The sequence below is a fragment of the Procambarus clarkii genome, chromosome 33, assembly GCF_040958095.1.
Source record: "Procambarus clarkii isolate CNS0578487 chromosome 33, FALCON_Pclarkii_2.0, whole genome shotgun sequence".
NCBI lineage: Eukaryota > Metazoa > Arthropoda > Malacostraca > Decapoda > Cambaridae > Procambarus > Procambarus clarkii.
In genome coordinates, this window is record NC_091182.1 from 33,565,320 (window position 1) to 33,709,498 (window position 144,179).

At 42.9% G+C, this 144,179-nt stretch overlaps 2 protein-coding genes across 5 annotated transcripts in view; both read right to left on the reverse strand.

The window, feature by feature from the left end:
* Positions 1–4,377: 4,377 nt before the first annotated feature.
* Positions 4,378–104,914, reverse strand: LOC123765283 (delta(24)-sterol reductase). Of its 4 annotated transcripts, none has more exons than XM_045753824.2 (11): positions 104,612–104,914; positions 72,607–72,819; positions 66,370–66,465; positions 53,951–54,163; positions 42,851–43,021; positions 40,695–40,886; positions 39,051–39,317; positions 33,075–33,199; positions 25,229–25,375; positions 16,174–16,324; positions 4,378–11,934 (listed from the first exon to the last, which is right to left on the reverse strand). In XM_045753824.2, the coding sequence occupies exons 2-11, from the start codon at positions 72,799–72,801 to the stop codon at positions 11,878–11,880; spliced, it is 1,614 nt and encodes a 537-aa protein (XP_045609780.1). In that variant the 5' UTR covers positions 72,802–72,819; positions 104,612–104,914; the 3' UTR covers positions 4,378–11,877. The 4 variants fall into 4 exon arrangements, with proteins under 4 accessions (XP_045609780.1, XP_069191630.1, XP_045609781.1 ...); XM_069335529.1 differs by lacking the exon at positions 104,612–104,914 and adding an exon at positions 77,793–77,888; XM_045753825.2 differs by lacking the exon at positions 104,612–104,914 and adding an exon at positions 77,814–77,832.
* An 11,322-nt stretch (positions 104,915–116,236) lies between these two features.
* The window catches only part of LOC123765282 (leucine-rich repeat and immunoglobulin-like domain-containing nogo receptor-interacting protein 1), a 107,845-nt gene continuing 79,902 nt past the window's right edge, over positions 116,237–144,179 (reverse strand). Inside the window, exons 3-8 of the mRNA XM_045753822.2 lie at positions 139,905–140,002; positions 139,140–139,269; positions 134,184–134,278; positions 127,911–128,025; positions 117,529–117,664; positions 116,237–117,307 (exon numbers count right to left, since the gene is read on the reverse strand). Of these exons, the coding sequence (XP_045609778.1) occupies positions 117,021–117,307; positions 117,529–117,664; positions 127,911–128,025; positions 134,184–134,278; positions 139,140–139,269; positions 139,905–140,002 (861 nt within the window). The 3' untranslated portion in view covers positions 116,237–117,020. The remainder of the gene's footprint in view (positions 117,308–117,528; positions 117,665–127,910; positions 128,026–134,183; positions 134,279–139,139; positions 139,270–139,904; positions 140,003–144,179) is intronic.

Sequence of the window (144,179 nt, forward strand, 5' to 3'; positions counted from 1 at the left end):
GATTTTGCTAGTGGGGGCTAATTGATCATACTACCACTTTATGTTCTCACCTGATTTTTAGTCAGAGTTGATTTGTTTTTGTATTGAGGCTGGTGATCTCTCTCCTGATTCCATGTATGACTAACCATCCTGAGAGATGGGAATATTAGATGAACTTATAGCTAGTTTTTTATCTTCACTGTGTAATCTTTCACACAGAATAAGGTAGCAGCTCATTGCTGTGTATATCTAAAAGCTTGTAAAAAAAAAAAAGAATGGACTCAAAGTTTACTATTACTGTTCTTATGTTATTACAGTATACTGTACTTATTATTTATGCTTCAAAGTTGTTCTGTCTCACATTTATTTAGGCCTCAAACTTATTTATGCCTTAATTTTATTTGTGACTTGCTTTTACGTAGACACATTTGTCATTACAAATGTTAATACAATTTCATTTAATGTCATTTACAAGGTCATTTAATGCAAGGCCTCACATGTGGGGCATAACAAACCACATCACAACTACCAAATTGATAACACTACCTTACAGCATAGATGAAGAAAAGGACCTTGGAATCAGAATCCATCATTCATAGAAAGTTGCACAATAAGTGGGAGCAGTAGTAAAAAAATGTGAACCAAACCTTGGGAATAGTCGAGCGTACTTTTACCTTCAAGGAAAAGAAAATAGTCGTTCAATTGTATAAGTCTCTGGTGCGCCCGTACCTGGATTATTGCATCCAGGCATGGAGACCTGATCTTCAGAAGGACATAGCTGCTCTGGAGAAGGTGCAACAAAAATCATACCAGAGCATAGTCATCTCACGTACCAGGAACGGTTGAGGGCCACTGAGCTAACACCACAGCACACCAGACATGACAGGGCAAATTTCATAAAAACCTTCAAAATACAGTACTAAACAATTTGGATAGCGTCGATCCCGACACTTTCTTCAAAAGGTCAGATGTAACACAAACGAGGAGCAATGGGTTCAAGCTAATCAAGTAATGTAAGATAGAAAAACAGGAGATGCTATCCCACAATGTAGGATAGAAAACAGGAGATGCTTTTGTTGTAAACCCATGGAACCACCTTTCCGCCGACGCCATAAATGCTAAAACTCTGCTGGGTTTTAAAATACAGGTACAGTTAGAAAAGATCATCAGTGCATAAGGGGACAAGATCATCAGTGCACAAGCTGCCAGCTTCCTGTCCTCGATGCGGACAGGAACCTGAGGGGCAACTAGTATTAGTGGCCCTCAGGTAAATTCAGGTAAAATTACATTTCACTGCATTGTACTTATTATTCAAGGCATTTACACATTACTATGCGAATTACTCCAATGCATCTACTTGCTACTCTGGTATGTATCGTTACTTATTAGTACCACAATGAAATTCTTTGTACCTTTTCTTTCGTTGACACATTTGCCACTGCTTTTACGTTACTGTGTCATGACATCACTCATACCTAATTATATTAATTTATTAGTTATTCTTCAGTCATCACCAGCACAGGCCCTTCAGGAATATACACTCAGCCTTCCTGTTTCTACCCACCTTTATATACCAACTGTGGTAATGTTAATTCCCCATTATTACTCTACTCAGTTGCTGAATGCCTCTTTAATACACCAAATTTATTATGCCATTCTAATCTATTATGTCAACTCATTGAATTGACTGTCTCAATGAATTTATTATGCCATGAAATTTACTTGTCAAAGAATTTATCACATCCATGAATTTACTCCCATTGCATTTATTATGTCGGTGCCAACCTTGGTTCCCTGCAGTATTACCGTCAACCATGGCCTGGACCAGCTCTTTATTTCTCCAGCTACACTAGTGCCACTTATAAAGAACTCTACCTCCTGTTCACTGTATTAAGGCAGTCTTTAACTTTGCCTGAGGCCTTACTTGTGCAAGTCTTTATTATTGACAAGTCCCAATCCCAAACTCTTTACATTGCCAGCCTTTCTTTGCAAGCCAGAATGAACATGACCCTCAGTTTCACCATGCAGTCAGGTCAAACCTTATTAACAACTTCACACTTTTTAGTCTTCCTTTATTATCACAAGGCTTTCTTGCAGACGGAAGGCCTTACTCCTCGACAAGACTTCCTTTATGACTTTCAGTGAAACACGGTACTTCTCACCTGGCCTACACTCAAGTTATTGTTGTTTTTTTCCAGGCCCAGAAGTGCGAGCCTGTTACAGACCATGCCTGCAGAGGGCTCCTATGGGCTGGGTCTGTAACAATGCCCCAAATTTATTCTGCATTCGCATTCCAAAATTGCCCAAGCCTACTACCCTTCAACACCTTTGCATGCTAATTAATACCGAGTCACACTTATCTACCAGCACCGCTTAAGCTGGTCTCCTCTATAGGCAGCACTTTAGCAATGGTAACTTCCCCACATGCCAAACTTACTTAATAATTAACCCAGTTTGTATTACTGCCAGCCTATCTTAACAACAGCTACCCTTCCCCCTCATCAAATGTGCAAAAATGATTCCTTTGTCTTAACCTCCAGCATTTACAGCTCCCTCCTGCCAACACACATTACAAAGGACTGCACTTCATTAAATAACCATGTGGACACTGCTGCTAAGGAGGCAATCCACACTTATCCTATTTCTCAAAATGCATTCCTTATTCCGATTTTTACCTAGCCATTCATTCCTCAATCCACAATCATTGGCAGTGTGGTTGGTCTGATGTTACAGGTAAAAAAAAAAAAAAATTGCACTCTTACGGGTAGCTTGCCTTCCTCCTGCTACTACCGTAGTCGGCAGTGGAAAATGCCTCTGGCTAAGTTATGTACTGTGATGTTCATGCTTAACTCATGGGCACACAATGGAATACTGCCCAGCTCTGTCTAAAAAAAATATTGCCCCACTTAGTCATGTACCTACTTGTAGAATGTCACGATTTTTGGGACATTCTACAAGGAGGTGCTTTCCTAATGTCCTGTAACGTATGATTTGGTACATATTTGGTTGATTAGACACAGAGTCTAGTGGTTTCTTATATTTATTTAGTATAGTCTTGGTTACAGCAGTCGGTTTGTTGGCAATGTAGTGAAATGTTGTAGTAGTTGAGACATAGCCTGGAGCAGCCGAGTGTTGCCCGGGATAGAGAGCAGCTCGGATGCGGAGCAAGTGTGTAGAGCGTGGCGGTCTGAATGCGGGCAGGGTCGAGGAGCTGAGTGCGGGAAGAGAGCGTGGAAGCTTGATGGGGCTGGAGTCTGGCTGTCTACTCTGTGTTGAAGTTGAAGCATTTTGTGAGGGTAGGAACTGGACACGTCAAGTGTTACATTGTTGTCAGTGAATATTGAAGATGTGTGGTATCTCTCAAGCGTCTGTACTGAACCACTCTTGGAGTGATGATGATTGATGAAGATTAAGCCACCTAAGAGATGGCACTGGCATGAATAGCCAGTGCCATCCAACAAATGATTAATGATCACCAAACAAATGATCACTAACAGAATTATTAGTGTGTCCAGAATCTTGATGATTGATGGACTGATAAAGATTAAGCCACCCAAGAGGTGGCACGGGAGCCGGTCGGCCGAGCGGACAGCACGCTGGACTTGTGATCCTGTGGTCCTGGGTTCGATCCCAGGCGCCGGCGAGAAACATTGGGCAGAGTTTCTTTCACCCTATGCCCCTGTTACCTAGCAGTAAATAGGTACCTGGGTGTTAGTCAGCTGTCACGGGCTGCTTCCTGGGGGTGGAGGCCTGGTCGAGGACCGGGCCGCGGGGACACTAAAAGCCCTGAAATCATCTCAAGATAACCTCAAGATAACGGGTATCAAGAGCTGATACTGGAGATCTGTGGAGGCGTGACTGCACCCTGCGTGACGGGAGATGTCTCCCGGACCAAGTGGTGACCAGATGGTGTTCTTGATGATTCGCTGTCGACTGGTTATATTACCAGTCCACACCTCACCTGACCATCCTCTAGCAGGTTTGGGAAGAGGTATTAATTGTAATTAATAGAACCATCTCATTATCTGCACATAAGCTAATGAAAATATGGAGCAAGTTTATTACTGACCTCAAGGGACTTGCTACAGTCCCTTGAAGTCATTTGTCCATTGGTAGAATCTTTGGTGAATCTGATATCTTTGGTATCGCTTGCCTTGTGTTCCTTTGTTCTCATATTGGCATCTTAAGTGATATTTGGTGCCTTTTGAATATCTAGTGACATTGAAGTTGCTACTAGACTCCTGGTTTGGTGCCTTCTTTTATTTATTTATATACAAGACAGTACATCGGGTTGTGAAAGTACATACACTAGTGGTCAAGTGCTACCTTCTTGCAAAGCCACTCTCACGCAGCATTTCTTCTGGCAAAACTAAAAGAACTAATAAAATTAGTAATATATTAACTTACAATATTTTATTTAACAATAAACTGTCGTAACATTATACTGTATTTAATATTTTATTGAAACACCAAAATATAAAAATTCTGTAAATAATTAACTTAAAATAGTTACTGTATTTCAAATTGGTTTATCAAGGATATTGAAGCAAGTATTAAATTATGTTTAACAGAATATTAAGTTACATTTGATCGGTAACCCTGCACTGCACATACAATGATATCTCGGTTGAGGGGTACCTGCCAAACACATGACGAAATTACGACATTGCTACAATGTTTGAAGAAGTTTTAACACTTTCTAACAATTGTGACAACCAATATAGCAAATTGTAACAATGTTCTAATATGTCATAAAAATGGTATATCAAGATGTAACAACTTTATACAAGTTGTAACAAGGGAATCATAGGGACCGTTATGTTGCGTGTTTGCAGGGTGCATGCACCAACTGAAAACTCGTTTGTTAGTATATCACAAGATTCAAAACTTTTATGTGGTAACCTGGGTAGCAAATGACCACCTGAGGGCCCTCAGCGAAGATCTGCCATCTTGAAAAAAAAAATTCCAGCAAGCCGCATGGGTGAAGGTAGGTTCTGTTTGAAGTGAACAACCATGGCTGATGAATGTCCCCGTGGCGTAGTGGTAAAACAGTCGCTTAGAGCTTCGCAAACGCTTTGGCTGGGGTTCGTATCCTGGCCGGGGGGCCAGGATACGAATGGTGGAACGTAATGTAATGGTGGAAACATAAGATTTCCAACTCTCACGCTTAGCTGTACGGATGGTCCTACGGGCCACCGCACTAGTTTTCCGAAACAAAATAAAAGAATCAGCCGTCTGCCAGCGTCGGTGTTTCTTCCAGGCTGCACGCTTACAGCAGACAGCTCAAGTACAGACCGCATTCCACCAGGGAACGCACTTCCGTGTCCCCTGGGAGGTAGAGCGAGGAATAGAGGGGAGGGCAGCATCGAAGATGGTGTCATGAAAAAGGAGGAGGGCATGAGGAAGAGGCAGAGAGGAGAGGTCAGAAAGAGTAGCGGAGGGTGAATAGGTTCCAGTCAGCTTTGGCAAACTGCCATCTAGGGAAGGAGAGGGGAGGGTGAAAAAGAGAAAAAGAAAACAAGGATAGGGAAATGGTCACTGTTATGGAGGTAATCAAGAACCCGCCACGTGAGATTGAAGTACTGTAAAGAGATGACGAGCAGAGAGAGAGATCAAGACAGGGAAGGGTGCAAGTTCGAGAGTCCATATGGGTGGGCTCACCAGAATTCAGAAGAGACAGGGAAGAAGAAAGGACGAACGGTTCAAGAAGGCGGCCTCGGGTGTTTGTCAGAGGGTATGTCAACAGTTGAAATCACCCAACAGGAGCACCGGCTCAGGCAAGGAGTCCAGGAGGTGCTTAACCCTTAAAGTGCGCATCACGTCATATGACGTGCTGGACGTTGTTCCAGTCAACTGCGCATCACGTCATATGATGTGTTGGAGTACTACGCAAGATTTAAACAGCCCACGGATACACGGGGTTCACCACACCTTCATCAGGGCTCTTGTAAACAGACGCCATTTTTAAAAAAAATCGTGGGCCAAACTCCCGGGTGTTATTGACCTCAGTATTGAGTGAGCAACCAAGCCTGACGCACGCAGCATGAGCTAACAGCACTGCTGTTCAGCTTGTGACCACAGCATCGCCTAAAAATGCCAAATTATACTTGTTCATGCTATTATGTAGCGATGATATTATTACAGAAGACCCCTGACTGTGATAAAACTGACCAGGGTTCTAATAATAGCAGGATTGTGGTGATATTTAGCGCTGTGTGCCATGGAAGGAGGAGTAATGCTCTGGGAGGGAGGGTGGTGGCGATGTCTTTTGACTGTGTGTGGCCACCTTTTATTGACTGCACTCAGCATACCAGCTTAGTGGTTCGCTATGGTGAACATAAATGTAGATACTTATATATAACGTGTGTATAGAGGGTATAAACAGCAGGAGAAGGTTTGGAGCCGCCAATTTGGTGAGGGCGGTGGTGTCGTCTGCACGACGCGACCGTGCAGACGACGGTGTTGTTTACTGGTTATCACGATGGTTTTTGGGCACCATACCAGTTTATTTGTACAAGTATGGTGAATAAAACAGGTAGATATTTATATATAATGTGTGTATATAGCGTAATAACACCACACAGTATTGTTGGAGGAGAAATATTAGTGCGTCTGGCCTTGAGGGCGGCCGCCGATCAGCTGACTGTGTGAGTAGCCACATCTTTGTGCCTTTACTCACCATACAAGCTTAGATGTACAGTTATGGTGAAGAAAACATGTAGATACTTACATATATATAATGTCTGTATATAGTGAATTATAGCAAAAACATTATTGTGGGAGGAGAATGTGGGTGAGTCAGATGACTGGAGGGAGGGCGGAAGTGGCTGGCTGGTAAACGGAGGTCACTCCTCGTTACTTTTTGACTCATAATAGCTACTTAGTGGTTCGTTATAGTGAACAAAACATGCAGATACTTATATATAACCTGTGCTTATAATGTAATAACCGACAAAGTATTTGTTCACTGATTGATGAACATAATTGAATCAACAATATGCACACCATATTTTTGAGTACAACAATGATTCACTCATTTTATTATATAAATATATCAAACTACACACTATTGAATAATATTACAGCAAAAAAAGTATGAAAAATCAGACATTGAAATAATTCGGTAATTATCTCTATGTGGCAACTCCGGCCTGACAGCTTTCGAGCAACAGACCGCCTGGGACGCACGCTGAGTCAGCGCCTATAATTTGCCAGACTTCCCCCGCCCTATAGCGGGCAATATATGCCACTTACGATTTTTTTATTATTTTTCCCGTGATCAGTGAACACAAATTAACAGGTTAGAAAGAAAAAATAATTTTTTTTTTTCAAAATGACATGCGCCTGTGGGGATGACAGGATATTAAACCCCGAGCATGTTAAGGGTTAAGATTAGGAAGGGAAAGCAGGACATTTGGGGGGAGATAAGTGGAACAGACTGTATACCATTTACTCACAAAAACACGGGCAGCAGAACAATGGATAGGCGATGAAAACAGTACAAATCAAGAGAGCAGTAGAGTTACGGGTCCCAGCAAGAGCTGAGGGGAGAGAAAGAAAGGAATAACCACGAAAGCAACCAGGACGAGCATCAAGCATCGGCTCCTGGAGACAAACACATCTAGCCATACTTAAAATCCATGAATATTCCATTGAAGAACAGACATTATCAAAAAGAGAAAGGACAGCAAAAGAGAACAATGAAGAAACAAAGGTAAAGAAGAACACAGTATATTAAAGAAGATCAGGATCAGTGTCAGCAAAATCAGGGTTAGAGGGCTAGAGTAAACTTAGTAAGGATGGAGGGAAGGGAGCGGGAGGACAGACCATAGGCAGACGGATGGGGTCTGGAGGAGGGGGTGTCAACTGAGAGGGGTTATCAAGGGACAGCAGGAGGAGAGGGGGGAGGGCAGAAACTGGGAGCGCACCTCAGCAAGGGCAGCAACCGAGAGGGAATCGGGGGCGTAAGAAACCTCCATAGCTGGGACAGGGGGCCCGACCACCGAAATGGGAGGGAACGTAGCGATAGAGTCAGAGTTCGGGGGGCGAGGAAGAAAGCGATGCCTTCTTACCCTCTGGGGAGGAGGAAGGAAAGGAGCCAGGCTTACGTTTCTGGCTCAAAGAGACAGGTGTTCAAGCAACAATGTACTGGGCAACAGACTCAATGGTCTTGGCAGGAGAAGAACGGGAGTGAACAACATGAAGATTGCTGGGAGGATGATGGACATCAGCCTGGACAGACAGGTGGCATGGAGGGCCAAGAGATTGTTGGGAGGGCTGGGAAGAAGGATCAGGGGGAGAAGGAAAAGAAGACGCAGGAGACATGGCGGACAGGGTAGGAAGGGGGGAAACTCCAGAAGAAGAATCAGGAGGAAGACCTTCCGGGACAGAAAATAAAGGAACAGTGGAAGGTGGTGGTGGGCGTGTCTGGGTCCAAGGCCTGGAAACGGTTGCGGGACTGAGGAAGGAGGGAAGGACGAGGAGAGGTAGAACGCAACATGCGAGCATAAGATATGCCAGTGAAAGGGTGGAGACGGCGGACTTGGCATCTCGCTTCAGGAAAAGTCAAACGATCCCGGTGTTTCAAATTGAGGACTGCTTCCTCAAGCTTGTAATGGATACACGTGCAGGAGAAGGTAGGGTGAGCCTCACCGCAATTGAGGCAGTGAGCCTGGGAAGATGAGCAATCTGTCTTAGAGTGGCTATCGTCCCCACACATGGGGGCACAGAGAAACAAGACTTGTGCATTTGAGGGCACTGTGCCCGAACTTCCAGCACTTACTACAAATCTAGGAGAGGGGATGTACTCCTGAACGGATCACCTGGCACCAGCAAGAATGATAAGAGGACGGAAGGGACCTACTATCGAAGGGGATTTTCACAACTCGAAGGGGCTGACAGCGGTGACCACGAGGAGGTCGAGTGAACATGTCTACCTGGAGGACAGGATGGCCTTGGGCTTCAAAGTTATGTTTAATATCCTCATGGCGGTCTTTTACGACCCTAACACCAGTTGCAACATGGTGTGGGAGGAGAACAGTGCCAACACTGGCATTTAACCGAGCGCTTTTGGAGACCTGAACAGGGGTCTCCCCAATGTAGGACAATGCGGCTAAGTGGGTAGCTGCATTCGGTGAAGGAGCAGTGACGACACGTGTACCTAAATGGGTGGGGTTAAAAGTAACACAGGCATCCACTGAATCAACAAGGTGTTTATGGAGTGAGAAATCATCAGGAGGTGTAGAATCCAGAGGGAGGAGATCAAAGTATTTAGCCCATGAAGCAGGACCAAACAAGGCTTGATACGTATTAGTATACCACCAAGCCCCCTCACAACGACAATGGGCTAGAAAGGGAGGGGGGCTACTTTCTTTAATCACATTAATACAACTTGGAGTTTAGCCTGCATCGAAGAGACATTGTCAGTTAAGCAGTGTCCAATAACAGTATCTACAGTGCCGATGTCAGTATACACCCTAATCAAGACTCCAAATCCTGCTTTTCCATCCCTAGCTACTGACCCATCATAATATATACAGTATGTAGTTTGTTTTTTGTAGGTAATTTTCTAATTATACAATCATATGTTGCCCTCAGTTCTCCTATATCATACATGCTTTATTTCTTTTGTAGGGGAATAATTACTACACCTACGTTACATTCCTCCCATGGTGGTATGAATTGTCTCTTAGGCAAAGCAATACATTCTGCAATAACTTCTTTCTTTAAAATATTAGAACATAAGGTACTTTTATATGCTCTCTTATTACACTTTAACATACACTGTTCATTACTTCCCACCTTTTGAACTGAGAGGATTAATTCATAAGCTCCCCCGCCTCTCATTAATTAATGTCAAAGGCTACATTTATTTCTGAAATTCTATCCCCAATATTCTGCAGATTCAATTCCATCCCTATTATTTCAATCATAGCATTTCTTGGGCATCCTAAAATTATTCTCTTGGCTTAATTTTGTACCTTCTCTAACTTGTTTAGTCTACCTTTACCAAAACAAGAAATGACAGGTGCAGCATAACATAATGCAGCATATAAATGGATATAAATTCACTTGAATGTGTCCAGCGTAGGATGACTAAGTTAATTCCCCAAATTAGAAATCTTTCATATGAAGAAAGATTAACAAAGCTTAAATTGCATTCACTGGAAAGGCGAAGAGTTAGGGGTGACATGATAGAGGTTTACAAGTGGATGAATGGACATAACAAAGGGGGATATTAATAGGGTATTAAAAGTATCAACACAAGACAGAACACGAAACAATGGGTATAAATTGGATAAGTTTAGATTTAGGAAAGACTTGGGTAAATACTGGTTCGGTAACAGGGTTGTTGATTTGTGGAACCAATTGCCGCGTAACGTGGTGGAGGTGGGGTCCCTCGATTGTTTCAAGCGTGGGTTGGACATGTATATGAGTGGGATTGGGTGGTTATAAATAGGAGCTGCCTCGTATGGGCCAATAGGTCTTCTGCAATTACCTTTGTTCTTATGTTCTTAAAATCAATCAAGGATCTCACAGTACTCAAGTATGTACATCATTCGTAACACAGGGACTCCCACTCCCTTTCCACGGCATGCCAAGACCTTCAGAGGTAGTAATCTCTTCCAACATTGACCCACAAGTCGGTTTATCTCAGCTTCCAAACTCTTAGGGGTATATCCAGCATATGTGCCTAAATATTTATATATTTTAACTATATTTTTACTATATATTTTCAATATAATAAGCCTCTGACTTCTACATTGAAACTTAGTTTTGTCTTCATTAACCACCAATCCCATGTGGTGACACATTTTTCCAAAATTATCCAACATTGCACAGAGCAGTCGCCAACTGGAGTTTCCTCCAGACCTGATGTGTGGCGAGAGTTGATGCAAACATATTATTACATAATTATTTCAATGTCTTTGAATGATTTTTTTATCTAGTTTTTTGCAATATTATTATTCAATAGTGTGAATTTGAAGAACTTACATAATCAAATGTATGAAACATTGCTATGCTACAAAATATGGTGCTCATATATAGCGACATGTATATTATATTCTTTGAACAATAAAACAGTTTTGCTGTTATTACACTATACACACACACACACATATATATATATTATATATAATTTATATATTTTTCCTAGAAATATGTAACAATAAAAATATATTTATATTTTTCCTAAAAAATATATATTTTTCCCTCTGGTCAAGGACCAGAGGCCTGGACCTCGACCAGGCCTCCTTTTTGTTACACCCCAGGAAGCAGCCCGTAGCAGCTGTCTAACTACCAGGTACCTCTTTACTGCTAGGTAACAGGGGCATCAGAGTGAAAGAAACATTTTGCCCATTTGTATCCGCCTCCACTGGGAATCGAACCCAGAACCTCAGGACTACAAATCCGAAGTGCTGTCCACTCAGCTGTCAGGACAGCATTTATGACACTATCATTGCCAAATAATTGCAGTTACTTATTTTATTCATTTTTAAGTGGTGCTGTGGCCCCGACCTGCACAGCGGTGCTGTAAGCTCTTGCTGCATTTGCCAGCCTTGGCTGCTCTGGCATAACTGAGGCTCTCAAAGCCAGGAGGGATGCAGATGACATTTTTTCAAGATGGCATCTGTTTACTGGAGTTCTCAGGAACAGGATGTAAGCCATATGTACCCAGGGGGAGTTTTGAATCTTACAATATACTAACATGATATGCTGGCTGCTGCACACCCTCTCTCCATGATACCATGATGTGAGCGGTACAGCAGTTAAAGTACAGGCTGAGTACATACTAAAATACATGAAATGCACTTTTCATAACTTCTATTCAAAATGAAGGAACTAAGCAGTGAGCAATAAAAGGGCTTCAGCAGTATGAGACATGATGAAGAATACCTAGAAAGGATTCATATATTGCTTCCCAATTTCCACAACATTTATCTCTGGCTTAATCTGCAATGGAAAAAAAAAAATACATTTAATTGGGTACATTAATGTCACATGCAAGACTACATCAGAAAAACAGCATTGAATGTAATGAAATACTGATTACTAGATGAGCCCGAGTGGCTCCCTGAAGTTATCTCACTGATGTTGTTCCCAACTACTAGATGCATCAGCCATAGAGTTCTATTGGCCTACTGGGGACCAGAGCCCTAACCTGGTTCCCTCACAGAAGTGTAGAGAGCAGGTGATACTCAGACCACTGCTGGGTTCAAAAAGACTGAAACCTCAAACCCTGCCAAATAAACTCCTCCAAACTGGTAAACAAATAATCAAATCTCTTGAAATAAGCATGCACTCATTCACTCCACTCCTTTCACTGATTTGGGGGAGAGGGGCAGAGCTACGATGCACACATGATATACCCCAACCGACGACCTGGAAGGGTTGGGGGACAATCAGGGAGCCACTGGGGCTCACCCAGAAATTGGCATTTCATTACATTCAACACTGGTTTTCTGGGGGTGTGCCCTTTATGTTTCCTTCAGGTAAAATACCCATGGAGAAGAATAGGACCTCACTAGGGAAGAGGAGGAACTGCAGGTAGTCGAGATCTTATGACACTGCAGAACCTGAAAGAAACGAGCCTTGGAACAGGGAACCGAGAAAACAGGATCAACCCCACAAAGCATCCACTGAAGCAGAACAAGTGGCACAAAGGTGGTGGCAGAGCACCTCCACTGGGCACAGTACATGATGCACCCCTGGCCTAACCAATCTAGCATTCACCGCCAAATGACCTCTCAGGAAGCCCACCAATACATTCTTTGCCAGAAGAGGAGGCTGCAAATGAAAAAAAATGTCCATTAGGGCCATAAGAGGACAGTAACCCCACCTCCAGAGAAGAGTATGAAGCTATCCTGATGGAAAATGCCAACAAAAAGTATCTTGCCTTAGAAAAAAGTATCTTGGAAGAAAGGGGACACTGTAAACAGAAAAAGAATCTTGGAACAAAGGGAACACTGTAAACTGAGAAGAAAAAACAAGAACATGGTCCAAGGTCCAAGTGGGGTTAAGTGGTTCATGAACAACGCGGAGGTGAAATAATGCATGAGAAAGCTACTAAAACATCGCTGACGATATTTTGACACCAAAGACACGTAGAAGCAACTCCACCAGTGCTCCACAATAAGAGGCAAATTTTCTGCCATGAGATCCCAGTCAAGAAACAACCAGGACAGGGACAAGTGAACTACATGCTCAGAGAATGAAGATCAACAATGAAGATCAACAATGAAGGGAAAGGAACTTGTGACAAGAGCACCAAGAAACCTCAAAATGCTGCTTAAAAGGTAACCACAGGTGGGACACCATCAACTCAACCACCTGCTTGTCATAGAGATGGCAATAAAGATGCATAAAAATACCAGACGAAGAGCTGAGAAGGTTGAACCAGAAAGGTATGCTCTTGGTTCTGAAAGAGGTGAATCCATGGGAAAACATCCAGGATCGGATACTGAGCAAACAGCACCTGAAACTAAGGCTGAGCCAGCCACCAAGAAACCAAAAGGGCCACCTTCCCCAGTTAGACTCCAATCTGGCCAGGACCCAGGGTAGCAACTGGACTAGGGAACAAAAAAGGTACAGAAACCCCCACTATGACCTGGTAAGGGGTTTGGTTAGAGAATGGGGGCCATGAGGACCTTGACTCCGGGAATCAATGCAAGGTAATGACCAGTCCAGATGAAAAGCATCCACTGTGATGGCTTTGCAATTGGGGAATGGAGCCATGTAAAGAATAAGGTGTAGATTCCAAGCTGATGCAAAGAGATCCACATCAAGTCACCTGAATGTCACGCAAAGCCAGAGGAAGAAGGTGGTGTCGAAGGTCAACCCCATAGAAATGGGATGGAACTGAGACAGACCGTATGCATGAGTGTTGGACACCCCCTGAATGTGAATTTTGTGGAGAACCAAACCCCTAGAAACTAGCAGACAAGCAACTTGTAGTGTCAAGCTCCATAAGGCAATGGACTGAAAGGAGCCCCCCACGGTTCATGCAATGTATTCATACAGGCACCGTTGGAATGGAGTTCAAGCCCGGAGGAATCCGAATCCTCCACGAGGCATGCCAAACGGCCGCTAACTCCAGCACCGTACTGTGAGCCCGATGAAAAGGTAGTGACCAACAATCATGAGCAGCCTGGTGAGCACTGGTCACGAAGCCTCAACCCAGAGCCAAAGAGTCGATAAAGATATTGAGCGAGGGAAGAAGGTGCCAAGGAACAGAACCCTGAAGTCCGAAAAGGAAGACGGAGACACAGCAAAAGGCAATTGGGGTCTGAACCCCAATGGTTGCAGCAGGGGCAAAAGTGGTGGAACTGGAGAAACTAGAACAACCCCCAAAGCCAAACCCTACCCACTGGAAAAACCATGCAGGCTAAGTTTAGGCTCCCTCACAGATGTTTGAGCAACTACTGAGTCACCTGGGAGCTGCCTCAGCACAAGCAGGTGGTGGTGCTGCAGCCAAAGCAAAGTCGCGGGAGAAAGGGAGAGTCATGTTGACCGAAGGTCCCCCACGAGGCCTAGCCATGTCCGAATCTGGAATGGAACCAACTGGGACTTCCACAACAACATCAACGATTGACAACAAAGAAGAAAGAGCAGCAGCAGCAGCCACAGGAACAGCAGCAGCAGCATGCAACAGCAGCATGAAGCAGCAGCATGCAGCAGTCTTTATTAGTCTCCGTGGTGTAGTGGTAGACACTCACATGGCGTTCCGTGAGCGCTTTGTCATGGGTTCGTATCCTGGCTGGGGAGGATTTACTGGGTGCAAATCCTTAACTGTAGCCTCTGTTTAACTCAACAGTAAAATGTGTACTTGGTTGTAAAAACGATTCTACGTGGGGGTCGCATTCCAGGGACTTGCCCGAAATGCTACGCGTACTAGTGGCTGTACAAGAATGTAACAACTCTTGTATATATGTCAAAAAAAAAAAAAAAAAAAAAAAAAAAAAAAAAAAAAAAAAAAAAAACAGTAGCTCCAAACACACTAAAGGCCAGGCCCACACTACACCAGAACAATGCACTATACACAGCTACACAAGCAAAGTCCAAAAAATGCCAGCACTTAGCTGAGAAGCCCTAGGACCTGCCACAGGTTACTGACTGATGACTAGGAAGCCCTTCAGTAGACATTTTTTTCATTGTGCAACAGCATTGTAGGATTGCCACAGCCAGTAGGGCCATATTGGGCATAAGCCCCAGCCCACCCTTCCTCTAAATGAGTGGGAAGGGTAGGGTGAACAAGCTCACTCCTTTCGAGAGATTTGATCATTTGTTTACATGGTTCGGGGGGGGGGGGGGGGGGGGGGGGGGAATAATACCTGGCTGATACCTGGTTGATGGGGTTCTGGGAGTTCTTCTACTCCCCAAGCCCGGCCCGAGGCCAGGCTTGACTTGTGAGAGTTGCTTGGAGTGGCCACCAGGCAGTTGCTTGGAGTGGCCTGCAGGCCCACATACCCACCACAGCCCAGTTGGTCCGGGACATCTTTTAGAAAACAGTCTAGTTTTCTCTTGAAGATGTCCACGGTTGTTCCGGCAATATTTCTTATAGTCACTGGGAGGACGTTGAACAGCCGCGGACCTCTGATGTTTATACAGTGTTCTCTAATTGTGTCTATGACACCTCTGCTCTTCACTGGTTCTATTCTGCATTTTCTTCCATATCGTTCACTCCAGTACGTTGTTATTTTACTGTGTAGATTAGGGACCTGGCCTTCCAGTATTTTCCATGTGTATATTATTTGTGGTGGGGTGGGGGGGGGGGGAGTTTGTTTTGGAAGGTTTTGAGCCTTTGGTCTTTTTGAACTCAGCAGTGGTTCATACTGGTCCAATGACTTTCTGGCTGCCTTCCCTGGAGAAGTTGCTGTCACCTGCTCCCTGTACCTCTGAGGGGGGGCCATGTTCTGGTCCTGGTCCCCTGTAGGCCAAACAGAACTTCATAGCTGATGCGATATAATAGTTGGAAGCCATCTCAGCGAAATAGATTCAGGAAGCCATTGCAGGGAGATAGCTTCAGGAAGCCACGAGGGGTTCTCCCCAGAAATTATTTAATAAAGTTATTATAGAAAAATGCTTATTATATTTTGTGATGGCATACGTTTTATTTTTGAGTTAGTACTTGTATTTACATGAAACAGTAATTAGTTTTTTTAATAAATTAATATTTAGTTTAAATGTGCTCACCTTATCATGGAGATGAGGAAAGGCACCTTCAGCGTTGTATTTACGACGCACTTCCTGATATGCTGTTAGGTCAAACATCTTTTCAAACTCCTCCCGAGTCATGAAAGTGTCAGCATAGAGAAAAGGATAGCCTCCCACCTCTGCTGTGAACCTAGAAGGCAACTACATACTTAAGAATTCATGTATGTATATACACATACACAAATAAACTTATCAGCCCCAGAGGACAGATTTTCATAGAATGCATAGCATTACTGTACTTTAGTTACTGAATAATGTGCTTGGGGAAAAACAATTATGACAGTAAAAGAGACTCTCGAGTTCATATGACAAACTAATATATAATGTACTGTATCTGGTCTCACAAAACTATAAACAAATTATCAAATGTAATGAAATGCCAATTTCTGGGTGAACCCTGGTGGTTCCTTGAAGCTATTATCACTGATAGTGTACCAACTACTAGGTCACATCAGCTCCCTCCTCCCTGGAGGAGTTTGTTTACATAATTGGGGGAGTTTTTTGGCAGTTCCTGAGGCTATGGTCTCAGTTGAAGCCAACAGTGGTTTGCTTTGATTTGTTGACTTTCTGGTTGTTTCCTCAGTGGTAGCATAAGTAAACAAATGCCACCACATCCTGCACCTTTGTGAGGGGGCCAGGTTCTGGTGCTGGCCTGGCCATTGGAACTCTGGCGGTGATGCAACCTAATAGATGGTTCACTATAAGTAATAGTAGCTTCAAGGAGTCACCAGGGCTCACCCAGAAACTGTTTTATTATGTTCAATGCTGGTTTTTTCAATTATATTATGCAACAATGTTAATTGGATAAATTTCTATAAAAACTTGAGAGGTTATCTTGAGATGCTTTCGGGGCTTAGCGTCCCCACGGCCCGGTCCTCAACCAGGCCTCCTTTTTGTTATACATCCCCAGAAAGCAGCTCGTAGCAGCTGTCTAACTCCCAGGTATCTATTTACTGCATAGTAACAGGAGCATCAGGGTGAAAGAAACTCTGCCCATTTGTCTCCGCCTCCACCGGGGATTGAACCCAGAACCTCAGGACTACGAATCCTGAGAGCTGTCCTTTCAGCGGTCAGGCCCCTCATCGATTCATCCAAATATATTCTTGTCACTAATATGCACACAATATTATATTGTTTGTACAATAAAACATACAGTTTCCCTATTATCACACTGCATAACATCAATTCACTCAAATATATTCATGTCACTAATATGTACACAATATTATATTGTTTGGACAATAAAACATATAGTTTCCCTATTACCACACTGTATACACCTCTAATATATAACAATACTGTAGTAGGAAGGAAGGGTCGAGTGTGGGAATGGGGGAACGGATGTAGCAGGGAGGACTAAGTGTAGGGATGAGGGGGGGGGGGGAGGCTGGGGAAACCTATAGGCCAACAAGCCCATCTGTTGTTAGTCCTTGTCTGATATCTGATTCCCTCTCATTCACTGCTGCCCCACCAACCCCTCTGGTATCTCTGCCACCTGCTTGCTCACTGCTGCCTGCCCTCTGCCGCTGTCATTCGTTCACTGCCAGCTGCCTGCCTGCCTTCCATTCTGCTGCCTATCTGCTCTGCTACTCATTTTTTGGGGGGGAAGGGGGGGGGGATATTCCTGTGCAGGCCTTGTCCACTCACTCTGCTGCCTGACTGTCCTGCCATCCACCCACCTGATCTGCTGCTTACCCATTCTGCCACCTGCAAACCCATTATGCCCACCTTGCCACCCACCACCTTACACTACCATGTGCCCTGCCACCCACCACCTTACTCTACCATGTGCCCTGCCACCAGCCACCCGGTCGTTCTGCTGCTTGCATGACCAAATGCCTATCTGCCTACCCTGCTACCCATCTTACTCTACTGCCCACCTGCCCACTGCTAACTACCCCACCCAATCTGCCACTTGCTTGCCCAACCACCCACTTTGATGCCTGTCCTGCCAATCATCCATCCACCAGCCCTGCCACCCATCTGCCTGCCTGCCCAGCCTGCCCCCCAACCACCCTGCCACTCATCTGCCCATGCAATTTTTGAGAAGTACATGTCACATAACAGGTTCCTGCTACTTTTAGGTGCCCACACTGAGATTATTGGTAATGTGGCTTGAAACAACAGACTGTGGAAAGCTAGGAAAGTGTTTAGTGAAGCAAGAGGACATTTAAAAGACTTGTTGTACCAGGCCAGAATATGGTGATTTATGAATCTCTAGTTTTTCAACGGATGTCTTGTGTTTAAGCAGTATATCCCATTGAAAAGGCAAAGATTTGGACTGAAATTCTTTGTGATATGTGATTGTGAAACTGGAATAGTGATACATATGATATTATATTCCAGTATGAACATAGACATACACGGTCAAGAGCCTCACGTTTTCTATCAGTGTGGTAAAGACACTGATGGAACCTCTGCTGAACAAGGGAAATATTCCGTACACTGACAATTATTACACTAGCCCCTTGCTAACTATGTTCCTACTTGAACATAAGACTGGAGTCTGTGGCACAGTAAGGACACACAGGAGAGAAATTCCTGTGTTTTGTACAGGTACAGTATTTCAGCGATTGTCAGCTGAGAAAAGGCAACAAGAATTTATCACTGTGTTGAAAAGACAGATGCTTAGTGAATAAGTTGCAATGTAAACTTTGCAACACATGGGATACTGTATATGCCAAATTGTGTCATGAACTACAATATAAATATGAGATTGGTAGATACATGTATGTAACGATGCTTGGTGCTGTCGAGTGTGTCCGGAAAACTGTGATGTGGACTAAGAAATAGTTTTTTCATCTTGTGGATGTAACATAGCTGAATTGCTTCAACATTTATTTGGTGAAATGAGGCAGGAAGCTACCACTCTGTACATTTATTCTTGCTCTCTTATCACATTTACTTGTGAAGTTAGGCTAGGAGGGTAGTGCTGTGATGAGAGTTTGTGTGCCAACAATGCCTCATGCTACTCCTCACAGACTACTGCAAAGACTATCTTGTACTACACAAGCTTGGTTACATGCCAAGTACTGGAACACATGATAAAGGTAAACATGTTTGCTTTGTTTGCAAGCTCACAATGAAAGGACAGCAAGCAAAAATTTGTGAATACCTTATTCATATAGATTTTTAGTTCCTTGTATAAGCTACACATTAAGAATACAAGATAAACAGTACCTTGTATTCTTACCTGTGTAAGAATACAATGTGTGATAGTGTAAATTTTGTAAATAAAATAAAAAATTTAACGAGTAATATTGTGACAAAAAACATTTTTGATGAACAATATTGGTCTTCGAATGTATGATAGAACTGATGAGTTTGCTAAGACTTTTGCTCGTAAAGAGGGAATTGATTACCAACTTGGACTGCCTTTGAGCAGCCTGAGGGCAGTAATATTCCGGGAACATCACCTAAATTTTGGAGACTTGAGGCAAAGTGAAATTCACACCAGTTACTCCATCTATCATCATTCTATTATGCAGGAAGTACTGCACATCTATGGGTCATCCAATAAGGTTAGCAGACTTCTAGATGTTACCACTGCTAGGCTTAGGCTCAGCTACAAGTACCTCTGGGAATTTGTAACATCTGCTGATGTGGATTTGACTAAATGTAAACTCCGTCAGCAGAACTATTCGCATACTTTGCGTCATTATACAATGTAATGTGAAAAAATCGTGGAATTTAGAGATAACACCATCAGTAGTGTCCAAGAAATGTGTAAGTACTTCATTCATAATGATGTGCTGCCCAAAATCTTAGCGAAGTATCCAAAATTTGCTTACTTTAAGTAATGCATGCACATGACTGTAAAGCTGCCGCCCAGTTGGGTGGGTGTGCAGCAAGACTAGTAACTGTGTGACTCACCACAGATGTAAAGTGCCTTGTATAGTGACTGTTGTGAGTCTCTTGTTGAATCACTTATGACACAAAGATTATTGATGTGTGTATTTGTGTGGGTGATTAAATATGTATGTGTATGTATATATGTATACATATGTATATGTACATGTATGCATGAGTATGTGTACATATATATATATAACATTAATAATTGTGTAACTAGCGTCAAAAGATTGTTATTTGCCTAGCTAAACGAACTAGAGGGTTCAGTTCCTGAACCGATTATGTGCCTCTGTAATCCTTTACACCACCACCCACAGGATGGGTATGGGGTGCATAATAAAGAAAGAAATTGAATTGAATTGATGAACACATTAGTGACAAGTGTACAATTATTAGTTTAAATAATACACACGCTGTACTGTATAAACACCGTAAATGACATCCATGTGTATAAGAAAAAAGAAAATAAGAAAACATTATAGAGTGATAAATTATCACAAATAAAATTTTGTGGCAACTCGCATCTTGAATTGGCCATGCGACCAGCTTCTGGAGCATACAATCATTTGTGACATAATGCACCAACTTCTTTACTTCACTGTAGTGAAAGTATTGTATGTTTTTTTTATATACTGTATAAACATGATCAGGGAAGGGATTTTAACAATATACGAAGAAAAATTTAGTTTGGAAATAATGTTTTGTGTTCACCATGGGATTATCACATTAAACCAATGCACATTACAGAGATTAAGGGAACCCAACGACCCCTATCAAGCTCCCTCCTCCAAGCCCTGGAAGCCAAACATGCAGGCTCTGTTGCAGAACCAGAGTCCATGCCTACCACCTGAGATAGAAAAGCAGCTTCCAAAGGAGAGGTCTCAAAAGAAGTGGTCAGCTGGAAGTAAGAAACCCCAACACCTCAGTGGGACTAGATGGTTCAACTTCTTTCATGCCCAAAGTGGAAGGAGTTGCCCACAGAGAAGGCGAGCCATACCTTGAGCTAAACTGTCCTGACTCCAAAACTCTCCGATGTTTCAGAGCCAGAAGCAGGAGAGGGGGAAAAATCTACGATCCAGATCCACCAACCTACCTTTTGAAGATTCTGGGGATTAATGTCTCCTCAGCCCAGTCTGTGACCAGGCCTCCTGGTCACAGACTGAGTCTGATCCATTGGGTTGTTTGATGCAGCTGCTTGCAGCCAGACATAGGAGTCACAGCCTGGTTGATCAGGTATCCTTTGAATATACTTGTCAAGTTCTCTTTTGAACACTGTGAGAGGTCAGCCAGTTATGCCCTGTATGTGTAGGGAAAGTGTTGAAAAGTCTTGGTCATTTGATGTTGATCAAGTTCCCTCTCGGCATGCCAGTTACACCTCTGCTCTTTAGTGGGGCTATTTGCACATCCTGCCATGCTTTCTGGTCTAATAGTTTACATGTTTTATTAAGTGGATTCTAGAGGTAAAGAATCTTTGCACGTTCTCCAGGTCAGCAATTTCTCCAGCTTTGAATGGGGCTGTTAGTGTGCATTAATATTCCACTCTAGAAAGCACTAATGTCTTAACCTTCGTGGTGCACAGCTATTAATAGCTAACAACACTGATGTGTGTAAGAAAAATATATCCAAGAAATATTTTTTCCTTCTAATATTGTTAAAATGCATTACCTGATGGAAAAAAAAGAATCGTGACATATTTTGACCATGATAGGGCGAGAATTCTGGCATGATACTCATCCCTGCGCGATCTACTACAACCCAGCCATGTGACGGGAGTTGCCAAAAAGATATTACATAATTATTTCAATGCCTCTGATTATTTTTTTTCCAGTAACATTATTAAATAGTGTGTAATTTGAGGAATTTATATAGTTAAATGTGTGGAACATTGCTATATTCAAAAATATGCTAATCTCATATCTAGTGACAAGTACAGTATACTGTATCATATTCTTTGATCAAATATTGTTTTTGCTCTTGTTACACTATATACACACATTATATATAACTATCTACAATTTTTGTTCACAATAATGAACCACTAAGCTGGTATAGTGTGTCCAAACAGCCTGGCAGCAACCACACACCAGTCAGCTGATGATGCTATCTCACTCAGCAAGGTACCTCCTCTCAACACATTTTGCTGTTATTATGCTATATACACATATTATATATAATTATCTACATTTCTTTGCATCATATCGAACCACAAAGCTGGTATGGTGTGTCCAAAGAGCATAACGACCACCAACACACCAGTCAGCTGACAACGTTACCTCACTCAGCAAGATTTCTCCTTCCAACAAGCACATTGCTAATTTCCCCACAATGCTATTATCAGAATCATGGTCACTAAATCCTGTAAATTAATAATTTTCCACAAGTTTAGCTTGTAAAGGAACATGAGAAGTCATTTCAATACGCTTGGATGGACCAAACAATGGCAGAGTGCTGTGGCTGCCTGCCTAGTGCTGTGAACATCATGAACAGCATTGTGTTCATTAATATCTGAACATTGTGCACAGTCTTTATTATAGTCAGGCTCTTCGATAATACTATCATCGCTAAATAATAGCAGTCACATATATATTTTGTAATTTTTAGGGATGCTGTGGTCAATAAGCTGAACAGCAGTGCTGTTAGTTCATGCTGCATGTGTCAGCCTTGGTTGCTCTCTCAGTATCGAGACCTTTACAGCCGGGAATGGTGCCTTTTACTGGAGCCCTGAGGAAGCTGATGTGAACCCTGTGTAGCTGCGGGACTTTTAAACGAGACAGAGCAAATTGGCTCTGATGATGGAAAAGCACAAAAATTGGCTATGAGGCATCCAAACACCCAGGAAACTCACACAGAGGGTCAAAACGGTGAAACCCAATCACCAAAAAGAGAGGAGGGCTTGGCCACAACAAGCCAAAGATGAGGGAGGAGTGTCACTGGTAAGCAAAGATGCAGCAGATGAAGCCCTATCACCACTTTGGAAAATTTTGAATTATGAGGTATTAACTATTTACTATAAAATGTGTACGTGACTTCCAGTTTTGTCTAAATTCAAATGAGGCATTGTGACAAAGTAGTGGTCATGTAGCAACAGGCTAGAACATGAAAAATAATCAAAATCTCCCATCATAATCACTGAATTAATTATACCATAAAGGCTCACACAAAATTAATAACAGTTACATTGTAGTGTAAATTACACCTTACATTGGGGAAATGCAAAGCATCACTAATGAGTTATCATCAAAAGAATGCACCAGAGCAAAAAGGTTATGTACCCCATCTATTTTGTGGGATATGTAAACAGAACTAAATATCACTCAGGATGTCAATTCAAGAACAAAGGGACATAAGGAAAGTGACATCAAAGATATCAGATTCACCAAAGATTTTATTAAGGGAACAAGTGACTGGCAAGACACTAGGAAATGAAAACAAATAATCATCCTAAAGATTGAGACATTGTACAAGGAGATGCAGGAACAAGTGGGGCAATGTAATTCAAACTGTATTGTGGGGTTTTTAAGCTCAAGCAGGGGTACCTTCCTTGTACCCTAAAGAGGGAGCAAGTATGAACACAGGCCCCTGTGCTCAGACAAGAGCCCAAAGAAAGGCCAACGCTTAGCTGAAGATTGAGCCCAAAGCGCAGTGTATACCGGGAGCATCTGGTGTCTAAATGAGCTCCGGATGGTTGGTAACCCCCTCAGGTGGCCTGGGCTGCCATCTGGTGGCAAGTGAGCTACAGCTAATAAGTGTATTTATATTTACTATTTGTGCCTGCAGCATTAAGCTGCAACTCTTAAACCCTGCCTTTCTAACCATTTTTCTAATGTACTGACTCCCAACTTACTTTTCCCCTATCATATCTACTACATATTTCTGCTCCCCTTCCCCTTACACATCCCCATGTTGCAGCTGTCTAAATCCCTGGTACCTACTTACTGCTAGGTGAACAAAGGTACCAGGTGAAAGAAACTCTCCCTATTTGTTTCTCCCTTGACTGAGAATCAAATCCAAGCTGTCAACTCGGCTGCAAGGACTGTGCATGTTTATGTCAGGAATGCAAATGTTGTCCCTGCAGTTGCTTGTTTTGTAACATCTACCTTTTTCATCATTTTTATTTTGGTTTGATGTGGTGGCCTTGTATCCCCAACTTCCCTTGGCTTTACTGAGGGGGTCCAAATTCTGGTACTAGCTTCCAGTAAGTACTTATGAACCTTAGAGCCTGGTGTAGTAACCTGGGTTGGAGCTTACCAGGTTGGTACCTCAGGAAGCCACAGAGGTGGCCTTCCCTGAAAAGCTTCATGAAACAAAAATAAAGCCACAATGCCCCCTCACTATTTACTGAATGTTCCATGCCATGCCTTGGCATCTAGCATGCTGATGATGCTCCTCTACCCCAAGTCCTGCTCCTCTGTCATCCTCTTCCTTGGTTATGCTCTTTTTCAGTAAAGTCATTCTTCTCTCAGTCACTGCTATGAATAAGTGTTAGCGAGCTACTAAATAATTTTATAATTTTTTAGTAGCTCTTTTATAATTTTCTGGTAAATTTTTCTCAGTTTTTGCATCTCACTCTGATTCATACATTTTCCTTGGGTCTTTGACAGAACTAGATTCTGGTTCTGGTTTCCTGGAGGTCAGCATGAGTCTCAGAGCCCTGGCATGATCACAGGGCTTTACAGTACCAGCATTTAAGCACTGGGATGATACTGAAGCATACCAGAAAAGGGCATTTTATTAAAATCAATGCTAGATTTTGTAACATCATTATCCTCCTTTCCATATATCGTTTGCATATTTTCTCTAAGCCTCTCCATCCCTTGAAAGTGGGAACAGGCATATAAAACAGAGATGCAACTATATGGTAATAAAGATTCAAGATAAAATGTAAGGTCAGGAAAATCACTTACCACTGACCCGACAATAGGAAAACTATGCTGAAAGTTATAAGATTACTAAACAACAATCGGTGATAACAGATCACCAAACTGTATGAATCCTGATTAACTTTTTTTTCTAAATAACTATTGCAACTAATAACACACAGAACACAACCAGTAATTAGATAACATTTAGTATCATTATTCCATAAAACCTGTAATGTCTCTTATATGTAATTTTGCAGTAATTTATTTTCTAATTATAGTACTGTACTGTATTTGTTAATGTCCTTTCATAAATACCTTACCTTTCCATCTGTCTCATCGCATGGACAGCATCAAAACGTTTTTTGTCTTTGACCAGTTTTGGCACACCATACACTCCAAGATCATTGAACATCCCATAGTTGGCTCCTGGAACCATCTGGTCTTTACGAGGTGGACGAAGCTGACCTCTGAAAATATAAAAATAAATATTAATGAATTAGCTATCTACAGCATTCTTATCCTTTCCTCCACTCAAAACAGAATTTCTGTGAGGAGCTCCTTGGTGGCTCCTTGCTGAGATTCCTCACCACTACCATGTCACATAAGTTACAGGAGTACTGTTTGGCCTATCAGAGCAGTCCGTCCTCCTAAGGTTTCCCAATGTCAAGAAAGCGGTCAATTTAAAGTGTCCTCTCCTAACCTACCAGAGGACCCAAAACAGAAAACGGGACAGTATGTCACTTTCGCCAGCCGCTTCCATTTTCTAGTACTGTACAACAATTTTTGTACTTATGTAATGCATACGAGAGAAATGCAGTGTTCTTTGTAGAAGGACAGGTTGACCAGAGACCAGAACCTGGACACGGGCACAGGAAGCAGGGATAGTTATCACTACCCTCACCGGCAAAGTACCCAGAAAGATGGCAAAGCTTTATAGACAAATGCAAAGTTCATAGGAAATGAAGTATTAAGAGATAAACAACTCCACAAATGATTCGGTCGAAACAGTTTGTTTCCCTTAAAACTTGCTTGAGTCCAGTAGTACCAATGGGTGCCACTAAGTTGCCCAAAGTCCCCACCAACAGCAGGCTATTGATGGGAATGCTAGCGATCCAACCAATAGTTCTTAGTTCTTAGGCTGGATGTCAAAAAACATTAAAACCGCCAACTGGGGGGGGGGGGGGGAAGTTCCTGGAGATCCTCCGGGACTCAGCCAGAAAATGGCGTTTCATTACATTCAACGCTGGTTTTCTGAGAGGAGCCCCTCCAGCTCCCCAGAGCTACTTCATCAAAGACAAAAATGAGAGGGACTTACCTGGGAGGCAGTCAGTGCTCGCATCTCAACTCGAAGTCGAGACAACTGGCTGCAACTGCCGAGCCAAAGCGACACAGGCCCGACTAGGCCCAGGAACATTTACGAGGAAGCATGCAGCCAGGACCCTGTTCAACCGCGAAAAACCCCATGCCTGAATGTCAACCCAAGACATGTTACCAAAGACGGCAGCAAGTGCAGCAAACTTACAAATGTCATGGGCACGGGATAGACCACAGGCTGGCTGGACCGAATAACCCTGCGGACAACCTGAGAGACCCGAACCTGGGAACAGAGAAGAGAAACCGGATCAATCCAAAGCGAATCCCCGGCCACTGAGGCCGTGGCGCGCAAATAATGCCAGAGCCCCGCAAACGGACACAACACATGATGAACCCCCGGTTTGACCAACCAAGCGTCAACAACCCAAGGGCCCCTCCGGAAAGCAGCAGTCTCATTCTTCAAGAAATGAGCCAGAAAAGAAGGAGATGGCTGCAAATGAACAAACTTATCACCACGACTAGAAGAGCAAAAACCCCTGCGCTGGAGGAGAGCATGAAGCTCTCTGACCCGATCCCCAGAGGTCAATGCCAACAAGAAAAGGCCTTAGAAAAACAATCCTGAACCGAAGGAGCCACAAAAAAACGAGAAGACAAATACGAGAGCACCCTGTCCAAGGACCAGGAAGACTCAGGAGGCACATGAGCAGGCCGGAGGTGAAACAACGGCGAAACAGAGCTTGCAAAATGGTGCAGAAGTAACATTTATTCCGAAAGCAAGCTGAAGCAGCTCTGCCAGCGCCGCACAATACAAGGCGACAATATTTGGAATCAGACGACGGTCCTGAAACAGTCACTAGAGAAAGGACAAAACAACCGCAACCAAAAGCGAAGTACAATAACGGAGAGACAAAAAGAACCAGAAGGACTGCCAGGAAACTTCATACTACTGCCAAGACGAAGCCCGAAGTTGGGACACCATACCATCAAAGGAGCACCCTAATCACCATAGAGATGGTGATAGACTCGAGTCAAAAACTCCAGACGCGAAGACTCGAGGAGAAGACCGAACCCAGTCTCTTAATGGACTGGGCCGATCTGCTGAAAGAGGCGGAGCCGCGGGAAAACCTCCGGGTTTGGACACCGAGCAAGCAGCACCTGAAACTAAGGCTGGGTCGGCCACCCAAGAGACAAGAAGGACTACTCTTCCCTGGCAAGTCTACAAGCGAGCCGGGACCTGGAGCAACAGCTGAACTGGGGGGGAAAAAGCTACTGGAACCCTCACCTTGACCAGTCATGCCGAAAGGCATTGACCCTGACGGCCTCACAGCTGGGGAAGGGCGCCACATATACCGGAAGACGCCTCGACTACGCCGACGCAAAGAGGTCCACCTCTGGGTGCCTGGACGTCTGGCAGAGCCAAAGGAACGAGTCCACATTGACTGTTCATTCCATGGACAGGGGAATGAACTGGGACAGACCGTCTGCCAGGACGTTGGACACTCCCCGGACGTGAACGGCCAGGAGAGCCAAAAGCCCTAGAACTCAGCAGCCGAGTCACCCGAAGTGATCAGCACCAAAGCTCCAAGGACTGCATCAACCCCCCCCCTGTTCAGGCAATGAACCACCAGAGAGCAGTCCGAATGGGGCCTGATCGTCGATCCGTGGGCGACCCGAACCCTCAGAAGCACAAACCACACCGCTGCGAACTCCCACACCTTGCTGTGGGCCCAATGAAAGGACGGACCCCACCACCCCTGGCTGACCTGGTGAGCACTGGTCACAAAGCCCCAGTCAAGAGATAACGCATCTGTGAATACATCGACTGAGGACTCGGGTAGGCGCCAAAGCACTGAACCCTGAAAAACCTGAAGAGGAAGCCGGCAACGCAGCAGCTGGCACAAGGCCCGCGGGGGTCGAGCCCAGTGATCGCGAGAGAGGCGGAAGGGAAAACCTCTGAAGGAACCAGAACAGCCGACAAAGCCTAATCTGACCCATTGGGTAGACCATCATTACAAAGATCAGGCTCCCGCACAAACACTCGAGTAATCGCCGGGTGCCCTGGGATCCTCCCAGAAACTGGCACATGCAGGACGGCAGCCACAGGAGAAACTCCTGAGGGAGAGACATGGAAGCGTTCTGAGAGTCCCTGCTAAAACTGAACCTCCGGGACGTATCCACTCACAGGGGCAAAGCAGAGGGTACCACTGAACACAGGAGGTCAACACTAACTAAACAGGGGCAAGGGACACAAAAGCAGACGCCCCCTACAAGGCCAAAACAAAAAGTAAAAGAAAAACCCCGCAAGAGGATGACGTACCCAGGAGGAACAGAGGCGGCCATTGTAATAGGTGAAAACTAGCTGTGCAGTACCCCATGCCCCACCAGTGCAAAAACTACCACTTACCCCAAGGTAAACAAGGGAGGAAAACCCTCGGGGCAGTCACTCACCAAGCACCAAAAGACCACAGAAGTAGGCTCCAAGGCAACCTGTGGAAGATAACCCCAAGGGCGGTACTTACAGGGAGCTCAGGGAAGGTAACCCTAAGCACATGCAGCCCGAGTACCTGTGAATAATACTCCCAGCACACACGCCACCATAAGAGCAGTATTGAACACCAGACACAGCACAACAAGAGAATCCGGAGCTGGAGCTACCTGACCGTGCCACAAGCACATCAGCCTAAGAACTAGTGGTTGGATCTCCGGCACGGTGTGTCTGGGGCACCCCTTCCCCCTCCCGGGGAGGGGGGAGCTGCGTAGATAAGCAGCGCGGCTTGTGTGATGTCATGTTTGATTGTTCATTTTCATTTGGGGAGTTCTGTCCACTCGTTTGCCTATTTTCTTCATTTTAACCAGATTAGTGGTTTGTTTTGGGGCGCTTACCTTTCTGGGTGCCTGTCCAGGTCGATGGCAGATATAGAATGCTCCAAATCACATGTGCATTTCTATAGGCCATTGCTCCTCGTGCCTCTCTGAGTGGGCCAGGTTCTGGCTCGTGGTTCCTGGTAGGCCTAGAACTCTATCCACAAAGTCTAGGGATATACATATCAACCTGGATAGCTCCGGGAGGCCAGAGGGGCTCCCCCCAGAAATAAGTTGCAAAGTGGCCTCAAACAGAAAACACACCACACAAACCCTGTATATTGTATGTCTGGTAAATTAAGGAAATGGCCAGAGAGGGAGGGTATGTATTGAAAGAGAGATCTACACCACCCCCAAAAATTGGAGCAGAACCCAAACAAAGAGACAGTGATGGCACATGATGCAGGCCTCTGGGTGACAGAATACCTACCTTATAGGTGGAATGGCAGATGGTGGAAGGATGACAAATGGCACATTAGAAGATCGAGGAATATCCTGTAATAACAGGATATTCCTCAATTAAATCACAGTAACATAATATATCAATGAGACAATCTTTGGAGGAGAATGGTGGGATCATACAGGAATCCCAGGTAACCCCTGATGTATGTCATATCCATGGACCAAGACATGCTAAAGGTTACACAATCTGGGGTCTGCCTGGATCAATTAGTAATCTGAAGGCACCGATCTGGTAGCCAATCCAAGTTTTACACGTAACCGGTACATCTGGCAACTCACTTCCAGTAAGAGCAGGTTGGGTAAGCAGCCTATCCCGAGCCACATCTAAACAGCTAGGTGCATACCGGATCATGAAAGAAAAGACCAAGCAGGAACAGTGGGTACAGGGGCTGTTGCCCATGGACAGAACAGTGAACACTGAACATAGTGTAGGAGCAAATGCAGCTATATAAGTGGCACCCAATAAAACAAGCACACAAACCCCCAGTGCAACCGCCCCCCCCCCCCCCCTCAAAGAAGAAGGGCCATGACTGTCCCAACCTAAGAACCTGACAGGAGAGTCAAACCCCCATGCACTATTCAAGGTGAGAAGAATAGCCTCTTACAGATGACCACCAAAACCCACCAGAGAAGACAATCCTGCCAGGGCAGAGGCAATGCCACCAAGCATCAAGAGAAGACAAACTTTACACTTATGCAAGACAAGGTGAACAGTTTTTCAGAGCTCACACAAAAAGTGAGGCAAAGAAATGCATGCACAAGAAACAATCACTTAAGGAAGGATTGAGTATACAAACAAATGGGTCCAGCAAAACAGTCCAAACAATGGCCATAAATTACTCTTAAAGCTGGGACCTAAAGGATGCTACAGTACAGTGGTACCTCGGAATGCGATTGTCCCTGTATGCGAGGTTTTCGGAAGGCGAGCAGTATTTACTCCAAAAATTTGTCTCGGAAGGCGATGGTTACTTCGGGAGGCGAGTTTGAACGCGAGTTTGAACGCGAGTTTGTTGATACGCGTACAGGCCGACCTAGCGCTGGTGGTTCGGCGATCGTCGCCCCTCTGCTCCGCTGTCCCTCAGTTTACCATTGTCTCGCGCTCAGTGACTACCCCCACATCAATTCTTCTCGCGGATTTTTAGTGTTTTGTTGGATTTTTGGTGATTTGTCTATACAATTTGTTATTATATATCTCACCATGAGTCCCAAGAAAGCCAGTGGTAAGGATAAAGGCCAGAAAGCTCATGTGAGGATGACAATAGAGGAGAAACAAGAGATCATTCGGAAGCATGAGAACGGTACACGTGTTGTTGAACTTTGTAGGCAGTACAACAAAGCCACATCAACAATATGCACTATACTTAAGAAGAAAAATAAGATTATGAGTGCTAATGTGGCAAAAGGAGTAAAAACATTAACGGCACAAAGACCACAAATACTTGAAGAAGTGGAAAAGTTGTTATTAATTTGGATACACGACAAGGAGTTGAGGGGTGATAGTGTTTCGGAGGCCATTATTTGTGAGAAAGCCAGGGTGTTGCACGAAGACCTTCTAAAGAAGACCCCTGCAACGAGTGATGCAGATAAGAAAGAGTTTAAGGCAAGCAGGGGCTGGTTTGAAAAATTTAGAAAGAGAAGTGGTATCCATAGTGTTACAAGGCATGGGGAGGCAGCCAGCTCAGACAAACCAGCCGCTGGACGATTTATTGACGAATTTAAAGAGTTTGCACAGGCTGAGGGATACCTACCGCAACAAGTGTTTAATTGTGACGAAACAGGACTGTTTTGGAAAAGAATGCCTAAGAGGACATACATTACCAAGGAGGAAAAATCCTTGCCTGGACACGGGATAGCCTATGAAAGCCTATGAAAGATAGGTTTACGCTTGTGCTGTGTTCAAATGCGAGTGGCGATTTGAAAATTAAACCCTTGCTAGTGTATCATTCTGAAAATCCAAGGGTTTTCAAACAGTATAATGTGCAGAAAACCCGTTTGTGTGTGATGTGGAAGTCTAATAAAAAAGCATGGGTCACTAGGCTTATTTTTTCGGAGTGGGTGAATGAAGTGCTGTGCCCTGCCATAGAAAAATATCTGCAGGAGAAACAATTGCCACTCAAAGCCGTGCTTCTCCTTGACAATGCTCCTGCTCATCCTCCAGGCTTGGAAGATGATTTGATGCCTCAATACAATAAATTCCTCACAGTTAAATTCCTTCCTCCTAACACCACTCCTCTAATTCAGCCTATGGACCAGAAAATCATAGCGAATTTTAAGAAACTGTATGAAAGGGCACTTTTCCGGAAATGTTTTGAAGTGACTGAAGCCACAAACCTCACCCTCAAAGAGTTCTGGAGAGAGCATTTTAACATTTGTAGTGCTTTAAAACTCGTTGACAAAGCCTGGCAAGAAGTGACTCAAAGAACCCTGATCTCTGGCTGGAGAAAATTGTGGCCTGAAGGTGTGAGAGAACTAGACTTTGAGGGGTTTGAGCCTATAAATGATGCGCCTATTGTTGAGGAAATTGTTAGTCTAGGCCAGCAAATGGGCTTGGAATTGGATGGTGATGATGTGGAGGAGTTGGTGGAAGAACACAACGAAGAACTGACCACCGAAGAACTCCTAGCCCTTCAACAGGAACAGCAAGCCAACACAGCAGCGAATGATTCTGCAGTGGAGGAGGAGGTGGCAGCAGCACCAACAGCACCAGCGAGTGTCCCTTCTGCAGTAATTAAGAAGGTGTGTCAGATGTGGGAAGAGATTCAAACAACTATTGAACAGACTCACCCAGAGAAAGCTGTAGTAGGCCGTTGTCTTAATCTTTTCAATGACAATGTGATGCCTTACTACAGAGAGAGCTTGCGAAGAAGGGAAAAGCAAGCTTCCATGGACAGATTTGTGGTGAGGAAATCGAGCAGTGAGCCTCAACCAGGACCTAGTGGCACTCAGGTTCAACGTCCCAGGGAGAGCACACCAGAAAGGTCCTCACTGCCTGATGTAATTATGGAAGGGGACTCCCCTTCCAAACAGTAACTCCTCTCCTCCTCCCCCCTCCTCACCATCTTCCATACGCCTACAGCACTCGACAGCAAGGTAAGTAATAACTGGAACATAGTTTTGTAGGTTTATTTAGATGAATTAGGTAAATTAGGTATAAAAATTTAGTTTGAGGTGGGGTTTTTGGGGTAGTCAGGAACGGATTAATTCATTTCCCTTTATTTCTTATGGGGAAATTAACTTCGGAATGCGAGTTTTCGGAAGGCGAGGCGTCTCCAGGAACGGATTAAACTCGCATTCTGAGGTATGCCTGTAGTTGCAACTGTGCCTCAATAGAGGGGGCCAGGTTTTGGCCTCAGGTCCCTGGCAGGCTTACAATGACTTGCAAGGGCCAAGTATGATTTGAACTGGGTGCAGCTATCCAGGTTGCTAGCAAAAGGAAGCCAGCTTGGGAGCCCTCCCAGAAATAACATTTTATACACATTATCTCTTATTAACCTAGTATGAACTACAGATAATGACTTCACATGTTACCTGTGGGGCCCATGGTCGTACAAACGGCAGGGATATATAAGTATAGGATAGAGGTCGAAAAGTTCCTCACACTTATCAATTTGATCTTCTAACTGTTTCATGGGAAGCACAATATCTTGGAACACCTGAAAATATAAGGAAAAATAAATGGCAAATTATTTATTTTACAGTATGATGTCTGGCAAATCATTTATTTTACAGTATGATGTCTTACCTCTTTCTTGAAATTTTTTCATTCCCATTTTAAGAGTTGCCTCATGCAGCATCTTCATAAATATGGTAACCATTTTCATGCATTAAGAATTTACTAAATTCTAGTAAATGTTTGTCTACCCAAGAAATTTCAATTATTTCCAGTTCACATTGAGAAATTGTAGGAAACTGCCACAAGGTGTTGCAGTGTGAAAAGACCAAGTTTGAATAAGTTACTATTTTATATTACTCTTAAGTGAAAATGTTACTGTTTTATATTACTCTTCAGTGCCTGGGGCCAGTTAAGCCAGCAGAATCCCTGTCTAGAAGCGGGCAAACTGACTGCCAGCAGGAAGCTGTGAACCCTCGGGGGCAACAGAGTGGGACCACCAACACCACCTAGGCTAGCCTAATAAGAGGCTAGGCAGACCATCTCTATCACCAAATGGCAAAAAACCAGCGTTGAATGTAATGAAACGCCATTTTCTGAGTGGGTCACGGAGGCTCTCTGGAGCTATCCATGGCTGATGTGGATACCCTAATTATTTTGCATCAGTCGATGTGGGTAGAGTTCTAGGCCTACTGGGGACCACGAGCCAGAACCTGGCCCCCCCTTCACAGAGACACGAGGAGCAATGGACCATAGAATCACGTGAAATATATGATAAAGGCACAAAAAAATTTATACCAAAACAGAGATGCAGAACTAGGAAACAGGATTGGTTCAATAGAAATTGCGAGAGGGCTAGAGACCGAAAGACACAAAAATGGAATCAATACAGGAAGAGGCCGAACCCCCAAACATACCAGCGATACAAAGATGCGAGAAACAACTACACGGCAGTGAGGAGAGAGGCAGAAAGAAATTTTGAAAAAGGGATTGCGGATAAATGTAAAACAGAACCAGGTCTATTCTATAAATTCATAAACAACAAATTGCAGGTAAAGGATAATATTCAGAGGTTGAAAATGGGAAATAGATTCACGGAAGATGAAAAGGAAATGTGTGAAACACTAAACGAAAAGTTCCAAAGTGTGTTTGTACAAAATGAAATCTTTAGGGAACCAGATACAATAAGAATTCCAGAGAACAACATAGAACACATAGAGGTGTCTAGAGACGAAGTGGAAAAAATGCTCAAGGAGCTCGGTAAGAACAAAGCAGCTGGCCCAGATGGCGTTTCACCATGGGTTCTGAGAGAATGTGCATCTGAGCTCAGCATTCCACTTCACCTGATCTTTCAGGCATCCCTGTGTACAGGAATCGTAGCAGACGGGTGGAAACAGGCTAACATAGTTCCAATCTACAAAAGTGGCAGCAGGGAAGACCCCCTCAATTATAGACCTGTATCATTGACAAGTGTAATAGTGAAAGTATTGGAAAAACTAATCAAAACTAAATGGGTAGAACACCTAGAGAGAAATGATATAATATCAGACAGACAGTATGGTTTTCGATCTGGAAGATCCTGTGTATCGAATTTACTCAGTTTCTATGATCGAGCCACAGAGATATTACAGGAAAGAGATGGTTGGGTTGACTGCATCTATCTGGACCTAAAAAAGGCTTTCGACAGAGTTCCACATAAGAGGTTGTTCTGGAAACTGGAAAATATTGGAGGGATGACAGGTAAGCTTCTATCATGGATGAAAAATTTTCTGACTGATAGAAAAATGAGGGCAGTAATCAGAGGCAATGTATCAGAATGGAGAAATGTCACAAGTGGAGTACCGCAGGGTTCAGTTCTTGCACCAGTGATGTTTATTGTCTACATAAATGATCTACCAGTTGGTATACAGAATTATATGAACATGTTTGCTGATGATGCTAAGATAATAGGAAGGATAAGAAATTTAGATGACTGTCATGCCCTTCAAAAAGACCTGGACAAAATAAGTATATGGAGCACCACTTGGCAAATGGAATTTAATGTTAATAAATGTCATGTTATGGAATGTGGAATAGGAGAACATAGACCCCACACAACCTATATATTATGTGAGAAATCTTTAAAGAATTCTGATAAAGAAAGAGATCTAGGAGTGGTTCTAGATAGAAAACTATCACCTGAGGACCACATAAAGAATATTGTGCAAGGAGCCTATGCTATGCTTTCTAACTTCAGAATTGCATTTAAATACATGGATGGTATACTAAAGAAATTGTTCACGACTTTTGTTAGGCCAAAGCTAGAATATGCAGCTGTTGTGTGGTGCCCATATCTTAAGAAGCACATCAACAAACTGGAAAAGGTGCAAAGACATGCTACTAAGTGGCTCCCAGAACTGAAGGGCAAGAGCTACGAGGAGAGGTTAGAAGCATTAAATATGCCAAAACTAGAAGACAGAAGAAAAAGAGGTGATATGATCACTACATACAAAATAGTAACAGGAATTGACAAAATCGACAGGAAGACTTCCTGAGACCTGGAACTTCAAGAACAAGAGGTCATAGATTTAAACTAGCTAAACACAGATGCCGAAGAAATATAAGAAAATTCACCTTCGCAAATAGAGTGGTAGACGGTTGGAACAAGTTAAGTGAGAAGGTGGTGGAGGCCAAGACCGTCAGTAATTTCAAAGCGTTATATGACAAAGAGTGCTGGGAAGACGGGACACCACGAGCGTAGCTCTCATCCTGTAACTACACTTAGGTAATTACACTTAGGTAATTACGTGATTTGGAGCATTCTATATCTGCCATCGACAGGGACAGGTACCCAGAAAGGTAAGCTCTACAAAACAAACCCCTATTCTGGTTAACAATGAAAATCGTCAAACGAGTGGACAGGACTCCCCAAAAGAAAAACGAGCACACAAGCAAGACTTCACACGAGCTGTACTGCATGTCTGCGCAGCTCCCCCCTCCCTGGGAGGGGGAAGGGGGAGGCCCAGACCCTCGCGCCAGTGATCGGAAAAATGAGGGGGCACGGACGGAACCAAGGCCGAAGCGACCAACACCCCCCCCTCCCCCGCTTCAAGTCCTTATAGGCAAAGCGGGGCAGCCTCGGGGTGTCCGGGGAAGTGACAACCCGAGCGTGTTGCAATAACCTAAACCTATCCTGCAATGCGCGTGCTGCCTGCACCCGAAGAAAATTATCATCAGTCTGGATGAATCGAGTCACAAACAAGCAACAAAGTTCGCATGACTCAGGGTTGAATGTGTCACCGACCCAACAGGCAGCATGACGGAGGCAAAAACAATGAGTATTGTCCTGAGACAAGGGGACAGAGCAACCCTCAAACTCGCACAAAGCGAGAGGGGACGCAGGGGTCTCGTCCATCGGACCCAAGAGCCCCCGCAGGGTTTTCCAAGGCCCCTAGACTGGGTCTCCTAAGGGTTATCCCAGGCAGGGTACTGCTAACCGGCTCCCCAAACTACCAAGCAAACTGCTAAAAGCTGAACCCACGGGACATGTCCACTCACGAGGGTGAAACAGGGGGGTTCCACCACACAAAACAACCCTAATATAAGGAGGGTGGGAGAACACAAGGCAGACCCCCCCCCCCCCACCAGGCAAAAAGAAAAGAAAAACCTCGCAAGAGGACAACGTACCCAGAGCATCACCCTGAGACAAGGGAACAGAGCAACCCTCAAACTGGCACAAGGTGAGAGGGGACCCAGGGGTCGCATCCATTGGGCCCCTTGCGCCCCTTGCGCCCCCGCGGGGTTTCCCTGGGCCCTTACACTATTATTGCTAAGGGTAAGCCCATGCGGGGTACTGCTAACCAGCACCCAAATCTACCAAACAACCTTCTAAAACTGAACCCCCCGTCCCCCCCAGGACGTGTCCACTCACGGGGGCCAAGCAGGGGGTACCACCGAACACAGGAGGTCAAGACCCTAATATAACTGGGGGTAGGGGAACAAGTGCAGACCCACCACCAGGAAGAAACAAAAATAAAAATAAAAACCCTGCAAAAGGACAACGTACCCAGGAGGAACAGAGCTGGTCGCTGCTATAGGTGAAAACTAGCTACGTAGTACCCCATGTCCCACCAGTGCAATAACTACCACTTACCCCAAGGCAAACAAGGGAGGAAACCGCCACAAACTCGAGGAAAAAGAGAGGATTGCCTGCTAGTCAGGATGGTTCTGGAACCTTGTAATGCACCCAGTAGGGGAAAGAAGACCCAAACTCAAAGGAGGGTGGGTCCATTGGAAAAGCATAAACTGGGTCACACAGGAGGTATGTCAAAAGTGCCTGACGAGCCTCCAAAGGGGGAAGTCAAAGGGAAGGAAATCTCCGGAAGGATGCCCCAGAGAACCCAAAGTTACCCGAAAGCGATCCCAGGGGAAAGCCGCACTTAAATCCAGCTCATAGAGAAAGGGAGGATACAAAAACATCATTCTCTACAACATTACACCATCTGTGGAAGACACTGGAAACCACGAAGTGTCAAAGGGAAGCCATGGCCCCAATTCTGACTCCCCCACACCTGGGAAATTGCAGCAGAGGGTCCCACCATCCTATCAATCAATCAGGAGTGACAGAAGAGGAGTGAACAAAGTCCAACAAGTAAGGAAGAGGTGGTGCAGGTAGAGCCAAGGCTGAATTGACCAACACCTCCAAAACCAGATCCCTAAAAACTAAACAGGGCAGAGCCTGGGCATCTAAACAGCCACACAACCTAGACTACTGCAGCAGAGAACCTCAGACAAAGAGTGGTCACTGCCTGATAAGCCCAAGCATCATCAAATTCAAATTCAAAATTCAAATTTTGACGACATTCATTCAAAAATTCAAAATTAAAAAAAACGACCCCATCAGGAGAACTAGAAAGAAGAGTAACATGACGGGAGCACTCCCCACATGACTCTGGGTTGAAGGTCTTACTGACCCAACAGGCAGCATGGCAGAGGCAGAAAGAATGAACATTACCAATTGGCACTGACAATGTGCATGCTTCAAACTTGCATATAGCGAGAGTAGGCTTGGGGGGGGGGGGGAGGGTTCTCTGACCACCTAACCTGCAGGGGAAGTCCAGGACCTGAAGGTTACAATCCAAACAGGACACCCAGGTACTGAGATACTATGCCAGTACTCTTAAACATTTTATGTAAATTAACCCAACCTAGCCCAGATGACTGGGAAAACCTACCTTGGTGCACTGAAGTGTAACCCGCATGTAACCCAATGTGCCTCACCAGCCAAGATGTTCCAACTGAGGCAAAAAAGGAAGTGAAAAACCCCAGACTCACCTCAAGCTGAAGGCTACCAAAAGTGAGGTGGACCTCAAAAGAAACACCACTCGAACACTCCAGGGAAGAAAATCGTGGCAGTACAAGGAAAGCACTAGGGAGTGCGCAGGGAAGGTAACCCTGAATACATGCAGCTCCAAGTGCACTAAACTCCTGGCCCATGCACACAAAACTGTATGAAACAGCCACTAAGGTAAAATAAACCCAAGAAAAACACTAGGATCAGAGCAACAGCGGCAGACCTGGTACACATCGGGGGAGAACTGATGGTGGTGTGGCATGCGAGCTGTGGCCTGCCCCCCCCCTTCTCCTCCTCCTCCTCCCTAAACAAGGGGAGGGTGGGGCGAATGATCAGGAACTAGTTTTGTAACATTTCCATCATTTGTTTACATAGTTTGGGGAGTTCTATGGCCATTTTTGAGCTTGCAGGTCTTGGAAGCAGCCAGCTGTAGTTTGTTTTGACTCACTGACTTTCTGGGTACCTTCCTTGGTGGTGTCATAAATGAATAAAAGATGGTAGCTTCAGGGAGGCAAAAAGGGCTCCCTACCAGAAAATTTGGTTTTGAAAACACACGACCTACCTGCTTTGTAAAGGTCATGGCCCTCACTCCAGGTGTAGTGGTGAATTTAAGGAAGGCAATTTTGGGAGGCAATAACCAGCCAAATAAGAACCTGAAGACAGGATTATTGCCAAAGGGAATCATTGTTTCTATAACCCAAAATATTGATCTGTTGTGTCGAAGGAGGTAGTCCTCCAAAGGTATGTATTCATAGCCTCTTCCCTTCTTCAGGAACCCTTCTACATGCTTATAAAACCAGGGTTTGTACCATCTTGTCAATCGATTTATCTGGAAAATAACATTACAATATTGTATAAGCAACTAAGAATAGGTTTTGTGTAAAATATTTCAATAAGTGTCATTCAATATGGGCCATATTTTTATGCTCATTTGTTTTAGATTTCCTTATTTATATCAGTTAACTGTAATTGTAAATATGAAATTACATATTTCTTAATAAATATGAAATTACATATTTCTTAACATTATAATGTACGGATTTGGTATTACTGTGCAATAGAACATGGTAAGAATTTGTAATTAAACAGACTGTTCATCATAATATGAAAGATCATTTCTGGATATAATATAATACTTCATTTTGTCAGGGATATGCAGTGTGCGTTATTAATTAAGTGTAATTATCTATGTGTAGTTACAGGATGAGAGCTATGCTCGTGGTGTCCCGTCTTCCTAGCACTCTTTGTCATAGCCACAACTGATGGTTGTGGCCTCCAAAATTTTTTCAGTTAACTTGTTCCAACCATTTACCACCCTCTGTTTGTGAAAGTGAGTTTTCTTGGATTTCTTTGGCAGCTTGGTTTAGTTAGCTTAAATCTATGACCTCTTGTTCTTGCACCTTACTCCTAGTTCATACTGCACAAAAGTGTACAGGAACAACCACAAAGGCACAAACACCACTTAGGTGAATACAAGACACTAGAACCAGAGCAACAGAGAGGATAACCAGGCACCAGAACATCAGCAATAAAACTGAGGGTAGAGCAGCCGACTGACCTTACGGGCTCACCATAGCCCGTGCTACATGAATACTCCGTTCTGAATAGCTAAATTTTTAACAACAACAACAGCCGACTGACCCAGTCTGCCTCCTTCCTTCACCCATCCCCTTCCCCAACGAATGTGGAGGAGGGGCAAACGAGCTCATGCTAGTTTTATAATTTTCGATCATTTGCTTATATTGCTGGGGAAGTTCTTTTGGCAGTTCTTGTGGCTGTAGTCTGATTTATAATCAACAGTAATCTGTTTTGTTTCACTGACTATCTGGGTGCCTTCCTTGGTGGTAGCAGTCATGAATAAATTCATAGAAGTTTCATTGTAAGTGCCATTGCTCCCTGCACCTTTCTAGAGAGGACCAAGTTTTGGTTTGAACACATTTTAACAATATTAAAAGGAAAAATAATTGGGAAATTTTTTTTCCTGGCACTAGAGGGATGTCAGCTATAAATAGTGGCACAGTGTTGCGGTTAATTTCAGATTTAGTGAATATCAGTATCAGTATCAATTTAGAGAGTATCAGTGAATATCAATATCAGATATGTGTGATGGGTTACTTCACAATATACAGTAATTACATAATTACACACAGATATTAAATCTTATTCCTAGATAGCTTATCAGTTACTTTAGCAAAAGTATATTTACCTTATGTTGCTCATTATGAGGTACGTCAGCAAATTTCCCAACCATGACAACGGCTTCTTCTTTATTGTAGACTGTAGCCTCCAGATAATCTGGCGTCAAACGGTTTTTATCCAATGCTCCAGACAAATCTCGAATCATATCACAATATTTCTCTTGACCTTTAACTGGTATATATTCCAACTTAAGATGAGGCTGAAATTTTTTTGTATCAAACAAAAGTTATCTAAATCATGCATTGAATTTAACACAATTTCCTTCTCTAGTGGGCCCTCAGCAGGTTTTTTTATAATTTAGCAATAATGTAATTTAGATTCCTTTTCCTAAATAAATTATTATTATTATTATTAAAATGTATGTTTTTTTGTGCTTTTTACAATCTTTGTGATTTGAAATGAAAATTGCTGAGTTTGACAACATTTTGACATGGTTTCTCATTATTAAAAAGTTCAGCTAATGTTAATAATTTGTTAACAACAGCAGCATGAAATTTTCACATGAAACAAGTGTGCAATGCAGAGGTTAAGCTAAAGGAACTATTGAAGGAACCTATCAGAAAACATGTCACAGCATATTCAATATAGCTATAGTAAATATACAGTAGACAACAGAAATGTTGATACTGTAAATACAAATATTTAAGAAATAACAAATTTCATTTTTGGTGGGAGCCCCTAGTGGCTCCCTGAAGCTACCATCCTACCATCTCCGATGTAGGTGCCATCAGTCGAAGAGTTTTCTGTCCTACCGGAGACCCTGCCCCAGAACCTGGTCCTCTAACAGAGGTGCAGGGAGCTGTGACATTTATATACTGTATTAGGTTATTAATTTATGCCACAATGAAGGAAAGCACCTAAAAAGACAAAGAGACAAAACAAACCACAGCTGGCTGTCTTTGATACCTATCTACTCGAAAACACCCATAGAACTCCCTAAACTATGTAAACAAATGATAAATGTCATGAAACTAGCACTGGCTGCTTCGCCCCACCTCTCCCCTTGTTTCAGTGGAGGAGGGGGCAGGCCACCGCAAAAAGGCCACTCCACTGTCAGTTCTCCTCTCGTGTGTACCAGACCGGGTTTGCCACTGCTGCTCTGGTCCCAGTGTTTTTCTTAGGGTACTTTTGCCTTGGTGGCTATTCCGTACACATTTGTGTGTGTGTACGGAATTCAGCCATGATGAGCCATCAAGAGTTTGGTACACTTGGAGCTGCATGTGTTCAAGGTTTCCATCTCTGGATTCTCCCTAGTGCTTCCCTTGCACTGTCAGGGTTTCCTTCCCTGCAGTATTTGGGTGACGCTCCTTTAGAGGTCTATCTCACTTGTGGTGCCCTTTGCCTCGGGGTGAGTCTGGGGTTTTTAGCTTCTATCGCCCACAAGCGAGGAATGCCTCTACAGGAGCATCACCTATAGACATGTAGGGAAAACCCTAACATTCTAGGGAAGATAGCCCTGGCAGTGTAAGGGCAGCATTAGGACGCACACAGGGAAGATAACCCTGAGCACATGCAGCTCGAAGCACTCGTAACTCCTGGTCCACAGTACACAAAATGCTTAAGAAACAGTCATTAAGACAAAACACCACAAGAAAACATACTTGGGGTCAGAGCGACAGAGAGGGCTCCTGGCACACACTACAATTAGAGGAGAATTGAAGGTGGAGCAGCTAGCTGACTCCTGACTGCCTCCCTTCTTCCCCCAAATGAGGGGGGTGAGGTGGAGCAAATGAGCTGGCACTAGTTTCACAAACTTTTGGTTGTTTATTTACATTTTTAGAGGAGTTCGATAGCCATTTCTTGAGGTTGCAGTCTCGTTCGAAGCCAACAGTGGTTTGTTTTGCTTCTGTGACATTTTGGGAGCCCTAGTTATTGGAAGCATTAATGAATAACTTAATATATATATGCAACTGCTACCTGTACCTGTGAGGCTCAGGCTCATGGACTCCTATACTGTAGATCATAAAGTTCTGCATCTGATGGAACCTAGTAGTATGGTACACCATCAGATAGTAGCTTCAGGAAGCCACAAGGGGCTCCCCCACCAGAGAAAATAATGACGGGTGTCCTTTCTAGCAAAAAATAAATAGTCTAATACAAAATAGTTTTACCTGTTTACCAAATATTCTAGATAATTACTAGAGCATCATGAACCACATTCACCTTTATCTTAATAATTTGTAACTCGAGTGCCACCAAGAACCCAAGTGTGCCATGTGACCAAGGCAGCGTGTGATAAAGGTCACTATATTCATTGTGTCGGGTCACTCTCACTAGTGAGCCATCTGCCAGCACCATCTCATATGCTACTATGGTCTCCTGATAAAGTCCCACCTGTACAAAAATAAATAAAACTTATCATCTTGCATATGCATACACATTATCATCTTGAATGTGCATGCACATTATTATCTTGAATATGCATGCCCATTGTTACTAACTTTGTTCCTCAGTGGCTTTACTTTAGAAGCCTTGGCTTTGTTTAACAAGGAATATATTACATTTCTATGTATAAAGAAAGCGAGAAAATTTTGAGATTCTCTCTAAATTTTACTGCAACTGAAATCTTAAAAAATAACAGAAGGCTAACTCTTAAGAATTTGCAGTATAATTATTCCTACTAGTGTAGCTAAAGACTGTGTGAATATGTTCTGCAATTTCTCTATGGAATTAATAGTAGTTGCCAGAAACACTTTGTACCAGAATGAATACTGTACATACACGTTTACTTTTCCACTTACATTTCAAATTTGTAATAATCTGTAGCCAGCACTTTAATTTTTGTTTTAATATTTATATATGTCTAAACAATTAATTAAGGTAAACCACATTGATAATGCATCGGAACCACAGTAGGTGAAAAGGAAGATTAAGATAATGGTAAAGGATAGACTTTGTTAACAAATATAGGGTAAAGAACACAGGAGAAGTACTGCAGGTACTAAACCAAATAAGTGAGACATTACTGAGAAACTAGAAATATATACATGGATACCCCAACTTATGAACATTAGACTTATGCCATCTGATCTTACAAATGGTCTCAAAACCACAATTTAAAGTCCACTCATGACAGTGTTTATAATGCACTATTGGTTGTTTATCTAGGAAACAAGCATTAATAATGGCTGTTAATGAAGTGTGTCAGATGTGCACCAGTTCCCATACACCATCAGCAGAGGGAGATATTAGAGGGCCAGGAACCCTCAGTGGTAGGAGAGAAACAAAGACAGTATGAAAATGACATCGTGGGTAAAGCAAACACCCAACCAAAACTGCTCCACAGCCACATCAGGAGGAAGACAGCAGTGAAGGAACAAGTAATGAAACAGAGAAAAGGGGAGAACAGATACACAAAGAATGACAAGGTATGCGAAGAACTCGACAAAAGATTCCAGGAGGTCTTCACAAGAGAGCAAGGAGAAGTTCCTGTACTGAGAGCAGAGACAGTAAACCAAGCACCCATGGAGGAAGTGGAGCCTACCAGAGATTAGATCAAAAGGAATCTGTTGGAGCTGAATGTGACAAAGGCTGCTAGACCTGACAGAATCTCACCATGGATACTAAAAGAGGGTGCAGAAGCACTGTGCATGCCACTCTCTATAGTATATAACAGGTCACTGGAAACAAGAGACCTACTGGAAAGCTGGAAGACAGCTAATGTAGTCCCAATATACAAAAAGGGTGACAGGCAAGAGGCACTGAACTACAGGCCAATTTCCCTAACTTGTGTAACATGCAAGATGACGGAGAAGATTGTGAGGAAAAGGCTCGTAGAACATCTGGAGAGAAGGAGTTTTGCAACACATTACCAGCATTGGTTCAGGAAAGATAAATCGTGCCTCACAGGTTTAATAGAATTCTATGACCAGGCGACAAAAATTAGGCAAGAAAGAGAAGGATGGGTAGACTGCATTTTCTTAGACTGTCTGAAAGTCTTTAACACAATACCGCATAAGAGGCTGATAGAAAAGTTGAAGAAACAGGCAGGAATAACAGGTAAGGTGCTTCAGTGGATAAGGGAGTAACTAAGTAACAGAAAACAGTGAGTTACCATGCGGGGGAAGACCTCAGAGTGACGAGATGTCACCAGCAGAGTCCCACAGGGCTCTGTATTTAGACCCATCCTGTTTCTGATACATGTAAATGATCTTCCAGAAGATATAGATTCATTCCTCTCAATGTTTGTTCGTGATGCAAAAATTATGAGAAAAATCAAGGCAGAAGAAGATAGACAGAGACTACAAGATGACCTGGACAAACTGGAGGAATGGTCTAGAAAATGGCTACTAAAGTTTAACTTAAGTGTAAAGTAATGAAATTAGGTGATGGAAGCAGGAGTCCAAACATAAGGTACCATCTGGGAGGTGAAATCCTGCAAGAATCAAGTAAAAAGATCTGGGGGTTGATATTATACCAAAGATGTCCTCAAAAGCCCATATCAAAAGGATATCAAAAGTGGCTTATGCTAGATTGGCCAACGTAAGAACTGTCTTAAAACACTTGTATTAGGAATCATTCAGAACATTGTATGCCATGTATGTCAGACCAATACTTTTTTTTTTTTTTTTTTTGAGATATATACAAGAGTTGTTACATTCTTGTACAGCCACTAGTACGCGTAGCGTTTCGGGTACTGGAGTATGCAGCTCCAGCCTGGAGTACATACCTAGTTAAACACAAGACAAAGTTAGAAAAGATTCATAGGTATGCCCCCACACTAGTCCTGGAGCTGAAAGGTATGAGTTACAAGAAAAGACTTTGAAATTAAACCTCATGACCCTGGAAGACACAAGAGTTTGGGGAGACATAATCACCACCTATAAAATACTCAAGAGGAACTGATAGGATGGACAAAGAAAAACTATTAGCATGGGTGGAACACAAACAAGGGGACACAGGTGGAAACTTTTCCACCTTTGTCCATTTTTGTTTAAATCGTGAGCATTGGTCCTAGGTGTGAAAGCCTCAGTACTGAGTGAGCAATGAAGGCAGGAACATGCAGTACAAGCAAACAGCACCGCTGTTCAGCTTGTGACCACAGCATCACTTAAAAATTACAAAATATGTATGAAACTGCTATTATTTTGCAATGATAGTATCATTGAAGAGCCAGACTGTGATAATGACTGTGTACAATGTAAGGAGGCCGGCCTCAGGTGAAAGGGGGCTGTGACGATCTTTGTCTGGAACCCGTACGTGCGGGACCGGGACGTCCACCTTCCGAGGGTCATGTGACCTAGGCTCTCCAGGAAGCTGGGGTCGTTCATACCCTTGATGGGGTGGTTCTTCTCCGGCCCCGACCACAGCGGTCTCCGGGGTTGGAGGTCCTTGTGCCCTTCTTCACCAACTTTGAGGTCATCCCCGGAACTCACAGTTCCTGCGACGGCGCTGGAACCAATCGCATTGGCGTATGCCTTTCCATTGGAGACTTTCAGCACCGTGGAGAGGGGGGAACCTGCTGCCTCGGTAACAGCTCCTTCCCCGAATCAACCTACCCTGGCTTTGCGCCCTGGTGAGGCCACTCCAGACCAGGCCGACATCAGAGCGCAACACCAGTCTCCTGAGACTGATGGATGCCTACTACTACTATAATGTTCAGCAATCAGTGAACACAATGCTTTTTATAATGTTCACAGCACTGCCATTGTTTCATTTAACATAGCTTCTTGAAATGAAAGCTAGTGTTTCTTTACAAAATAAACTTGTGGAAAATTATTAATTTACAGGATTTTGATAATAGCAACATTGTGCCTAGAATTAGTGATATGAATAGAATGTTGGGAGCATGAATTTTACAGAGTGAGGTAGTGTTGTCAGCTGACTAGCATGTAATTACCCAAGTAATTACCTAAGTGTAGTTACAGGATGAGAGTTACGCTCATGGTGTCCTGTCTACCCAGCACTCTGTCTGGTTGATACCTGGTTGATGGGGTCCTGGGAGTTCTTCTACTCCCCAAGCCCGGCACGAGGCCAGGCTTGACTTGTGAGAGTTTGGTCCACCAGGCTGTTGCTCGGAGCGGCCCGCAGGCCCACATACCCACTACAGCCCGGTTGGTCCGGCACTCCTTGGAGGAATAAATCTAGTTTCCTCTTGAAAATGTCCACGGTTGTTCCGGCAATATTTCTTATGCTTGCTGGGAGGACGTTGAACAACCGCGGACCTCTGATGTTTATACAGTGTTCTCTGATTGTGCCTATGGCACCTCTGCTCTTCACTGGTTCTATTCTACATTTTCTTCCATATCGTTCACTCCAGTACGTTGTTATTTTACTGTGTAGATTTGGTACTTGGCCCTCCAGTATCTTCCAGGTGTATATTATTTGATATCTCTCTCGTCTTCTTTCTAGTGAGTACATTTGGAGGGCTTTGAGATGATCCCAATAATTTAGGTGCTTTATTGCGTCTATGCGTGCCGTATATGTTCTCTGTATTCCCTCTATTTCAGCAATCTCTCCTGCTCTGAAGGGGGAAGTGAGTACTGAGCAGTACTCAAGACGGGACAACACAAGTGACTTGAAGAGTACAACCATTGATGGGATCCCTGGATTTGAAAGTTCTCGTAATCCATCCTATCATTTTTCTGGCTGTTGCAATATTTGCTTGGTTATGCTCCTTAAACGTTAGGTCGTCAGACATTATTATTCCCAAATCCTTTACATGCTGTTTTCCTACTATGGGTACATTTGATTGTGTTTTGATGTCCTCAGCCGAGGTAATTTTCATACTGATTTTTGTGTCATCTGCAAAGGATGATACGAAGCTGTGACTTGTATTTTTGTCTATATCTGATATGAGAATAAGGAAAAGCAGCGGTGCAAGGACTGTACCCTGAGGTACAGAGCTTTTCACTGCACTTGGACTAGATTTTATATGGTTGACAGTTACTCGCTGAGTCCTGTTTGACAGAAGGTTATCTTGAGGTTATCTTGAGATGATTTCGGGGCTTTAGTGTCCCCGCGGCCCGGTCTTCAACCAGGCCTCCACCCCCAGGAAGCAGCCCGTGACAGCTGACTAACACCCAGGTACCTATTTTACTGCTAGGTAACAGGGGCATAGGGTGAAAGAAACTCTGCCCATTGTTTCTCGCCGGCGCCTGGGATCGAACCCAGGACCACAGGATCGAACCCAGGACCACAGGATCACAAGTCCAGCGTGCTGTCCACTCGGCCGACCGGCTCCCAGAAAACTGAGTATCCAGCGTCCTACTTTACCGGTTATTCCCACTGACTTCATTTTGTGTGCTATCACGCCATGGTCACATTTATCGAAAGCCTTTGCGAAGTCCGTGTATATCACATCAGCATTCTGTTTCTCTTCTAATGCCTCAGTGACTTTGTCGTAGTGCTCAAGTAGCTGTGAGAGGCACAATCTTCCCGCTCGAAATCCATGTTGGCCTGGGTTGCGAAGGTCATTGGTCTCCATGAAATTGGTGACCTGACTCCTAATCACTCTCTCAAATACTTTTATGATGTGCGATGTTAGTGCAACTGGTCTATAATTTTTTGCCAATGCTTTGCTCCCTCCCTTGTGTAGAGGGGCTATGTCTGCTACTTTAACACTTTAGTGCGCGCGGCACTTGCTGAAAATAAAGCGGGTTGTGCGCGCGGCGTTCTGGGCGCTCAAGCGTAAACACTAAAAAGTGTATAATCTTTTCACGCTCCTAACATCAATTCTCGAGCTACGTTTTTCATTTTGGTATCAATGCGTTGGCAATAAAATTCTCTACAAGATCATATGCATAAAATGTCACCAAAGCATTTGCTATCCCACCACGAAGTAAATAAACACGAAGATGATTCGCCGTGACACCCAAACAGGAAGTTAATGTTCATACTCTTTCGTTTGTTGCCAGCCTCACAGTCATCCTACAGCGCTTATTTTGATATCACTGAACTCGCAATAAAATTCCCCACCCAGCCATATGCCTATCAATGTCTAATTATGTTCCGCACGAGTGTGGGAACTGGGCGAAGCGTTAGCCGTGATTTCAGCAGCGACGACACTGTTGTGATGCAGCGCTTTGAAAGTTTATACTTATTTCACTGTCCTGACAATATTTCTTGAGCTACGTATTTCATTTTTATAGCAATGTGTTCGCAATAGAAAGTTCTATAAGAACATGGGTAGAATTAGCCAACAGAGCGTCAAATAAATTTGCGGCGAATAAAATCTTATGCAAATCTTTCGCGTGTTTGTACCCGTGAGAGTAAAAAGTTTTTACTTTGCTCATGTTTTTTCAAGTTTATACTTGATTCACACCGTTTTTTTTTTGTATAGTGTTCGGAATAAAATTCTCTACACAGACATATGCATATAAATGTAGAATCATGATCGCGGCCAACACAAGAGTGTGTGAAGTGGGCGATTACCCTCGTTGTGTCACCAACTCAATAGTCTCTCCTCTAAGTTACAATACATTGCCGTTATCTCAAATAGGCACTGTGCCTATTAGAGAAAACAAAAATTTATTGGCAAACATATTCATACAAACCCCAAGTCGATCGAGTAGTAAATACCCAATATAAAACACGGTCCGTAAATTTACGTCGTGATCCGACAAGCGGTTAAGCAAAACGCCCGTAATTCCAAGTGGAAAATCCAGGAAAGTGTTAAGTGCATCTGGTATCTCCCCCGTGTCCAAGCTCTTCCTCCACACTATACTGAGTGCCTGTGCTACCGGCACTTTGCATTTCTTTATAAATATTGAATTCCATGAGTCTGGACCTGGGGCCGAGTGCATGGGCATGTTTTCAATTTCTTTTTCAAAATTTAGTGCGCTCGTGTTTATATCAGTTATATTTACAGGGGTTTGAATATCCCGCATAAAGAAATTGTCTGGATCTTCCACCTTCATGTTGTTTATTGGAGTGCTAAACATGTCCTCATACTGCTTTTTTAGGATTTCACTAATTTCTTTGTCATCCTCCGTGTATGAACCTTCACTTGTACGAATAGGTCCAATACTGGCAGTGGCTTTTGCTTTTGATTTTGCATATGAGAAGAAATATTTTGGATTTTTCTTTATTTCCTGAATTGCTTTCTGTTCTAACTGCCTTTCTTCAGTTTCATATGAGTGTTTCAATTTCCGCTCGATTTCTTCAATCTCCCTATTTAAATTATTCCTTCTTTGACGGGAAATTCGTGTCTGCATAAGTAGTTCCGTTATTTTTTTCCTGCGTTTATAGTGTCGTCTGCGTTCTCTTTCTATGTTAGATCTCTTTCTGGCTAACCTCAAAGGAATATGTTTCAGACAGACTTGATACGCTTCTGAAGTCAGTTTTTCTATTCCTTCTGTAGGACTTGTATTATTTAGAACAGTTCCCCATGGAATGTTTGTAAGTTCCCTGTTTATTATCTCCCAGTCTATCCTTTTATTATTAAAATTGAATTTACTGAATAGCCCCTCTCGCTTTATCAACGTTTTAGGTCTATTCTGAGTATTGATGGTCGTTTGCACTTCAATGAGTTTGTGATCTGAGTATGTGGTATCTGATATTGTAATGTCTCTGATAATGTCTTCATTGTTCGTAAAGACCAGATCTAGAATATTTTAATTTCTCGTTGGCTCCGATATCTGCTGATTGAGTGTCATATAACGTTTTGAAACTACTGACGGTTTTGGCCTCCACCACCTTCTCACCTAACTTGTTCCATCTACCACTCTGTTTGCGAAAGTGAATTTTCTTATATTTCTTTGGCATCTTAGTTTAGTTAGTTTAAATCTATGACCTCTTGTTCTTAAAGTTCCAGGTTTCACAAAATCTTCCCAATCAATTTTATCAATTCCTGTTACTATTTTGTACATAGCGATCATATCACCTCTTTTTCTTCTATCTTCTAGTTTTGGCATATTTAATGCCTCTAACCTCTCCTCGAAGCTCTTGCCCTTCAGTTCTGGGAGCCACTTAGTAGCATGTCTTTGCCCCTTTTTCTTTTCATCAGCAAACATGTTCATATAATTCTGAATTCCATCTGGCAGATCATTTATGTAGACAATGTACATCACCGGTGCAAGAACTTAACCCTGTGGTACTCCACTTGTGACATTTCTCCAGTCCAATACATTGCATCTGATTACTGCTCTCATTTTTCAATCAGTTAGAAAATTTTTCATCCATGTTAGAAGCTTACCTGTCACCCCTCCAATATGTTCCAGTTTGCAAAACAACCTCTTATGTGGAACTCTGTTAAAGCCTAAAATCTCTGTGACTCGATCATAGAAACTGAGTAAATTCGATACACAGGATCATCCAGATCGAAAACCATACTGTCTGTCTGATATTATATCATTTCTCTCCAGGTGTTCTACCCATTTAGTTTTTATTATTTTTTATATTACTTTCACTATTACCTTTGTCAATGATACAGTTCTATAATTGAGGGGGGGGGTCTTCCATGCTGCCACCTTTGTAGATTGGAACTATGTTAGTCTTTTTCCACACGTCTGCTACGACTCCTGTACACAGGGATGCCTGAAAGATCAGGTGAAGTGGAATGCTGAGCTTAGATGCACATTTTCTCAGAACCTATGGTGAAACTCCATCTGGGCCAACTGCTTGTTCTTTCTTAGCTCCTTTAGCATATTTTCCAATTCATCTCTAGACACCTCTATACACTAAGTTGTTCTCTGGAATTCTTATTGTGTCTGATTCTCTGAATATTTCATTTTGTACAAACACACTTTGGAACTTTCGTTTAATGTTTCACACATTTCCTTTTCATTTTCCGTGAATCTGTTTCCCATTTTCAACCTCTGATATTATCCTTTACCTGCAATTTGTTGTTTATGAATTTGTAGAATAGGCCGGTTCTGTTTTACATTTATCCGCTGTACCTTTTTCAAAATTTCTTTCTGCCTCTCTCCTTACTGCCGTATAGTTGTTTCTCGCATCTTTATATCGCTGGTATGTTTGGGGGTTTGGCCTCTTCCTATATCGATTCCATTTTTGTGTCTTTGGGTCTCTGGCCCTCTCGCAATTTCTCTTGAACCAATCCTGTTTTCTGGCCCTGTATTTCTGTTTTGATATAAATGTTTGAGTGCCTTCATCGTATATATTGCAAAATTTGGCATACATTTCCTTTACTTCCCTGCCGAGCAACAAGTCTGTCCAATTACACTCATTAAATTTTTTTCGAAGTTCCTCATAGTGACCTCTCTTGAAATCGAGTTTATTAACTGTTTCAATGTCCCCATTTTCTTCTAGATGGTATCTTAAAGCATATTTAGTGTCTAATAGGACATGATCACTCTTTTCCAAGGAAGGAAGGTACTGGATGTTAAATATCTCCTCTTCTTTCCTGGTGAATACTAGATCCAATACTGACGATACATCTCCTTTCCTCATTTTTGTGGCCTGCTTGATGTGTTGATACAAGAATGTCTCCAGAATGAGGTTCACAAATCGGCATGTCCAAAAGTCCTCTGTTCTACCTTCATAGGCCTCCCAGTCTATTGCTTTAAAGTTGAAGCCCCCCAGTATCAACAGTCGTGATTTATCTTTATCTGCTTGTACAATAATATCTCTCATGACCATTATGAGGCCCCTCTCGTTTGTCATCCAGTTCTTCCTTTGTCCGTGTGTTGGTTGCTGGTGGGCTGTAGGTATTTAAAATTATTAGCTTATCATCCTGATTCCAGACCTGCAATGCCATTATGTCAATATCTCGAGGGTTTTCAAATATTAACTGTCTTCAGGTGTTCTTTCACCAGCACAGCCACTCCTCCTCCTTTCCTAGTTTTCTTGCCACGTCTCCAAACTGAATAGCCCCTTGGGAATACGACTTCATTTAATATATTTCCTTCATGTTTCGTCTCTGATAATGAGACTATATCTGGGACCTTGAGCTGAATTATATCTTGCAACACCAAATTTTTTGACCTCACTCCATCTATGTTGGTATATACAACTTTCTGGAGCATGTTCCCTTTCCCTTTGCTCTTTACTCCCCCTTCCACTAATGATTTTGTTGCCTTTTTTATGTACCATTTCACAACCTTTCCAGTCCTTGACACTTTGTAGAAAAAATAATTTCTATCTTCTTTATTTCTATCCCCATTTAGACGTTTTGCTTCAATGAGGTTCATTTTCAGCTTTTCTCTGTCTTCCTTTGAGAGGTCTTGTCTTATTGACCAAAGTTTGCCAACCTCATCACTATGCAATTTCCTGGCATTTCTAAGCATTTCCATCATGTTTTTCACTCCATTAAACGTCACCCTAAAGGGACAGTTCTTGTCTTTCTCGTATAGAATCCAGATTCTATATGTGCTGGCGTTATGCTGCTTGAATTCACCAAACCAGCTTAGTGGTTCATTATGGTGTACAAAAATGTAGATAGTTACATACTGTATAATGTGTTTATATAGTGTAATAACAGCAAAAACAGCATGTTTTATTGTTCAAAGAATATAATATTTAAATGATATTAGTGAAAAGACTATATATATGTGTATACCAATATTCTATACATTCTATGATACAATTAATATTACTGACAGCCCAATTCAACATTGCACTTGAAAAATCCATGGCAAAACATTCAAAATATGAAGAAAATATTGTACTGTATGAGCTCATTTATCTTGATTCCACTAAACCAGATATTTGGGTTATATGGCCAAAGTCGCATCTGGATAATTTTTGGCAAAATTTCACAATATTTGGATAGTAATCCAGATAACCGGAGGTTTGGCTGGATACCACAGACAGGAATAGAGTTTAAATCAAGTCCGGATAATTTCCTGGCAAAACTACCAAATCCAGATAACTGGAAATTAGGTTACATAAATTTTCAAGAATTACACATTTATTGATTTTGTTGATCATGATCGGTGTCTCCTTCGCTGCCGCAGCTTCATCACCATCTGATGTTGGATCAGCACTGGGGGACTCGCTAGTTGGTCGAGCAGTTGTGAGGGGAGCATGAACATTTCCTCAAATGTTCCTGATACGAGAGATGACTAAGCTCTGGGATGATTTTTGTTGCCCGGTGTTGCACCTTCTCCAGAGCAACGATGTCTTTGTGAAGCACTCTTGTGGAAGATAATTTCAGGGAACCACCAGGGCTCCTCCAGATATTTGCATTTCAATACACTCAACATTGTTTCTTCAACCAAACGAGCTATTCTATAAAAAATAAAGACACAACTGAAAGGAATGACTATATTAGCTGGTTTTCATTACCTTTTGAGCATTAGTCAGCCATTTGCTTTTAAAAATAAGATAAGTTGCAATTGTTGAAAGCAACCTATTAATACTTACTTTGTGTGAATATGTGGTCATCCCTACACCCATGGCCAGGCCCCCTAATGTTGCTTCTGCAACCTCCAGACACACAGCCAGTGTGTATCCTCGGGGAACTAGGTAGGATGTCGCCTGACCCACGCTCACCATGGGCTCCACACGGACAGTCATTTGGGTCGAGTTTAATTCCAGGATGTCATATAGAGGAATGCTGATCCGGTGGCACAAGTCCTATATGGTAAAATAACACTTTAATAATATTTATAAACTTGTTTCCAATAATCTTTGAAATAATTTATTTGTTAATCAGCTGTTATCAAATTACTTCAGTAGTACATTATTGTAAATGTGGTAAAGGAATTACAGTTTCACTATTTGGTCTGTATTTGTGCTGCTAAATTAATTGGAGATCTTTGAAATTTGATGAACCTAAGCATAGCCCAGCACTACCTACTGTTTTCAATGATTTGTGTATTCTCTTTAATAGCTCTTTATTATCCTAATTATATTAATAAACTAACTAAAACAAAAAATATACTGTAATATAATAAGCATCTGCTATTTGAGAAATATGTTATTGGCACTAGTTTTCAAAACAACGCGGCCTAGTCCTCTCGACACAGCACCATGTGCTTTTCATTTGAATTCGTCGCTACAGTTCAGTGACCTACGGCCTTGAAATAATAAAATTAATAAATCCTTTCTAAAGTATTTTTATAACACTTATTATCTTATTAATGTCGCTAAACTAAATATACAACCCAAAAATATATAATATGAAATAAATCCAATATTTGAGAGAAATTTGTTACTTGATCTGGCTTAAACTTCAGCCTACCGTAAGGTGTTTAAACCTAGTTCCTAAATAGTCACCCACCCACACTGCCAGCCCAAATAGCAACCCATCCGCTTGCCCAAATCCACCCACCCTGCCCAAATAGCCACCCATCCGCTTGCCCAAATCCACCCACCCTGCCCAAATAGCCACCCACCCACACTGCCTGCCCAAATCTACCCACCCCACTCACTCACACCGTCCACCCAAATCCACCTGCTCTGCCCAAATAGCCACCCATATGCCTGCCCAAACCCACCCACACTGCCCATCCACCTGCTCAAATCCACCCACCCTGCGCAAATAGCTGCCCGCCCAAATCCACCCACGCCGCCCGAATAGCCGCACACCCACACCGCTCACCCAAATAGCCGCCCATCCATACTGCCCACCCAAATAGCCGCCCATCCATACTGCCCGCCCAGATAGCCGCCAATCCACCCTCCCCGCCTGAATAGCCATTTACCCAAAGCCGCCCACCCACACTGCTCACCCAAATAGCTGCTCATCTGCCTGCCCAAATAGGTGCCCATCTGCCTGCCCAAATCCACCCACCCTGCCCGAATAGCTGCCCACCCTTCCACTTACCCAAATCCACCTACCCCGCTCGAATAGCTGCCCACCAACATCGCCCACCCAAAATAGTCACCTATCCACACTGCCCGCCCAAATAGCTGCTCATTTGACTGCCCAAATCCAGCCATTGCGCCCAAATAGCCAGCCATCCACCCACCGCACATGAATAGCTGCCCACCCCACACTGCTCTTCCAAATATCTCCCCATCTGCCAAAGCCTGTCCGCCAGTCAGTCACCAATCCATCCATGATGATGCGATTGATGTTCAAAGATGAACATTCCAATTTTTAGTGCTTGTGAAGAATAGTTGGAAAGATTTAAGAATAGGTATAATTTTAAGAACAGGAAAATTGCCGGAGAATCATTAACCTCTTAATTGCACCAGCCAACAAAAGTTGTTCTGAGAGTTGTATTTTTTTTTAATTAGGCTATATTTTAATGTTTTTTTTTTTAATATTTTCATCACTCTTTGTGTTTTGAAATGGAAATAGTTGAGTGTGGAAACATTTTGACATTAACCTTACCTGATCATTTTTAAAAATAACAAAAATATATCCTTAACAATTGCACTATGAAGTTTTTGCCAAAAACATGTGCACAGTGCAGAGGTTAAGTAGCTGAAACCCACACAAAAGCTGGTGCAAACATCTAGAACATCATGTGTGGAGTGTACAGTTAGAACAAGTGTTAAAATTAAAGTTTCAGTAATTTTAGTGTACAATAGTTTTCATAAACTGTATTGTAGTACTCAACATACAGCAGAGCTACATAATCAATACAGTGTTAATTGCATAATACAGTACTGTACATATTCGATGTACTGTAATTACCTAAGTAATTACCTAAGTGTAGTTACAGGATGAGAGCTACGCTCGTGGTGTCCCGTCTTCCCAGCACTCTTTGTCATATAACGCTTTGAAACTACTGACGGTCTTGGCCTCCACCACCTTCTCACTTAACTTGTTCCAACCGTCTACCACTCTATTTGCGAAGGTGAATTTTCTTATATTTCTTCGGCATCTGTGTTTAGCTAGTTTAAATCTATGACCTCTTGTTCTTGAAATTCCAGGTCTCAGGAAGTCTTCCCTGTCGATTTTATCAATTCCTGTTACTATTTTGTATGTAGTGATCATATCACCTCTTTTTCTTCTGTCTTCTAGTTTTGGCATATTTAATGCTTCTAACCTCTCCTCGTAGCTCTTGCCCTTCAGTTCTGGGAGCCACTTAGTAGCATGTCTTTGCACCTTTTCCAGTTTGTTAATGTGCTTCTTAAGATATGGGCACCACACAACAGCTGCATATTCTAGCTTTGGCCTAACAAAAGTCATGAACAATTTCTTTAGTATATCGCCATCCATGTATTTAAATGCAATTCTGAAGTTAGAAAGCATAGCATAGGCTCCTTGCACAATATTCTTTATGTGGTCCTCAGGTGATAGTTTTCTATCTAGAACCACTCCTAGATCTCTTTCTTTATCAGAATTCTTTAAAGATTTCTCACATAATATATAGGTTGTGTGGGGTCTATGTTCTCCTATTCCACATTCCATAACATGACATTTATTAACATTAAATTCCATTTGCCAAGTGGTGCTCCATATACTTATTTTGTCCAGGTCTTTTTGAAGGGCATGACAGTCATCTAAATTTCTTATCCTTCCTATTATCTTAGCATCATCAGCAAACATGTTCATATAATTCTGTATACCAACTGGTAGATCATTTATGTACACAATAAACATCACTGGTGCAAGAACTGAACCCTGTGGTACTCCACTTGTGACATTTCTCCATTCTGATACATTGCCTCTGATTACTGCCCTCATTTTTCTATCAGTCAGAAAATTTTTCATCCATGATAGAAGCTTACCTGTCACCCCTCCAATATTTTCCAGTTTCCAGAACAACCTCTTATGTGGAACTCTGTCGAAAGCCTTTTTTAGGTCCAGATAGATGCAGTCAACCCAACCATCTCTTTCCTGTAATATCTCTGTGGCTCGATCATAGAAACTGAGTAAATTCGATACACAGGATCTTCCAGATCGAAAACCATACTGTCTGTCTGATATTATATCATTTCTCTCTAGGTGTTCTACCCATTTAGTTTTGATTAGTTTTTCCAATACTTTCACTATTACACTTGTCAATGATACAGGTCTATAATTGAGGGGGTCTTCCCTGCTGCCACTTTTGTAGATTGGAACTATGTTAGCCTGTTTCCACCCGTCTGCTACGATTCCTGTACACAGGGATGCCTGAAAGATCAGGTGAAGTGGAATGCTGAGCTCAGATGCACATTCTCTCAGAACCCATGGTGAAACGCCATCTGGGCCAGCTGCTTTGTTCTTACCGAGCTCCTTGAACATTTTTTCCACTTCGTCTCTAGACACCTCTATGTGTTCTATGTTGTTCTCTGGAATTCTTATTGTATCTGGTTCCCTAAAGATTTCATTTTGTACAAACACACTTTGGAACTTTTCGTTTAGTGTTTCACACATTTCCTTTTCATCTTCCGTGAATCTATTTCCCATTTTCAACCTCTGAATATTATCCTTTACCTGCAATTTGTTGTTTATGAATTTATAGAATAGACCTGGTTCTGTTTTACATTTGTCCGCAATCCCTTTTTCAAAATTTCTTTCTGCCTCTCTCCTCACTGCCGTGTAGTTGTTTCTCGCATCTTTGTATCGCTGGTATGTTTGGGGGTTCGGCCTCTTCCTGTATTGATTCCATTTTTGTGTCTTTCGGTCTCTAGCCCTCTCGCAATTTCTATTGAACCAATCCTGTTTCCTAGTTCTGCATCTCTGTTTTGGTATAAATTTTTTTGTGCCTTTATCATATATTTCACAAAACTTGCCATACATCTCATTCACTTCCTTGCCTAGCATCAAGTCTGTCCAATTATACTCACTAAAAAAATTTCTAAGGTCACCATAATGTCCTCTCCTGAAGTCTGGTTTTTCAACTGCTTCAACCTCCTTATTTTCTTCCAGCTTATAACGCATTGCATACTTTATTCCCAAAAAGACATGGTCACTTTTACCCAAGGGAGGAAGGTACTGAATGTCAAATATCTCTTCCTCCTTCCTGGTAAATATCAAATCTAGCATGGAGGGAACGTCCCCTTCCCTCATCCTCGTAGCTTGTTTAACATGTTGATACAAGAATGTTTCCAGGATGAGGTCTACAAATTTACAGGTCCAAAAATCTTCTGTTTTAGCTTCATATGCTTCCCAGTCTATGGATTTCAAGTTGAAGTCACCGACTATCAACAGTCGTGATCTATCGTTATCCGCTCTCGCTATAATCTCTCTCATTATTGTTATAAGACCTTCACGTTTACTATCTAGCTCCTCCTTTGACCATGTGCTGCTTGGCGGTGGACTATATGCATTTATCATCATTAGTTTATCATCCTCATAGCAGATCTCTAGTGCTATTATGTCAACTTCTTGTGGATTGGCAGTCATTATTTCCTTCACCTTTAGGTGTTCTTTTACCAGCACAGCAACGCCACCGCCTTTCCTAATTTTTCTGTCCCGTCTCCAAATTGAGTAGGCCATCGGGAATATGACCTCATTTAAAATTACATCTTCAAGTTTTGTCTCCGTGAGTGCAACAATGTCTGGTGTCTGCAGCTGTATTACATCACTTAACTCCAGTATCTTCGATCTCACTCCATCTATGTTGGTGTATGCAATCTTCAGGAACTTGTTCCCCCTCTCCTTATTCTTCACTCCCCCTCTCTCTATTGATTTTGTTGGTTTGCCTTTATGTACCACTTTACTGACCTGCCTACCCCTATCACTTTGTAGAAAAAAGAATTTATTTCTTCTTCATTCCTGCTCTCATTTAAATGTTTTGCCTCGGCGAGGTTCAGTTTCAGCTTCTCTCTATCTTCTTTTGAAAGATCTCGTCTTAATGACCACCCTTTCCCATCCTCATCCCTTTGCAATTTTCTAGCATTCCTTAGTACTTCTTCCATCTGTTTGGCACCGTTTAGGGTGATCCTCAAAGGTCGATCTTTCCCTTTTACGTACCTGCCTATTCTCCTGTAGTCGCACACATTCTCTCTGTTTGTAAGACCTTCCATGAGGCCAACAATTTTATCTACTACTTTAGCTTCTTCTACAGCTCTTTCTGACCTAGATGTTATCGCCTTTTCTTTGCAGCCAAAAATGATCAGGGACTTACTCCGATCAACTGTGTTTTGCACCAACTTCGGGTTAGATGCCAATTCTTTCCTCACTTCTAGCCTAATGTTTGATTTATCTTGGTTGCTGCAGTGTTTGACTTCCTTTACTGCTTCTTCTATTTTTTCCTTCTCCTTGGCCACTTGCGCATAAGTGAGTTGCATATCTTTCTTGCACTGTTCTATTCCCTGTGTAACTTCCTCCATCTGTGCTGACAAAAGCTGTTTCTCCTGTTGAATTTCCTTGCCTAACCTATTGTAGTCATTTATGTTTAAATTTACTTTAACTTCTTCCAAAGCTATTTTTAAGAGTTTATTTTCTTCTTCCATGGCTTTGCAATTTGTTTCCAATTGATTCTTATCCTTGCGCAAGTCTTTCACTAAACCCTCAAGACATAAAACTTTGCTATTCAAATGGTCATTACTTTCTTTCAATTTACTAATTATTTCTACATGAGAGTTCACTATAGTATCTAAATTTACCAACTTGTTATGTAGACTACTAATATCAATGCTTTCTTCATTGAATCCCTCAAAATCAAGCTCTGTTTTGTTTTTCCCCTTGCCAGTGGCCATCTTGAATGTTCTTCTCTGCACTGTAAACACTAGGGCAACTTTTTCTCATCCGATTTTTCACTTCCCTTAGCACTTTCCTGTTATCTCACCTATTTTTCAAGAGCACTATACCTTTATGTTCTCTGGGACACCACTCACTACCATCAACCTGTACTACAATACTTAGGATTGTTGAAATATGCTGGAGCTCCTCTGCTGCAAGTGTTGACCCTAGGGGTGTCACCTATTTCATGTGTTATGTTTTCATGTGTTTCATGTGTTTACTTTGTTCACAACTCAATGAGAATTCAAGATGGATATACTTTAACAATAAGGGAAATAAAACTATAACACAGTATATTTTAGTAGAGTAGTAATATATAGGTACAATATATAATATAATACAATAATGCATTTTTATTGTGTACAAGAAAAAAAGACATTGAGGTAACTGCCTCCTGGAGCCATCATCTCTTGCAACGAATCCATCACCGCAACGAACCAGGGTTGGTCGCATATAGTTCGCCGAAATAAGGTTGCACTGTATTCAACACTGGTTTTCTGCAGAGAGAGCCCCCCCCCCTCCCCTGGCTCCCTAAAGCTACCTAACCAAAGACAAGTAAAAGAGGTATGTCCCCTGCCACAGAGGCCATGGCAAGTTAGTAATGGTGAACAGCCTCAACCGGACACAACACATGATGCACCCCTGGCTGAACCAACCAAGCATCAACAACCCAAAGACCCCTCCAGAAAGCAGTCACCCAATCTTTGCCAGAAAAGAAGGAGACAACTACAAATGAACAAACCTACCACCAGGACCAAAAAAGCAGAAACCCCTGCGCTGGAGGAGAGCAACAAGTGTCCCAACCCGACCCCCAAAGGGCAACACCAACAAGAAAAGAGCCTAAGCAAAACATACCTGAACCAAAGGGGCCACCCCAAACCGAGGAGATGAGAGAAGAGAGAGCACCCGGTCCAACAATCAGGACGGCTCAGGTAGTGCAAGAGCAAGCTGGAGGTGGAACACCACACGAGAAAGCATGAGGAACGGAGCAGGAAGGACACCCACCCCGAACGGAAGCAAAAGCAGCTCCACCAGTGCAGCACGATACGAGACCATAGTACTCCGCATAAGATGACGGTCCTGAAACAGCCAAGAGAGAAAGGACAAAACAACCAAAGCAGAAATCGAAGACAACCTAAGAAAAGACAAAAGGGACAAAGGGACAGCCAGGAAACTACATACTGCCGCCGAGACGAAGCACGCAGGTAGGACACCAACAACAAAGCCACCTGACCACCTGCGGTGAGAAACCTGCATCAGAAGGCCAGACGCAAAGATCGGAGGAGACTGAACCAGCCACTTACCGTACCGGACTGATCTGCTGAAAGAGGAGGAGCCGCACAAAAATTGCCGGGTTCGGAAACCGAGCAAGCAGCACCTGAAACCAAGGCTGGGCCGACCACCAAGGAGTCAACTGAACTACTCTCCCCTGGGAAGTCTCCAAACGAGCCAGAAACCGAAGCAACAGCTAGACCGGAGGAAAGAGGTACACGTAACCCCACCCCGACCAGTCCCACTGAAAGGCATCAACTCGGACGGCCTTGCAGGCGGGGAAGGGCATCACATATACCGGAAGATGCCTTGACCCCGCCGACACGAAGAGGCCCACACCTCCGGGCGCCTGTACGTCTGGCAGTGCCAACAGAACGAGTTGGTGTCAACCATCCAATCCCTGGACAGGGAAAGGAACCGGAACAGGCTGCTCACCAGGACACAGGACACTCCCTGGATATGAACAGCCAGGAAAACCAAACCCCAAGAACTCAGCAAATGAGCCACTCGAAGTGACCAGCCCCAAAGAGACAAGGACTGAAAAGAACCCCTGCAGTTCAGGCAATGAACTGCAGGCGTTCATTGCCCCCACCGGAGAGCATTCTGAACGTAGCTGGATAGTAGAGCATCGAGCAACTCAAACCATCCGAAGTGACAGCCAAACTGCTGTGAACTCTCGCACAGTACTGTGAGCACAACAGAAGGATGGACCCCACCGCCCCCAGCCGGCCTGGAATAAAACGACAAAACGGATTGTGTTCTGTTAGTTCAGAAATTGTAGATCCATCTGCCTATTTTTCTGGTAATTCCTTTTGAACGCATTCAATAACACCATGGTCACATTTGTCAAAGGCTTTTGCAAAATCTGTGTAAATTCCAGCAGCATTTTGTTTGTCTTCCATGGCATCTAATGCCATGGAAGACAAACAAAGTGGTCATAGTGGTCCAGCAACTGTGAGAGGCAAGAGCGCCCTGTTCTGAAACTATGTTGTCTGGGGTTATGGAAATGCTGTGATTCTTTTATTTTGTGATCTTACTTCTTAGCACTCTTTCATAGATTTTTATGATGTGTGAGGTTAGTGCTATCAGTCTGTAATTTTTTGCCACTGTCTTATTTCCTCCTTTATGGAGTGGTGCTATCTCTGCTGTTTTTAGTATGTCAGAGATAATGCCAGTATCTAGGCTTTGTCTCCAAAGAATGTGAAGGGCCTGCAATAGTGGTTTTTTACAGATCTTGACGAATATAGAGTTCCAAGAATCAGGGCCTGGTGCAGAGTGCATAGGCATACTGTCTATGGCTTCTTCAAAATCCAGTGGGGATAGTGTGACATATGATTTGATGTTAGTATCATATCCATGAAAAATTCATTTGAATTATCAATCTTCAGTGTGTTTAGTCGCTCACTGAAAACAGAGTCGTACTGATTCCTCAGTATTTCGCTCATTTCTTTGTTGTCATCAGTGAAAGTTCCATCTCCCTTTCGCAGGGGCCCGGCCCGATGTGGTTTTTGATCTTGATTTTGCATAGAAGAAAAAATATTTAGGATTTCTCTCTATTTCACTAATGGCCTTTTGCTCCCTGACTCTCTTGGATTTTGTATGATGTTTTGTAGGTTTAGTTCAATCGTTTCAATTTCTTTGCCTAGCCTTCTTCGTCGTTCTTGAGATAGGGTGTGACTCAAGTTGTTCTGCGATTCGTTTTCTTTGCCTATAGAGGGAACACCGTTCCAAACTGCATCTCTTCCTCTTTTTTTTTTTCTTAGTGGTATGCGGTTTGAGCATATTTCTAGTGAAAATGAGCCTATTTTTTCCAGGCACTGGTTCAGGTTTGCATTTTCTAGTTGTTCTTTCCAGCTTATTTCTGTGAGATCTTGTTTTATTTGCTCACAGTTTACCTGTTTGTTATTGAAATTAAATTTGCTGAATTTTCCTCCTCTGAGATTTGGGGCTGGTTGTGCAGGTCTACTCCCCATGCTTGTCAGAGCTTCAATTAAGTTATGATCTGAGTAACAGGTATTTGTAATCATTATGTTTCTGATCAGTTCATCATTGTTAATGAAAATAAGGTCCAGCATGTTCTCTTTTCTAGCTTGTTTGTTTTCTTTTGGGGAAGTTATTTTGCTTTGTTCGGATGTAGGTTGCAATTTTAACCAGCTAGTGATCTGTTTTGTTTCGCCGATCTAGCAAACAGACCCAACCAAGCCCGAACCTGGGATGGCACCAATTGGGACTTCTGCCAGTTCACCAGGAACCTAAACCCAGTGAGCGAGAAAAGAATCAGACCCTTGGTCAGCCGACACATGGAGACTGGGGGTCCACACGAGCCAGTCATCAAGGTAGGCCAACACTCGACCCCCCTCCCCTAATAAATGCGCACAGGCCACAACAGCCTTTACCAGTAAACATATTAGGGGGCCGGGTTCAAGCTAAAAGGTAGAACTTGATGCCCCCACAACCAAAACAACGAAACTTAATCAGTCCCTGAACCCTGAATGAATAGGGACATGCCAATACATGTTCTTAAGGTCCAGGGACACCATTCAAGCTAGAGCCTATTGTAGTAGGCAAACCTGGATGAAAGAAGTCATACAGAAGGGTGGGCAGTGGATAAAGCTGTTCAGACCCAAAAGATCAAGGAAGGATGAGGGGTCCACCAAGGCCCACGTCAGGACCAGAAATAACAAGGACACCCACCAAAGGGACAAGGTTGGCTCGACTGCAACTGAGACCAACAATCTACAATGACCAGATGAAGTGCTGAGGAGGCTTCCTGAGCTAACAGACCTAACCCCAAATATGTGGGAGGGATCAACCAGCTCAGCCAAAGACAATGGGAACTAACCAAAATCTACACAAATCGTGGGACCAGGAGCTGGCAAATGGGCCAGATCTGCAAGTGTGTCATGGAGGTGAGTGACAAAAGAGCTGGTAATAGCTCTGGGTGGAACCAGACCCCTGTGATGCATGATTTTGTTTGCAAGAGGAGAAGTAAGCCTCCTCAAGAAGTACAATGGCCCAGGAACCCTCACTTCATCATGAAAAGCTTAGTCCCCCAAAGTACCGTACTTGCCCCGGTACTTTTCCTCATCCTCATATTAGACATAGACAATAATACAAACTATAGTACTGTATCATCCTTTGCAGATACCTGCTTGATGGGGTTCTGGGAGTTGTTCTACTCTCCAAGCCGTGCCCGAAGCCAGGCTTGACTTGTGAGAGCTTGGTCCAACAAGCTGTTGTTTGGAGCGGCCCACACACATACATATCCCCCACAGCCTGGTTTGTCTGGCACTTCTTGAAGAAAACTATCCAGTTTTCTCTTAAAGATAGCCACAGTTGCTCTGGCAATATTTCTTAGACTTGCTGGGAATATGTTGAACATCTGTGGACCTCTGATGTTTATACAGTGTTCTCTGATTGTGCCTATGGCACCCCTGCTCTTCACTGGTTCTATTCTGCATTTACTTCCATATCTTTCACTCCAGTTTGTTGTTATTTTACTGTGTAGATTTGGTACTTGGCCCTCCAGTATTTTCCATGTGTATATTATTTGATAGCTCTCTTTTCTCCTTTCTGGTGAGTACATTTAGAGAGACGAAATGATCCCAATAATTTAAGTGCCTTATCGCATCTTATTAGATGATACTAGAATTTTCATAAGTAGACAATATAAAGGACACAACAAACCTCTAATCTGATGTTAATCAAATCTTTCAATGGGCCACAGAAAATAACATGTTTAATGAAGTTAAGTTCCAATTACAATGCTATGGAAAAACAAAAACATCAAAGCAGAAATTACATATAAAATGCAGTAAAATTACACTTCTAAAAGAAAAAGTAACGTAAAATATTTAGGAGTAATCATGTCAGAAGACCTTATTTTTAGAGAAAGCTACAAAGTTGCTGTCACAACTGCAAGAAAAATGACAGGTTGGATAACGAGAACCTTCTAAACAGGAGATGCCGTACCAATGATGATACTTTTTAAGACATTTTTAAGATATATTCTAGAGAGGAATATTGTTGCACACTAACAGCCCCATTCAAAGCTGGAGAAATTGCTGCCCTGAAGAACATACAAAGATCTTTTACTGCTAGAATCCATTAAAAAAATACCCAAATTATTAGGACTGCTTAAAATGTTAAATCTTTATTCCATAGAGTGCAGGCAGGAGAGATACATAATAATTTACACTTGGAAAGTATTAGAAAGACTGGTTTCAAATTTGCAAACAGAAATGACACCATATGAGACCAGAAGGCATGGCAGGATGTGTAAAATATGCACTGAAAAGCAGAGGTGCAACAGGCATGCTGAGAGAGAACTCAATCAACATCAAAGACTCAAGACTCTTCAACACACTTCCCCTACACATTCGGGGCATAACTGGCTGATCTCTCACAGTGTGCAGTGTTCAAAAGAGAACCTGACAAGCATCTTCAACAATAATACCTGATCAACCAAATTCCCCACCAGACCAGATCGCTTCCAAACGGGAAACAGACCCCCTAGAAAACAACACTTGATCAATAGGATGCCAGCATGGCCTGCCAACACATGAGGGGACGAATAAAATTCTGCCACTGCATTTCTATGAACTGGAGACATTTTATTCATGGCATTTTTATGCCCATTCATAGAAAACACATGTATAAAATAGCTGTGTTTTTATGAAGGGGCCAGGTCTTGGCTCTGGACCCCAATAGGCTAAGCAGAACTTCCACGACCGATGTGACCTATTAGTACGAAGCAATCTCTGCAAGATAGCTTCAGGGAGCCACTGGGGTTCCTCCAGAAATTAACATAGAAAAATATTATTACCATAAGTTTTTTATTAGTTTTATACATTGTGTGATGTCTCAATGTTAATGGACCGTAGAATAGAATTTTAGTACAATAATTTATCTTTAATTGTTTAGCAATGTCAGTTAAACCAACCTTTCTAAAGAAAGTGGTGGACAGAGACTGCCAATTTGGGCGAGCTGTACACATCAATTTCCTTAATGATTTTGGCTGCTTATTCCATCTCAGTACCTGCAGAGTAGAAAACTTAATTAATAGGGTATAAAGGTGATATCTTAATCCTTAATGTGCAGTTATTGTCATAAGTTGATCTCCACAATCTCCTCCAGTCCAATGTATCAGACTGGAGGAATGTCACAAGTGGAGTACCGCAGGGTTCAGTTCTTGCACCGGTGACGTTCATTGTCTACATAAATGATCTACCAGATGGAATACAGAATTACAGTATATGAACATGTTTGCTGATGAAGCTAAGATAATAGGAAGGATAAGAAACTTAGATGATTGTCATGCCCTTCAAGAAGACCTGGACAAAATATATGGAGCACCACTTGGCAAATGGAATTTAATGTGAATAAATGCCATGATATGGAATGTGGAATAGGAGAACATAAACCCCACACAACCTATAAATTATGTGAGAAATCTTTATAGAATTCTGATAAAGAAAGAGATCTAGGAGTGGTTCTAGATAGAAAACTATCGCCTGAGGACCACATATAGAATGTTGTGCGAGGAGCCTATGGTACACTTTCTAACTTCAGAATTGCTTATAAATACGTGGATGGAGAAATACTGTACTAAAGAAATTGTTCACGACTTTTGTTAGACCAAAGCTGGAATATGCAGCGGTTGTATGGTGCCCATATCTTAAGAAGCACATCAACAAACTGGAAAAGGTGCAACGACATGCCACTAAGTGGCTCCCAGAAATGATGGATAAGAGCTACGAGGAGAGGTTAGAGGTATTAAATATGCCAAAACTAGAAGACAGAAGAAAAAGAGGTGGTATGATCACTATGTTCAAAATAGTAACAGGAATTGATAAAATTGATAGGGAAGAATTCCTGAGACCTGGAACTTCAAGAACAAGAGGTCATAGATTTAAACTAACGAAACAAAGCTGCTGGAGAAATATAAGAAAATTCACTTTTGTAAACAGAGTGGTAGATGGTTGGAACAAATTAAGTGAGAAGCAGGTTGAGGCCAAAACCGTCAGTAGTTTCAAAGCGTTATATAGCGAAGAGTGCTGGGTAGATGGGACACCACAAGCGTAGCTCTCATCCTGGGTCAACCCATTTTGGCATATATGGTTGTGGGGTTTTCTATTTTGCTTTCCCGACTGCAATGCGTACGTCACCAATGTATATGTGGCAGACGCTTCACAAAGCTGTCTGAATCCAGCACACAAAATACAAGAGTAACCGTACAGGGCCTGGGAGCAAGGTTGAGTTAGAGTCCTTGAGGGTCTCAGACTAGCCTCACCTGGTCCTGATCCACATTCATTGTTGGAATCTCCTCAATGCTTGAAACACTTTAACACTTTCGCTCGGGGATGACGCAGCATTGCGTCATCCGTTTACTGGCGGTAATGCCGGGGATGACGCAGCATTGCGTCATCCACTTTAAAAATTCGCCAAAAATCAGGTTTTTATCCGATTTTTGGGGGACTGGTTTTAAAATGTGCGCCGATGTCTTCCCATTTTCTTTGTTGAGCCTCGTGGCCCTCAGGCGGCTTGGCACACGCCGTGGGCCCATTGTCTTTGCCCCACTGTTGTGACCAATGTCGCCTCCCCTCGCATCTCAAACGTGTGAACATTTCGGCTATTTTCCGTGGCTATATTTCTTACTGCGGCTTTAGAAACTATCTACGCTTACTCCACGATGGATAGTAATCATGAACAAGGCCCTTCCAGGAAGAAAATTGCGAAAGAAAGGCTTGAAAAGGGTGGGAATTGGGAGTGTAGCAGGAAGGCCTCTGAGCGCTCACTCACGGCTAACGCGTGGCCCGTCTTCAACTCGTCGGCGGTTGGAGCGTGACCAGGTTTTTTTTTTTATATGCTAATGTTCCTCTGGAGAATTTTATTACGAACCCATTGAGACCAAAATGAAAGACCTAGGACAAAAATTGAGGTGACCAGAGTGAAAATAGTGAAAACATTTTATCCCATTTCCGCGCTCCCGGGTAACTCGTTCGCACTTTCTCTGTTTGCTGCGGGTAATTAGCCGGGCTTTTGGAGTTTATATGCATTTAGTGCTGTAGAGAATTTTATTGCGAACACAATGATACCAAATTTAATCTCGTAGAAGGAGAATTGAGGTGACAAAGTTGAAGAGAGTATACACTTTTCGGAATTAACGCGCGCTTCCGTGACATGCTGGGGCCCATATCGCCCTGTCGAGGGGTGGCGCGCGGGGTGAGCGAAAGTGTTAAGGGACTCCTAGGGTCCTCATCACATTTATAGATTAGTGAATAATAGGCAACTCGGTGTTGAAGACACCTGGAGCTGAAGGCTTGAGCAAATAGTTATCAGTATTCAGAATTGGTTCAACGAAAACCCCGCATAAAGCTTAACTGTAGTTTACCTACTAACTTAACCACTAATACGAAGGGTGCTTGATTTACTTTAGATTGGTGTCAGAAAGGCTATGGTTGCATTAACGAGACTCTTGACATCTGACTAATCGATTCGGATCCACTCGTGGAGAAACACCTAACTTAACACAATTGACAGCCAATCATTAACACAGCAAACCTATCTGCCGGTATGCAAAGGGATTACAAGAGTTCCAACCGGATACTCGGGTAATGATGATGCGCAATAAATCACAACGGCACTGTTAATGGGAAAGGCAATAAACATGCACAATAATTAGGTCACACAATAACTAAATGTGTGGTGCATGTGAAGCTCACATTCACAGACGAGTGTAATGTTGTGATACCACGCAGATAAACATGCATACACCGTCGGGTGTCTCCACCAACACCTGTGTCAGGTATGAGAAGGTGAGAACTGTGGTTGATCCCTCAAATCAACACAGACACAATAATACAATAACAACATCTTGAACTTATAGGTAGGCTACCTCTCCCATTCACTCACTCACTCACTCATGCACATTTATGCAAGAACTTGTAGGTTGCCTGACAGCTAGTTTCGCTCGTTATGACGTGAGATCATTGACGACAGGCTTTCCCAACAAACCGTACTTGACACGGAGGGTACTTGCAGGAGGGCGCGCTGTATGTCTAACAGACACATGCACACACTGGATGGTACTGGAGATGAGTAAGGTGGTGACGTCACGTAGTACTGTGAGGCAGGGCGGCTGGCGGCAGCTGATTATATGATACCATACAGGTACACTGTGGTAAAGTCACACACAGATTACTTAGACAGCAGCATTCCTTAAGTCACTCTAGGTCACTCACAGACATCTCAATTTGTCACCAGAAGTTACCTGATACCAGTCTGTTTCGCTCTAGTGATTTGTCACTAGGCTTCTAAGCAATATATTCACGACCATGATTCCGGGCGAGTGTTGACATATCGAAAAGATGCTGAGTTTAACTTGACGGTGAGGAATGGACAGTGTTCTTCTGTCTATTGGCCGATAGACAGAATAGGACACGTCAACCTTGTGCGGACCTCCACACTAGAATACCCTTGCCAGCGGCTGCAGGGCTCCTCGTGGGCACAAACACAAGGGCTTACAATTGACCAATGGCGTTTTAGCAAAAGAGCAGGAACCAATCATATTGATCATTCCATGATCAGTAGCAGAGATGACTTCATGAACACATCACGATCTTGTCACAGTTGTTATTCTAAATCGCGCCAGTTGAGGCTGACCCCAGAGGTCAGATCTGTCGCCTCGCTGGCGTCCCCTCTCTCTCTCACGCTTGGCACCAGCCATGTACTCACTGACCCTATGGCAAGTATGCTTAATTCCTCTGTATCTAATTTATATTTGGGCATACGGCGGCCTCCCTATTTTATAAGTAAGTATTCCTGGTTATGTGGGCATCCTGGGGACACCCAATATGACAGTTTACCATCCAGGGTTAACAGAGATAGGGCTTGTGCACGAGATCGGTGCACTGTGCACTGCAATGAGCCATTCAAGTCAGCTGTGGGATAATCTTGAGAGACCATCCTCTCACAATGGTACATCAATGATATGGACAAGAATATTACTAACCATATCTAATTTCAGGTGAGACTACACGAACTCCACAAGTGGTCATAAGGTTGGTAAATGCTTTTTATTAATTAATACTGAAAGTTAAAAACCTTGAATGTAGGGCATAACAATGCAAATTACAATCATGATAGTAACAACACTACCATAAAGCAAATTAATGAAGAAAATAACCTAGCAGTTAGGATCCACCAGTCACTGAAAGTTGACTAACAGGTGCGACCTGAAGTACAAAAACAGCATTGAATGTAATGAAATAGCAATTTCTGTAGGTGCCCCATTGGCTCCCTGAAGCTACCTTCATGAGATCGTTATCTTTCCAAGATTGCTTCATACTAAAAGGTGACATCAACTGGGGATTATTTTGTTTGTGGATAGCATGAGACATGCGAGCCTTGGAACTAGGAACTCAGGAAGCAGGATCAACCAACAAGGCATTCATCAAAACAGAGTCAGATGCATGCAGGTAGCAGCAAAGAGTCGCCACAGGACAACAAATGATGCATCAGTGATGTTCATTGTCTACATAAATGATCTACCAGATGGAATACTGAATTATATGAACATGGTCAAACCAACCAAACCTCACTCTTCAGGTTCTGGTTTGGTCCATCAAAGGACCCCTCCAGAAGCCCACTGACTCACTCTTCATCAGAAAAAGAGGAGATGGTCCCACCTGTAAGGGGGCATAAGAACAGAACCCGGGACTCTGGAGAAGAGCCTGAAGTGCCTCAAACCAACAGCCAGAGGCAAGAACCAATAGGAAAACTGCTTTAAGAAAAACGTCATAAGCTGATGGGAAAGCCTTAAATCACCGAGGAAAGAATATCTAAAACATTGTCAAGATACCAGGATAGCTCAGGAAGAGCATGAGCAGGCTGGAGGTGGAAGAACACACAAGGCAAGTTGTGGAACAGCACCACAGAGGTGTTGACACTGAATGGGAGCAACAGTGGGTGCACCAAAGTTGATATGAGATGACAGTATTTGGCATGAGATGCCAATCAAGAAATAACATGATCAAAAGGTAAGAACAGAGTGAACGAAAAGGGGAAAAAAAATAAAAGCATTAGGTTACCTCAGTCACCAAAAGGAAAGATGCAGGTGAGAGACCAACGAACCCGTCATATACATGCCATACAAATGGCGATACAAATGCATGAGAAATTCCACGAGTAGAGCAGAGAAGTTTGAACCAATGAAGTACATTGCTGGTCCGACATGTTGGAAGACGAGAAGCCGCAGATAAATGCACGGGTTCAGACACTGGGGCTAGAATCACTGGAAACAGATGCTGGACCAAGGAGCCAGAAGGATCACCCTTCTCGAGCATGACTCCAGACTGGCCAACACCCGGAGTAACAACTGAACCAAAGGAAAGAGGTAAATACACTTCGTCTCAACCTGTAAAGTCAAAAGGCATCCAGTGTGAGAACCTTGTAATCGAGGAATGGAGCAACATAAGAGGGAACATGCCAGTTTAGTGCCAATGCAAAGATATCCCACCCCCACCTCATCTCAGAGTGCAGTGGGGCCACTCCTTGGGTTACTCAAGTGTCTTGTTTCCTCTGTTGAGCCTTCCATTAGGAACATTCTTTCATTGTGTTGGGGTCCACTGGGGGTTCGCTTGCTTGCGAACAAAAGCAAGCATGCCGCAGATGAATACAAGTATGTTGGGAGCGTCATCTTGCACCGCAGGTAGTAGGGCTGCTGGTGGTTTTCATTTTTTTGAGGGGGTGAGCTGCTGCAGTGCTTGGGGACCCGCTTTGTTCTCCCTCAGGCCATGGCAATCCTCTTTCAGTCTCATTCATGGCAACTCCGCTGCTGATGTAACTAAGGAGTGGGACACTATAGATGATAGCAGCTTTAAGTATTCACAAGGAGCTATCCCCAAGAAATAGGGATCTTTCTCCCATCACCCAAATGAAAGTCTTGAATGTATGAAGTTGATATGACATAGTAATCGCTTGACAATCCAAAGAAATAACAAAACTAATACCAAATAATTTTTACAAAACCTTATATCATTAAGTTATACCTAATACTGTACTAATCCTACAGATCAATTATCAACAAGTAATTATTACATTTCTCAACAAAATAAAGTGTAACCATCTTGATAAATTAGCCACCTACGTACAGGAAATACAGTACTGTATACACTACCTGTTTCTGAATATCTATGACCCGTTCATCATGCTTCTCTGGAGCAGAAATATACTTGTGAAATATCCAGTGTCGTAACTGCATCACAGCATCAAAGATAAGGGAAAGAGGAAGTACCACCAGCACTACAATAAGGCCACGGTGATCCTCCATCCACCTGGCAATACGGCGCTTCAATCCCATCTCTGAACCCATTGCTCAGCTTATGGCACCCTGTAATGATTGGGTATTGTGTAATTGAAAAAGCATCCAGTACAGCAATAATAATAATGAATAATGGTTATCTTCTCACAAATGTAATCAAATAGGATAAAAACCACACTTATGTAGTTGTGACTTTTATTTACCTAATTTATCTGAGGGCCACTAACACTAGTGGCATCAATGAGGACAGGAAGCCGGCAGCTTGTTGAAGGTCCCCCATTTGTTTTTATGTAAAGAGTTACACCTAGTCAGCAACAGGTACTCTGAGAGAGAACTATCAACATCAGAGGCCCGAGACTGTTCAGCACGCTTCCGCTACACATAAGGGGCATAACTGGCAATCCCCTCACAGTGTTCAAGAGAGAACTGGATAAGCACCTCCAAAGGATACCTGATCAACAAGGCTGTGACTCATACGTCAGGCTGCGAGCAGCCGCGTCCAACAGCCTGGTTGATCAGTCCAGCAACCAGGAGGCCTGGTTGACGACCGGGACGCGGGGACGCTAAGCCCCGGAAGCACCTCAAGGTAACCTTAAAGTAGTCTTAGACTTTTTCTTGAGATATGGTGCCCATATTTGAAAAAGAAGATATCATATTACCACTTCTTATGATATGGTGCCCATATCTCAAGAAGCACATCAATAAACTGGAAAAGGTGCAAAAACATGCTACAAAATGGCTTCAGGAACTGTAAAATCAGAGTTACAAGGAGAGGCTAGAGATGTTAAATATGCCAAAACGTTAAATATCTCAAATAACATTAAATACCTGTATGTTAAATATGATAGAAGAAAAAGTGATATGATCACCACTTATAAAATAATAACAGGAATTGACCAAATTGACAAATAATAACAGGACCAAATCAACCAAACTGACAAGAGGAATTCCTAAAACCAGCAACTTCAAGAACAAGAGGACAGATTCAAGTTAAGAGGAAACAAAGGTGCCAAAAATATTAGAAAGTTGTCGTTTGCAAACAGAGGGGTAGATGGTTGGAACACCTATGCCTGACAACCTAACATACAACCTATTTAGAGAGGAAGGCAGGTGGGTGGGCTGGATGGCTGGCAGGCAAGTGAGATGGATAAATGGACAGACAGATAGATGGATGGATGGCTGGCTGGTTGGTAAACAGGAGGCTGGACAGATGGATGGATGGCAGGTGGGAGTAGAGGAGGAGTATGAGGTTGACAGAACTTGAGGGGAGGGAGCCGGGCAGGCAAGCATTCATGCTGTAAGGAAAGGGCCTCTTTTGTAATGCATATGGAAATAATGTTAGGAGGATTAAAAACTGAGGGAACCTGATGTGGAATGTGTAAAGGTACGCGCTTCTAAGTCGTACACTGGAGTACAAACTATCAAAACCCGCCCTTTACTGCACGAAATAAAAAGGTTATTTTGAGATGATTTCGGGGCTTTAGTGTCTTTAAATCCTGTGGTCCTGGGTTCGATCCCAGGTGCTGGCGAGAAACAATGGGCAGAGTTTCTTTCACCCTATGCCCCTGTTACCTAGCAGTAAAATAGGTACCTGGGTGTTAGTCAGCTGTCATGGGCTGCTTCCTGGGGATGGAGGCCTGGTCAAGGACTGGGCCGCGGGGACACTAAAAAAAAGCCCCGAAATCATCTCAAGAAGATAACCTCTCCGTGTCCCAGTCCTCAACCAGGCCTCCACCCCTCTGGAAGCAGCCCCTGACAGCTGACTAACTCTCAGGTACCTATTTACTGCTAGGTAACAGAGGCACAGGGTGAAAGAAATTCTGCCCATCATTTCTCGCCGGCACCTGGGATCAAACCCGGGACCACAGAATCACGTGTCCAGCATGCTGTCCACTCGACCGCCCGGCCCCTCCAGAGCGGGGCTGGCCAGATCAAAATCTGGGATTTACTCTAGAGTCTGCCCTATAATAGTTCTTATAGTGAATAATTTATCATACATACCTGAGCGGGAACATACACTCCTCTCCCCTTGGGGCCAAATAAGGTTTGGGTATAAAAACAAGAAAAATAATAGTTTCTATAATTACAAAGGGACATTATTTCTATGTCTTGAAGTTGCTTTACAAATTGAGGTAATATTTAACAGACAAGGTATTAACTTTGACTATTGGTCCCACAAAATCTGGGATTTACTCACATTAGTCATATTACTCTGTAATCTTTCCACAACTCGATAAGCAATTTTCATATATTCCAATAACACTTCACATATGTTAACAAGGTTCTTACTAGTTAACAATGTGATAAAGCAAATTCAAATGGTAAGGAATAGTATGACACAGGACACGTGCTCAGGAATGAACCTCGATACAAGTTAACACACTCTCTAGAGTGGACGGAGCAATCAACACTATTGCCAGCCGACCACAGGAACATGTAAACACAATGTATCCTACACCTGATCATAAATCTATGATCAGAAATGACCAAGACCAATTGTCCAAAATGCTGTGCATATTACTGTAGTGGCTTTAGGCATAGTATGTACTAGCTTTATCTAGAAATCAAACATTCTGTTTGTAACTCATCTTGTGTGTGTATGTACTTTTACCTAAATAAACATTTATTTATTACTTATCTATAAGAAGCAGAAGTTAGGCAAGCAAATAGGAAAGAGCTGGCTACCAACAGTAAATTAGTACAAAACACTGCAGACAGAAGTAAGTCCATAATAATTTTCAGGTGTTTAGAAAAGGAAATATCATCTAGGGTGGGAAGAGCAGCAGAGATGAAAATCATAGAGAAAATAGTAGGTTTAGGAGAAGGCTTCAATGCAAAGGAAAATGTCAGTGATTTTAAGAGGATAGGAAAATATGAGTGACAAGAACCACCCCTTAACCCTTAAACTGCGCATGGCGTATATATACACCATGAGTAACATGTCCCACGGTGCGCATGGCATATATATATGCCGTAGGGTGCCAGACACGATTCAAATGGCCCGTGGCTACACAGGGTTCACATTAGCTTCCTCAGGGCTCTTGTAAACAGACGCCATGTTTAAAACAAATCGTGGGCAATATTCTCCGGTGAGAGCCACAGTACTGTTGGAGCAACCAAGGCTGGCGCACGCAGCATTGCTGTTTAGCTTGTGACCACAGCATCGCCGAAAAATGTCAAAATAAATATATAACTGCTATTATTTAGCGATGATAGCATTACAGATGACCCCCTGACTGTGATAAAAATGACAAGGATTGTGATAATAGCAGGATTGTTGTGATAATTAGCACTGTGGAAGGAGTGATGCTGAGGGACGGAGGGAGATAGCATCATTTACAGACTGTGTGGCCACCTGTTATTGTCTGCATTCACCATACTAGCTCAGTGGTTCTCTATAATGAACACAAATGTAGATACTTATATATAATGTGTGTATTAGTGTAATAACAGCAAAAGGATTATGTTGGGTGGAGTTATTTGGGTGACGGAGGTGGCGTCGTCTGCATGACTTGTCTGGCTGTGTTGAGGGTGGCCACTATGCTCTTTGGGAATCCAACAAGCTTAAGTGTACAGTTACAGTACATAAAACATTTAGATATTTATATATTATGTGTGTATATAGTGTAATAACACTGCAAACAGAATTGTTGGGGGAGAAATTTTGTATGTGCTTCTAACATGGATGAAAAATTTTCTGACAAAAAAATTACGGCAGCAATCAGAGGCAATGAATCAGACTGGAGAATTATCATGAGTGGAGTACCACAGGGTTCAGTTCTTGCACCAATAATGTTCATTATCTACATAACGATCTACCAGATGGAATACAAAATTATATGAACATATTTGCTGATGATACTAAGATAATAGGGAAGATAAAAAACTTAGCTGGGAAGACAGGACATCGCGAGCATTGCTCTCATCCTGTAACTACACTTAAGTAATTACCTGGGGCAGAACCAAGCAAAACCACATTCTTGCAGAGTTGCTCAGAGCACCCCTTCATGAGAACCTAAACATGTAATACTGCATGTTTAGGTTTTTGTTAATACATCGGTAATTACCAAGTGAGTGTAGTTGCAGGATGAGAGCTACACTCGTGGTGTCCCGTCTTCCCAGCACTCTGTCATACAACGCTTTGAAATTACCGACGGTTTTGGCCTCTACCACCTTCTCACCTTATTTGTTCCAACCATCTACCACTGTTTGCGAAAGTTAATTTTCTTATATTTCTTCGGTATTAACGAGTACGAGCTAGTTTTGAGTGAATCAATCGTTTCGTCTGAATCATTTGCAGAGCTGTTTGGCAGTTTTGAGGTTGTGTTTTCTGTGATCCCTTCAGTTGTCTGTAATGCTTCGCTGGCTTTATGGATGCTTTCCTGATGGGGTGGGGTATTATCACTCGCTTTCTGCACCTCTGTGAGGCTGGGGGTGGCCAGTTCTGGCTCTGGTCCCTGGTAGGAAAAACATGACTCCTAAGGCTGACATAACCCTTAGGTGGAGCAATCTCAGCAGTATAACTTCAGGGGGCTTCCCAAGAAACTGTACTTTGTACATACTGTACATTAAGGACTTTGATAGGAATCTACTATATATAGCGCAGGTATTTCATAACACAGTTTTAGAAAACAAATTTCACTAAGAAATGCAGGTATCTGAATACCTCATTAAGAAAATATTAATAATACTGTAATTATAATAATAATATTTTTAAATACTACTGTATATACAAAAAAAATAACATACATTTGTTTATTAAGTGTTACAGAGCAATAAGGCTACCAGTATGCAAAGCATTTCAGGAATAACTTCAAAATAATTCAGTAGAGTAGTACTGTATAAAGGTCTGATGAGGTAGATACTAAATAAATAAATAAATAGGAAGTAAGCTAACAAACATACTGTAGTTCAATAAATGTAGCAAATGCTATATAGCTTTTATGGAGTACATAATGTAAACAAGAATATTGTACTAAAATATACATATATAGTACTATTTACTATACAACTAAACAACTAATAAATAAATACAGCTTAACTTTTTCCAGAAAGACACTGACCACCTTACAACAACAGATACATCTAAATTCTGCTTAGCAACCATATGTCATATCTTTCTTATCTGCAGTTATCAGGCAAGCTGCTCATGGAGGTACAGTAACAGTTTAAAGTCTAACAACAAAAAATTGCCTATACAGTATATCAATTCTCTATAAATAAATGACATTCATTCCTTTACTAAAATGTTACAGTATAATTTAGACTAGGATATAATTTTCCATTTTCATATTGCAATTCTAAAATACTGGATTATAACTGTCAATGTTTGTAAACTTGTTAAGCTTATCAAGGTTCATCTATCCAAAGAAGAGACTGCCTGTGCAGCAGCCCACCCAGTTATTGACTGGATCCAATAGGACTTCACCTCACTGAATAATGCACACATCATCCAGTGAACAAAGCCCATGACATATAGTACTTATTAGCCAATATAACTACTCAGTTTGCTGGGCATAATATTTAGTTTGTAATTCTTTAGCAGTTAAGATATACAGTACAGTACTGTACATGTATCGTCAGACAGAAAATCATAATTTAGTGCAAAAACTCTGCATTGAATGCAATTAAATGCCAATTTCTGGACGAGCCCCCAGTGGCTCCCTTAACCCCCTGCACTGCATATCAAAACCAGGGTTGTCTTTAGGCCAACCATAAAATTTTAAATTCCCGCACATACATGTGCCTTACATCTGCTTCCTCAGATCTCTAGTAACCATCTTGAAAAAAAAAAAATCCTGAGTCCCTCACTTTCCTTCTGAGGCCTTAGTAAACAGATGGGGACCATCCCGTGTCTGAATGTGTGGGGTGACCATACTAGGAGTCACTGAACTTCTAACAACAGTAAATGAGTGTATACAAAATACAGGAATATATACAGACAGCCACTTGGTTTGAAAACTTTAGTTATCCGAAAGTTCCAGTTTCACGATCGGAATTCAGGTTTCACGCTACACGAACTAAGTTTGGAAAGCAAGGAAGCGGTTTACCAGGCCTCGAGGTGGTGGCAGGGTAGGTGGGAGATGGCCTAGTTTGTCCACTGACCATATCGGGTGCCACCACTCTAGTGCCTTCTACTCAGTGACGTCACAGATTCACGGCCCATTGTTTTGATTTGTTATGAGGCTGGAGTGTTCATTTCGTGACTTTGTTGGACATAACTGCACAATTTAGGAACATCCATGCACCATGTCAGCTCCAAATGCACGCACTGTGTCAGTGATGGCTGACTGGTGGGTGGATGGGTTGACAGGCAGGCTGTTTGGAAATGGGATGGTTGGCAGACAGGGTTAGCAGGTGGGTGGGTGGATGGATGGATTGGTGGCTGACTGACTGGTGGGCAGGTGGACTAGCTGGGTGGGCTGGCTGGGTGGGCTGGGTGGGCTGGCTGGGTGGGTGGGTGGGCAGTTTTGGGTGGGTGGGCAGTTTTGGGTGGGTAGGTAAGTGGATGGATTGGTGGCCAGCTGGAAGGCAGGCGGGGTAGGTAGGTGAATGGGCAGGGAGGATGGCTGGGTTGTCGGACTACCTGGGTAAGTGGGAGGTAAGGTAAGGTAATTATCAAAAGAAGGCACCAAACCAGGAAGGTAAGTGGGATGGCGGGCGGGCAGTGTGGATGGATGAATTGGTGGCTGACTGGCAGACAGGCTAGGTGGTAAGTTAATGGGTGGGTAATTACCTAAGTGTAGTTACAGGATGAGAGCTACGCTCGTGGTGTCCCGTCTTCCCAGCACTCTTTGTCATGTAACGCTTTGAAACTACTGATGGTCTTGGCCTCCACCACCTTCTCACCTAACTTGTTCCAACCGTCTACCACTGTTTGCGATAGTGAATTTTCTTATATTTCTTCGGCATCTGTGTTTAGCTAGTTTAAATCTATGATTTCTTGTTCTTGAAGTTCCGTGTCTCAGGAAATCTTCCCTATCAATTTTATCCTGTCACTATTTTGTATGTAGTGATCATATCACCTCTTTCTCTTCTGTCTTCTAGTTTTGGCATATTTAATGCCTCTAACCTCTCCTCGTAGCTCTTGCCCTTCAGTTCTGGGAGCCACTTAGTAGCATGTCTTTGCACCTTTTCCAGTTTGTTGATGTGCTTCTTGAGATATGGGCACCACACAACTGCTGCATATTCTAGCTTTGGCCTAACAAAAGTCATGAACAATTTCTTTAGTATTTCGCCATCCATGTATTTAAAAGCAATTCTGAAGTTAGAAAGCGTCGCATAGGCTCCTTGCACAACGTTCTTTATGTGGTCCTCAGGTGATAGTTTTCTATCTAGAACCACCCCTAGATATCTTTCTTTATCAGAATTCTTTAAAGATTTCTCACATAATTTATAGGTTTTATGGGGTCTATGTTCTTCTATTCCACATCATTCCATAACATGGCATTTATTAACATTAAATTCCATTTGCCAAGTGGTGCTCCATATACTAATTTTGTCCAGGTATTTTTGAAGGGCATGGTAATCATCCAAGTTTCTTAGCCTTCCTATTATCTTAGCATCATCAGCAAACATGTTCATATAATTCTGTATACCAACTGGTAGATCATTTATGTAGACAATAAACATCACTGGTGCAAGAACTGAACCCTGTGGTACTCCACTTTCATCAAAGTCCCAAAAATATTTTTTTTGGGGGGGGGGGGGGGGGGTTATTTTTTTTAAGATTTTATTTTTTCTCCTTTGCTTCTTATATGATTTTGTTGTAACCTTTACATCCTGGAGAGTGCATACCCTTCCCTAACTATGAGAAGATAGAATGAAATTGGACAACAAATAAATTGGTCACAACTTGCAGAACTTGGGACTTTGAATTTTTTTGGCTGATTTTTTCTTAGATTTCAAACTCTATTTTCTTTATCTATTTAGGTTGTTTTGACGATTAGGGACCAGATTAGGGATTTTTCACTTATATAAAGTATACCCATAAATACATCCCCTACATCATCATAATTATCCCTATATTTTGCTTATTTGTTTTTTTTCTTAACTTCATTTCAACATATATTGACCTACAACTTTCACATATTCAAGTACAGTACAAATGCCAAACAATGTCTATTAGAACATACAATTAAATTTACGAATTAGAGCTACCTTTATTCATTGTCAATAACTTCATCTTCAATTACTATATCTCTGAAACTAGTTTCAACTTTAAGTGGGTTCTAAAATTCCAGTTTTTTACAGATTCTCACCATTTTAACATATAGTATGCACAGTTGTCTGTTCTACAATCCTTATAGAATTGATTTTTCATACACTCTAAACGTTTGGCGTTATAAATTTTTATTGTCTAAATTTGTGCATATTTCAAATGCCATATTGACAAATTTTTTTGCAGTAGACTACAGTATACTGAAAACCTATATTCTAAATACATGTAAATGAAGATCATATGCTATTATGAGAGCATAATAACACCAAATGAACAATTGGTGATACTGTACTGTATTTTATATTTTTGCAGCCGATTTCAAAATCTGAAGTTTTCAATATTCAATTTTACAATTATTTTTTATTTCTTATTTTTCAAGTTACGCTGGTATCATTTAGACAAAGTTTGAGCATTTGCCTAGTAGATTATGCACAAAAAATTTGAAAGAGTTTAAGACAATTTAAAAAACTGAGCTCAATGTCACACTTCATATGACGTTTTGCGCAGTTTAGTGGTTAATGTATCCAAGCATGGAGACCTCATCTTCAAGAGGATATAGCTGCTCTGAAGAAAGTGCAACACCAGGCAACAAAAGTCATTCCGGAGTTAAGTCATCTCTGATATCAGGAGCAGTTAAGAGGCCACAGGGCTTACAACACTGTAAACCAGGCATGACAGGGAAGATCTCATTGAATATTAAAATACCTTACCTGAGTTTACTCGAGAGCCACTAACACTAGCGGCCTCAATGAGGACAGAAAGCCGGCGGACCTTCAACAAGCCATCAGCTTCCTGTCCTAATCAAGGCCACTAGTGTTAGTGGCCCTCAGGTAAATCAGCAGGGCGAGGTACATAGCATCTGATTTGGATACAGGCCAATGGAAAAACGGCTTAGATCCAATAAAAATAATAATGGTTCTGTTCATACATGCAATTCATTTCAGTAATAAAATAATAACAAATAGTATCTTCTTGAACATTTTAAGGAAACAAATAAAATACCCAGCTATGGAGGCTCACAATTGTCTCTATACAAAGCACTTTACATCTTTGCTAAGTCATGCAGTTACTAGTCTTGCTCCACACCCACCCAACTGGGCGCCAGTTTTACAGTCATGTGCAGGCTGCACCTACAGCAAGCAAATTTTGGATACTAATCATTGTGAATGAAGTACCTACACATTTCATGAAGTCAAAGAAATGTGTAAATACTTCATTCATAATGATGTACTGCCAGGAATCTTAACAAAGTATCCAAAGTTTGCTTACTGTAAGTAATGCATGCGCATGACTGTAAAGCTGCCACCCAGTTGGGTGGGTGTTGGGCAATACTAGTAACTGAGTAACTTACCATAGATGTAAAGTGCTTTAAGAACATAATAACATAAGAATGACTGCATGAATGAATAACATAAGGTAACTATTGCAAAAGTTTGCAATAGTTGCAAAATTTTATGAGGCAGCTCCTATTTATATCCACCTAATCTCATTCATGTATACAATATATCTAACCTCTGCTTGAAACAATCCTACTTTTATTATAAAAAGTCTTTCTTATAAAACTACTCAATAGCTCAATCGAGCAATAACACCAGGTGTCTTATTACTAATGCTTCGATAAATAAATCCCAGTGTCCTATTTGGCTTATTATGAACATTTATGCATTGCTTTTTTTGGTTTTTAAATTCTTACTAATCATAACTCCCAGATCCCTTTTGCAATCCGACTTTGCCATCTCAACACCATCTAGCTCATATCCTGTAACTATCACCATTACCTAGCCTCAAAACTTTACATTTATCAACATTAAATTGCATCTGCCAATATTTTGACCATTTCAAAAACACTATTTAGATCGCCTTGAAGTGATAGCAAGTCTTTTTCCATGTTTATTTCCCGCATGATTTTCGTATCAACAAATTTGCAAATATTGCTGCTCAAACCTGAATCTACCTGCTTGATGGGGTTCTGGGAGTTCGTCTACTCCCCAAGCCCGGCCCGAGGCCAGGCTCGACTTGTGAGAGTTTGGTCCACCAGGCTGTTGCTTGGAGCGGCCCGCAGGGCCACATACCCACCACAGCCCGGCTGATCCGGAATTTCTCTTAGAAAACAGTCCAGTTTTCTCTTGAAGATGTCCACGGTTGTTCCGGCAATATTTCTTATAGTCGCTGGGAGGACGTTGAACAACCGTGGACCTCTGATGTTTATACAGTGCTCTCTGATTGTGCCTATGGCACCTCTGCTCTTCACTGGTTCAATCTTGCACTTTCTTCCATAATGTTCACTCCAGTGCGTTGTTATTTTACTGTGTAGATTTGGGACCTGGCCCCCCAGTATTTTCCATGTGTTTTCCATCTAAATCATTTATAAATATTATAAATAACAGAGGTCCCAGGACAGAGCCTTGAGGCACTCCACTTACAACATTTTCTCACTCTGACTTAACTCTATTTATACTAACTCTTTGTTTCCTTTGGTTCAGCCATGCCCTAATCCAATTTAATATAGCACCCCCAATAACAACATGAGCCTCTATCTTTTTAATCAATCTTTCATGTGGCACTGCATCAAAAGCTTTGCTAAAGTTAAGGTATACTGTACATCACAAACCTTGCCACTATCAACTGCCTCAACTATGCTCTAATAAAATGATAGCAAATTTGTTAAACTAAACGAGTTAACTAGAGCTAGTGAGTTGCCCTTGGGAGGTGGTGATCTATGGGGGGTTTAAATACCCCAAAATTACCATCTCTTTTAGGGGTCTGAGTTTGGTAATTACCTAAGTGTAATTACCTAAGTGTAGTTACAGGATGAGAGCTACACTCGTGGTGTCCCGTCTTCCCAGCACTCTTTGTCATATAACGCTTTAAAACTACTGACGGTCTTGGCCTCCACCACCTTCTCACCTAACTTGTTCCAACCGTCTACCACTCTGTTTACGAAAGTGAATTTTCTTATATTTCTTCGGCATCTGTGTTTAGCTAGTTTAAATCCATGACCTCTTGTTCTTGAAGTTCCAGGTCTCAGGAAATCTTCCATATCAATTTTATCAATTCCTGTTACTATTTTGTACGTAGTGATCATATCACCTCTTTTTCTTCTGTCTTCCAGTTTTGGCATATTTAATGCCTCTAACCTCTCCTCGTAGCTCTTGCCCTTCAGTTCTGGAAGCCACTTAGTAGCATGTCTATGCACCTTTTCCAGTTTGTTGATGTGCTTCTTAAGATATGGGCACCACACAACCGCTGCATATTCTAGCTTTGGCCTAAAAAAAAGTTAGGAACAATTTCTTTAGTATATCGCCATCCATGTATTTAAAAGCGATTCTGAAGTTAGAAAGCGTGGCATAGGCTCTTTATGTGGTCCTCGGGTGATAGTTTTCTATCTAGAACCACCCCTAGATCTCTTTCTTTATCAGAATTCTTTAAAGATTTCTCACATAATATATAGGTTGAGTGGGGTCTATGTTCTCCTATTCCACATTCCATAACATGGCATTTATTAACATTAAATTCCATTTGCCAAGTGGTGCTCCATATACTTATTTTGTCCAGGTCTTCTTGAAGGGCATGACAATCATCTAAATTTCTGATCCTTCCTATTATCTTAGCATCATCAGCAAACATGTCATATAGTTCTGTATAGTGCAGTGGGTTAAACACATGGGGCAAAATCTTACTGAAGCGACCATTCGAGTCATAAATACTCATACTCCGCCCAAGTAAAACAGAAACGAGCAATATTTAGTGGGCCAGCCAGAGGCTTAGGGCACTGCAAAAAAAAAAAGAAAAAAAAAAAAAAAAAAAGAGCTAATAACTGTAACTGAAGGATTATGCACTAATAAAGAAATGCAAGCACCTGTCCTATGCTCAAAGAAGAATAATAGTAGTAAGAAGTGTCCACAATGTGGATATTTAGTTGGTGCCTTTATATCATTGCTGAGTAATACATATTAACACAAAACATAATGAATAACTATGTTAATATGATCTATTTTGTTACAGTATATATATCATATAAATACATTGTCCAATGTTAATACTGTATATGTTACTTTCATCAATGCCCCAAAAATATTTTTTTTTTAGGGGAAATTTTTTCTTTTAAGATTTTAGTTATTTTTTCTTCTTTGTTTATTATATGATTTTGTTTTAACCTTTACATCCTGGAGAATGCATATGTTTTCATAACTATGTGAAGATAGAATGAAATTGGTCAACAAATAAGTCAGTCACAACTAGCAAAACTTGGGACTTAATTTTTTTGGCTGATTTTTTTCTCCAATTTCAAACTATTTTGTTTGTCTCTGTTTGACGATTAGGAACCATATTTGGGCTTTTTCACTTACATAAAGGATACCCTAAACATTTCCCCTAAATCATTATATATATTATAATTATCCCTATATTTTGTGTTTTTTGGGGGTTATTTTTTCTTGACTTCATTTCAACACATATTGACCTACAACTTTCACATATTCGAGTACAAATGCAAGTAAGTAAGTAATTATCAAAAGAAGGCACCAAACCGGGAAGGCTATGTAGCACCATCAAATACGCAAAATAATCAGAGGGCGCTAAATATCACCAAGGATGCCAATACGAGAACAAAAACGCATAAGGCGAACGATATCAAAAGTATCCGAGTCACCAAGAATTCTATCGAGGGACAGGTGACCGCGAGGGGCGGTCGGAAAGCAAGACACACGCTCGTCCTGGAAGTCAGGACATTCAAGAAGGACATGCACGACCGTAAGAGGGACAATGCAACTAGGACAATAAGGAGCAGGGCGGCGCTCCATCAAGCGACCATGGGTTAAGCGAGTATGGCCAATACGCAACCTCGCCAGAGCTGTTTCCCACCGCCGGTTACGGTGGAAGGAGGACGGCCACGAGGAAACACAACATTTAAGAGTACGTAGCTTGTTACCAGTAACAGACAACCAAGAAGCCTGCCAACGGGTAAGGACTGAGGAATGGATAACCGGGTAAAAGTCGGAATACGGAATGCCTTTACGAGAGATGGGACAAGAGCGGACAGCTTCCTTAGCGGTAGCATCCGCACGCTCATTTAAAGACACGCCAATATGGCTGGGAACCCAACAAAACTCAACCGACTTAAATTTACTGTGAACGAGAAACAGCCAATGCTGGATCTCGACAACTACTGGATGAACTGGATTAAAGCACCCGAGAGCCATGAGGGCACTACGAGAGTCAACAACAACCACAAAGGAAGACTGACAACGAGAAAGCAGGAGACGAAGAGCATAGAGAATAGCATAAAGTTCCGCTGTAAAGATGCTAGTCTCTGGAGGCAAGCGACACATATAAGTGCGATCAGGAAAAACAACAGAGTAGCCAACACCGTCCGCTGACTTAGACCCATCGGTGAAGACAGAAACGGAGCGGGAGTGAGAAGAAAAGTGCTCGAGGAAAAGGCGTTTTAGAACCGTAGGAGGGGTAAAAGCTTTAGTGATACGAGTCAAGGATGTACAAAACCGCGGAAGAGGGACCCTCCACGGGGGCAAAGAAGGAACAACACGAGGAGAAACATCAGAAATACGAACGGAAAGAGAATCCTGTAGGCGAGATAACAGGACAGAAAGAGGGAGGTGGTGAAGAGGAACAGGAACCGCAGGAGGGGTAAAAGTTAAAGCACGACAGAGGCGAGAGGAAGGATGTTGCAAGGACCGCGCAAGATAGCGAAGACAGTAGCGATCACGGCGGTCCTGGAGAGACAGGAAGCCAGTGTCAACATACAAGCTAAGGACGGGAGTCGAACGAAAGGCACCAGAACTGAGGCGCAACCCAGTATGGTGCAAAGCATCAAGACGGCGAAGAGTAGAAGGAGAAGCAGACGAGTAAGCAGGGCAACCATAATCGAGCTTAGACAGGACGAGAGAGGAATGTAAAGCAAGGAGAGTGCGCCTATCTGCCCCCCAAGAAGTATGGGACAAGACCCGAAGGAGGGTAAGGGCCTTAGAGCACTCAACACGGAGGTAAGAGATATGGGGAGACCAAGACAAACGAGTGTCAAGGAATAACCCCAAAAGCTTCGCGGAATCTTTGTATTCAAGGGGATGACCATAAAGTGACAAAGAGGGACGAAGAACAACCCGTTTCCGCGTAAAAGTCATGGCACAAGTCTTAGAAGTAGAGAACTTGAAGCCATGACCTGTGGCCCAAGACGACACGGCATCAATTGCAAGTTGAAGCCGGCGTTGAAGGAGAGGCGAATCATCACCCTGACAACAAAGGGTAAGATCATCGACATAGAGAGCGGAGAAGACACCAGAAGGAAGAGAGGAAAGAAGACCATTGAGGGCAACCAGAAAAAGAGTAGTGCTCAGAACACTACCCTGGGGCACACCTTCGTATTGCTGAAAAGAGGGAGACAGAGCGGTACCAAGGCGCACCCGAAAGGAACGACGAGAGAGGAAGCTGCGGAGAAAGAGAGGGAGATGACCACGAAGGCCAAAAGAATGAAGTTGAGATAGGATATGATAACGCCAAGTGGTGTCGTAAGCCTTTTCTAGGTCAAAAAGGACGGCAACAACGGAGGTCTTCGCAGCAAAAGCAGTACGAATATAGACCTCCAAGTTCACCAGGACATCTGTCGTGCTGCGGCACTTGCGGAAACCAAATTGAGAAGGGGAGAGGAGGTGATGGTGTTCCAGGAACCACATCAGACGAACGTTAACCATACGTTCAAAGAGTTTGCAGACACAACTTGTGAGAGCAATAGGGCGAAAGTCCTTAGGGGAAGTACCCAGAGACCCCGGTTTGCGAACAGGGAGGACAACGGCATCGAGCCAGTCCTCAGGGACTGACGACGACTCCCAGATCCGATTATACAGACTCAGTAAATACTGAGACGTGCTCGGAGGGAGTTGGCGAAGCATCTCATAATGAATACCATCGGAGCCCGCCGCCGTAGAACCGCAGAGGGCCAGGGCAGAACGAAGTTCAGAGAGAGAGAAGGGATCATTATAGGGAAGCTGAAGATGAGTGCAGAAATCTAAAGGACGAGACTCAAGGACAGGTTTACGAAGAAGGAAAGATTGGGGAAGATGAAGACCAGAGCTAACAGAAGAAAAGTGGGAACCCAGTTCGGAAGCGACCTGCAACGGGTCCGCCACAAGAGTATCATGGAGGTGAAGGACCGGTGAAACATCGGGAACGAACTTACCCGCTATCTTGCGGATACGCTTCCAGATCTGGGCCAGAGGGGTTTCGGACGTAATTGTCGAGACATAAGATGCCCAACATTCACGTTTAGCCGTACGGATGGCCCTACGGGCCACCGCACTCGCTTTCCGAAAGAAAAGAAAAGAATCGGTCGTCTGCCTACGGCGGTGCTTCTTCCAGGCTGCACGCTTACAGCGGACAGCCCGAGCACAGTCCGCATTCCACCAGGGAACGCACTTCCGTGGACCCCGAGAGGAAGAGCGAGGAATAGAGCGGAGGGCAGCGTCGAAGACAGTGTCATGAAAAAGGAGGAGAGCGCGAGAGAGGGGCAGAAGGGAGAGGTCAGAGAGAGTAGCACTGAGGGAAAATAGGGTCCAGTCCGCCTTAGCAAACTGCCACCTAGGGAAAGAGAGGGAAGGGCGAAAAGAGAAAAAGGAAACAAGGATGGGGAAATGATCACTTCCATGGAGGTCATCAAGAACCTGCCACGTGAAATCTAAGTAAAGAGAAGAAGAGCAGAGAGAAAGATCAAGACAAGAAAGGGTGCGAGTTCGAGAGTCCAAATGAGTGGGCTCACCAGAATTCAGAAGAAACAGGGAAGAAGAGAGGAGAAACGGCTCAAGGAGGCGACCCCGGGTATTCGTCAGAACGTCACCCCAAAGAGAATGACGACAATTGAAGTCACCCAGCAGGAGCACAGGCTCCGGCAAGGAGTCTAGGAGGTGTTTCAAATCAGGAAGAGAGAGCGGGACACTCGGGGGGAGATAAATGGAACAAACTGTGTACCATTTCCCCACAAAGATACGAGCAGCAGAACAATGGAGAGGCGAAGGAAAAAGTAAAGGGACAAAGGGAACATCAGCCCGAATCAAGAGAGCAGAAGAATTAGAAGCCCCAGCAATGGCTGGGGGGGGGGGGGGGGAGAGAAAGGAATAGCCACGAAAACGACCAGGACGAGCACCAAGCATTGGCTCCTGGAGACAGACACAAAGGGGCGAAAACCGCGAAACCAGAAGTTGGAGTTCGAGGAAATTGGCGTAATAACCTCGAACGTTCCATTGAAGAATGGACAACGACGAGAAGAGAAAGGACAAAAACAGAGAACAAGGAAGAAACAAAGGCGAAAGACCAACAGAGCACGTTAAAGAATATCAGGGTCGGGATCAGGGTCAGCAAAGTCAGGGTTAGGGGGCATGGGTAAACTGAGCAAAGACGGAGGGAAGGAAACGGGAGAACAGATCAGAGGTGGGCGGGCAGGGTCCGGAGGAGGAGGAGACAACGGAGAGGAGCAGTCAAGGACAGCAGCAGGAAGAGGGGGAGTAGAAAGAGAGGAGCGCACCCCAGCAAGAGCAGCAACCGAAAGGGAAGCAGGGGCCAAAGAAACCTCCATAGCAGGAACAGGGGGCGCAAGCACTGAAACGGGAGGGGAAGGAGCAACAGAGCCAGGAGGAGGAGCTGAGGAAGAAAGCGAAGCCTTCTTACCCGCCGGGGAAGAGGAAGGAGAGGAGCCAGGCTTATGCTTCTGACTTAAAGAGACCGGTGTCCCAGCAACTACGTACCGGGCAACGGATTCCAGTGTCTCAACAGGAGAAGCCGAACGAGAGCACACACGACGGCCGTTAGGAGAGCGATGGACATCCGCCCGCACCGACAGGCGGCGGGGAGAGCCGATAGATGGAGGAAGAGGATGGGAAGGAGGATCGGAGGGGGACGAGGAAGAAGACACAGAAGACACGACAGACCGGGTAGAAGGAAGGGGAACCCCAGACAGAGGACCAGGAGGAGGATCCTTCGGGAGAGAACCCAAAGGGACAGAGGAGGGGGCAGTGGGCACATCAGGGTCCAAGGCCCGGAAACGGTTGTGAGTCTGAGGAAGGCGGGAAGGACGAGGAGAGGAAGAGCGCAACACGCGAGCATAAGAGATATTAGCATAAGGCGGGAGCCGGCGAACCTGGCGCCTCGCCTCAGGAAAAGATAAACGCTCCCGGTGCTTCAAGTTGAGGACGGCTGCCTCAAGCTTGTAATGGACACACGCACGGGAGAAGGTAGGATGGGCCTCACCGCAGTTGAGGCAACGAGCCTGGGGAGAAGCGCACTCCGACTTAGAGTGACCTTCGCCACCACACAAAGGACAGAGAGAGACAGTCCCGGAGCAGCGGAGGGCACCATGCCCAAACCTCCAGCACTTGTTGCAGAGCCGAGGAGAAGGAATGTACTCCTGGACAGAGCACCTGGCACCAGCAAGAATGACAGAGGGTGGGAGGGTCCTACCATCAAAGGTAATCTTCACAACCCGGAGGGGTTGACGGCGACTACCACGAGGGGGACGAGTAAACGTGTCCACCTGGAGAATAGAGTGGCCCTGGGCAGCGAGGATATGTCGAATATCGTCGTGGCAGTCGCGCAGGTCCCGAACACCGGTCGCAACATGGGGCGGGAGCAAAATAGTGCCAACACTGGCATTCAACTGAACGTTCTTCGAGACCCGAACGGGGGTCTCGCCAAGGCAGGATAAGGCAGCCAAGCGGGAAGCAGCATCCTGAGAAGGAGCAGCAACGACACGTGTACCGAGACGAGTGGGGTTGAAAGTAATGGAGGCATCCACGGAATCAATGAGATGTCGATGGAGGGAGAAATCGTCAGGAGGCGCAGAATCAAGAGGGAGGAGATCAAAATATTTGGCCCACGAAGCGGGACCAAACAAGGCTTGATAGGTAGCAGAACTGGAAGGAATCGAGCGAGGGCGGCCGTGACGAGGACGGCGGTGAGAACCCCCAGAGAGAGAGGGGTTAAAAGGCGCAGTAGTTACAACTAGAGAAGGAGCCGCGCCAGGGGACGAGGTAGTCACCACTGGGGGCTTGGGGCTCAACCCAACCACAGAGGAGGGAGGGGAGCCAGAGGAAGGAGTCAGAGAGGCCAAAGGAGGAGCAAGGTCGGGGCCCAATGCAGCGGAGGCTACAGAGCCCGGTCTTCCAATACGGACCGACTCGGGGGCTTGGTCGCCCACCCCACGAGCCTGAGAAGGTAAACCAGAAGAAGCCGAAGCAGGGGTAATCATCTTGACGAAAGAAAGAATTCACTCACGAATGTGCCCCCACACCCACCATGGAGCCACAATTAGAGGCAGGACACCCAACAAGAAGCTATCGCCGATCTTGTCGGGGCCTCCTAGGGGTGCGTCGCGAGTATACGCCCCACAAACGCCACCTTAAGAAACCGACAGTCCGTCGAGATTGGGTTCAGTGACGAAGTGGGGATTGACAATAAAAGGTTCCCCTCGCTCTCGACGTCGGGTACTGCAGTTCTACGGGTGCATGAGTATGCCTCCTCAAGCACCCGGGCGTCAAAATAGAAGAAGTCCAAGGGAAGAACCAGAACGAGCAAAAGGTCGGTAGGAAACGGCAAGCAGATAGGAGAAGAGGGGGGAGAAAAACGAAACAGAAGGAAAAGGAAAAGATGCCCAGCAGAATTGGAGAGGACGGCAGCAGGAGCACAAGGCTAGAAAAGGACAGAGGACTGTCCCAAGGAGCATCACACTCCGGCAGCCGCCCACTAAGCCCCCACACGGCGACAACGAGCTGAGTGGGGGGGGTACAAATGCAAACAATAATTATTAAAACATACAATTAAATTAACCAATTAAAACTACCTTTTTTCATTGTTGTTAACTTCAACTTTAATTATCTCTGAAACCAGAGTTTCAATTTTGAGTGACTTCTAAAATTCCAGTTATTAACCGATTCTCGCTATTTTGACATATTGTGTGCTCTGCTGTCTGTTCTACAATCCCATCAGAATGGATTTTTCATAAACTTTATACATTAGGAGTTATAATTTTTTTTTTAAATTTGCCGCATATTTCAAATGTCCTATTGACAATTTTTTTTACAGTAAACTATACTAAAAATCTATATTCTAATTTAATGAAAATGAAGATCATATGCTATTCTGAGAGAATAATAACATTAAATGAACAATTAATGATAGTTCATATTTTTTATTCTGAATTGAAAATCTGAAGATTTCAATATTCAATTTTAAAATTAATTTTGATTCTCTGGTTTTTCAAGTTACACTGTGATAATTTAGACAAAGTTGGAGCATTTACCTAGTTAGTTATGCAAAAAAAATTGGAAAGTGTTTGTGCAAGTTTTAAAAACTTAACTTAAATTATTTTTTGTCAAATCATGTATGTATTGCGCAGTCTAAGGGTTAAGAGGACATAAGAGGAAGTTTGTTTCCTAGAAGCTGTAGATTTCTTCGAACTCCACTGATACCGGGCAGGAACCGAGGACGCAGCGACCATTTCCCCTCTGGATCGCAACACTGAGGCACTGGAAGAGAAAACTTGCCGCTCTAGGGTATCTTGTAGTGTCAATGAGCCTGGGAACCAAGATCCTTAAGAAACCTTGCGCTCTCACCCCATGGGCCTAGGGTCTCGGATCCTGTTGGAACGAAGTTGTACCGGTGCTCTAATTCCCTGTACTTGGTTGACTTGTATCTTTCTCTGTGTGTCGCCATGGCTCCTGCTTGGCCGGCAGAGAGGTTGATGTATGTGGTTGCCAGGGTGGATATGCAAGTATAGTCCCATGCCAACTGTCTGCCACCCTTCCAAGGGCGCAGTGTGATTCCGTCTGGTCGGCCGGCAAAGCTAACAGAGTCACGGTTCAAAAGATTTTGGGGCTCTCTCTCTACTGGACACTGGGCAGAGGCAATATATATACTGTATATATAAAATATATAAAATATATAAAATATATATATATCTACAGTGGTACCTCGGAATGCGATTGTCCCTGTATGCGAGATTTTCGGAAGGCGAGGTGTATTTACTCCAAAAATTTGTCTCGGAAGGCGATGGTTACTTCGGGAGTCGAGTTTGAACGCGAGTTTGTTGATACGCGTACAGCCGACCTAGCGCGTGGTCGTTCGGCGATCGTCGCCCCTCTGCCCCGCTGCCCCTCAGTTCACCATTGTCTCGCGCGCAGTGACTACCCCCACATCAATTCTTGTCGTGAATTTTCAGTGTTTTGTTGGATTTTTGGTGATTTGTCTATACAATTTGTTATTATATATCTCACCATGAGTCCCAAGAAAGCCAGTGGTAAGGATAAAGGCCAGAAAGCTCATGTGAGGATGACAATAGAGCAGAAACAAGAGATCATTCGAAAGCATGAGAACGGTACACGTGTTGTTGATCTTTGTAGGCAGTACAACAAAGCGACATCAACAATATGCACTATACTTAAGAAGAAAGATAAGATTATGAGTGCTAATGTGGCAAAAGGAGTAAGAACATTAACGACACAAAGACCACAAATACTTGAAGAAGTGGAAAAGTTGTTATTAATTTGGATACACGACAAGGAGTTGAGGGGTGATAGTGTTTCGGAGGCCATTATTTCTGAGAAAGCCAGGGTGTTGCACGAAGACCTTCTAAAGAAGACCCCTGCAACGAGTGATGCAGAAAAGAAAGAGTTTAAGGCAAGCAGGGGCTGGTTTGAAAAATTTAGAAAGAGAAGTGGTATCCATAGTGTTACAAGGCATGGGGAGGCAGCCAGCTCAGACAAACCAGCCGCTGGACGATTTATTGACGAATTTAAAGAGTTTGCAGAGGCTGAGGGATACCTACCGCAACAAGTGTTTAATTGTGACGAAACAGGACTGTTTTGGAAAAGAATGCCTAAGAGGACATACATTACCAAGGAGGAAAAATCCTTGCCTGGACACAAGCCTATGAAAGATAGGTTTACGCTTGTGCTGTGTTCAAATGCGAGTGGCGATTTAAAAATTAAACCCTTGCTAGTGTATCATTCTGAAAATCCAAGGGTTTTCAAACAGTATAATGTGCAGAAAACCCGTTTGTCTGTGATGTGGAAGTCTAATAAAAAAGCATGGGTGACTAGGCTTATTTTTTCGGAGAGGGTGAATGAAGTGCTGTGCCCTGCCATAGAAAAATATCTGCAGGAGAAACAATTGCCACTCAGAGCCGTGCTTCTCCTTGACAATGCTCCTGCTCATCCTCCAGGCTTGGAAGATGATTTGATGCCTCAATGCAATAAATTCCTCACAGTTAAATTCCTTCCTCCTAACACCACTCCTCTAATTCAGCCTATGGACCAGAAAATCATAGCGAATTTTAAGAAACTGTATGAAAGGGCACTTTTCCGGAAATGTTTTGAAGTGACTGAAGCCACAAACCTCACCCTCAAAGAGTTCTGGAGAGAGCATTTTAACATTTTTAGTGCTTTAAAACTCGTTGACAAAGCCTGGCAAGAAGTGACTCAAAGAACCCTGATCTCTGGCTGGAGAAAATTGTGGCCTGAAGGTGTGAGAGAACTAGACTTTGAGGGGTTTGAGCCTATAAATGATGCGCCTATTGTTGAGGAAATTGTTAGTCTAGGCCAGAAAATGGGCTTGGAATTGGATGGTGATGATGTGGAGGAGTTGGTGGAAGAACACAACGAAGAACTGACCACCGAAGAACTCCTAGCCCTTCAACAGGAACAGGAAGCCAACACAGCAGCGAATGATTCTGCAGTGGAGGAGGAGGTGGTGGCAACAGCACCAGCGAATGTCCCTTCTGCAGTAATGAAGAAGGTGTGTCAGATGTGGGAAGAGATTCAAACAACTATTGAACACACTCACCCAGACAAAACTGTAGTAGGCCGTTGTCTTAATCTTTTCAATGACACTGTGATGCCTTACTACAGAGAGAGCTTGCGAAGAAGGGAAAAGCAAGCTTTCATGGACAAATATTTGGTGAAGAAATCGAGCAGTGAACCTCAACCAGGACCTAGTGGCACTCAGGTTAAACGTCCCAGGGAGAGCACACCAGAAAGGTCCTCACTGCCTGATGTGATTATGGAAGGGGACTCCCCTTCCAAACACTAACTCCTCTCCTACTCCCCCCTCCTCACCATCTTCCATACGCCTACAGCACTCGACAGTAAGGTAAGTAATAACTGGAACATACTTTTGTAGGTTTATTTAGATGAATTAGGTATAAAAATTTAGTTTGATGTGGGGTTTTTGGGGTAGTCAGGAACGGATTAATTCATTTCCCTTTATTTCTTATGGGGAAATTAACTTCGGAATGCGAGTTTTCGGAAGGCGAGGCGTCTCCAGGAACGGATTAAAATCGTATTCTGAGGTATGCCTGTATATATATATATTATATGCAGGCGATGAGTCATAATAACGTGGCTGAAGTATGTTGACCAGACCACACACTAGAAATTGAAGGGACGACGACGTTTCGGTCCGTCCTGGACCATTCTCAAGTCGATTGTGAGAATCGACTTGAGAATGGTCCAGGACGGACCGAAACGTCGTCGTCCCTTCAATTTCTAGTGTGTGGTCTGGTCAATATATATATATATATATATATATATATATATATATATATATATATATATATATATATATATATATATATATATATATATATATATATATATATATATATATATATATATATATATATCTATACAGTGGAACCTCTATTAACGAGTTTAATCCGTTCTGGCACCGAGCTCGTTATCTGGAAAACTCGTCTTAAGAAACAAATTTCCCCATTTAAAATAAAGGAAATAAATTTAATCCGTTCCACTCCCAAAAACATCCATACTTGTATGACATTTTTTTATGTAAATATAATACTGCACATGTAATTATAAATGTTTTGTTATACTATTTTAATGTTTACTTTGCCTTATGAAGAGTAGTTGCTGGCTTGAGGGAGACGATGGGGAGGTGGGAAGGAGGAGAGGGGTTATGGTGTGGAAGGAAAATCCATCTCTGAGTCAGGCGGATTCTCTCTTCTTGGGAATTTCACCCAAATTTCATTTCAAATGTCACACAAGGATGCGTTAGACCAGCACCAAATAAAAAACTACGTTGATTGCACTCGTGTCAACAACACAATGGTCTTACCACGAAGATACAATAAATGCCTTTCTCCCAAATAGACTATGTGGCTATTAGAGAAAATGGAAATTTCATAGCAAACATGTTTATACTATCCCTAAGTCGATCGGATAAGAATTAGATTTTATAGAAATATTTGCTCAAATGACACTTGAGCGCGGTGTTTGGGTGCATTTAAGAGAAAAAAGTGTGTCACGTTCAAGCGACATATACCTGCGAAAGTGATAACACTTTCACAAAGTGATAAATTAATTAAACATTTTCACACACCGGGTTGTCACCGCTTTATTAGAGCAGCTTTTCCAAGAATGCATTCACCTTTTCAAACATTCCCAACACTTCCCTGATCTCAGTGGAAGAGGCAACATCCTCCCTTACCTCCTCATTCCCTTACTAATGGTGTAAATTGTTGATGAGGACCTGCCATACTCCCTTGTGAGATCAGTCACACAGACACCACACTCATGCTTTGCTATAATTTCCTTCTTCAAATCCACAGTAATTGTGTCTTCCTCTTGAAAACACTATCTTTAGCAAGCAGCTTCTTTGGCGACATCGTGCGTTACAAATTGTCGTCACAAAACCACTAAAAACACAAAGAAAAGCGCAAATAAATCCAAAGGGATGCTTGTCGTGTGCGATACAACAACAACACTGGCGTCGGAGGCGTCCAAGAATTTGCGAGAACCCACGAGACGCTAGGAAGCACCATGTGGTTTTGCTTGTTAATAGAGGTGAAGCTCGTCAATAGAGACAACAAATTTGCTGCGAGTGGCTCGCTCGTTACTGGAAATGCTCGTTAATAGAGCCGCTCGTTAATCGAGGTTCCACTGTATATATATATATATATATATATATATATATATATATATATATATATATATATTATTAAATATGACCGAAAAAGTAAGATTAATAATTCTAACACGAATTTTCTCAATCCTTCGTACATTATGCTTCACTGTTGGAGGTAAATCAAAAATCACTTCTCCAAAATTCATTTTTATTTCTAGTCTGACGCGACACGGGCGCGTTTCGTAAAACTTATTACATTTTCAAAGACTTCACAAATACACAACTGATTAGAACTTGTGTTTCCCTGATTTTATATCTACATTTGAGTGAGGTGGGAAGGGTGATGTGGCATTACATTTGAGTGAGGTGGGAAGGATGATGTGGCATTAACACAAGACAGAACACTAGAGGATATTAATAGGGTATTAAAAGTATCAACACAAGACAGAACACGAAACAATGGGTATTGAATAGAAGTGTTTGTAGAAAGCCTATTGGTCCATATTTCTTGATGCTTCTATATTGGAGCGGAGTCTTGAGGTGGGTAGAATATAGTTGTGCAATAATTGGCTGTTGATTGCTGGTGTTGACTTCTTGATGTGTAGTGCCTCGCAAACGTCAAGCCGCCTGCTGTCGCTGTATCTATCGATGATTTCTGTGTTGTTTACTAGGATTTCTCTGGCGATGGTTTGGTTATGGGAAGAGATTATATGTTCCTTAATGGAGCCCTGTTGTTTATGCATCGTTAAACGCCTAGAAAGAGATGTTGTTGTCTTGCCTATATACTGGGTTTTTTGGAGCTTACAGTCCCCAAGTGGGCATTTGAAGGCATAGACGACGTTAGTCTCTTTTAAAGCGTTCTGTTTCGTGTCTGGAGAGTTTCTCATGAGTAGGCTGGCCGTTTTTCTGGTTTTATAGTAAATCGTCAGTTGTATCCTCTGATTTTTGTCTGTAGGGATAACGTTTCTATTAACAATATCTTTCAGGACCCTTTCCTCTGTTTTATGAGCTGTGGAAAAGAAGTTCCTGTAAAATAGTCTAATAGGGGGTATAGGTGTTGTGTTAGTTGTCTCTTCGGAGGTTGCATGGCTTTTCACTTTCCTTCTTATGATGTCTTCGATGAAACCATTGGAGAAGCCGTTATTGACTAGAACCTGCCTTACCCTACAGAGTTCTTCGTCGACTTGCTTCCATTCTGAGCTGTGGCTGAGAGCACGGTCGACGTATGCGTTAACAACACTCCTCTTGTACCTGTCAGGGCAGTCGCTGTTGGCATTTAGGCACATTCCTATGTTTGTTTCCTTTGTGTAGACTGCAGTGTGGAAACCTCCGCCCTTTTCCATGACTGTTACATCTAGAAAAGGCAGCTTCCCATCCTTTTCCGTCTCGTAAGTGAAACGCAGCACGGAACTCTGCTCAAATGCCTCCTTCAGCTCCTGCAGATGTCTGACATCAGGTACCTGTGTAAAAATGTCGTCAACATACCTGCAGTATATGGCCGGTTTCAAGTTCATGTCGACTAAGACTTTTTGCTCGATGGTACCCATGTAGAAGTTTGCAAACAGGACACCTAGGGGAGAACCCATGGCGACCCCATCTACTTGCTTATACATGTGCCCATCCGGGCTCAAGAAGGGTGCCTCTTTAGTACAAGCTTGGAGTAGTTTCCTCAGAATACTTTCTGGCATGTCAAGAGGAGTACAGGCTGGATCACGATACACTCTGTCGGCTATCATTCCGATTGTCTCGTCCACAGGTACGTTGGTGAACAGCGATTCTACGTCCAACGAGGCTCTTATCCCTGTGGCCCGTGCGCCCCGCAGTAAGTCCACAAATTCCTTTGGAGACTTCAGGCTGAAGGCGCAAGGAACATAAGGAGTCAGCAGGCCGTTGAGTCGCTTCGCCAGTCTGTACGTGGGTGTGGGTATCTGGCTAATGATTGGCCGAAGTGGGTTTCCAGGCTTGTGCGTCTTGACATTTCCATACGCATATCCAGGTTTATATTCCCCAATGATCTTTGGCAGGTGGAGTCCGGATTTCTTGGCGTTCACAGTTTCGATCAGTTTGTTGACCTTTGCTTTTAATTCGGCTGTAGTGTCCTTCGTTACCCTTTGGAACTTAGTTTGGTCAGAGAGTATGATGTTCATTTTCGCCAGATATTCGTCTTTTTTAAGAATGACATATATTGGCGACTTGTCACCTCTCCTGACAACTATCTCTTTATTCTCACGAAGGCTTTTAGCTGCCGCTCTAAGCTCGGGGGACAGTATGGTGCTTCTGTAGTTGCCTCGATTCTTTCCTCCTTCTGCAATAAGTTCTGCTTGTAAGGTATCTTTGGTAGTGACCTTCTTTTGTGTCTCGAGGTCGAATATGTCGTCCAACAGAATTTCCAACTCCACTTTCCGGGCCATTTCACTCGGTCTGGACATAACATGACAGTTTATGCCCAGATTTAGGAGAGTGACTTGGTCCTCAGTGAGGTTAATTCCTGCAAGGTTCAGGAAGCCATCTCTTGGTCGTGGAATTGCCATAGGTCCTCCATATAATGTTGTTAGTTTCTTGATAATCCTTGTTTCAGTGCTGAGGTGATGTTGGTCTGTGAGGATGTCGAGGTGTTGTTCAATGCGGGTACGGATACTATGGTCGATGTTGCTATTTCTCCACTCGTTTGTAGCATGAAGTAGTTGCGTTTTGTTGTCTTTGATTTCATTCTCTGCCTTGTATATCTGATCACGAATCAGATCCTGGCGATATTTTATCGTGAAGGCTTGATTCCTTGCTGCTGGGTCGTGCACTTTAACATTAGTATATTTTGGTAGCAGTCTTTCCTGTAGACATATATTATTAAATATGACCGAAAAAGTAAGATTAATAATTCTAACACGAATTTTCTCAATCCTTCGTACATTATGCTTCACTGTTGGAGGTAAATCAAAAATCACTTCTCCAAAATTCATTTTTATTTCTAGTCTGACGCGACACGGGCGCGTTTCGTAAAACTTATTACATTTTCAAAGACTTCACAAATACACAACTGATTAGAACTTGTGTTTCCCTGATTTTATATCTACATTTGAGTGAGGTGGGAAGGGTGATGTGGCATTACATTTGAGTGAGGTGGGAAGGATGATGTGGCAATGCCACATCACCCTTCCCACCTCACTCAAATGTAGATATAAAATCAGGGAAACACAAGTTCTAATCAGTTGTGTATTTGTGAAGTCTTTGAAAATGTAATAAGTTTTACGAAACGCGCCCGTGTCGCGTCAGACTAGAAATAAAAATGAATTTTGGAGAAGTGATTTTTGATTTACCTCCAACAGTGAAGCATAATGTACGAAGGATTGAGAAAATTCGTGTTAGAATAATTAATCTTACTTTTTCGGTCATATTTAATAATATATGTCTACAGGAAAGACTGCTACCAAAATATACTAATGTTAAAGTGCACGACCCAGCAGCAAGGAATCAAGCCTTCACGATAAAATATCGCCAGGATCTGATTCGTGATCAGATATACAAGGCAGAGAATGAAATCAAAGACAACAAAACGCAACTACTTCATGCTACAAACGAGTGGAGAAATAGCAACATCGACCATAGTATCCGTACCCGCATTGAACAACACCTCGACATCCTCACAGACCAACATCACCTCAGCACTGAAACAAGGATTATCAAGAAACTAACAACATTATATGGAGGACCTATGGCAATTCCACGACCAAGAGATGGCTTCCTGAACCTTGCAGGAATTAACCTCACTGAGGACCAAGTCACTCTCCTAAATCTGGGCATAAACTGTCATGTTATGTCCAGACCGAGTGAAATGGCCCGGAAAGTGGAGTTGGAAATTCTGTTGGACGACATATTCGACCTCGAGACACAAAAGAAGGTCACTACCAAAGATACCTTACAAGCAGAACTTATTGCAGAAGGAGGAAAGAATCGAGGCAACTACAGAAGCACCATACTGTCCCCCGAGCTTAGAGCGGCAGCTAAAAGCCTTCGTGAGAATAAAGAGATAGTTGTCAGGAGAGGTGACAAGTCGCCAATATATGTCATTCTTAAAAAAGACGAATATCTGGCGAAAATGAACATCATACTCTCTGACCAAACTAAGTTCCAAAGGGTAACGAAGGACACTACAGCCGAATTAAAAGCAAAGGTCAACAAACTGATCGAAACTGTGAACGCCAAGAAATCCGGACTCCACCTGCCAAAGATCATTGGGGAATATAAACCTGGATATGCGTATGGAAATGTCAAGACGCACAAGCCTGGAAACCCACTTCGGCCAATCATTAGCCAGATACCCACACCCACGTACAGACTGGCGAAGCGACTCAACGGCCTGCTGACTCCTTATGTTCCTTGCGCCTTCAGCCTGAAGTCTCCAAAGGAATTTGTGGACTTACTGCGGGGCGCACGGGCCACAGGGATAAGAGCCTCGTTGGACGTAGAATCGCTGTTCACCAACGTACCTGTGGACGAGACAATCGGAATGATAGCCGACAGAGTGTATCGTGATCCAGCCTGTACTCCTCTTGACATGCCAGAAAGTATTCTGAGGAAACTACTCCAAGCTTGTACTAAAGAGGCACCCTTCTTGAGCCCGGATGGGCACATGTATAAGCAAGTAGATGGGGTCGCCATGGGTTCTCCCCTAGGTGTCCTGTTTGCAAACTTCTACATGGGTACCATCGAGCAAAAAGTCTTAGTCGACATGAACTTGAAACCGGCCATATACTGCAGGTATGTTGACGACATTTTTACACAGGTACCTGATGTCAGACATCTGCAGGAGCTGAAGGAGGCATTTGAGCAGAGTTCCGTGCTGCGTTTCACTTACGAGACGGAAAAGGATGGGAAGCTGCCTTTTCTAGATGTAACAGTCATGGAAAAGGGCGGAGGTTTCCACACTGCAGTCTACACAAAGGAAACAAACATAGGAATGTGCCTAAATGCCAACAGCGACTGCCCTGACAGGTACAAGAGGAGTGTTGTTAACGCATACGTCGACCGTGCTCTCAGCCACAGCTCAGAATGGAAGCAAGTCGACGAAGAACTCTGTAGGGTAAGGCAGGTTCTAGTCAATAACGGCTTCTCCAATGGTTTCATCGAAGACATCATAAGAAGGAAAGTGAAAAGCCATGCAACCTCCGAAGAGACAACTAACACAACACCTATACCCCCTATTAGACTATTTTACAGGAACTTCTTTTCCACAGCTCATAAAACAGAGGAAAGGGTCCTGAAAGATATTGTTAATAGAAACGTTATCCCTACAGACAAAAATCAGAGGATACAACTGACGATTTACTATAAAACCAGAAAAACGGCCAGCCTACTCATGAGAAACTCTCCAGACACGAAACAGAACGCTTTAAAAGAGACTAACGTCGTCTATGCCTTCAAATGCCCACTTGGGGACTGTAAGCTCCAAAAAACCCAGTATATAGGCAAGACAACAACATCTCTTTCTAGGCGTTTAACGATGCATAAACAACAGGGCTCCATTAAGGAACATATAATCTCTTCCCATAACCAAACCATCGCCAGAGAAATCCTAGTAAACAACACAGAAATCATCGATAGATACAGCGACAGCAGGCGGCTTGACGTTTGCGAGGCACTACACATCAAGAAGTCAACACCAGCAATCAACAGCCAATTATTGCACAACTATATTCTACCCACCTCAAGACTCCGCTCCAATATAGAAGCATCAAGAAATATGGACCAATAGGCTTTCTACAAACACTTCTATTCAATACCCATTGTTTCGTGTTCTGTCTTGTGTTGATACTTTTAATACCCTATTAATATCCTCTAGTGTTCTGTCTTGTGTTAATGCCACATCATCCTTCCCACCTCACTCAAATGTAATGCCACATCACCCTTCCCACCTCACTCAAATGTAGATATAAAATCAGGGAAACACAAGTTCTAATCAGTTGTGTATTTGTGAAGTCTTTGAAAATGTAATAAGTTTTACGAAACGCGCCCGTGTCGCGTCAGACTAGAAATAAAAATGAATTTTGGAGAAGTGATTTTTGATTTACCTCCAACAGTGAAGCATAATGTACGAAGGATTGAGAAAATTCGTGTTAGAATTATTAATCTTACTTTTTCGGTCATATTTAATAATATATGTCTACAGGAAAGACTGCTACCAAAATATACTAATATATATATATATATATCTATATCTATATATATATATATATATATATATATATATATATATATATATATATATATATATATATATATATATATATATATATATATGACAATGTCAGACCACGGAGGAAAAATGAAACAGGAATTTCCTTAAGTACTTTCGTATATTAAATACATTTTCAGAAGGTCCAATTAATTTCATATACGAAAGTACTTAAGGAAATTCCTGTTTCATTTTTCCTCCGTGGTCTGACATTGCCACATTCTTAATCACCTGTTTATTTTCGTGATAGATAGATAGATAGATATATATATATATACACACACACACACACACACACACACACACACACACACACACACACACGCACGCACAATGTGTGTGTGTGTGTGTCTCTTCTTAAGAGACGTTGGTCTCTCTTAAGAGACCAACGTCGTCTATGCCTTCAAATGCCCTCTTGGGGACTGTAAGCTCCAAAAAACCCAGTATATAGGCAAGACAACAACATCTCTTTCTAGGCGTTTAACGATGCATAAGCAACAAGGCTCCATTAAGGAACATATAATCTCTTCCCACAACCAAACCATCGCCAGAGAAATCCTAGTAAACAACACAGAAATCATTGATAGATACAGCGATAGCAGACGGCTTGACGTTTGCGAGGCACTACACATTAAGAAGTCAACACCAGCAATCAACAGCCAATTAATGCACAACTATATTCTACCCACCTCAAGACTCCGCCCCAATATAGAAGCATCAAGAAATATGGACCAATAGGCTTTCTACAATCACTTCCATTCAATACCCATTGTTTTGTGTTCTGTCTTGTGTTGATGAATTTAATGCCCTATTAAATACCACCTCACCCCATCCACCTCACTCAAATGTAGATATAAACAAATCGGAGATGTGTAAGTTCTATTCAGTTGTGTATGTGTAAACTAAAGTCTTTGAAAATGTAATAAGTTTTACGAAACGTGCTCAAGTGTCGCGTCAGACTAGAAATAAAAATGAATTTTGGAGAATTGATTTTTGAATTACCACCAACAGTGAAAAGAAATGTACGAAAGATTGAGAAAATTCGTGTTAGAATTATTAATCTTACTTTTTCGGTCATATTTAATAATATATGTCTACAGGAAAGACTGCTACCAAAATATACTAATATGTATATATATGTACATGTGTATGTAACATTAACAATTGTGTAACAAGCTTCACAAGATTGTCACTTGCTTAGATAAACAAACTAAATGGTTCAGTTCCTGAACCCATTATGTGCCTCAGTAACCCTTTCCACCACCACCCACGGGATGGGTATGGGGTGCATAATGAAGAAAGAAATTGAAAAATATGGCACTCTGCGCGTCTACAACATATCCATAAATTAGACGATTCTTAATTAAGTTACTTCTCAACCCCGCATCTACTCCACTATGGCCTGCCTACTTAAACTGCACAGAACATAAGCACTACACAAGCGATATAACCAAAATAACCTACTTAACCAAATATAATAATCATTCTCGACTCACAATAGGATATTTAGGGTTTAAATCCCGGCCGGGACATAATGACTGGGTGTGTTTCCAACCCCTGTCCACTTAAGCAGTAAAGCGGGCACCCAGGAGTTAGTTCAGCTTGTTGTTGGTGTTCAGCCTGTTGTTGTTGTTTAAGATTCGCTATCTGGAACAAAAAGTTCCAAGTAGCACGGGCTGTGGTGAGCCCGCAGTTTATTTTAGTTCAGCCTGGGGTAGGGTCAGTAGGCAAGGCTTGTCCTCAGTTCGTATATCCTGTAACCAAGTTGATAGAATTCGAGTATCCAATAAGTTGTTGTTGTCGAGTGATGGGCGACAACGATCAAGGGATCGGATGCGCCCTTTTGTTGCAACCTTTCTTATATATATATTTGTATCATAACTAAGATACCAATTATAAATTCCTACATTTCAGTTCATAAATTTATCATTAAACAAATATTCAATTTGTATTTAATGGTTTACGAATGTTGTTGTTGTTGAAGGTTTAGGGGCAGCTACAGCACAGGGCCGTATGTACCCCGTCGTTCCAGAATGTAAAACTGTGTCAACATCCGATCCCACGATCGTCGTCGCCTCTAAATATACCACCTTCCTAGATCTTAAGTCTGCCTTTGATATTGCAAATAGACATGTTATCTTGAGTGAGCTTGCAAGAATGAATATTGGTGGTCGGCTTCTTTGTTGGATCAGGGGTTACTTATCCAACAGGAAGTCATCTGTATTTTTCCAGGGGCATAGGAGTGTAACAAGAGACTTTGAACTAGGTAGCCCGCAGGGAGGTGTCCTCAGTCCTACCTTATTTAATATCTTAATAAACACGCTGTTAAACTCTATTCCGAGCAAACCCAACGTCCACATCATTAGCTATGCTGATGATATAATGATACACACCACTGGGTATGCTAACACGCAGAACACTCTAACTCTGTATTAGACTCATATCAGGACCTAGGTTTAATTATCTCAGCAGAGAAAACAAAGATACTAAATCGGCGCCCACCCAGGCAGGGAGGAGCTGTTCGCAAGATGCAACTGTCTGATGGCTCCCAGCTTGACTATGTTAACATATTCAAATACCTTGGCCGTGAGGTGCCACTGTATGGTCCTGTTGTATTCAGACTCTGTCGTCAGTATAAATAGAGGCTCCGAGCTCTCAAGGCTGTTGCAGGTTATCACTCAGGCTATGGTGCCAATGTCAGAATTGTCAAAATGATGTACCTTGCATACATCAGATCTTTAGTGGATTATGCTGCACCTCTGCTTGTTTTGATGCCTGAAAGAAAGCTTGGAGTGCTTGAAAAATTGCAGAACGAAGCCTTGAGGATAATTCTTGAGTGCCCTCGTACCACAAAGATACTTAATATGAGAAAGGAACTTAATATTCTGAGCGTTGTTGATCGTGTTACTGAAATTAACTGTCAAATTGGTATAAAAATGCTTAGGCTAACTCATCCTAATCCTTGCACAGAAGCCCTCCAGAATTTCTTTATTGAAGATCAGCATTGTTCCAAATGGATAACAAAAACTGGAACTCAACTCAGAATGTATCAGATTCATGATTTGTACAAGGGAAACAACAACGGCACTTTCCAGCACCGTGGGAGGTTACACCCTTTCCAGTTTTAATCCCTCCCTTTCCACCCAAGAAGCAAATTAGAGATCAGCCCAAGCTTCGTCTTGAGGCTAAGCTCAACGCCTTAAGCCATATTGATGCTCTGTCCACAGAGCATTCTCTCTCAAATCATATACACTGATGGTTTCCTACACCGCCGTCCAACAGCCTGGTTGATCAGTCCAGCAACCAGGAGGCCTGGTCGACGACCGGGCCGCGGGGACACTAAGCCCTGGAAGCACCTTAAGGTAACCTCAAGGTAACCGCCCCACGGGTGCAGCTGGAAGTGCAGTTGTCCTGACAATGGGCGATAGCTTGTACTTTGAGTGGGGAGTCCGTATAAACAACTGGGCCTCTACCCTTCAGACCGAACTATTTGCCTTGATCCTTGCACTGAAATGTGTACAAGTCTCCAAACTTGATACATTAATTGTAAGTGACTCCTTATCATCCTTAAATGCTCTCAACTCTTTAAGACATAACTGTAACATGCTCGTGTCCGAAGCTAGACACAAATACAACAAAATTATTAAGGATGGTAATAGAGTCCATTTCATGTGGTCTCCATCTCATGTTGGCCTCCGAATGCATGATAGAGCTGATAAGTTAGCCAAGGAATCTGCCTTTAAAGGAGCCGTTGAGTGTTACCTTGGATTGTCAATGAGCAATCTGAGAGCAGCAGTACACCGAGAACTTCAACAAGATCTTATAGATCTGAGGCAAAGTGAAATTGACACCAGTAATTCCATCTATCATCATACTATCATGCAAGAGGAGCCACACATCTATGGATCATCCAATAAAATCAGCAGACTTCTAGATGTTACTACTGCTCGGCTTAGGCTCGGTTACAAGTATCTCTGGGAATTCTCATTATCTGCTGCTGTAGACCTGACCAAATGTAAACTGTGTCAACAAAATTATTCGAACACCCTCCGTCACTATGTGATGGAGTGCGAAAAGATCCGTGAATTTAGAGACAATTCTATAACCAATGTTCCAGCGATGTGTAAATATTTCATTCAAAATGATCTGCTACCAGAAATTTTAGCCAAATATCCCCAGTTTGCTAACTGTAGGTAGTAGCTAAGTGATTGTAACCTATCCACCGCTCCCCACTGGATGGGGGGCCGTGTGCAGGACAAACATAAAAATTTTGACACTAGCTCTCCACATATGTCAGTTGCTTAATTTAGAACCTGTACTTGAGGTCGATCTCGAACCCATTGTTGATGTGACGACTTATATTGAATTTTGTAACTAGCTCATCAAGATTGTAACTTGCTTAGCTAAATGAATTGTGGCGTTCAGTCCCTGAGCCCATTATGTGCCTCTGTAACCCTTTCCACTACCGCCCACAAGATGGGTATGAGGTGCATAATAAATGAACTAAACTAACTAAATCAACACAACAACAACTGTGTGCAACATAATAAATGAACTAAACTAACTCTAAATCAACACAACAACAACTGTGTGCAACATAATAAATGAACTAAACTAAACTAACTAAAGTCGTCACATCATAAATGGGTTCGAGATCGACTACAAGTACAGTTTCTAAATTAATTAAGCAACTGACATATGTACTCACCTAGTTGTGTTTGCGGGGGTTGAGCTCTGGCTCTTTGGTTCCGCCTCTCAACCGTCAATGAACTGATGTACAGATTCCTGAGCCTACTAGGCTCTGTCATATCTACATTTGAAACTGTGTATGGAGTCAGCCTCCACCACATCACTTCCTAGTGCATTCCATTTACTAACTACTCGAATGGAGTAGTAGGCAGAACTACTAACTTCGCAAATATGTGGAGAGCTAGTGTTACTACCGCCCACAAGATGGGTATGGGGGTGCATAATTAATGAACTAAACTAAACTAAACTAACTAGTGTTACAATTGATATGTTTGTCCTGCACCCCCCCCCCCCCATCCAGTGGGCAGTGGTGGATTGGTTACAATCACTTCGTTCATTCAAAATGAGCTGCTACCAGAAATTTTAGCCAAATATCCCCAGTTTGCTAACTGTAGATAGTAACTAGGTGATTGTAACCTATCCACCGCTGCCCACTGGATGAGGGGCGGTGTGCAGGACAAACATATCAATTATGACACCAGCTCTCCATATATGTCAGTTGCTTAATTTAGAAACTGTACTTGTGGTCGATCTCAAACCCATTGTTGATGTGATGACTTATACTGAATTTTATAACTTGCTTAGCTAAATGAATTCTGGGGTTCATGTGCCTTACATGAGGCATATAAGGGTCCTTACTAGGGTCCAGCAACAGCAAAATCAAGTTCAAGTATGTTTATTGAGACAAGAACGAAATACATCTCAAAGGGATAGAGTAGCTTAGGCTATTTCTACCCCCTAACTACAGCAAATACATTTCAGTAGGGACTATATAGTATGGAGCTTAGAGCAGGTCACTAGGGACAGTAATTCAAGGAGATTAGCGTGCAGCCCGTCCTCGTAAACAAAGTCCATTCCAGGCACCAACCAAACCCCCTGTTTATGAATGAAAAACGGTTTACACACGACTCATAACTGATGACGTTCGAACACTTCCGGAACAAGTGCGTCACTGACGACTTTTGTTCGAACCACAACATTGTAAATACTTCACCCACGTACTACAAATAATCACCATCAGCACCTAAACACCTAACCTAACCGATACCTAAATATGCACAATATGCTAATATAAATAATATTAATTTATATTTGAGAAAATTTCTATTTTGAATGAACAGCATGTTAAAAATTGACGAATGCGTCTTTGGGGTCGACCACTGGATGGAATGGACTTGATCTGAGGACCGGGTTGCACCGGGACCCTAGATTAACCCATTTTCACTATCCTGTTTTTGTAACGAAATAAATTGTTAGCATCAACAGTGCTACCTGTACTATTTGTCCACTACCATATTGGCAAACTTATATTTGTCAATATCCTCTTGAAACTCGAAGTTATCTAATTTTTGACTATTGTTACCAGTTTTCATCTGGTTCGATAGTTAAAGAAAGTGTTTGTATCCGAATTGTAAATGCTTTTCATACATTGTATGCTTGGATCATACCTCCTTTTGTTTTATTTCTCTCAAGACAATGTAACTTATGTTTTCCTTGCCTGGTATCAACACAGGACGAAATTAGAAAGACAGATGAATGCCTTGGGCGTGTGTGAACGTATGTTGTGTGTGCAGGTAGTGCACACGAGCACTACACTACCTACCTACTTCCCAAGCCACTGTTATTGTTATAAACAGCCGCCTGGTGCTTCGGAGCTCATTAACTGTTTAATAATTGTAAACAAAGCCGCCAAAGATTCAGAAAGGGAGCCTGTCGGCCGAGCGGACAATACCCTGTGCTTGTGATTCTGTGGTCCTGGGTTCGATCCCAGGCGCCGGCGAGAAACAATGGGCAGAGTTCTTTCACCCTATGCCCCTGTTACCTAGCAGTAAAATAGGTACCTGGGTGTTAGCTGTTACGGGCTGCTTCCTGGGGGGTGAAGGCCTGGTCGAGGACCGGGCCGCGGGGACACTAAAGCCCCGAAATTATCTCAAGATAAGCCTCTGTAACCCTTTCCATTACCGCCCACAAGATGGGTATGGGGTGCATAATAAATGAACTAAACTAAATGTAACATATTTGTAAATTTTGCTGGAAATTATTTACTTAAAATTATCTCCCTGATAATCTGTTAGATTAAGGTCCTGCCCGAAACGCTGCGCGTACTAGTGGCTTTACAAGATTGTAAATACTATGCTATGTATTCTCACAAACCCAATGTACTTTCTTGTATACAAATAAATAAATTAATAAATAAATCTGTTAGATTGAGGAATTGACCGAAACGCTATGCGTGTTAGTGGCTTTACAGCAATGTAAAATCATCATTGATATGTACTCTAGCTCCTAACCCCCAATGTAACTTCTTGTATATAAATAATTAAGAGCAATAAGCGCCTTCTGTCAGCCGGCAACCCATCCTTCGAATTGACAGTACAGTTTAATATTACGTGTAAGTACAATTCCTGACTGATAGGAATATTACATAATTACACTTGTGCCGTTAAATTTACCTCGTGCAGTCTCCTCGTTTTCTGTTAAAACACTCAGAAGTTCAAGTTGACGTCTTCATGTTTAATTTAATTTACACAAGTTTTAAATAAGAAGAATTTCTTTTTCAGTTTTATTAAACAATAGAGATTTTATACAAAATTTGAAAAAAACCGAGTTACTTTATAATTTATTGAAAGATTTTAGTTTTGTTTTATTAGTTTTATAAAACTGTAATATCTATATAGCTATAGGTTAAGTAGTAATTGTAAATAAGAAGCCATAAAATGCTTGTCCTCATACATTAAGAAGGGTAAGTTAGGTCGTGGTTTTCTATTCAGCTTTTCACGTAAACTCAAATATTCTGGCAATTATGTGACAGTACGGTTTAATACTAAGTGAAAATAGGTACAATTCATGACTGCTAGAAATATTACATAGTTACACTTACTTGTGCCATTACATTTACCTCCCCTCTCTGGAACCCCGCCTGATGGGCGCTAGCTGCAGCCCATCATCATAAACAAAGGTCAAAAGTGATTCCATGCATCTGCCAAACCCCTGTTTATGAATGAAAAACAGTTTACACATGCAACCCATCCTCGACTCAAGTCCATTACATCCAGCGGTCGACCCCACAGACGCATTCATATTTTTTTATATGTTATTCATTCAAAACAGGAATTTTCAAAAATATAAATTAATATTAAAATATATCAGCACATGGAGAGATATCTCTAACATCATAGGATCTAAACAACATTCACATAACCAGATAAAAATCTCCAAGGATGGTTTTACACCTGCAACAGATCTAGAAACTGCAACTGAATTTAATAGCTTCTTTTCGTCAGTTGGTGCTAACCTTGCCAGAAAAATCCCACAGACTCGGACCACATATCTTTCAAGCAACTATCCAAACACTCTTCTCATTTCACCAGTCGGCCTTACAGATGTTGTGTCTATCATTCACTCACTAAAAACCAAAGCTGGGAACATTAGTGAAATATCATTCATGGTATACAAGAGTGTCTCCCATGTCCTTGCGCCACGCATAACTTTGCTGTTCAACAAATCTCTAGTGTTATACCTTTCCTGATATCCTTAAAAAAGCAAGAGTAACGGCAGCTCATAAATGAGGCAATCCGGCAGACACAAACAATTACAGACCAATATCAAATCTACCTTCATTATCAACAATATTTGATCAAATTATTTACGAACCGCTCTACTTCTATATCGTAAAATTCAACATACTAAGTCCCTGTCAGTTTGGCTTCCGCTCCCAAAAGAGTACCAATGATGCAATTATTAGTCTGCTTCACTTAATCTATTCAGCCTTTGACAAAAATGAGTTTCCGATTGGACTATTCATTGACCTGAGAAAGGCCTTTGATACTGTTAACCAGAATTTCCTCTTACTTAAACTCTGCCATTATGGAATCCGAGGCCTTGCTCTGAACTATATCCGATCCTATCTTAGTGACAGACACCAATATGTAGCCATTTATGATATAACCTTCCACTCTACCATTAACCGTAGGGGTGCCACTGGGCAAGGTCCTAGGACCTCTCCTATTTCTTATGTACGTCAATGATCTGCCTAATGTCTCTCTAAGATTTTGACACATTATTTGCTGACGATATTACCCTCATCTACTCATACCCCAACCCACACACACTAAATAATGTTGTAAACAATGAACTAAAAAGAGTTCACTTATGGATGTCAACCAACAAACTCACACTAAACATACAAAAGACTTACTACATTTTATCTGGAAGCAAATCAACAAATGTAATTCCACTTCAGATAGACAATGTTAACATCAGCAATAAAAATGATGGAAAGTTCTTTGACCTATACTTAGACAAGAGACTCAACTTCAGCACCCACATACAACACATACCGAAGAAAGTCTCAAAAATGGTTGGTATACTCTCCAAAATCAGATATTATGTTCTAAATTCTGCTCTTCTCTCACTATACTATACGCTAATCTATTCCTATCTTACATATGGTATCTGTGCATGGGGCTCAACCTTTGCAAACTACCTCAAGTCCATCATCACCTAGCAAAAATCTGCTATCAGAACAATAATAAACTCGGCTTTCAGACAACACTCAACCCCACTGTTTAAATCCCTGAACATACTAAGCATAACCTCACTCCACACATTCTCTTGTGCCAATTACATTTACAAAACCCTGTTCCTAAGTGTAAACCCTGTTCTGAAACTCTTCTTGGACAGATGTAATAGAACACATTATCACCACACCATAATTAAATATCTCTGATATTCCCAGTCAAACTTAATCTGTGTTAAACATTCTATGCAAATAAAGGGACCTGGTCTATGGAACTCACTCCCTAACGAATTGAAAAACTGTCAGACTTTTGCCTTATTTAAAAATAGAACCAAAAATACCAAATTTCATCTTCATAGTGCCTTAATCGACCGCGCTACGACAAGGTTAAAAGAATTGCAACCAGAAGTTCTACTGCCCTTACTTGGATCCTGCAGTCTCTCCGAGACACAAATCAGATCTTTTAACCATGTAGCGCAGTCAATTAAGGCAGCGTCTGGGACGTTCTTGGACCTAGGTTCGAACCCTCGTCACGGCCCTAGTGGATTTGTTCACATAGGCATAGGTTAGGTTAGATTAGGAGTTTAGATTCTCTTGGCAATTATTTGAATTTGTAGTATATGGGTGAAGCATTTACAGCGTTGTGGTCCGAATAAAATTCGTTAGTGAAGCACTTGTTCCAGAAGTGTTCAACGTTAACAGTTGTGAGTTGCATGTAAACCGCCTTTTATTCAGAAACAGGGGGTTTGGCGGGGACATAGTGTGATGCCCATGGGTTCTGTTACAACCTTCTAGGAAGTTTTTAAGATCATGATTGACATTGCAGTTCAGATTTTTAACTATATAGAGTACACATGTGATTATGTGCAGTGACTTTATATCTAACATATTCAAAGATTTGAGTAAGGGTACAGAGTGCTGTCTGGATCCTGAGTTAGATATTGTTCTAATAACAGCTTTGTGTGAGTAATTAGAGGACGTAAATGATTTTGGGTAGTAGAACCCCAAGCACAAATACCATAATTGAGATAAAGATAGATGAGAGAGTAATAGAGCGTGACCAAAGCAAGGCGAGGTACATAATATCTGATCTTAGAAAGAATGTCAACAGTTTTAGAAACTTTTTTGATATATTTAGAATGTGTCCCTGGAAATTCAGCTTGTTATCGGTGAGAACACCAAGAAATTTGCCGTCTACTTTGTTACTAATTTGGACATAGTTTTTTCTTAGATTAATTTGGTTTGAGGATTTATTGCCAAACAAAATATAGAAAGTTTTGTCAATGTTAAGGGTGAGTTTGTTAGCAGTTAGCCAAAGATGGACTTTATTTAGTTCAGTATTCACTGTGACATTTAGAGCAAGAGGGTTAGGACTGGAGAAAATGAATGTTGTGTCATCAGCAAATAGAATTGGTTTAAGGTGTTGAGAGGCATGTGGAAGGTCATTAATGTAGATGAGAAAGAGGAGATGGCACGTCTGTGGGGTTGACCGCTGGATGTAATGGACTTGAGTCGAGGCAACCCATCCTCGACTCGAATGAAAAACGGTTTACACACGACTCAACTGATTTTGTTTTAACACTTCCGGAACAAGAGCTTCACTGACGAATTTTGTTTGAACCACTACGCAGTAAATGCTTCACCCACGTACTACAAATAATCAACAGAACGTAAACACCTAACCTAACCTATGCCTATATATGCACAATATGCTATTATAATATTAATTTATATTGGAAAGAAATCCTGTTTTGAATGAACAGTATGTTAAAATTTATGAATAAATCCAAAATTATGTTTGTAACTCATCTTCAATGTATGTACCTTTACCTGAATAAAAAATCTAGATCTTAATCTAAGTCTAAATGCATCTGCGGGGTCGACCGCTGAATTTAATGGACTTGAGTCGAGGACGGGTTGGTGAATCGCGTGTAAACCGTTTATCATTCATAAACAGGGGGTTTGGCGGATGCATGGAATCACTTTTGGGGTCTTTATTTGGAGGACGGGCTGCTCACAACTGATGACATTCGAACACTTTGTGAACAGTGCTTCGCTGAAAATTTTTGTAAATGCTAAATATAAATATGTAAATATAAATATATATTATATAAAGAGGAAGCAGAGCAGGAAATGAACTTTAGTTTTGTGTGATTTTCTAGTTTCCGTTTATCATTCATAAACAGGGGGTTTGGCGGATGCATGGAATCACTTTTGGGGTCTTTATTTGGAGGACGGGCTGCTCACAACTGATGACATTCGAACACTTTGTGAACAGTGCTTCGCTGAAAATTTTTGTAAATGCTAAATGCTAAATATAAATATGTAAATATAAATATATATTATATAAAGAGGAAGCAGAGCAGGAAATGAACTTTAGTTTTGTGTGATTTTCTAGTTTCACCTAACACTTGAAAATACCCTCTTGCCAAATCTGTAAGCAACTGTTAGTTCACTCCAATATCGTTTTGGCTGGATGCCAATCCTTAATAGTTCGCCCCTGTTCACCCAGTAGTAATTGTAGACCTGATTGTTATACGATTGGCGGGTCGTGGTCCAGGAAAAACTTACAGGGTAAGGCTTACCACGAGGAAAGGTTCTCAGCGTGTTAACAGAAATCTGAAGTTGTTTACTCCTGTATCCACCTGTTAAAAATTATCGCTTCTCATCGAGGAGCTTCAAACCATATATATATATATATATATATATATATATATATATATATATATATATATATATATATATATATATATATATATATATATATATGTATATATATATATATATATATATATATATATATATATATATGTATATATATATATGTATATATATATATATATATATATATATATATATATATTATATATATATATTATATATATATATATATATATATATATATATATATATATATATATATATATATATATATCAATACATAACCGTCACAGGCAAATTGTTTTGGTTCGTCAGTGGTATTATTGTAGTGAAAAATGTTCTAGCGTGTTCTGGTGAGTGGGATATGGCCATTCCAATCACTCCTGTAAAAACTGCAATATTTCAGGAAATTAGGGATGCCATAAGATCAATTCATGACACTCAAAAACCAAAAAGCTCGAGTATAAAGAGCTATGACATGTTTAGAATCGATTACGGGCTATTCATGCCCATGATACCTCTTGGGCGGGTTATTTTTCATCAATCAATCAATCATTACCGACCACTTATTGGCTATTCATGCCCGTGCCACCTCTTGGGTGGCTTAATCTTTATCAATTAATCAGTCTTAGAACCGAGAAATATATGTACGGGCAGCATGAAACATCCACTAGACAGTGTGACATTGTAATTGCCAGAATTAGGCTGAGATATCGATATCTATGATAGGTGGCTGCAGGTAATGAATAACCCAATTGTGAACATTCCAATTGTAAACTATGTGAACAAGAGCTGGGACATACTCTCCAACACTATAACTGATTGCTCTGTTATAAGTGATTTCAGACCAAATGGTGTGAGGTACTTTGAACTCTGTAATTACTTCATTCACATGAGTATTGGAAAATATTCTTGTGCTCTTCCCAGATTTTGCTAGTGGAGGCTAATAGATCAGCCTTGCATTTTATTTCCTCTCCTGATTCCATGTATGACTAACCATCCTGTGAGATGGGATATTAGATGAATTTATAGTTAGATTACACTGTAGAAAAAAAAACTTTCATATAGAATAGGGTAAAAAAAATAGTTGTGTATACCTAAGCTTGTTAATAAAAAAACTGGTCATCCATGAATAATGAATACAATATTAGTAAAATAAATTTCGTAATACTAGGGACAATAAAGAAAGAGAACAGTTTCAACAGGATTTAAGAAAGCCCATATATAATAACAATATCTTGTAATGCTATACAATATTCTCCGTTCTGTACACATTGAAACATTCACACTCTTAAAAGAGGATAATGTCATGCTTTACGTTTATGCATGCAGATACAATACTGTGTTGTGTGGCATCAACGCCTTTCTGCACCTCTTGAACATTTTTCTCAACAGTAAAAAAAAAACTCATTAAAACGAGTCACTCTACTCAATGGGAAGGAGAGAGAGGAGTTTCCAGTTGATCTTGGTACATACACTGGAGAGTTTACTTTAGACCTGGACAAAAGGACCTGATCACGACTAAAGTATACTTGCTGGTTGGTCAGTAAGCCATTATGATGGTCTTAATAACCCTTTAGAGGGTGAAAGGCCTTCACCCCATCACAACACCCATATACTTTTTTTACTCAAGAGAAAGTCTGTGACCCCCGAGGAAACGTTGAGTGAAGGCGTCCTGAGCTTCACAAGGCGGATGTTTCCATAGTTCACAGTCGTCTCTCTTAGTTTAATGTGTGCTACTTCTTACGATGACCATGACAGTGGGTATTAAGGCATAATTATGTCAGAGAAGGCCTTAGCACAGGCCTTCTGAACGCTTCATAAACTACAGTGTTCATCCAGTGTCGGTAGTTTTACAAATCATGGATGAAGCTATTGTAGACAAAAATTCACTAGTTAATTACAATAAAATTAATTCTGTACACAACATAATTAAAGATATAGTCCATGACTCTCCCTTTAGCTCAGGAGTCGGGTCACCAATCAGGACGAAAGAGCAGTAATAGAGACACACACAGAGCAGAGAGGACATCTGGGAGTGGCGGTGTAGGAGGTCCTTGAGACGTCTCCTGCCCGCTGGGTTGCTGAAGTTCCTGAGGCGCTGGGCACCGTTCCAGCTTATCCATGTCCACATACATGATGTCCTTGCCGTGGAGGTTGTAGGGTGAGACACAGAAGTTATGACGAGAGAAGAGAGGAGTATTCACTGCCAGCGGAGATTCCAGCACCCACCATAGCTGACACGAGCATGGCAAGTAGTTCCCTGTGGAATGTAGTGGTCAAAGTGACTTGGGAATGAACTGGCACTTGGGTTGGTGGCTAGCGCATTATGATTCACAGATAAAATCAGATATTTTTTAAAGGTGAACTCTTTTTAGAGTTTTTAAACTTTTTTTTTTAAGAGTGAGGGGGAAAAGCTGTAGATAAAAAACGGTAAAGGGAACAATAGGAGAAAAAAGATGGGAGAGAGCGCGTTCACCGTACCTGTGACGACAGAACGGACATTGGCGTGGATGCGTAGCGGCTTCTCTTGGCTGACCTGCAGGAAGTGGTTTCCCTGTACGATGACTGTATCCACGTTCGACTCCTCCCGTACCTCCAGCGATTCCAGTATGTCAACCTAGGAAAAGAATTCCACAATTCATTAATTGTAAGTGACTCTTTATCATCCTTAATTACTCTCAAATCTTTAAAACATAACTGTAACATGCTCGTGTCTGAAGCTAGACACAAATACAACAAAATTATTAACGATGGTAACAGTCCATTTCATGTTGGCCTCCGAATGCATGATAGAGCTGATGAGTTAGCCAAAGAATCTGCCTTTAAAGGAGTTTCAAGTTTAGTTCATTTATTATGCACCCCATACCCATCTTCTGGGCGGTAGTGGAAAGGGTTACAGAGGCACATAATGGGCTCAGGGACTGAACCCCACAATTCATTTAGCTAAGCAAGTTACAATCTTGATGAGCTAGTTACAAAATTCAATATAAGTCGTCACATCAACAATGGGTTCGAGATCGACCTCAAGTACAGGTTCTAAATTAAGCAACTGACATATGTGCAGAGCTAGTGTCACAATTTATGCGTTTGTCCTGCACACCGCCCCCCATCCAGTGGGCAGCGGTGGATAGGTTACAATCACTTAGTTACTACCTACAGTTAGCAAACTGGGGATATTTGGCTAAAATTTCTGGTACCAGATCATTTTGAATGAAATATTGACACATCGCTGGAACATTGGTTATAGAGTTGTCTCTAAATTCACGTATCTTTTCGCACTCCATCACATAGTGACAGAGGTGTGCGAATAATTTTGTTGACACAGTTTACATTTGGTCAGGTCTACATCAGCAGATAATGAGAATTCCCAGAGATACTTGTAACCGAGTCTAAGCCGAGCAGTAGTAACATCTAGAAGATTTTATTCGATGATCCATAGATGTGTGGCTCCTCTTGCATGATAGTATGATGATAGATGGAATTACTGGTGTCAATTTCACTTTGCCTCAGATCTACAAGATCTTGTTGAAGTTCTCGGTGTACTGCTGCTCTCAGATTGCTCATTGACAATCCAAGGTTACACTCAACGGCTCCTTTAAAGGCAGATTCTTTGGCTAACTTATCAGCTCTATCATGCATTCGGAGGCCAACATGAGATGGAGACCACATGAAATGGACTCTGTTACCATCCTTAATAATTTTGTTGTATTAGCTTCGGACACGAGCATGTTACAGTTATGTCTTATAAGTTGAGAGCATTTAATTTATTTATTTATGCATATACAAGAATGTACATAAGGAATGTGAGGATACAAATATGGTAATTACAGTCTTGTAAAGCCACTAGCACGCGCAGCGTTTCGGGCAGGTAAGGATGGTAAGGAGTCACTTACAATTAATGTATCAAGTTTGGAGACTTGTACACATTTCAGTGCAAGGATCAAGGCAAATAGTTCGGTCTGAAGGGTAGAGGCCCAATTGTTTATACGGACTCCCCACTCAAAGTACAAGCCATCGCCCATTGTCAGAACAACTGCACTTCCAGCTGCACCCGTGGGGCGGTGTAGGGAACCATCAGTGTATATGATTTGAGAGAGAGAATGCTCTGTGGACAGAGCATCAATATGGCTTAAGGCGTTGAGCTTTGCCTCAAGACGAAGCTTGGGCTGATCTCTAATTTGCTTCTTGGGTGGAAAGGGAGGGATTAAAACTGGAAAGGGTGTAACTTTAAAGGAGAAATCGAGTATAACCTTGGATTGTCAATGAGCAATCTGTGAGCAATAGTTCACCGAGAACTTCAACAAAATTTGGTAGATCTGAGGAAAAGTGAAATCGACACCAGTGTCGGAAAATCCGACACCATTTAATAATCATACAGATAATAGCTGTGTTGTATAAACAAGTTACCCATAGAAAACGTAACTTGTAGTGGAATTACCGTCTAAAGAAAACGGGATATCATCACCACATACCATTATAAATCACCACCTATTATGGTGGGAATTGTTCTTAAATACATTAGTCTTTGGACTTTACCATCATAAAAACATCTTATATAAATTAACTTAATTATCAATATTAAAGTAGAGTAAATGTGACCCTTCTATCACCTTTGGACATCTGGACAATGTAAGCCAGGCGTCAGAGGGAGGAAGGAGGGCAGCCATTGTTTATACGAGACCAGAGGCTCACACGGGAGCAAATTCGGCTCCTGTTAATTTTACTTGGACGTAGTGTTATGGATACCAAAGGTGTACCATCTGTCAACACGCTGTCAACAAATCAAGTTAAGTGTTCTTTCCGAAACCCATTATTTATCATTAGTGGCCATTAATGTCATTATATAGGGTGACCCGGTTAGATCACATGGAAGCCTCAAACTAAAGGTAATTAAGCCAGGTCTTCATGTTCCATGTACTGTTTTCTCTGATATACTTGTCATATATAGGTATCTGGCTTCACAGCTAGCGCACTTTTGACAGGTCAAGACGAGGATGCAAGATTTTGTGCACCAGTTACTGGGTGATATGGAAGCTACCTCAAAGAGGATAATTTGGTGTCTACACCCTAGTTATACCTGGTGGACTAACCTGCTGTACTATAAGATAAGGAACCTCATCAATGTATGTAGCTATTACTGTAGTTTGATTGGCTGCATATATATATAAACTATTAAACCCCCCCTAATGTGTAGAGGATCGTTTTGTGAGATTGAGATTATTGCAGAAATACAGTCCACTTAACATTATACAAATTGCTATCGAAGTATATAAATTAACGTAAATATAAATTCATATAAATTAAATAAATATAAATCTCACAGGTCGGTTCCCACATTATTTGGACCTTCGGAACCGGAATATTCGGTCCTATGAACCCACATTTGGTCATCTTAGTACCGGATGAACCAGTTAACCAGTGGATTCATTAAATATACTAGTGCAGTGTTATTTAAACAAAGCCAGCAGTCAAGACGGCAGCGTAGCCTCGAGGGAGCTCAGGAGCCTCCCTCAGCCCAGTTCAGCTTCGTCAGCGGTTTCATGCACACCCACAGATATTTGGTGGCGTGTTATTTCGTGAAATGACAGCGCTAATATAGAATCCAGCCAAATTAGTGACTGTGTTTTCGCGAGGTCACTAATAATATTTAATACTTCTAGATAATTGTGTATATTATTTCTCCAAAATAGAGAATCATTTAATATACTGCACTAGTGTTCACAGTATAATATTTACTAATTGCCAACCCACAACAGGGTAGGATATGACTAGTTGAACTATTATTGTTCATCCTAGTCCCATTATTACAATAGTCAGTTGTACTATATTGAACAACCTAACACCATTAATGAATGGTCCAGACCCTATTTTGGGTGTAATTTTTATCAACTCGAGTTGAGTTGTGTATATATAATAATTTACTTATGATCATTACACCTTTGAGTGATTAATTAGTGTCTATTCCATCCTAGGGTGATATAGAGGAGCTAACCTAAAGGTACTTCCAGTGACACTGGTTTATCACTCAAATCATTAGTGTGTATGATTGTATATATATATAATGTGTATTAATTTTAAGTGCTAACCTCTAGTAGAGGTAGGATTATTGCCTAGTGAGTTCAGAATTTACCCTAGGCTACCATTAGAGCTTGTTCAGTATTATGAGCAGCCCAAGTACAAGCCCCACAAGGCTTCACCAACTAGCCAGTATGGATAATGCAGGGAGAATGAAAAGAACCCTTGCAGGTCTTAAAGGCCACTTAACAAGACAGATCAAGAAATGTGAAGATTTGTCACAACAATCAACAGTTGATTATGCTGACCTGGAAAGCTATTATCAAGCAGCTGCAGGTAAATTTGAGCAAATCAAATGTCAAATAGCAACATATGTGGCTGAACTTGCCAACACCAATTTATCAGAAACAGAAATAGACGACATTATAGTTGATCTTGCGAATTATGAAGATCACACTCAGGCCACGTTACAGCCTTATGTCAAATTAATTGCCCAGAACAAGGCAACAGCAACAACAACAACAGTTGCATCTAATACGAGTCAAGCAGAAGCTCGACTCCCTCCAATTAATTTACCCACTTTCTCAGGAAAAGATGAGGAAGATTGGGACGAATTTTGGAACAAATTCGTTGACCTTGTAGACTCAAAACAATCTTTACCAAAGAGTAGTAAATTCTCTTATTTGCAAGGCCAATTATCAGGTGAGGCTAAAACAGTAGTATCCCATCTGAGATTAACTAATGACGGCTATGATCTGGCAGTAAAACTCCTCAAGGATAATTATGCTGATCCAGAAGTAAGAACATCACATTTAGTTCATGAGCTGTTGCATTTACCCCCACCGGAGGCTTCAGCTGATTCACTCCAAGTCTTCAAGCTGGAGGTAGAATCATTGATCAATGCCCTCAGCCTGACAGCAGATACAAACGGGGCTGAGTGGGTCTTGAAAATAATTGTCCAGGAGAAAATACCTAGGGACATATTGAGACAAATGAGTGCTCATTACAATAAAAGCATCTTATCCATGAATGAAATATCTGAAGGTTTAAAGTCAGTAGTTCATCAATTACGAACACATGACAAATTAAAACCACCAAGTAAACCCTCAGAAACCAATAATAGTAAACCACAGAGTACCAAAGGTACTCCAAATCAATCTAGACAATATAATTCAACACCAAAGTGGAACAGTGGCAGTGTGGGCGTATATGCAGTGGGACCCTCCAAGCCTATAGTTACTGTGTCACCCAAGAACGTCACACCAAAGGGTACTGGAAACTATGGAACATGTTTGTTCTGCAATGAGAAACATTCAATGTACCACTGCCCTAATTTTCCTGATAGTGACGCCCGTGTTGAGCGACTCAAAGATTTGCAACATTGCACGAGGTGCCTCAGGAAACATAACATCAAGGATTGTGATACCCAATTACACACCTGTAATAGGTGTAACAAAGGTCAACACCATGCAGCATTGTGCAGAGACACCAAAACAACGTCTCCAAACCCCAAGGTGGAAGATAGCATTCCCACCACAGTACAGTACTGCAAGGTGCAACAAACAAAGAGTGTCCAATCGGCAAAGTCTAAAGGTAATACGACTTTGCCTACTGCCCAAATTACCATCCTGAATAAGAGGGCCAAGGTCCATACCCGTGGGTTGTTTGACCAAGGATCCCAGAGAACATATATCACCAAAAAGTTGGCAGATGAACTACAATTAAGGCCTGTAGCCCAGATGTCATTCAACATCTCAGGGTTTGTAACAGATGCAGGACCTCAAGTCTACCAGGTGGTACAACCATCAGTACGTTTAGGCAGGTACATCTGTCGAGTACAAGCCATTGTGGTGGACAAAATACCAGTAGACCTACAAGTTCAAGGTCTGAAAGCAACAGCCAAATTCCTGAGAAATAGAGGAATAAAATTGGCAGATAATATTAAGTCTGATCACCTCACCGACTTCGGTCTCCTTGTAGGGACAGACTATTGTCATCGATTCATCGGTAGCCCTACTAAATATCAGGGTATAACCATGTTAAACTCTGCAGGAGGTAAATTACTCTCAGGCCCAGTATCAAGCCTGAGGAGACCTATGCCTGCAGATAAACAATACCAGTAGAAATCTAAATTTGTCAGCTGATTATATTTCTCCAGTAGCATTATACTAAGGAGATTACAGCTGACTATAGTTACAGAAGTTGATGTTAGTATCATCATTTGAAGCTGAAGATGAGTTCAAGAGGCCTCAGTGGCAAATCAGTGAACAGTAGCCTAAAACAGCTACAAGTCACTGCGACCAATGTCACTGAACCCACTGCAGTCTCAGAACCATACTTTACTTTAATGATGAGCTATTCAATCTTCTGAATCAATTAACTAAATTAAACCCTAATAAATCTGATGACTGATTTGATACATTTATTATTTAATCAAGATGTATTCCATGGGCCTCAGTGTTTATATATCAGTGACCAGTTACCTGAAGAAACTTCAAGTTATATCTAATGTCACTGATCTCACTGCAGTCCCTGAATCATACTTGACTGTAGTACTTGATCACATCCAGTCTTCTGGGTTAAATAATATGTAATTAGGCTTGAATATTAGCCTTTCAAGAGTTGACAGGGAAATGAAATTGCATTAGACTTCTAACCCCTGCAACTCTAGTACGGGACATCCGTCCTGTACGAACAGACACACAAATGTGTGATTACTAACTACTAACATCAAATTAATGTAATAATACGAAGGAGGAGTATCGGTGTTCGTCTGTTCTAAATAGGACTTCGACCCGTGAGCAGCCCCCTGGGGAATTATGTCGGAAAATCCGACACCATTTAATAATCATACAGATAATAGCTGTGTTGTATAAACAAGTTACCCATAGAAAACGTAACTTGTAGTGGAATTACCGTCTAAAGAAAACGGGATATCATCACCACATACCATTATAAATCACCACCTATTATGGTGGGAATTGTTCTTAAATACATTAGTCTTTGGACTTTACCATCATAAAAACATCTTATATAAATTAACTTAATTATCAATATTAAAGTAGAGTAAATGTGACCCTTCTATCACCTTTGGACATCTGGACAATGTAAGCCAGGCGTCAGAGGGAGGAAGGAGGGCAGCCATTGTTTATACGAGACCAGAGGCTCACACGGGAGCAAATTCGGCTCCTGTTAATTTTACTTGGACGTAGTGTTATGGATACCAAAGGTGTACCATCTGTCAACACGCTGTCAACAAATCAAGTTAAGTGTTCTTTCCGAAACCCATTATTTATCATTAGTGGCCATTAATGTCATTATATAGGGTGACCCGGTTAGATCACATGGAAGCCTCAAACTAAAGGTAATTAAGCCAGGTCTTCATGTTCCATGTACTGTTTTCTCTGATATACTTGTCATATATAGGTATCTGGCTTCACAGCTAGCGCACTTTTGACAGGTCAAGACGAGGATGCAAGATTTTGTGCACCAGTTACTGGGTGATATGGAAGCTACCTCAAAGAGGATAATTTGGTGTCTACACCCTAGTTATACCTGGTGGACTAACCTGCTGTACTATAAGATAAGGAACCTCATCAATGTATGTAGCTATTACTGTAGTTTGATTGGCTGCATATATATATAAACTATTAAACCCCCCCTAATGTGTAGAGGATCGTTTTGTGAGATTGAGATTATTGCAGAAATACAGTCCACTTAACATTATACAAATTGCTATCGAAGTATATAAATTAACGTAAATATAAATTCATATAAATTAAATAAATATAAATCTCACAGGTCGGTTCCCACAACCAGTAATTCCATCTATCATCATACTATCATGCAAGAGGAGCCACACATCTATGGTTCATTCAATAAAATCAGCAGACTTCTAGACGTTACTACTGCTCGGCTTAGACTCGGGTACAAGTATCTCTGGGAATTCTCATTATCTGCCGATGTAGACCTGACCAAATGTAAACTGTGTCAACAAAATTATTTACACACCCTCCGTCACTATGTGATAGAGTGCGAAAAAATACGTTAATTCCGAGACAATTATATAACAAATGTTCCAGAGATATGTAAATATTTCATTCAAAATTATCTGCTGCCAAAAGTCTTTGATAAATATCCCCAGTTTGCTAACTGTAGGTAGTAACTAAGTGATTTTAACCTATCCACCGCTGCCCACTGGATGGGGGGCGGTGTGCAGGACAAACATATCAATTCTCTTCCATTGGTTCATCCCTTGCTAATGATATTCCATCTTCCAGTACTGACATTAAGGACTATCTTACAGGGAACTATCCCCAGTCTCTGTACCTAAAGCCTATTAATTCCATTGACGTCAATGAGATAATCCTTTCCCTTAAAACCAAGTCTGGTGCCCTTGAGGAGATACCAACTTTAATCTACAAAAAAGCCTCCAGATCTTTAGCCCCTGCTATTGCTTTGCTCTTCAACAAGTCACTTGAACTCCAAACCTTTCCAGATATTCTAAAAAAAGCGAGAGTAACGCCTGTCCACAAATGTGGTGATCTCACAGATGTTAACAACTACAGACCTATATCAATCCTGCCAAACTTGTCAAAAATTTTTGAAAAACTAATCTATAAGCAGCTTTACTCATATCTAGCCAAACTCAATATACTTAGCCCTTGCCAATATGGCTTCAGGCCCAAAAAAAGCACTAACGATGCACTTATTAGTATGCTTAACTCGATTCATACAGCTCTTGATAAAAATGAGTTCCCTGTTGGGTTATTTGTGGACCTGCGTAAAGCTTTCGATACTGTCAACCACCAAAACCTTCTTCTTAAATTACATCATTATGGTGTCAGAGGACACTCCCTACAATACCTCAAATCCTACCTTACTGACAGGCTCCAATGTGTTTCTGTGAATAATACAATTTCGCCCACCCTACCCATCAACATTGGTGTTCCCCAGGGCAGCATACTTGGCCCTCTCCTCTTTCTCATCTACATTAATGACCTTCCAAATGCCTCCCAACACCTCAAACCAATCCTATTTGCTGACGACACAACCTTCATTTACTCCAGTCCTGATCCCCTTGCTCTAAATGCCACAGTAAATACTGAGCTAAATAAAGTCCATCTGTGGCTAACTGCCAACAAACTCACCCTTAACATTGACAAAACTTTCTATATTCTGTTTGGCAATAAATCCTCTAATCAAATAAATCTCAAAATAAACAATACCCAAATTTGTAACAAATTAGATGGCAAATTCCTTGGCATTCTCATTGACCACAAGCTGAATTTCCAGGGACACATTCTAAACATATCAAAAAAAGTTTCAAAAACTGTGGGCATTCTTTCTAAGATCAGATATTATGTACCACGCCCTGCCCTGGTGACTCTCTATTACTCCCTTATCTATCCATATCTCAACTATGGTATTTGTGCTTGGGGCTCTACTACCCAAAATCACTTACGTCCTCTAATTACTCAACACAAAGCTGCTATTAGGACAATATCCAACTCTGGCCCCAGACATCACTCGGTACCCCTACTCAAATCTCTGAATATGTTAGACATTAAGTCACTGCACATTCACTCATGTGTATTATACATATACAAAACGCTAAATTGTAATGCCAATCCTGATCTCAAAAGCTTCATAGAAGGTTGTAACAGAACCCATGAGCACCACACCAGAAATAAATACAGTTTTGATATTCCTAGAGTACGACTTAATCAAACCAGAAATGCTCTACAAATCAAGGGGCCCAGGATGTGGAATGACCTTCCCAACCATGTTAAAGACAGTACCTCTCTCAACCAGTTTAAGTTAAAAACGAAGCTATACCTAATAAATTCCATGTAACCTACCTTACCCTTCTATTGTCAACCCATGTATGTTTTTTGTTTTTTTTTTTGTTTTACAAATCAACGCTGTTTTAATGTAATTTTCTGTAATAATTTATAATTGTATTTGTGCTGTTTTTTCAACAATGTTCCCCCCCTCTTTTACCTCTATTTTTATTTGTACTCAACGCATTTTTTTCTTTTTACCCATTAGTTTTAAGCTTTAGTCAGTAGTGTTTTTTCCTGCCCGAAACGCTTTGCGTAATAGTGGCTTTAGGCATTGTATGTACTAGCTCTATCTATAAAGCCAACAAACTTTGTAAAATCTCTTTATGTATGTACCTTTGCCTAAATAAAAAATTATTATTATTATTATTATTATTGTGACACTAGCTCTCCACATATGTCAGTTGCTTAATTTAGAAACTGTACTTTTGGTTGATCTCGAACCCATTGTAGATGTGACGACTTATACTGAATTTTGTAACTAGCTCAACAAGATTGTAACTTGTTTAGCTAAATGAATTGTGGGGTTCAGTCCCTGAGCCCATTATGTGCCTCTGTAACCCTTTCCACTACCGCCCACAAGATGGGTATGGGGTGCATAATAAATGAACTAAAATAACTAGTTGTTCTTACCTTGTTATGGAGGATACACAGTTGTTCTTACCGTGTTATGGAGGATACACAGTTGTTCTTACCGTGTTATGGAGGATAACAAGTTGTTCTTACCGTGTTATGGAGGATACACAGTTGTTCTTACCGTGTTATGGAGGATAACAAGTTGTTCTTACCGTGTTATAGAGGATACACGGTTGTTCTTACCGTGTTATAGAGGATACACATTTGTTCTCACCGTGTTATAAAGGATACACAGTTGTTCTTACCGTGTTATAGATGATACACGGTTGTTCTCACCGTGTTATAGAGGATACACATTTGTTCTCACCGTGTTATAGAGGATACACAGTTGTTCTTACCGTGTTATAGAGGATACACAGCTGTTCTCACCTTGTTATTCAAGATGCGCAATTCACCAACGTTTTGGAGTCCATCAAACGCCAGGTCACGAAACGTTCCGAGGTCCGACTCTTGAATGGAGATCTGAGTGACGTTCCTCAAACCCCTGTTGGAAAATACACTCTTCACCCTGGCTCTTATTATTACTCTTCACCCTGGCTCTTATTATTACTCTTCACCCTGGCTCTTATTATTACTCTTCACCCTGGCTCTTATTACTACTCTTCACCCTGGCTCTTATTATTACTCTTCACCCTGGCTCTTATTATTACTCTTCACCCTGGCTCTTATTATTACTCTTCACCCTGGCTCTTATTATTACTCTTCACCCTGGCTCTTATTATTACTCTTCACCCTGGCTCTTATTATTACTCTTCACCCTGGCTCTTATTATTACTCTTCACCCTGGCTCTTATTATTACTCTTCACCCTGGCTCTTATTATTACTCTTCACCCTGGCTCTTATTATTACTCTTCACCCTGGCTCTTATTATTACTCTTCACCCTGGCTCTTATTATTACTCTTCACCCTGGCTCTTATTATTACTCTTCACCCTGGCTCTTATTATTACTCTTCACCCTGGCTCTTATTATTACTCTTCACCCTGGCTCTTATTACTACTCTTCACCCTGGCTCTTATTACTACTCTTCACCCTGGCTCTTATTACTACTCTTCACCCTGGCTCTTATTACTACTCTTCACCCTGGCTCTTATTACTACTCTTCACCCTGGCTCTTATTACTACTCTTCACCCTGGCTCTTATTATTACTCTTCACCCTGGCTCTTATTACTACTCTTCACCCTGGCTCTTATTATTACTCTTCACCCTGGCTCTTATTACTCTTCACCCTGGCTCTTATTACTCTTCACCCTGGCTCTTATTACTCTTCACCCTGGCTCTTATTACTCTTCACCCTGGCTCTTATTACTCTTCACCCTGGCTCTTATTACTCTTCACCCTGGCTCTTATTACTCTTCATCTGGCTCTCATTAATCTTTTCTTCCTTTGTTCTTTCATCTTTTTATGCCTGCATTAACAACCTTGTACTTCAATTATACAACAGATAACCGACTGATAAGATGAATCATTTTAAGCAGATTGTAAACGGCTTATTTCAAATGTAACTCAATATTGTAATTACTTTAAAATCCGTATGGAAAATATCATCAATGCAAATGGGGGAACCTTTGACTTCAATGAAAAGAAGGTAGCGAATCAATTGTATAGATCTCTGGTGTGAATCATTTGGATTACTGTATCCAAGCATGGAGACCTCATCTTTAGAAGAACATAGCCGCTCTGGAGAAAGTAGAACACCGAACAACAAGAATCGTTCCAGAGTCAACTCACGTACCAGGAACAGTTGAGGGCCACAGGGCTAACAACACTGCAAACCAGGCATGACAGGGCGGATCTCATTGAAACCTTTAAATTACAGAGCAATTTGGAGGATGTTGATCCCGGCAATTTCTTCAAAAGGTCAGATGTAACACAAACAAGGAGAAACGGGTTCAAGCTCAACAAGCCACAATGTAGGACTGAGAACAGGAGATGCTTTTTCTTCCACACGGATATAAACTTATGGAACCACCTACCCGCTGAAGCCGTAAATGCCAAAATTATATTAAAATTTAAAATGCAACTGGCAACGATCATCAGAGCAAATGGGGGGTGGGGGACCTTTGACAAGCCGCCGGTTTCCTGTCCTCGTCAAGACCGCTAGTGTTAATGGCCCTCAAGTAAATTCAGGCAAATATATCAAGGGTTAATGCACAGTTGGGTCTAGATAAGGTCAGGAAAGGAAGTGGTGTAAGCTACACTGATTTAGGGAGTGTTTATAATACAAGATAATATTTAATAGAGTCTCGAGTCACAGCTTCGAACATGCTCAAGTTCACCCATAAGTTATATATATGACTTACGTATGTTTTAATTTCAATATTACTAATGTGGTGTGAACACGATGGCTCTTCACACAGACGGCAACACCTGACCCTCCCACAGGCAGCAACACCTGACCCTCCCACAGACAGCAACACCTGACCCTCCCACAGGCAGCAACACCTGACCCTCCCACAGGCAGCAACACCTGACCCTCCCACAGGCAGCAACACCTGACCCTCCCACAGGCAGCAACACCAGACACTCCCACAGACAGCAACACCAGACACTCCCACAGGCAGCAACACCTGACCCTCCCACAGGCAGCAACACCTGACCCTCCCACAGGCAGCAACACCTGACCCTCCCACAGGCAGCAACACCTGACCCTCCCACAGGCAGCAACACCTGACCCTCCCACAGACAGCAACACCTGACCCTCCCACAGGCAGCAACACCTGACCCTCCCACAGGCAGCAACACCTGACCCTCCCACAGGCAGCAACACCTGACCCTCCCACAGGCAGCAACACCTGACCCTCCCACAGGCAGCAACACCAGACACTCCCACAGACAGCAACACCAGACACTCCCACAGACAGCAACACCAGACACTCCCACAGACAGCAACACCAGACACTCCCACAGACAGCAACACCTGACCCTTCCACAGACAGCAACACCTGACCCTCCCACAGACAGCAACACCTGACCCTCCCACAAGCTGCAACACCTGACCCTTCCACAGACAGCAACACCTGACCCTCCCACAGGCAGCAACACCTGACCCTCCCACAGGCAGCAACACCAGACACTCCCACAGGCAGCAACACCTGACCCTTCCACAGGCAGCAACACCAGACACTCCCACAGACAGCAACACCAGACACTCCCACAGGCAGCAACACCTGACCCTCCCACAGGCAGCAACACCTGACCCTCCCACAGGCAGCAACACCTGACCCTCCCACAGGCAGCAACACCTGACCCTCCCACAGACAGCAACACCTGACCCTCCCACAGGCAGCAACACCTGACCCTCCCACAGGCAGCAACACCAGACACTCCCACAAGCAGCAACACCTGACCCTTCCACAGGCAGCAACACCTGACCCTCCCACAGGCAGCAACACCTGACCCTCCCACAGGCAGCAACACCAGACACTCCCACAAGCAGCAACACCAGACACTCCCACAGACAGCAACACCTGACCCTTCCACAGACAGCAACACCTGACCCTCCCACAGACAGCAACACCTGACCCTCCCACAGGCAGCAACACCAGACACTCCCACAGGCAGCAACACCAGACACTCCCACAAGCAGCAACACCAGACACTCCCACAGACAGCAACACCAGACACTCCCACAGACAGCAACACCAGACACTCCCACAGACAGCAACACCAGACACTCCCACAGGCAGCAACACCTGACCCTCCCACAGACAGCAACACCTGACACTCCCACAGGCAGCAACACCTGACCCTCCCACAGGCAGCAACACCAGACACTCCCACAAGCAGCAACACCAGACACTCCCACAGACAGCAACACCAGACACTCCCACAGACAGCAACACCAGACACTCCCACAGACAGCAACACCAGACACTCCCACAGACAGCAACACCAGACACTCCCACAAGCAGCAACACCAGACACTCCCACAGACGGCAACACCTGACCCTTCCACAGACAGCAACACCTGACCCTCCCACAGACAGCAACACCTGACCCTTCCACAGACAGCAACACCTGACCCTCCCACAGGCAGCAACACCTGACCCTCCCACAGGCAGCAACACCAGACACTCCCACAGGCAGCAACACCAGACACTCCCACAGGCAGCAACACCTGACACTCCCACAGACAGCAACACCAGACACTCCCACAGACAGCAACACCAGACACTCCCACAAGCAGCAACACCTGACACTCCCACAGACAGCAACACCTGACACTCCCACAGACAGCAACACCTGACACTCCCACAGACGGCAACACCAGACACTCCCACAGACGGCAACACCTGACACTCCCACAGACAGCAACACCTGACACTCCCACAAGCAGCAACACCAGACACTCCCACAGACTGCAACACCAGACCCTCCCACAGACAGCAACACCAGACCCTCCCACAGACAGCAACACCAGACCCTCCCACAGACAGCAACACCAGACCCTCCCACAGACAGCAACACCAGACACTCCCACAGACAGCAACACCAGACACTCCCACAGACAGCAACACCAGACACTCCCACAGACAGCAACACCAGACACTCCCACAGACAGCAACACCAGACACTCCCACAGACAGCAACACCAGACACTCCCACAGACAGCAACACCAGACACTCCCACAGACAGCAACACCAGACACTCCCACAGACAGCAACACCAGACACTCCCACAGACAGCAACACCAGACACTCCCACAGACAGCAACACCAGACACTCCCACAGACAGCAACACCAGACACTCCCACAGACAGCAACACCTGACCCTCCCACAGACTGCAACACCTGACCCTCCCACAGACAGCAACACCAGACACTCCCACAGACAGCAACACCAGACCCTCCCACAGACAGCAACACCAGACACTCCCACAGACAGCAACACCTGACCCTCCCACAGACAGCAACACCTGACACTCCCACAGGCAGCAACACCAGACACTCCCACAGACAGCAACACCTGACCCTTCCACAGACAGCAACACCTGACCCTCCCACAGACAGCAACACCAGACACTCCCACAGACAGCAACACCTGACCCTTCCACAGACAGCAACACCTGACCCTTCCACAGACAGCAACACCTGACCCTCCCACAGACAGCAACACCAGACACTCCCACAGACAGCAACACCAGACACTCCCACAGACAGCAACACCTGACCCTTCCACAGCAACACCTGACCCTTCCACAGACAGCAACACCAGACACTCCCACAGACAGCAACACCTGACCCTTCCACAGACAGCAACACCTGACCCTTCCACAGACAGCAACACCTGACCCTCCCACAGACAGCAACACCAGACACTCCCACAGACAGCAACACCAGACCCTCCCACAGACAGCAACACCAGACACTCCCACAGACAGCAACACCAGACACTCCCACAGACAGCAACACCAGACACTCCCACAGACAGCAACACCTGACCCTCCCACAGACTGCAACACCTGACCCTCCCACAGACAGCAACACCAGACACTCCCACAGACAGCAACACCAGACCCTCCCACAGACAGCAACACCAGACACTCCCACAGACAGCAACACCTGACCCTCCCACAGACAGCAACACCTGACACTCCCACAGGCAGCAACACCAGACACTCCCACAGACAGCAACACCTGACCCTTCCACAGACAGCAACACCTGACCCTCCCACAGACAGCAACACCAGACACTCCCACAGACAGCAACACCTGACCCTTCCACAGACAGCAACACCTGACCCTTCCACAGACAGCAACACCTGACCCTCCCACAGACAGCAACACCAGACACTCCCACAGACAGCAACACCAGACACTCCCACAGACAGCAACACCTGACCCTTCCACAGACAGCAACACCTGACCCTTCCACAGACAGCAACACCAGACACTCCCACAGACAGCAACACCTGACCCTTCCACAGACAGCAACACCTGACCCTTCCACAGACAGCAACACCTGACCCTCCCACAGACAGCAACACCAGACACTCCCACAGACAGCAACACCAGACACTCCCACAGACAGCAACACCTGACCCTTCCACAGACAGCAACACCTGACCCTCCCACAGGCAGCAACACCAGACACTCCCACAGACAGCAACACCTGACACTCCCACAGACAGCAACACCTGACCCTTCCACAGACAGCAACACCTGACCCTCCCACAGGCAGCAACACCAGACACTCCCACAGACAGCAACACCAGACACTCCCACAGACAGCAACACCAGACACTCCCACAGACAGCAACACCAGACACTCCCACAGACAGCAACACCAGACACTCCCACAGACAGCAACACCAGACACTCCCACAGACAGCAACACCAGACACTCCCACAGACAGCAACACCAGACACTCCCACAGACAGCAACACCTGACCCTTCCACAGACAGCAACACCTGACCCTTCCACAGACAGCAACACCTGACCCTTCCACAGACAGCAACACCTGACCCTTCCACAGAGAGCAACACCAGACACTCCCACAGACAGCAACACCTGACCCTTCCACAGACAGCAACACCTGACCCTTCCACAGACAGCAACACCAGACACTCCCACAGACAGCAACACCTGACCCTCCCACAGACAGCAACACCTGACACTCATCATCCAGGTCGTACCTGAAAGTGTGCGGCCTCAAGGCGTGGAGGTCGAGGCTGTGGAGGCGCAGGAGGCCGACGCCCTCCAGGTCATAGAAGGCGTCCGACTCTATCACCTGAAGGAGGAAGTCAGATGTTAACATGGGCAGAGTCATCCAACATGAGAGTAGATATAGCTACTGTGAATGGTTGTGTCATCCAACATGAGAGTAGATATAGCTACAATGAATGGTTTTGTCATGCAACATGAGAGTAGATATAGCTACTGTGAATGGTTGTGTCATGCAACATGAGAGTAGATATAGCTACTGTGAATGGTTGTGTCATGCAACATGAGAGTAGATATAGCTACTGTGAATGGTTGTGTCATCCAACATGAGAGCAGATATAGCTACTATGAATATTAGTGTCATCCGCCATGAGAGTAGATATAGCTACTGTGAATATTAGTGTCATCCGCCATGAGAGTAGATATAGCTACTGTGAATGGCAGTATCATCCAACAAGATGCCAATCAGTAATTAAACAAACACCTCTGATACTGATGATAATGATAATGTTTACTTAGGTAAAAGCACATACATACAAAATGAGTTACAAGCAGAATGTTGGAGTTCAAGACAGATGAAGTATATACTATGTCTAAAGCCACTAATACACACAGCGCTTCGGGCAACATGTGGACAAATAAACTTAAAAACTAATAATGACCAGACCACACACTAGAGGGTGAAGGGACGACGACGTTTCGGTCCGTCCTGGATCATTCTCAAGTCGATTGAGAATGGTCCAGGACGGACCGAAACGTCGTCGTCCCTTCACCTTCTAGTGTGTGGTCTGGTCATCATACTTTAGCCACGTTATTGTGACTCATCGTCTGCTTAAAAACTAATACTTAAAACTAATTGAGATCAAAAGGAAAATTTGAATTGAAGTAGAACAAATGACATATTGAATGTTGAATGGAACACCAGAAATTGCAACAGAGCAGCAGATAGTAAATTTGACTAAATAAACAGACGGAATACAATTTTCTTAAAGTTTATATATATGGCAGATATCAGCAGTTTTACAAGTTTACATTACATTTACATTCTTGTGAAGCCGATAACACGCATAGCGTTTCGGGCAGTTAGTCATTAATCATTAATGTTTGATAATATCAAGACATTGGTTGACATTTAGGGGGTAAGGTAGGTTATATGGAGTTTATTAGGTAATACTTAGTTTTCTCTTAAACTGGTTGAGAGAGGGGCAGTCTTTGATGTGACTGGGAAGGTTATTCCACATTCTGGGACTCTTGATTTGCAGAGCATTTCAACTCTGGTAACATTACAGTTCAGAGTTTATATATATATATATATATATATATATATATATATATATATATATATATATATATATATATATATATATATATATATATATATATATATAGTACACTTGAGAGGATGTTCAGTGACTTAATATCTAACATAATCAATGATTTATAAAGGGGCCGAGAGCTGTCTGGGGCTTGAGTTTGTTATTATTTTAATAGCTGATTTGTGTTGAGTAATTAAAGGCCGCAGATGATTTTGATACAGGGCTGCCTTTAAGTCTCGTAAAGCTATTTTAGTGAGCTAAGTCTAAACGTTGGTAAACTATTAATTTCATTTTATATAAGAAAAAGAGTTACACATAAGGTACAAAGATGATTATCATATGCTGTTGAGTTCCTCCAGCTCCTCAGATGACGGGCAGGAACCCTGAATGCAGTGTGCCTTTTCCCTCTGTATCGCCACGCTGAGGCGCTGGAAAAGAAAGCTGGAAGCTGTAGGGTCTCTTGTTGTTTCAATTAGCCTAGAATCCAGTTCCTTAAAATAAAAACTGGTGGCACTCTTACCCCAGGCGCTGAAGTGTTTCGGAAGCAATGGGGACAGAATTGTAGTGGTGATCCAGTTCTCTGTAATTACGGGATTTGGCTGATTCCCTGTGAGTGGCAGCTCCACCTGGTTGTGCAACACTGAAGTCAATTTAGGTGTTAGCCAGTGTTGATACACACGTGTTGTCACACACCAACTGCTTGCCATTCTTCCAGGGGTTCACTGTGATACCATCTGGGCGACTACATCATTGGCATTAACGAAACATGGGGACGAGAGAATATTATAGAAAGGGAACTCCATCTCCCAGGATACCAACCACCACTCAGACAGGACAGAACAACGGGAGCAGGCGGGGTGAGGCTGTATGTGAAAGAGGACCTGCATGCAACCAACAATGAGGAACTGAACACACACAGATCACACTAACGTGATGCATCAAATGAACAAATCCACAAGGGCCGTGACGAGGATTCGAACCTGCGTCCGGGAGCATCCCAGACACTGCCTTAATCGACTGAGCTACGACAGGGTAAAAGAGTTGAAACCGAAGTTGTACTGAACTTACTGGATCCCGTAGCTCTTTTACCCTGTCGTAGCTCAGTCGATTAAAGCAGTGCCTGGGATGCTCCCGGACACAGGTTCGAATCCTCGTCACGGCCCTTGTGGATTTGTTCATTGAACTGAACACCACGGGATCCTCAGAGTCCGTATGGTGCAACATACTAGCTCAAGATGGTAGGAAATGACAGTAGGAGTATGGTACAGGGCTCACACAGCAGCAGCGGAGGAAGTTGCTAATCTGCATAATGTGATCAATGTGGCATAAGAAACCCAAATTCTAATAATGGGGGACTTTAACCATTAGATTGGGTAAATTTAACATCACAAACAGAAGGAGAACAATTTCTAGACCTGGTACAGGACTCCTTTCTCATGCAGCATGTGGTAAAGCCCACACGAGGCAACAGCATTATAGACCTTGTGCTAACATCACAAGAGGGCATGATTAATCAAATTCAGGTTGGAGGAAAAGCTAATATCCTTATGTGATCACTGTATTCTAAGATGGGCTACGAATATAGAAACCCACATAAAGGTCCATGAATAAGAATTTCTAGATTACCATCGAGGAGACTATCAAGGAATGAGAGAGAAATTGAAAAACACCTCATGGAAGGATGGGATGGGAATTATCAGGGGAAAGCGTCAAGCCATTACGACTATATAGCACGTGGAAGGGGTCAGGATAAGGATTTGGGATGGGACGGGGGAGGGAAGGAATGGTGCTTAACCACTTGTGTGGACGGTCGGGGATTGAACGCCGACCTGCGTGAAGCGAGACCGTCACTCTATCGTCCACACAAGTGGATAGTGGTAGTACAGTGGTAGAGATGTGGCTGGCAGTCCATTGGTCGCGGGTTCGAGTCCCCTAAGAGCTCCAGCCGATTCGTGGGGAAGGTCCGTAGGTCGACCTCGGGGGGACCTCGAAACAAGTACAATATGTGTATTTACCTGAATTTATCTAGTGACCTCGACCAGAACAGGAAGCCGGCAGCTTGTCAAAGGTCCCCCATTTGTTCTGATGATTTTATCGAGCTGGATTTTAAAATTCAGGAACGTTTTGGCATTCAAGATCTTCGACGCGTAGGCGGTTCCATAGGTATATAACCTTAGGGTGAAAAAGCATCTCCTATTTTCCGTCCTGCATTGAGGCTTGTTGAGCGTGAAACCGTTACTCCTTGTTAGTGTTGCATCTGACCTTCTGAAGAAGTGGTCTGAATCAACATCTTCCAAGTTGTTAAGTTGTTTAAAAGTTTCGATGAGATCCGCCCCGTCATGTCTGGTGTACAGTGTTGTTAGTCCTATGGCCCTCAACTGTTCCTGGTATGAGAGCCAACTTACTTCAGGAATTAATTTTTTCGCCCGGAGTTGAACTACCTTCAAAGCAGATATATCTTTGTGAAGATGAGGTCTCCATGCTTGGATACAATAATCCAAGAGGGGCGCACCAGGGATTTGTACAGCTGTATAACTACTAACTTTTTCATTGAGGCCAAAGTTTTTTTTTTGAGATATATACAAGAGTTGTTACATTCTTGTACAGCCACTAGTACGTGTAGCGTTTCGGGCAGGTCCCTGGAATACGATCCCTGCCGCGAAGAATCGTTGTTACAACCAAGTACACATTTTACTGTTGAGTTAAACAGAGGCTACAGTTAAGGATTTGCGCCCAGTAAATCCTCCCCGGCCAGGATACGAACCCATGACAAAGCGCTCGCGGAACGCCCTGCAAGTGTCTTACCACTACACCACGGACACTGATATTTTGTTTCGTTTGAATATACCTAGGATTTGGTTGGCATCTTTTTACTCCAGTTCTAACTAGTGAAACTTTCAGTGACTGGTGGATTCAGACTCCAAGGTCCTTTCTTTTCATCAAGTTGCTGCAAGGTAATGATGTTGACTTAGTAGTTGTGATAAGCATTCTTATGCCCATATGCAAGTACCTGAATTGTTCGATATTTAAAGCATTTGCCAATCTTCCGACCACTTGTGGAAGTCATATAGAACTCTTTGTAAGGCCTCAATATCAGTATCTCACTTCATCATAAATCTTATGTCACTGATGTGTGTGTTTACTAGTTGTGTTTTTACGGGGGTTGAGCTTTGCTCTTTCGGCCCGCCTCTCAACTGTCAATCAACTGTTTACTAACTACTATTTTTTGTTTTCCCACACCACACACACACACCCCAGGAAGCAGCCCGTGACAGCTGACTAACTCCCAGGTACCTATTTACTGCTAGGTAACAGGGGCACTTAGGGTGAAAGAAACTTTGCCCATTTGTTTCTGCCTCGTGCGGGAATCGAACCCGCGCCACAGAATTACGAGTCCTGCGCGCTATCCACCAGGCTACGAGGCCCCCTGTGTGTGAGTGTGTGTGTGTGTGTGTGTGTGTGTGTGTGTGTGTGTGTGTATATATATATATATATATTATATATATACATATATATATATATATACATATATATATATATATACATATATATACATATATATGGTTAGTGTTAGGTTAGTGTTAGGTCAGCGTAAGGGGAGGGGACACTGACCTTGACCCAGGAGGGCAGGTAGAGGAACTGGGCGGTGCGGAGGCCGGAGAAGGCTCTGGCCATGACCCTGGTGAGCGGGTTCTCCTGCAGGAGGATCATGCCGATGTTTCTACTGCCAGCGAACACATACCTGCAAGATGCAACATGCATTACTATACTAATATATCGTCATTTCCGACTGCTCTAACTCTGGTTAAACATTGAATCAGAACTTAGATGACAGGGAAGTGTATCTTGAGGTCTTGGTACATAAAGTAATTTGAATACAAGTTTATCTTACCAGTGACGTGGACTTGGGTATGTGTAAAGGGCAGTTTTATGTACTAAACCTGGCCTAATTGACTCTTACTATAGCAATCATATTGCCATAAGACTTGTATAACACTTGGGTCGCCTCTACACCTGGGCCGCCTCTACACCAGAGGTGTTGAGGCGGCCCACGTGGAGCCCACTCCCACACCTGTGGGTGTGGGGGTGGTGGGGGGGGTACACCAAGTACGTGGTGTGGGTGTGGGAGTGGTGTGGACGTGCACCACGCACGGGGTGTGGGGGTGGGTGTGGGGGGGTGGGGTGTGGGGTGTGGGGGTGGGGTGTGGGGTGTGGGGGTGGGGTGTGGGGGTGGGGTGTGGGGTGTGGGTGTGGGGTGTGGGGGTGGGTGTGGGGTGTGGGGGTGGGTGTGGGGTGTGGGGGTGGGGTGTGGGGTGTGGGTGTGGGGTGTGGGTATGGGGGTGGGGTGTGGGGGTGGGGTGTGGGGGAAGTACTCACGGATGGATGGTGGTGATGCGGTTCTTGCACAGGTTAATCTGGTTGACGTTCTCCAGACCAGCGAAGGAGAACCGGGGCAGCTCCGCCAGCGGGTTGTTCTGAAGAACAAATTTGTCTTAAAATTGTGACACAACTAAAACAATAATGAACAAAGCGTAACGTTCTCTACTAAGTTGGCTAAACATGTGTAACAGAAAATGGACTGGAAACATGAGCAAACTCACCATCATACTAATGATATTATGAGGGAAGGATGTGTGGGCAGGGAGGAAAACCGACACCATTTACTAACTTTCAATAAAATAAGCAGATAATATTACTGCTGATTTATTACTAACAAATTAACCAAAGTACTGTATATTCTTTATTCATTCAAAGAAAACTAGATTGGCATTTTCCCTAGAAGAAAACAGGGTAACATTGCCATGTCGCTATTAAATTCACCAGCTAATAATATTGGAAACTCATCTTAAAACATCAGTCTCTGGACTGTAAACATAAAAAAAAATTTCCCTCGAACAAACTTAATTATCAGTACTAAAATAGATTAAATGTAAACCCGCTTTCCACTTCTTGATAAAACGCATCTGGAGAACAGCCGACGTTGGAGAAAGGGGAAGGAGCAGCCATCTTAACTCTGGACAGTTTAAACGTTATATGTAGTCATGTTTGGAGGCTTGCTTTGATGTCCAAAGGGATTGGAAAGGATTGGGGAGGTAGAGGGATGGGGAGATGAAATTCAGGAAGAGGATGCGGGTGTAGAGAGAGAGGAGGTTTGAAAGTTCGGTGGCCTGTCCACCATGGGTTGACATTTGTGTATGTGTTGTTTGTTTGCGTATGTGTTATGTTGGGTTGTCAGTACATTGGCTGGGGGGGGGCTAGTGTTTGTGACCTTGTTGGTGTCCTAAAGCACTAGAGCCGATGGAGTTGGCTGAAGGAGGCTAATCTTAGTAACATCAGGGTAGTTACACTTCTGATACCACGACAAAGGGTTTTTTGGTTTTGTATTTTTTTGAAGGAGTTTTATTTATTTATTTATTTATTTTATTTTTTTTTCTTTATTCTTCATTTCGTGTAGATCGGGTCCGGGATGGGCCACTCATCTGGGTCGTCTGGCAGGCCGCTTAGTATCTGAGGGCTTGGGAAGGCCTCATCATGGATGTGTCTGATCACTTTTTGTTGGAGAGTGATTCTTCTGGTTCTGTGTGGTGGTTCGTGGATCTCGTAGTCGCTGGTGGTGTTTTCTGCTACGTAGGGATCTTCGGGGTCTGGGACATACATGTTCTTCATACGGTACAGCCGTCTTCTGGCCAGGTAGCTGAGCCTTATGTTCATTGGCTTCATGTTGAGCGTCTCATGGATTTGGTCAGTTCTTACCCTGTCCATCAGAGTCAGGCCCTCCGCAAAGCGAAGTGCTTTGTTTTGTACTCGTTGGATCTTCAGCATGTTGGATTTGTTGGTGAGGTTCAGGGGAACGTAGGGGTATTCCAAGCTAGGCCTTATGGTCATTCTGTACAGGTGGAGCTTGATGTGGGATGGGGCTTGCTTGAAACGGAAGAGCCTCGCCAGTGAGCCCCGGGCCATCGCTGTCTTCTGGGATACGTACTGGGAGGAGTTGAGTAGCCTGTTGAAGTTGTAACCGAGCACTGTGTTGGAGTTTGAGATGGCTATGGGTTCACCCCTGATTCTTATCCCCCCCTCATTTTCGATTGAGAAGGCCATACAGCCGACAGTGCTTAATTGGATCTTTTCTGGGTTAGTGGTGATCCTCCATTTCCTTTCCCAGTTAGCAGTCCTGGCTAGTTCTACGTTTGCCTTACGGGTTACAGTTGCATGCTTGGCCGCTTGGCTGCTTGGGTTAGATGTTATTACGTGTGTTACGTCGTCCGCAAATTGCACGATAATGGTGTCCCTATACTCTGGTTGGGGCAGGTCGTTTACAAAGATGTTGAAGAGAACCAGGCTCAAGCACGATCCTTGGGGGACTCCAGCTGTTGGGGTGAAGGCTGCGGCCTCTTTTGCTTTGAAGCTGGGGGTAACTTGCCTATTCTTAAGGAAATTTCTGATCAGCCTGAGGAGGGTCCAGTTTTGCGCTGGTAAGTCTGCTAATTTGTACACAAGACCATCGTGCCACAGGCTGTCGAAGGCCTTGTGTACGTCCCTCGTCGCAATCAAAGCTACCTGTTTTTGCTTGCGAATTGAGCTTACGGCGTCGTAGATGTTTATTGCGTGCTGGGTTGATCTATGTGCTCGAAAGCCAAACTATTTTTCTGTGAAGAGGTTGTTGTACTCCATGTAGTAGTTAAGACGGTTTGACATGATTTTTTCAAAGCACTTGCCTATTGTGTCTAAGAGGGAGATTGGACGGTAGTTGCCAGGTTGGTGGGGGTCTTTCTTGGGTTTGGGAATGAATATAATCTTGGCTGACTTGAATGCTACAGGAATGTGACCCGATGCCAGCATAGCGTTGAATAGGTTGAGAATGGATTGCAGAAGATTGCCTGGTAGAAGTTTGATCTGCAACGCTTTGATCCCTGATGGTCCTGGGGCCTTATCTCTGATGCTTTTGATGACTCCTCTCATCTCTAACATAGTTATGGGTCTTGTTAGAGGGTGGTCGTCTTCTAGGGTTGTCAGGTCTATCAGAGGGGTGCTGTGAAGGGAGGCGGCGTTTTCTGTTGTCCATTGGTTGACACGTTCAAAGTGAGCGTTGTTGAAGGCTCTGCTGTTTGAAGCCGTGAGTGTCTTTTTCCATACTGCGCCCATGAGGTCAGCCTGGTCTTGCGGGTCTTCTATTTTTTCTTGTTGCTCCTCGTCATCTTCGTCAAGGAATGTGTGTACGAGGTGGGTGAGTCTGAGGTTAACCGATCCCAAGAGCTGTCTGATCTTGCGCCAGAAAGCTCCCGGCTCCCTTTTGTAGTGGTTGGCCTGCCTCTCAAGGGTTCCCCAAATGTAGTTCTTGCGAGTCAGCGTTAGGTCTATGGTTTCCCTTCTGAGTGTTTGTAGGGTCAACGCTGGTGGCTGGCCAGTTTGGTAGTGGTTTGGCAAGCTCGCTGGTACTCATTCATTTTGCCTCTGATTTCTCGGGTCGGTTTATATTGGTGGTAAGTCCTTGTGGTGGATATTTCACAAGTGGCCTCAGTTGCGAGCTGGATGCGGCTGTGGATGGTGTCTACTGCTTGGTCGATCGTTTGGGTTGGGAGGTTTTCGAACTCAATGATGGGGTCGTCAGCAAGGAAGGTGTCATATTCCCGGGCACGTATGGTTTCCAGTCTGGGCCTGGGAGGTGCCACATACCTGAAGGGGGTAGCTTGGAGGGTTGTGACCACAGGGATGTGGTTCGACCCCACGTTCTTGTCTGGGGTTACTCTGCAGTGGAACAGGTCACAATCCCTGTTGGTCAGCACTATGTCAGGGGTGCCCCTCTGGTTGCCCGCAAAGAACGTCTTAAAGTGGGGGCCTTGGAAGGAGAGGTCCCGGTTTTGCATTAAATTGAAGAGCTGCCTGCCCTTGAGGAGCGTTGAATAAAGCCTGATGGTGGGCATTCATGTCTCCTGCGATGATAGTAGGGAGGTTCCTATCGAGCAGCCTGTTCAGAGGGATGGAGGGGAGGTAGGCCAGTCTAGGTGGTAGATATGCGGTGCAGACGATGAGGGGGTCGTGTGACGTGGTGAGTTCAATTGCAAGAAAGTGGTCATCTTCTATGAGGATGGGGCGGTAAGAGAGCCCTCTTCTTATTAGTATTGCCACCCCACTGTACATCCCCCTGTTGACTTCCCTGGTGGAATATCCCTAAATGGAGATGTGCTGGTCCTGTCTAACCGCTGTTTCATTGAGTAAGATAATATCTGGGTTAAGTCTGGCTACCTCCAGAGTGAGGAGGTATCTGTTGTTGAAGTAATGTCTGATGTTCACCTGAAGAATTGTGATCCCCATTATTGGCTATGAGACGTATGTGTTTGTTTGGCTCTAGCGCCAGTGTTAATATATTCGGTTTGGCTGCTGCTATTTGTGGAGGTGGAGGGTAAATCTATTGAGCCAGGGATCTTGTTCCTGGTTCCGGCAGGGGATTGGTTGGGGTTGGGGTGTCCCATACGTTGCTGTGCCATTGGGGGGTCTTCGGTGTCACTGCTGTTCATGATTTCCACGTCAGTGGTGCTAGAGTCGCTCTCTGGTGGAGAATTAGGGGGGCTGCTTGCCTTTGCTCTGTCCTCAGGGGATGGGCTTCGGATGTGAGTGTTGGTCCTAAGCCTCTTGGAACAGCGTTGTGTGGAA

Excerpts from the sequence above, each read along its gene's own strand:
- LOC123765283 (XM_045753824.2), bottom strand. The coding sequence starts at position 72,801 with ATGGGTTCAGAGATGGGATTGAAGCGCCGTATTGCCAGGTGGATGGAG. Across the intron at positions 43,022-53,950 it reads TGACCACATATTCACACAAA|GTGGGACTTTATCAGGAGAC; the intron begins GTAAGTATTAAT and ends ATTTTTGTACAG. Across the intron at positions 16,325-25,228 it reads GCGATGAGACAGATGGAAAG|GTTCACAGCAGAGGTGGGAG; the intron begins GTAAGGTATTTA and ends GTTGCCTTCTAG.